Source organism: Salvelinus alpinus, chromosome 10, assembly GCF_045679555.1.
Source record: "Salvelinus alpinus chromosome 10, SLU_Salpinus.1, whole genome shotgun sequence".
In the NCBI taxonomy this organism is placed as follows: domain Eukaryota; kingdom Metazoa; phylum Chordata; class Actinopteri; order Salmoniformes; family Salmonidae; genus Salvelinus; species Salvelinus alpinus.
This window is the reverse complement of record NC_092095.1, coordinates 31,487,165-31,607,885: the sequence shown is the minus strand read 5'-3', so window position 1 is coordinate 31,607,885 and position 120,721 is coordinate 31,487,165. Positions and strand designations below refer to the sequence as shown.

Below are 120,721 nucleotides of genomic sequence, written 5' to 3'. Positions count from 1 at the left end.
TTTCAGAGTTCTGCCACTTATACAGTGCATTTGGAAAGGATTCAGACCCCTTCCATTTTTCCTCATCAATCTACACACAAAATCCCCAAATGACTAAGCAAAAAAAGGTTTTTAGAAAAGTTTGCTAATTTATTAAAAATACAAAACAGAAATACCTTATTTACATAAGTATTCAGACCCTTTGCTATGAGACTTGAAATTTAGTTCAGGTGCATCCTGTTTCCATTGATCATCCTTGAGATGTTTCTACAGCTTGATTGGAGTCCACCTGTGGTAAATTCAATTGATTGGACATGATTTGGAAGGGCACACACCTGTCTATAGAACATGGATGGGCAACTCCATTCCATGAGGGCCTGATTGGTATCACATATCCTCTCTCTGAATATTTACTCTTGATCACATATCTGGTTCAATGTGACCTGGCAGAACTGAATGGGAGGATCTTTGTGAGTGCAGGCACACTGATTGGCTTATGGAACCTTGCTTTCTGTTTTGTTGGAGTATTGATTGTTTGTGAATTTTGTCTTGTAACCACAGGGAACAAAGAGGTTAGAGCCTGAGTCCCAAATGGCACCCAATTCTCTATAGGGCTCTGGTCAAAAGTAGGGCAGCACTGTAGGAATAGGGTTCCATTTGGGACTCAGAGATTGCACCTGTGTAACATGACTGCCTATTACTGTCTACCTCAAAACCAGTTAACAAAATATATATGGAAAAGGTATCTTTCTTCTGACTGTCTAGTGTCTCCCTTCACTATTCCTACAGGAGGATAGCAGAATGTCTGCTGGATCCTGGCCTGTCTCAGCTCAGACAACCTCAATGGTTCCCTCCACTGTATACCCCCCTGTGATGCATCATAGCCAAGTCTAAGGTAGCATCCAAAATGGCACCCTATTTGCTAAGTAGTGCACTACCTTTGGCCAGAGTTCTATGGGCCTTGGTCAAAAGTAGTGCACTATATAGGGAATAGGGTGCCATTTGGGACACATACGATTCCTCCAGTGTTTTTCTTGGAAGAGAGGTTGCGGGTCGTAACTTACGGCAGGCGCGGGTTTACTCTGAGCTCCCAGTTGTCTCTGATTTATACAGTAAATGTGCGGACCTCCGGTCTCACCAGAGATTAAAGTGTCGGCCGTGCAGACATTAGATATTCCATTAGTGGAGGCCCCTTTCCCACCATGCCCACTAAATCACAGACCCGGGCCTACGTGGCGTAGGCTGTATGCTGTCTGCCCTCCCCTACGGCCCAGTGTGGACTCAGAGCAGACTGGAGTATCTGTTATTGGAGGTGGCTGTATATGACTTACAGTAAGGCTGTGAATGAGTCTATGTGGTCCTCATCCTCCATATTTGATTTTGACTTTGGAGTTGTTTCCATTGTCTCAATTAAAGAGAGTTTTCTTTATGCGTCCCCCGACCCTTTCCTATTAGGTTATGGGTGCGGTTAATTTTTATTGCGAAATGGACACGTGATAAGACATTTATGCCACTCATACTGTATGGGAAATGAGCATATGTATGATCTGTGGATATGGAGATGTACTCAACCTGATATAAAAATAATTGTCAGCTAGCTTATTCCACCGACCTTCTTACCTAACATCCTTAATGGAAATGTGGTGTAAGTAATAGCTCGTCTTTACAATGAAGAGGATCCTCCTCCGCCTGCGGGCCACACGTCCCACAAACAACCCACACTACAAACCCTCCTCTCGGCTATGTTGGTCGCCCTCACAAGATCTATCAGTACAGGCCCGGGTTTGAAACCAACAAGACCTGCCACAGCCATACAGTAACACTTTATTTTACTATGGTCCATGGTGGGTAGACAATCATATCAGTGGTATTCTTGTGTAAAAGAAAGTTGTGGGTCAGAGAGAGAAGTGAAGCAGTCGGCCACCACAATCAGCTCTGGGGCCTTTCAAAGTTGGTTTGTCATTGAGCTGAAATATCGCAAGCAGACTTCAGGGCTCCTCCTTTTACAGGAGTCAGGAGCCTTTACTCTCTCTGCTTCAGCGGAGACACAATACGACCATAAAACATGGACTCCAGCAGATGCTCCTTGATGGCGACCACAGTCCATTACCGGGTCAGTTAAAAACACTCAGGCCCTTTAGCTAGCGTACTGTCTCCCCTGCCCCTCTGCTTTTCACTGGGCTTTGTCTGGGAGTGTGGATGGGTCAAGAGTTATGGCTCCAGCTCCAGATGACTTCCTCCTGGTGAACGAGTTTGTGAGGAGGTAATGGCTCTGGCCCACTAGGGCCACATCGTCTCTCATTGAGTGACTCCAGCGACGCAGATGTTCTTTGTTCCCTGACAGATGCCTCTGTCTCTTTGTCTTTTCTCTTTTCGTTTGTTTTTTCACTCCTTTCCCCCCCCCCCCATTGTAGTTTTATGGCATTCCGCTGTTTGGTTTGTGCGAGGGGAGGGGTCGGTGGAGGATTTGCAGTGGTCTGGGGGACAGGGGGAGCAGTTTCGGAAGCACGCCCCGAGCATATGGCCTTGTCGGAGGCTGGGATTTATGTTTGAACCCGAGGGAAGATGTGGGAACGCAGACTCAGATTCATATGCCAGCCCGGTTTGCTGTGGAGGTTGGACACCCTTAATGACTTAGGGGGGCAATTCTCTAGGTTTATTGCTAGTGTTATCAGTGAAGAATTGCAATACTTTATCATGTTAAACTTCAGCCAGGCAGTTTCCTCCGGTGGGACGCATTTTGACGCAAACACACAAACTTGCATGGCATCGCATCCTTGCGCAGACACACTAACATCTGCGTCCTTGCGGAAGAGTTACAGCATGCTCAAAGTGACTATTGGGCCTGAGGCAAAGTGAAATATAGTTTGATTACAGGGGAGAAGAGCAGCCCATTCCGATGGCATTTTACCCTATGCACTGGCAGAGGTGCTCAAACTTCAATAAGATTCCTAACCATACGAGTCTGAGCAGAAGTTGATCAACCATCATTTATCTAAAATACCTAACGGTTGTTATTTTACTGTCAATTAGAAAAATGTAGAAAGACAATACACATCTAGACAGACTGATTAAAAGATACCGCACACATGAAGTTGTCCGCATGCAAAAGGGTAGTAGGTCAGTCTGTGTTTGACTAGAGGCCACTCTGTTCACACCCACTCAGAATTCTCACCCAGAATTCTCCAGGGTGTGGCTGCTGTTTAAAATCCTGGGCGGTAGTGTGTGAAGGATTAGAGAACAAGCATAGCTGCAGATGTCTACATTATGTATGGGTCTGCACTTTTGTAGGAGTCGTAAAAAAAGGCCTAAACTGTATTGAAGCCGAGTCCTGCTGGGTGCTGCAAACAAGAGGATAATGTCCACCACCACCTGAGCTGTGCTGAATACCGTTTTACTTTTGGTAGATCTAGGTCTGAAGAAACAGGACAGAAGGAGACTGAAGTTGGATTGGCTGTGCGATAAGGATGTTTTAATTGTGTTTTTTCTCTTATCACTGTGTCACAAAAAACATGGAGCTCCAAATAAATGCATTGTGGCTAAAACTTGATTTGAGATATGAAACTATTTGAAACTGTTGGTAGTGGCCGTGCTGTGTTCATTCTGCTAAGACCACACCGTGACACTTGACAAATCATCCATGTGACTAGCAGAACTTTGTGGTTTGTGGAAAATCTCAAATATTATTTCAAGGGGCTTTGGCAAAGGATCATAGAATCCTCCCCCTCTTTGGTGGTGGAGCAGGCATTCATCTCTTCCCCTGCCGCCAAAACCCCACACCAAACTTCAAGCACCCCCTTTCCAAACAAACGCACACACACACACAGGTTTGGCACTGGTTGTGTTGTAATAGGAGACAAATGTGCTTAGAACATAAACATTGTTCTGTCTTGATACTACCATCGCTGGATAAGTAGTGGGACTTCTTTTTCAATTTGATGTTTTCTTTTTCAAAGGAATTACACCTAAGTGAGAAGGGGATATTTGCTGACACTGTCAATGCAGTGCAACGACAGAGCAAGGCCTTGCTCCAAACAGAGCATTATTGTATGAGAAAATGTATTTATTGGGAAATGTGTGGGTGTGTGTGAGTGTGATATGCTGTTACTGGAAGCGTATGGCGTGAGCACAGAAAAACAGTAGACATCACAGCACTGCAAATAACAATTACTCAGCAAAGATCCCTACCACTGGATGATGATTCAACATATTGGTCAAAGCAGCTGTACTCACAACTGTTTCTCACAGCTATTTTTGAAAATGTGAAAATCCCTATAGTAATGATGCCGGTGTTTTAGAAGGGTTAGGACCATAGACTGACATACCAGTGGTTATGACTCATGAAAAGCTATATAGTAAACAGAATGTATCAGTGAGGCTGATGGTTGGAGACCAGTTGGCTAACCAATGTCTCTGTGCGGGAGTGAATAGCTGTTGGCAAATCAATGATCTCATCTGAGCTCCCATAAAACGTTACACTTGGCCTAAAAACAACAGGATAAATCAAGTATATCTCTCTGAAACACACCGTTGTCAGCTTATTTAAGGGACACGAAACCTTGCCTTATGGGCCCTGGTCAAAAATAGGGTGCATGCCATTTGGCACTCGACCATGGACTGTGTGTCCTGAGGTATCGTCGTCTACTCAAGGAATTTGCATCTCGGTGGTGGTATGAAAGCAGAGGCACACCAGAGTATCTGTACTGTAGTTGCTGCTTCTGTATTCTACCAGTGCATAATATCGATCAAATGTAAACTCAGCAACAACAAAAGAATGTCCTCTCACTGTCAACTGCGTTTATTTTCAGCAAACTTAACATGTGTAAATATTTGTATGAACATAACAAGATACAACAACTGAGACAAACTGAACAAGTTCCACAGACATGTGACTAACAGAAATGTAATAATGTGTCCCTGAACAAAGGGGGGGTCAAAATCAAAAGTAACAGTCAGTATCTGGTGTGGCCACCAGCTGCATTAAGTACTGCAGTGCATGGACTGCACCAGATTTGCCAGTTCTTGCTGTGAGATGTTACCCCACTCTTCCACCAAGGCACCTGCAAGTTCCCGGACATTTCTGGGGGGGAATGGCCCTAGCCCTCACCCTCCGATCCAACAGGTCCCAGACGTGCTCAATGGGATTGAGATCCGGGCTCTTCGCTGGCCATGGCAGAACACTGACATTCCTGTCTTGCAGGAAATCATGCACAGAACGAGCAGTATGGCTGGTGGCATTGTCATGCTGGAGGGTCATGTCAGGATGAGCCTGCAGGAAGGGTACCACATGAGGGAAGAGGATGTCTTCCCTGTAACGCACAGCGTTGAGATTGCCTGCAATGACAACAAGCTCAGTCCGATGATGCTGTGACACACCACCCCAGACCATGATGGACCCTCCAAATCGATCCCGCTCCAGAGTACAGGCCTCGGTGTAACGCTCATTCCTTCGACGATAAACGCAAATCTGACCATCACCCCTGGTGAGACAAAACCACGACTCGTCAGAGAAGAGCACTTTTTGCCAGTCCTGTCTGGTCCAGCGACGGTGGGTTTGTGCCCATAGGCGACGTTGTTGCCGGTGATGTCTGGTGAGGACATGCCTTACAACAGGCCTACAAGCCCTCAGTCCAGCTTCTCTCAGCCTTTTGCGGACAGTCTGAGCACTGATGGAGGGATTGTGCGTTCCTGGTGTAACTCGGGCAGTTTTTGTTGCCATCCTGTACCTGTCCCGCAGGTGTGATGTTCGGATGTACCGATCCTGTGCAGGTGTTGTTACATGTGGTTTGCCACTGCGAGGACGATCAGCTGTCCATCCTGTCTCCCTGTAGCACTGTCTTAGGCGTCTCACAGTACAGACATTGCAATTTATTGCCCTGGCCACATCTGCAGTCCTCATGCCTCATTGCAGCAGGCCTAAGGCACGTTCACGCAGATGAGCAGGGACCCTGGGCATCTTTCTTTTGGTGTTTTTCAGAGTCAGTAGAAAGGCCTCTTTAGTGTCCTAAGTCTTCATAACTGTGACCTTAATTGCCTACTGTCTGTAAGCTGTTAGTGTCTTAACGACCGTTCCACAGGTGCATGTTCATTAATTGTTTATGGTTCATGGAAACAGTGTTTAGACCCTTTACAATGAAGATCGGTGAAGTTACGTTGATTTTTACGAATTATCTTTGAAAGACAGGGTCCTGAAAAAGGAACGTGTCTTTTTTTGCTGTTTATTTCTAAAGCCCTTTTTCCATCAGCAGATGTCACACAGTGTTATCCGTAATATGAAGGATATCCCCATGATCATTTTGCCTTAGCACAGTGCTGTGCTATAACTCCGTTTTAACACATCAGCACAGCAGTAGAGGTCTCAGGAACCCACCTTCTCCTATTAGATATACATCACATCAACACAAGTACCTGTTAGTATTCCGTGAGCAGGCTACCATGGATATAATTTATCTCATGTAAGCGCAAGTTTAGGATTTAAAATTCACATCAGATCCCCCGTGAGAGAAAGGGTCTATTTTGAGATGCTGCAAGGACTGATTACAAATCTGTAATATTACACCAGTGGGTTTCATGGAGGATTACTCCTTGTTAATATAACATGGGAAAGAAAAGCTTAGATAGGCAATGGCTTTTCATTTTGGTGTGGGTTGCCATATTGTAACAGACACGTCTCCATTCGTTCACAGGCTACTGGAAAACATTGCCGTCCATTTGACCCAGTAGAGGACAGAGTGATGCCAATTTTTTTTAATTTACAGTAGGTATTTAGCGAGGCCTAGATCACCACTTCATTACCCCAAAGTTATCACAGGATGATAAAGCTGTATGCCAATCTGTGACTAAACAACACTCACAATGTGTTAGATGTGTATACAATACAAGAGAGCATATGACAACATTTTGTCCAGTCAAGTTATCAAATTATTAGTTAGTGGAGTTACCACTTCATAAAACACGAAAGCAGAAGCAACTCCCACAATCACTGAGTCTTTCTCTTCCAGAACCGTTCCTCCTGTTTTAAAGGACATATTAATATGACAGTGTTATCCTTTATGTGTCCCCCACCTATAAAAGAGAATGTAGAAAGTCCATTGAGGAACAGTTGGATATAAAGCTGCCTTATGTTAAAGAGGGCCTCCTTCTGTTAATTTGAATGATAAAGTCATTACGATAGAAGATTTTATGTGGTTCTTGGCGCACTGGAACATTACGCTACATTATTCTCACCTGACTGGACCCATTTCCTCTGTTCCAGTGCCAAATGGCACCCTATACCCTACAGTCTGTAGTGACTCATTTTGATCAGTGCCCATAGGGTAGTAGTGCATTATATAGGGAAAAGGGTGCCATTTGGTATGTACCTGACATCCATGGTGATGGTGAAATAACCACAGAGGTGCAATTGAGTGCCGCTCCGAGGGAAGTTGTGAGCATGCGAACGTGCACTTTTACACCCCACATCTGTTCTGTTTCATGAGATTCTACATGCACATTAGATGGGAGTTGCTTTTTTCAATGTTCTCTAGCTCTGTTTTAAATACGTATGGTCTTCTACATTTATAGTCATACATATACTTGTTCTCACTAAAGCATGCCATCTTGTATTGTGTGTGTGTGTGTCTGTTACTATGTGACCAATAGAGTAAGCATATATTTTACAACTTGTTTTCACTTGCAATTAACTCGTAATTTCCTGTATAATCAATTGTCATTAATAGCGTTTACCAGCAGTGATAGCCTGAAGACAGTCATTGAGAATATAGCTCAATCCTCATTATGGTGAATGGTTATGGGTTTTCCTCTGAACCAGTAGACTGGACCCAGCCAGCCACTCCTTAAAGCACTCAGTAATAAAACATCACCGGGCTGTATAGTAGTGGTTAATGGGCCATGGAAGAGGGGATAACTCTCTGGAAGAGGGGATAACTAGCTTACTGTAGAACAGTTCCTTTCTTCTCTTGGACTGTAGGTGGGCATTCATTTGTATTCTGGTTGTATTCTAGAGTTGCAAAATAAAGCACATGTTTCTAATACTGTATGAATATTGATGAAAAACAAACTGGGTGTCAAACTAGCCTGATCAAGCAGAGCAATTGTGAGATCAGGCTGGTTTCACAAGGCTAGGGTCAAAGTGGACACAGCCACAACTTGAGTCAACTCTTGCAGAGGTAACTTTGCGAAATCGCCCAGCTGAGAATCCCTAAAACGTGGTAATTTGGCAGCTCCATTCTTGACAACCGATTTTGAATGCATGGCCTCCTTGTAACCTTATGACAAAGCACTTCTACAGTCTCTGTTTTCTACTGCCAAGTGATATCCTTTGGTTAAAGAAAACAACATTTGCCAAAGTTCGAACATCATCACATACAACGAAAGGTCTGCGGGTAGCACTGTATCTGAGCACTTTATTAATTTGTCATGTACTGGGCCATTATCACCATCGCCAACTGATGTTGCAGAGACAGAGATACTGTTCTATTACAGAATATTCTATGTCTGATCACCTTATCATCTCAGACTTTGGGGGGTTAGTTGTCTCAGTTCTGTTGACACTTTTTTTTGTCTGTTGGGTTAAAAGCTGTGATGGGTTTAAAACTGAAAATACATCAACAGACTAGCAAGGAACAGCATTATGCAAAATTGGAGGGGGAAGTCGATATGAAAAATAAAAAGGGATGTTTGCATGTCATGAGAAAAGTCAGAGAAGGGAACATTTGACACACATACTCAGCCAGGACTCATTGTCTAGATGTAACATAGTAAACTGAAATCCGGGCACTCAAATTAGTATGATGTGTTACGTTTGGTATGGCATGGTTAGGCCTACATAAGACAAAAGGTTAGGGACTGTACATTATTTATAATGAGAGATACCTGAAAGAAACGGATCTCTGAAATTGAAATGGATGGCCCTCCCTTCAGTAATATATTTTTACCTAAACTCCCTGATTGCTTGAAGAAGAAAAAAAACAAGTGACCCTCCCCTGTACCTAAAATAATAATGAAAACATAAAGTGGATAGCAGAGAGCATGCCTACTGTTTACCCTCACTTCTAGGACAGACCAGAGCCTTAGATATGCTGTTTTAGAAACTGTTCTTCGTTTTGTAAGCATTACATGGCAGAAGGTGTTGGATTCACAGACCGCTGCGGACACAGGTAGGGGTGAAAAGATCTACGTTATAAGAAAATATTATTTGCGGTCCGATAAAGTTTATAAACGCATTACATGCATTTCTACATTTCTCTCATTTTTTAATACCACAACAGAGCATGACAACGAATGAGCGTATGCTGCAGCACTGGAGACCTTTTGATTTCTATACAGGATATTGTTAAAAAGGGGAAAGGACAGGGAAAGGGGGATACCTAGTCAGTTGTACAACTGAATGCCTTCAACTGAAATGTGTCTTCTGCATTTAACCCAACCCCTCTGAATCAGAGAAGAGGATCGTCTAAGTTCGGAACAGTGCTGAAGTTGTCTGTCAACTGTAAACATTGACAGCAATATGACCAGTTACAACCGAAGTACATGATCATCAATGAATTTTTAGAAAAAGCCATTCGGTTTTTAACACAGCAGCCACATATCATCCGGCAGGCCTATAAGCTCCTATTTATTCTATTTAATTCAATGATATTGTTTTTACAAAATAGATTTGTGTTGACTGTGATTAGGGCATGGAATATAAGAGCATCTGCTAGGCTAAATGAACAAACTAGGCATACCTAGCTCACCGCATGATCCTCAAACCAGACTGTCCAAACTCACGTTTCTAGAAAAAAAAATTCAAAGGCACTGTAGAATGCATCACGTTTCAGGTAAGACCCAGATGCAGACAACGTCCAAGTAACAGCAGTTTATTAATCCAACAGGGGCAGGCAAAAGACAGATCAAGGGCAGGCAGGGGTCAGTAATCCAGATAGGTGGGCCAAATGTACAGGAGGGCAGGCAGGCTCAGGGTAGGCAGAGGTCAATAGGAATAGGAAGAAATAGGCTCCATCACAACGCCCTCTTGCTGTTAGTATCCTAAATTAAAATGAAGACTGTTTAAATGAATTAGGCCTTCTCAAAATTTGCCTACTTTCAGCGCCCATGCGCTGTCCATCTCCGCAGCTGCCGCTTCATAGTAATGTATGTAAATTACATGAAAATGCTTATTCCGAGGTTAATAACTTTGATAAATAGCTTCATTATGGGCCACAAAACATATTGTTTTTTCTTATAATCAATTATAGCAATAGCCAGCTTACCTCTGGTCCTCCATCTCATCTTTGCGTTCTCCCTCTCAAACGAAACAGAACATATAGGCCCTTTCCACGCGCCTCCTGAAGTGCTACATACACAGCAGTCATTGGCTAGGCAGCACAAAGGGTTTACATCAGCCAGAGCAGGGCAGGCCAGGGCTCATGATTGGGAATGCCTATCCACTGCAGTGTGTAATGCAGTGTAGCGTAATTTTATATACAAGTACACCATCCCAGCAGGTCAAAAACTTGGGAAGGAAGTACATTCTCTTGGAAATATGTCTTTGCACTGTGTTTCTCCGAGCATGCTCTTCGTATAGCCTAGACCTACTGTGTAGGCTATGGATAATTTGATTGAGACCACACTAGGCGCACTTGATATTGCGAGCCCAGAAGAGAATCAGGAATGAGGGACATCATCGGGCACACATCAAGATATAATAAGCAACTAATTCTCAAACCTTGAGCAATATGACATTTAAATTGATAAATAAATGACATGACCCTCCTCTGGACTAAATTCAAAATACTAAACCCTCCTCCTGACTGAAATTGAAAAAGCATGACCCTCCCCCATTTTCCTCCCAGGGTAACAATTGAGTAAATTTCAACTGGTCCCTTACTTAAGGAAAAAACAAAAGGAGGATGGTTGGTCAGGGTGGATGGGTGAGCATATAACGCGAATATCTAGCAACCCAAAGGTTTGTGTTCGAATCTCTTTATGGACAACATGTCATGGACGACAATGTCATTGTATGCTGTAGCATTAAGATTTCCCTTCTCTTGAACTAAGGGGCCTAACCCGAAGCATGAAAAACAACCCCAGACCATTATTCCTCCTCCACCAAACTTCTCCTCCACCAAACTTTACAGTTGGCACTATGCATTCGGGTAGGTAGTGTTTCAAATGGCATCAGCCAAACCTAGATTCGTCCATCAGAAGCGTGATTCCTCACTCCAGAGAACGCATTTCCACTACTCCAGAGTCCAATGATGGCAAGCTTTACACCACTCCAGCCGACGCTTGGCATTGCGCATGGTGATCTTAGACTTGTGTGTGGCTGCTTGGCCATGGAAACCCATTTCATGAACACCCGATGAACAGTTGTTGTGCTGACGTTGCTTCCAGAGGCAGTTTGGAATTTTGTAGTGAGTGTTGCAGTAGAGGACAGACTAATTTTTTACACACGTCAGCACTAGGCGGTCCCGTTCTGTGAGCTTGTGTGGCCTACCACTTCATGGCTGAGCCGTTGTTGCTCCTAGACAGCACTTACAGTTGACCGGGGCAGCTCTAGCAGGGGAGAAATTTTACAAACTGACTTGTTGGAAAGGTGGCATCCTATGACAGTGCCATGTTGAAAGTCACTGAGCTCTTCAGTACGGGCCATTCTACTGTCAATGTTTGTCTATTGAGATTGCACGGCTGTGTGCTCGATTTTATACATCTGTCAGCAACGGGTGGTTGAAATAGCCAAATCCACTAATTTGAAGGGGTGTCCTCATACTCTTGTATATATAGTGTATCATACTAAATGGAGGGAGATAGATTTACGTTTCATATGTTCCCTCGTGACAAAGTACTACTGAATTACTACACAAAACCTATTTGTGCAGTAGTGACTATGAAGAAAGTTGTAGGGAGTGCGTGAATGTGCAGTTTATGCACTACTCAAGATACACAAGTAGAGTTGTGTAGTTTTCAGTAGGAAAACGGTAGGGTTTCCAGTATTAATCAGTTGGAGATTTTTACTTCCTGATGTTGGTAGTAAATACAGTAAGTACTCAAAACACTACAGCTTTACTACACAGGCTTTTGTAATCATCTTCCATCCTTCATCGTCCTGTCTTTCGTAGCCCTTGTGCTGGCACCGCACCATGTGTAAGTTTAACTTTCCTTTATATTTTGTGGATATTTTCATGTCGTTGTTTAGCCATTTATATACAGTACCAGTCAAAAGTTTGGACACACCTACTCATTCCAGGATTTTTCTTAACATTTTACTATAATAGTAAAGACTGTAAAATTGGTTGTTGATCATTACTAGACAATCATTTTTAGGTCTTGCCATAGCTTTTCAAAAGTCAAAACTGTAACTCGGCCAGTGAGAAACATTCACTGTCTTCTTGGTAAGCAACTCCAGTGTAGCTTTGGCTTTCTGTTTTAGGTTTTGTCCTGCTGAAATGTGAATTAATCTTCCAGTGTCTGGTGGAAAAGCAGACTGAACCAGGTTTTCCTCTAGGATTTTGTCTGTGCTTAGCTCCATTCTGTTTCTTTTTTAGCCTGTAAAACTCCCCAGTCCTTAACGATTACAAGCATACCCATAACATGATGTAGACACCACTATGCTTGAAAATATGGAGAGTGGTACTCAGCAATGTGTTGCATTGGATTTGCCCTAAACATAACACTTTGTATTCAGGACAAAAAGTTCATTACTTTGCCAAATTGTTTGCAGTATTACTTTAGTGCCTTGTTGCAAACAGGATGTATGTTTTAGAAGATTCATATTCTGTACATGCTTCCTTCTTTTCACTCTGTCAATTAGGTTAGTATTGTGGAGTAACTACAGTACAATGTTGTTGATCAATCCTCAGTTTTCTCATACCACAGCCATTAAACTCTGTAACTGTTTTAAAGTCATCATTGTCCTCATGGTTAAATACCTAAATGGTTTCCTTCCTCTCCGGCAACTGCGTTAGGAAGGATGCCTGTATCTTTGTAGTGACTGGGTGTATTGATACACCATCCAAAGTGTAATTAATAACTTCACCATGTTCAAAGGGATATTCAATGTGTTTTATTTTTCCCCCATCTACCAATAGGTGCCCTTCTTTGCGAGGCATTGGAAAACCTCCCTGGTCTTTGTGGTTGAATCTGTTTGAAATTCACTGCTCGACTGAGGGACCTTACAGATAATTGTATGTCTGGGGTACAGAGATGAGGTAGTCATTCAAAAATCATGTTAAACACTATTATTGCACACAGAGTGAGTCCATGCAACTTATTATGTGACGAAGTTAAACACATGTTCACTTCTGAACTTATTTAGGCTTGCCATAATACTTAATGACTCAAGACATTTCAGCTTTTCATTTTGAATTAATTTGCCAAAATGTCTAAACATAATTCCACTTTTACATTATGGGGTACTGTGTATAGGCCAGTGACGGAAAAAGGCTGTAACATAACAAAATTAGGAAAAAGTCAAGGGGTGTGAATACCTTCTGAAGGGACTGCATGTGTGCTTGTTTGCAAATGTACAGTAGTATGTTCATACTTACCTCTTTTGACCTGTTGCCAAGGAGGCCCTCGACATAAGACTGGAGGCCATTTTTGGTAAGATTAACATTGTGTATCAAATGTTTTTCTGTGTTGTCTTATGTGACCTCTGTTAGCAGATGATTGATAATGGGTTATAATTGGTTGTTTCTTGTGCTGGTCTTTATTTTCTAAAAGGTTACGTGGTGGAGAAATGTGGCTGCAACACAAAAAAATGATCTGAAGATAGTTAAGTAAAAGCTGAATGAAGACAAGGCCTCAAAGCGATAAACAAAAAAAGTGCAAATATGTAATTTAAAACTAATTCAATTGCATGTGTATATGTTTATTATTGATTGTTTGATTACTACAGTTAGAAACTTTAGGAAATAACATGTGCACTCGTCTAGTAGTGACACAGTAGGGAAACAATGTCAATTGTGATTTTGAATAGGCAAACGGTAGTAAATGTGTCCGCTTTCAATAGTAATTCAAAAGAGTTTATGTAGGAAATGAAAAAGGATAAGGAGCAATTCAGTAGTGATCAGTAGTGACACAACACTACACAGACAAATGGCAGTAGTAATTCAAGAGGGATTGAGTTGGCATACAGCAGTAATGTGTAGGCATTACGTGGTAATTCTACATTCAACATGTAGAAATTGTGTAGGTATGTGTAGGTTTTAAGTAGTAGATACCCAAAAGCTCAGTAGTTACACAGTAGTCATTAAGGGAGAATTATGTAGCGATTTGAATAAGAAATATGTAGTGTTCACCAGTAGTGAAACGTCCAAATTTATCACTCATTACTACACATCTCAACAGCAATCAAGTAGTAATACCAGTAGGTTTTGTGTAGATCTTGTGTAGTAGTGAGTAGTATTTCAGTCGTACTTTTTCATGAGGGTTATTACATCTACCCCTGAGTCCAGGTTGACATACTATAACTGCCTAACACAACTGTACATCAGAAAGAAAAGTAATGCAAGTTTTGAAGTAGCCTAGGCAGCTTACATGGACAATTCGGTCTCTCTTTGCGCAGTTGCATTCCTTGCATAGTATCCACACTGTTGACGAGGAGGGAGGAAGAAGAATGGAGGGAGAGAGGAGTCAACTTCTGCGAGGGGAGGAAACCGACGGATATTTTTCGCCTGAGCGACAAAAGCCGTCAACTCTGGAATCAGTGTGCAAGATGCATCCTCTAAAGGCAAACCTCGACAAACTTGTCAGGGGAGTAACGCACTGAAGAACAGCACATCGAATTTGCAACTCTTTTGCATTCACTTCTACGCATGAAGTTAATCAGAAGACTCGTAGAAGAACAGTAAGACGATAAAAGAACAATATACTAACATCATTTTGGGAAGGGCAACTAACTGTTCTAAGGCGTCATCATCTGTGACCCTGAACTTAAAGTGGACTAGTAAATAAATCATTGTAATTGAACAACAGCTAAGTAGCTTTTTTCGAGTCCTTTTGAATTCTGGGAGGATTATCAAGTAAAAACTCATTATTTTCTTACCCCGTGGTGACGAATGACTATGAAGGCGGTGACAGTGCCACGTTTAAGACTGCGTCTGTGATGGGCTGAGCAAGCAAAAACTGAAGTCATTTTGTTGGTTTTCTACATTGTAACGGTTTTAGAGTTATGACGGAGGTTTTTGACGTGGTCTTGGCCACTATTCCTTATATTAGCATGTCCCCCCATATGCCTACAAGTGAATGATTTATTTGAAATAGTTATTTTACCCGGTTCATGGTGGGCAATGTTATTCCAAAGTCCATGACTAAACTCCAACGTCCCACTCCTTCTCAGAATGCTGGACTGACTGCTGAGGAATGGCATCGGCGATATTCGAGGGGACGTCTCTGGTCAACATGTTTGTCAAGGATTGCTGGGTGAACGGGATCCGTAGACTGATCATAAGTCAGCGAGGAGAGGAAGAAGAATTCTACGAGATCAGAACCGAGTGGTCAGACAGAAACGTTTTGTATTTGCACAGGAGTTATTCAGATTTTGGGAGATTGTTCAAAAGACTGGTTGAATCATTCCCTGAGGACAGAAGAGCTCTATCCAAGTCCCCGCTTATAGAAGGTTGGTATAGTGTACCCCATGCCACTGGAAATTGGGTTTAATCAATTAATAAATTAAGTAATGAATTGATATGGTCCTTTGAAGACAATAGCCACAATACAATTCAGATGTTTTTTCTACTAATTGGCCTTTTGACCAATCACATAAGATCTTTTCACATCAGCTCTTTTTCATAGCTGATGTGATTGGTCAAAAGACCAATTAGTTAAAAAAAAAAGATCAGCCAATGTTTTGAAGTGTTGAGAACTTTGTCATCAATTATTGTATTCAAATGGGCATTTTTGACAGGTGGGAATTATATGGGCACATTTGATATAGATAGATCAGTTGATACATGGATAAATAAGGACTAATTGTTGTTTTCATGACCCAGGTAGACACTGTCCGTTTAATAATTGATTGGGTCCACTTTGGAGTGACACATAATACCAGACCTATCAAATAGCTGCTCTTTGGTCTACATGATTCCGGATACTGTTTTAGGTTCTCTGGGAACCCCCTAACATGATTGACTGGAACTTAAGTCAAGAGCAATAGGACTGATTTAACTGGCTATCACTAGGCTATCCTTTATCACTTATCAGCAGCACCTTTTTGGTTGTTTGGTTTTCAGAGCTGGAGGCTATGGGTTAGGTTTATAATAGCACAGGCTAACTGCCAAAATGAAAATCATATTGGAAAAGGTTAATGTGTGGATTTGTCAGTGAACATTTTGGATAAATCAGGAGGTGTCCTATCCATTGCATATTGGCTTTAATAATGTTGAGGCAACGCTGAAAGGCTCAGTTACTCCCCCTATCGAGTGTTTGTGGACCATTTCAATAATACATGAAATTTTATCAAATGTTTAGGTTTTGATTTGGCTAATCTACTGTATGTCCTGCGTGATTGAATTGTTGACCAGCTTGTTCTGCAATAGAAGCAGATCCTATCCCGTAGTAATGGGTAAAGATAAACAGAACCCTCAGACAGTTGGAAAGGATTGTGACACATGAAAGCCAAACACACGGCCCTGGGTTGTGTACCTCTTGCTGCCCTGTCTGTCACGATGGTGCCCTGACATTGCCCAGGCTGGGTGCTGTCTGGCAGGATGCCCAGCTCATGCCACGTCTATGCCCAGCTAGCACATAACATTCTGAGAACCATATGTTTCTTAGAGCTTGGTGAGAGCGTGGTTCTTCAGCACAACACTTTCTGCAGGTTTCCACGTGGTTCTGTTTCAAGTCAATGTTCAGAGAATGTTAAGAAACAACGTTCTTCTGTGTGAATTTCTGTACTTCCGCATAACATTTTCTGCAGCTCTGTTGGCCACGCCCACTAATTGGCCACACCTGATCTTAATGTGTGCTTATTTCCTTTGAAATGAAGCAGAGCCTTTTTGAATAGACTAAAATGAACAGCTTCGTATGAGTAAAAAAAACAACAACAAAAAACATGGCAGGCCAGCTCCATTCTGGTGGCGCAGTGGGCTAATTCCATGGATAGAGAACAGGATATCATATGTTTGAATCTCACTGATGCCATGCCACGATAAAAAAAAATATGTGTTTGCATGATTAAAGCATAAGCAAATAAATGTTTATCTGCTTGGAGTTGAAAACAGTTATCCCAAACTAAGCTAGCAGTGTTATTAAAAGTCTTATTGAAACATTCAGTGAAAGGAACCTCCCTGCTATACCTAAAAATTTACATTCCCAGAACAGGCCCCCCAAAAATATTTTGTTCTCAGAACGTTTAAAAAACGTTCAGTTTTGTCAGTCATGAACCTTATGGCTTCGTTCCCAGAACCAATGAGAAACCAAAAACGTATGTTCCCACAACTTCCAAGGAACCAAATGTGATAGCTGGGTGTTCACCCTGCACAGCCTCTCTGGTACTTCTATTTTGTCTGTGTCCGCTCAGCCTACAGCAAGTGTGTTTTGTAAACTGTCCCCCCACGCCAGCCTTTTTGTGGCGACTGGAATGCTCTGCTTCCTTCCCATACACAGAAATAGCTGTCACTGCTGAGGATTGTCTCTTCTCCTTTCTCGGCTGTGTGTGATGCAAAACGACTCATTTTGCACTTCTTCTTTTCCTGGTGTCTCATCGTCCATTCTCATGTCTTGTTGTTTGAGATACGAATGGAGGGAGATGGGTATTGAAATAGGGACTTCATCCAAGTAGAGTTGAATCATGTCAGTGATGGATAGCTGGCCACAGATTAATCCCATTCCGTTTCCCCATGCCCTTTAATTACCACCTCGGCTCGATATTTTATTTAGATCCGTCTTCTAATTGGCACTCAGATGAAAAGTGGACCTAGCTCGAGCTGTCCTTGCTTCCATACGCTGTGTTCTTTATTCACACTGTTTCTGGCCCTACTCTTGTGTCTGTGCTGTACCTAGGCAACAAGAGAGGCGTGCAGAACTTCTAGGGAACTTTCAGGCTGAGGTCATTGTGGTGAGAGGGTGATATACAGGCCTTGCTGAAGGAGTGGGCCTCCTATATTTAGGCTAACCCCTACTGTGGCCTGCTTAGGCCTTCATCATCAGTCACCTGACATGTGACCCTGGAGTGGGCATCACAGACAGGAAGTGATGTGCTGGTTCTGCTGGCATGAGAGCCAGTCACGAGGGCACCGCCCAAACATCTAGACATAACTGACTCAGACTGGTGACGGAGAGGACAGCCGAGAACTCTGTTTAAAGGCTTAACCTAAGACTTATGGAATTTGGTGCTCTGTATCTAATAATCAAACGGCAACACCTTATGGAACATACTCATCTAACCGGGGAGATGGTGGTTAGATAATGTTGCAGTACATGACACTACTAAAGGCTATAATGTTGTAGTATCATGCTGACATGGGCCGGTCTGCTGTGCTGTAGGATGTTATTGTGAAATAGCTGTTGATAATGTCTTATAAATGTTGAAATATCATGTGTAAGGATGATGTGGAGGCTCATGCTTCCTGTCATGTTGTCTGTCCTCCTGCCATGGTTGATATGCAAATGGCAGCACAAACAGGTATCACATGAAGTAGTTTTAATTGTGTAGCTACACTTTTTCATGGCATTGTAAGCCTGTTTAATTACGAAATCCATTACCATAAATGGTTGTAGCTACACTTAAAAAAACGAGAAAGTAATAATATGCTCGTGACAATGGGCAGGAAAACATAGATTTTTGTTGGTAAAGATACTAGCAGTATCTGTGCAGTGTTCCTCAGCCAACTAAATGTAGGCTATGAACTACTGTTGGCCTATTTCTTGGCTACAGGCAAATTCTTTGATGTGCACATGGGAACAGTTTGAATGGCCAGAATGCTGGTACAATTATTAGACCAATTTGGCCCCATACTTATAGTGTTACACAAGCAGAACAGAAAACACAAGTTTAGTGTTTCCCTCTTCAACGAGATTCCAGGAAGTGGAGACAGGAAATGGACTCTTCCACAGGAAGTGAGGACATGCACTCAGGGAGCCTGGTCGGAACAAACACAGCTGGTTTTAGTTTCAAAATATTTCATGGCTTATTTTCAGATGACCACCATTTCTATACATTTAGCTTCAAATTTGAAATATAATTAATTGAGAGAGGAATATGTTTAGTGGTTGTGTTCCATTTTAAATCTACAACTTTATTTTGGCTTTCCACGCCAGCGCTCATGTTGCTCACGTTTCCATATCAAAGGTGAAATCCTGTGGACAGATTTCCAAACATCTGTTTACATGGAAAACAGCGAGGCGGTTTCGAGTTGTCTGAGGACAGTTATCTTCATGTTTGTTGCATTTGGGCAACCGCCATGTGTGGCGTAGATTTGTTGCTTTTTCCTTGAGGCTATGCTCCCAGGGTTATTAGGCATGTCTTTCAAATGAAACATCCAATAAAGAAGAGAAGACCATATAATATTCAAAATGGCACACTAACTCTACCATGACATAACCAAGAATACTAATCATACGTCTAAGCCTATGATTTAAAAAAATCAATAAACCTCTTATTTGCAGACAAACAAGCACTTATTGGTCGTTATATCTTTTTTTTATAGGCTCTTGCTGGTTTGGACAAACCGAGCTGTTTATATCTCTTAAAAAGAAGAATATGATCCTGGAACCCTGTGAGGTACAGCCCTGGGTGGGGGATTCAATGGGTGCCTCTCAAATTGCATCATATTCCCTATACAGTGTGCACTACTTGTTTTTTTTACCAAAAACAACCATTTCATGACCTAATCACTCCTCAAACCCTGGGGCATAATGTCATGACTATGGGCCATTAGAAATGAATGAGATTGTTACATCAGCAGAGCGCTGCCTCACATCCTCGTACGCAGCCCTCTATCTATCCGAAGGGAGCAGCTCTGTGGCTGCATCGTGCGTACTAGTCGCATCACCTCAGCCAGACCTCATCAGTAGTTTTCTGGAGGATCGTCATCATCAACCTCACTATCGTAGTCATCATGACTATGAATGGCCGTACATGATATTTTGGGACTAGTTGGAACTGGAAAGCAGAACTAATGAGTCATAGTCACTCGTTTTCACTCTGCATCATTGGATTGTAAAGGCTTAAGTACATATTCACCTCACACATCCCCCTGTTTATTATAGGTCCAAACCAACTAAGCAGGCTACTTTCCACTCTTTTTTTGGACATGTTTTCAGATGTATCCCTTGTACATCTCATACTTTGCCAATATTAAAGTCCTCATTGCTAGTGCTTATTCCCGAAGTGAAACTTTCCACCCAGCTTCTAAATCCTCTCTTATACCTTGCATTGTTAATCCATGTGTCATGCTGCTGAGGTAGATAGGTGTGCTGTACGTCTATACTGCAGTTTCCCTATATTCTGCTGTTACCACTTTACAGATTCTGTGCTGCCTATTACCTAGCATTTACTGAGCCATGTTGGCATTCTTGCTGGTTACCCTATTTGTGACACGTGCAGTTGCGTGCTCTTAAAACTATGTCCACTTAACTTAGAGGTCTATTTGTGTTTCTCTGCACTTGCCATGCCCAGAACAAATATCACAGGAGCATTGTGAATATAAAAGGTTCTCATTTAACTGATTGCCACCTTTTCAATTATATATTTTTTGGCAACCTTTTTTACATGAGTAAAGTTGAATTGGGCCCTCCTCCCATTTAGCCTTTGTTGTGTGTCCTGTCCTGTGGATAGATAAGATGCTAGTTGACGCAAAGGTCAAAGTAGCTGCCCTATTGTTATGGTGGATGCACATATAGGATTTGCCTCATGTTCTCTCAGTAGGAGAGTTATTTTGGTCTGAAAGCTCAGGCTGTCTCGAAATGATGGCGTGTGGTTTGTCTTGGGAATCAAATCGACTTTAAATGTGTACCTTGTTTGTTACCTGAGAATTTACTTGAGACCTAAGCTTTTCAGTTGTGAGATTAATACAATAAAAGTGGTAATAACCATGTAATAACCATTGACTCTGCGTTATGTTTGTGTCATTTTGTGTTTAGGTCTGGTTAAGATTAAAGAGGCCAATGACATTGAGCTGAAACTAAATGAGGTGGAGAAGCTACTTAAGAATGCCATCAACATGCCATGGAAGGTGGGTCACTACTAGTCTAGTACCGCCCTCTGTACACATTTGGATTTGATTAACTTGTATGCAAACCTATTCATTTATACACCTTCCAACATACCACATTTGACTCAGATTAGTTATAATGCATTGTGTATGGTTCTCCTAAATAGAACCCATGCTCATACTATCTGTACTGTCTTTCTCCACAGTATTCTAGGTCAGAGGTGGTGTTGACATTCTTTGAGCGATCACCGCTGGACCAAGTGCTGAAGAATGACAACGTCCACAAGATCCAGCCATGCTTCCAGAGTCCATACAAGATATCAGGTATTGATTCGTGGTGAAACACAGGGAAAACACTCCGCTTTCTTCCCAGTATTAACTGGGGCTCCCGAGTGGCGCAGCGGTCTAAGGCACTGCATCTCAGTGCTAGAGGCATCACTACAGACCCTGGTTTGATTCCAGGCTGTATCACAACCGGCCATGACGGGTAGGCTGTCATTGTAAATAAGAATTGGTTCTTAACTGACTTGCCTAGTAAAATAAAAAACGGAGTAACTTTCCTTTTAACCACCCAAACAACCAATGCAATTCAACAACAACAGCATGCCCCACTTGACTTCCGAACCAGGAAACCTCTGAGTAATGGTTAATATAGGATAAGATAAGCTGGAATTGTATTGTCTGTTTTCACAGAAATGTGCCTTGCGTTATAAAGAATTCCTTACAGGACATATAAACAACAGACAAAACATGGGGTAGACTGTTCATGTCCTAAACTGTAGAATGTGTTCTGTGCCCTACAGAGATCATGCGTTCCAATGGCTTCTGTCTGGCCAACACTGAGACAATCGTGTTTGATGAGAGTCTGCCACAGGACGAAGAGAGACCCTCATCCACTGACTCTGCTGCTGGCTCTGCAGAACACCTGTAAGTAACACGTGACCTTACGACTTCTTTTACCTGTTAGATTCACCTTACCAGTCAGTATCAATGTCATTGTGTATTGAGACAAATGGGCATTTCTTCAACCTCATAACAGAGGTGAAATTGTGTGTGCGGTAGTTATTTTTATATTTCTAAACAAATGTTGTAACTCCCTGCACCACAAAACCAGAGATGCATGGCAGTATCACACGTTAAGCCCATTTTATTCTTCAACCTCAGTCATTCAGGTTTTCTCCTGAATTTAGGCCTATTTTATACAAACATGATATATCCTGTTACTTTTCGTATAGTTCACATTCTCTTTACTACACACACACCTACAGGGACCTTTTAGGATCACAAGTGTTTGTGTGTGCCCTTTTGAGTATGTGAGTACCATGCATTCCTTGAATTTCAAAGCGGTTCCAGGGTCCCCCTCAGGAAATGTCTCAGTGCACCTCTTCCTTCCCTGGGTGGGGTGTGAGGAGGGAAGCTAGGGAGGGGCCTTTACTCAGTCTCCACAACAAAATACTTTTCACCAAATATTACAATGCGGAAATGTCATATTGCTCAAGTGATACCAAGATGGCGTAGCAGTCAGACCTTTGTCTGTACATTATGCCTTGAATCTATTATATCGAGCCCAGAAACCTGCTCCTTTTACTCTGTTCCGAACGTACTAGACGACCAGTTCTTATAGCCTTTAGCCGTACCCTTATCCTACTCCTCCTTTGGTGATGTAGAGGTTAATCCAGGACCTGCAGTGCCTAGCTCCACTCCTATTCCCCAGGTGATCTCATTTGTTGACTTCTGTAACCTTAAAAGCCTTGGTTTCATGCATGTTAACATTAGAAGCCTCCTCCCTAAGTTTGTTTTATTCACTGCTTTAGCACACTCTGCCAACCCGGATGTCTTAGCCATGTCTGAATCCTGGCTTAGGAAGACCACCAAAACCCCTAAAATTTCCATCCCAAACTATAACATTTTCCGCCAAGATAGAACTGCCAAAGTGGGCGGAGTTGCAATCTACTGCAGAGATAGCCTGCAGAGTTCTGTCTTATTATCCAGGTCTGTACCCAAACAATTCGAGCTTCTACTTTTAAAAATCCACCTTTCCAAAAACAAGTCTCTCACCCTTGCCGCTTGCTATAAACCACCCTCTGCCCCCAGCTGTGACCTGGACACCATATGTGAATTGATTGCCCCAATCTATCTTCAGAGCTCGTGCTGCTAGGTGACCTAAACTGGGACATGCTTAACACCCAGGCCATCCTACAATCTAAGCTTGATGCCCTCAATCTCACACAAATTATCAATGAACCTACCAGGTACAACCCCAAATCCGTAAACATGGGCACCCTCATAGATCTCATCCTAACCAACCTGACCTCCAAATACACCTCTGCTGTTTTCAACCAAGATCTCAGCGATTACTGCCTCATTGCCTGCATCCGTAATGGGTCTGTGGTCAAGCGACCACCCCTCCTCACTGTCAAACGCTCCCTAAAACACTTCAGCGAGCAGGCCTTTCTAATCGACCTGGCCGGGGTATCCTGGAATGATACTGACCTCATCCCGTCAGTAAAGGATGCCTGGTTATTCTTTAAAAGTGCCTTCCTCGCCATCTTAAATTAGCATGCCCCATTATTATTTTTTTAACCAGGAACAGATATAGCCCTTGGTTCACTCCAGACCCGACTGCCCTTGACCAGCACAAAATCATCCTGTGGCGTACTGCATTAGCATCGAATAGCCCCCGTGATATGCAACTTTTCAGGGAAGTTAGGAACCAATATACACAGGCAGTTAGGAAAGCTAAGGCTAGCTTTTTCAAACAGAAATTTGCATCCTGTAGCACAAACTCAAAAAAGTTCTGGGACACAAGTCCATGGAGAATAAGAACACCTCCTCCCAGCTGCCCATTGCACTGAGGCTAGGAAACACTGTCACCACCGATAAATCCACTAGAATTGAGAATTTCAAGAGGCATTTTTCTACGGCTGGCTATGCTTTCCACCTGGCTACCCCTACCACGGTCAACTGCCCGGCACCCCCCACAGCAACTCTCCCAAGCCTCCCCCATTTCTCCTTCACCCAAATCCAGATAGCTGATGTTATGAAAGAGCTGCAAAATCTGGACCCCTACAAATCAGCCAGGCTAGACAATCTGGACCCTCTCTTTCTAAAATTATCTGCCGAAATTGTTGCTATTACTAGCCTGTTCAACCTCTTTCGTATCGTCTGAGATTCCCAAAGATTGGAAAGCTGTCGTGATCATCTCCCTCTTCAAAGGGAGAGACACTCTAGACCCAAACTGCTACAGACCTATATCTACCCTACCCTGCCTTTCTAAGGTCTTCGAAAGCAAAGTTAACAAACAGATTACCGACCATTTCGAATCCCACCGTACCTTCTCCGCTATGCAATCTGGTTTCAGAGCTGGTCATGGGTCCACCTCAGCCACGCTCAAGGTCCTAAACAATATCATAACCGCCATCGATAAGAGACATTACTGTGTAGCCGTATTCATCGACCTGGCCAAGGCTTTCGACTCTGTCAATCACCACATTCTTATCGGCAGACTAAACAACCTTGGTTTCTCAAATGACTGCCTCGCCTGGTTCACCAACTACTTCTCTGATATAGTTCAGTGTGTCAAATCAGAGGGCCTGTTGTCTGGACCTCTGGCAGTCTCTATGGGGGTGCCACAGGGTTCAATTCTCGGGCCGACTCTTTTCTCTGTATATATCAATGATGTCGCTCTTACTGCTGGTGATTCTCTGATCCACCTCTACGCAGACAAGACCATTCTGTATACTTCTGGCCCTTCTTTGGACACTGTGTTAACAAACCTCCAGACGAGCTTCAATGCCATACAGCTCTCCTTCCGTTGCCTCCAACTGCTCTTAAATGCAAGTAAAACTAAATGCATGCTCTTCAACCGATCGCTGCCCGCACCTGCCCGCTCGTTCAGCATCACTACTCTGGGTGGTTCTGACTTAGAATATGTGGACAATTACAAATACCTAGGTATCTGGTTAGACTGTAAACTCTCCTTCCAGACTCACATTAAGCATCTCCAATCCAAAATTAAATCTAGAATCGGCTTCCTATTTTGCAACAAAGCATCCTTCACTCATGCTGCCAAAGATGCCCTTGTAAAATTGACCATCCCACCGATCCTTGACTTCGACGATATAATTTACAAAATAGCCTCCAACACTCTACTCAACAAATTGGATGCAGTCTATCACAGTGCCATCCGTTTTGTCACCAAAGCCCCATACACTACCCACCATTGCGACCTGTACGCTCTCGTTGGCTGGCCCTCGCTTCATACTCCTCGCCAAACCCACTGGATTCAGGTCATCTACCAGTCACTGCTAGGTAAAGCCCCGCCTTATCTCAGCTCACTGGTCACCATAGCAACACCCACACGTAGCACGCGCTCCAGCAGGTATATTTCACTCGTCATCCCCAAAGCCAACGCTTTCTTTGGCCGCCTTTCCTTCCAATTCTCTGCTGCCAATGACTGGAACAAATTGCAAAAATCACTGAAGCTGGAGTCTTATATCTCCCTCTCTAAGTTTAAGCATCAGCTGTCAGAGCAGCTTACAGATCACTGTACCTGTATACAGCCAATCTGTAAATAGCACACCCAATTACCTCATCCCCATATTGTTACTTATCCTCTTGCACTTTTGTACCCCAGTATCTCTATTCTCTACTTGCACATCTGTCATTCCAGTGTTAATGCTAAATTGTAATTATTTCACCTCCATGGCCTATTTATTGCCTTACCTCCCTACATTTGCACACACTGTACATTGATTTTTCTATTGTGTTATTGACTGTACGTTTGTTTGTAACTGTGTTTTGTCGGACTGCTTTGCTTTATCTTGGCCAGGTGCAGTTGTAAATGAGAACTTGTTCTCAACTGGCCTACCTGGTTAAATAAAGGTGAAATTTAAAAGGAAAAAAAGTGAATGTTACACAAGTGCATGATCATATCATACAAGACAATCTTACCTATAGTTAGAATTCATCACAGCAGTGGGATGGTGATGCTATTGTAAATAAAGGAATGTAGGCAAGATTGGAAGATAATTTCATGATGTTGTATAGTGCTTTGCTGTTTGGATTCAGTATATTGAACACATGTTTTAGTAGATTTAGTGTCTTAGTATGGGTTGACCACTTGGTCCATTCCTACTGGGCACAGATGTCAATTCAACATCTATTCCACATTGATTTAACGTAATTGAAATCATAGGACGTGGAAACAACTATGATTCAACCAGTGTGTGCCCAGTGAGTTGAGTGATACCCATGTCTGGCGTTTTCCTCTCTTAGGTACGAGGATGGCAGGGAGTTCCTGACGGTGGAACCAGACATCAGTGACGATGACTCAGATGCCTACGTCACAAACCTGTCTTACTACCATCTGGTCCCCTTTGAGACGGACATCCTGGAATGAGGAGCCAACATGGCTGACGGTTAGCATCACTGCCTGCTCAGATGCTGTCAGAAACCAAACCATGTCATGTGACCTAGCTGTGGACAGCTCTGTCCAGCATGTTGGCCACAAATGTTTCAGTAGCTGCACCTATTAACTTTGCTACTGCTGCTTATAGGCCAACGTTTGTCATGGCAGCTTTGTCTCTGTCGAATCGGAGAGCAGATCCTGGGGTTCAGCGGCTGTATGGACAGACAGACACACAGACTGTAGTGTTACTCACAGAAAGATTGTATAGAGAGAGATTTAATATCACTGGCTTACAAAGTCCAATGTCTGTGATATCACCAGTGTGCCTCATCCTCTATCCTCAAGTTGATGTCTCAAGATGGGGTTATAAGGAGATTGCCCATTTCTTGCTCATCAAACTGCTTCCTGTGTCCTCTCTCCTCCACAATTGTGCATTATAGTTTTCTGTGGGATTGAACTTGGTGTACTTCATAGAACTGTGTTCAGTATCAGCCTTAAACTGCAGTGTTGTCATTACAACCAGTATTATGAAAGATTGCCGTTTTATGTGGAGTGATAGTTTGACTTTTCTAATTGGGATTGAATGGGAAATTAACTTTTTTTGGTTCAATGTAACTTTTCTTCACCAAACCTATTGTTAGGATGACAGGTTAGGGATGTTATTGTGTTCAAAACATAAAATCAGAACGCTACATCACTGTATGAATGACAGTACCAGTTTGGTTTGAGTAGCAAAAATGTAACAGTTGAGTAATCTTCATCTAGGGGATTGTTATCATGTGCATAGTGAGTGTTTTGCTGGTTCAAGCAAGGCCATGTCAGACCCTGTATTATGCTTTATAGGCTACTGTAATTCTACAACTCAGTCCAACAGCTGACTATAGTCTCTGTGTGGGAGTCGGCAGCGCAGCCAGCCACTGGAGGAACAAATCTTCTGTTTCTAAAGAAAACAAATGACAATGTTGTGTGGAAAACCACTAAGGGAATTTAGGCCAACACTGGATTTTTCTCTTCCTGTTCGGCAAATAAACATCAGTTTAACCACAGCCACAACACGATTTTCCCCAATATCACTAAATAAGACATCATTTGACACCAAACATGTGGGAATGGCACATTTGAAAATATGGCATGCCCCAACATTGTTTCTGTCCACATTTCAAGTCAAATTAAAGATTAAAAAAACAAAATAATTGACTCAGCATTTGTTTCCATTGAAGGTTTTCCAGCTGTCTGCACATTCAGCAGTCCTGTAGATGTAGTGGTAACTTGTTTAGTCGATCACACGTGTCCCTGTCTCCCTACAGAAGTGAGTCTAGTTTTTCTCTGTGTGAAGCTGCAGCAGCATTGAGCCCTCTGGCTACTGGGTATGTAGCTACGTAGCTAGCTAGCTGTCTGTCTTCCTCTGCTCTGTATTGTTCTGTAGCCACAGGGGTTTGCCCTCCCCTGAATCCACAAGCACTGAACATTCTGAAACTTGGCACATGGGGCCTTTACCCGACCCTAAACTCCCCTCCCCTAGTTAGCAACACAGTCATGCCCATTGCTCAGCCCGTGAGAAAACCCAGGTCTTTCTCAACATGTGATACTATCCCACTTTTTTTTTCTCTTCCTGCTTTCTTCTCTACTTTCTCAGAGGCAGAGAGCCTAAAGAGGAGGAAAAGCACATATTTTTGGGCACTGGAGGTGGTTCTGTTGACTGGCTGCGTTGGAGAAATGGCACCACATCCTTCTTAATGCTCCCTAGGAGAGAAGGAAAATCCCACCACTAGCAACTCTATGCTGAAATAAGGAACTGGATTATTTAAAAGGAAAATTATACATTATGTATGGAACAGTTGATTGTATTCATTTCTGTTCCGAGTCAGTCTAGACCGTAGACATTGATTCGTGAAGGACCTTGTGCAGTGTGCATGCATCCATCCATCCATCCACCAGTCATGGCTAAACGGTACTCAACCAATCCCGCGTGGCCTCAGGAGTACCCAACCAAACTCCAGTACTCTGGTCTCTCCGCCACACTCTTTGAACACACCAGTATGTGAAGTTCATCAATTTCAAACATCAGTGTGATCATTTGGAAGATGATGCTTTTTGTTTTGTTACAAGGATATTCTAATTTAATATAATGTTAGAGGTTATTTATTTTTATAGTCCAAATGTTTGACAGACTGGCTGTCATATCGCTAAGCTAACCGTGACCCGCCTTGTAACCTTATTGATATGCTTACGGCCAGTGTGAGACATACTGTATCTGCTCAGTATTATTAATTATATTAATCTAGAGTCTAAATCCTGTCTGCAGGGGGCTCTAAACTAACATATGGAATTGTTATAAGATGGTCATACCAAGGATTATTTAGCTATTTGATTTTTAATTTTAAGGCTCTTTAAGTTATCCCCCCCAAAATATTAGATGAAACATTGAATATGGCATTAGGCCTACTGTTATTAACCAATAGAAACGCATTGAATAACAGATGCACTACATGGAACAGATAATTAAAAAAAATATTCTAAAGAAGTTTATTCTGAAGCGTGTCGAATATCTGAGAGATATAAGAAAGATCAGGGAACTCTTTTTTTTTTTTTTTTACATGTATTTATCCCCTTATTTTAGGCACTAAGCTATCTCCATATACACTTCAATATATTATTTGAATTGGTACCGGGACCTTCAGGCTTGTGGGCGTCCTAGAGCAAAACGGAAAACATCGTCATGTTTGTGAGAGCCTCAGCTTTCCACAGAGGGGCGACCGTTCCAGACGCTACAGACAGAAGTTGGCATAAGAGGATATACTGACTTCAGACAAGTCTTGTGAGGCTGGTGGGAATGGTAGAGCAAAACGGAGAACATTGTCGTGTTCGTAAGAGTAATTTTTCAATAGTTTGTAGGCCAAACTGTTCGGACGCTACAGATGTTTTTGTGAGGAGACCGATTTTCGGGATGTATCATGGTTTGACAAACACTGCACTAACTCTGCCACCTTTTACCGCGGATGGGTGATATCGGCAGATGGTGGATTGAGATGCAGCCCATTCAAAAAAAATATCTCTAGCTTAAACAGACAGATTTTGATGTTTTTTTGTATAATGTTAATTAGATTTCCGCAGGGGTGCGGACATTGTAAGCCAAGGGTTAATACTTAGAATCATTCATTCTGCATATGATTGGCAGGCTATGTAACAATTATATTAAAGATGTTTTGTAATAAAAAAATGTACCTTGACTGTTACATTCATAATTGATAATTGCGGCAATATCTGAGAGTTATACCTTAATGGAAGAATGGAAAATCAACAGGTACTGCAACTCAAGGCGTACAGCTTCAGGATGTGTGAAACAGGGCTATCTTGTGGTAGGTATCAGAATTACACACAATCAGAATCTATTTAAGTCCATGGATGTACATTGTTTGTCTACAAAGACTCCTATGACAACAAAACATAAATAATGGAGTAATAAAACTTTATATTTTAGGTTATATGGTAAAACCATAGAGAATGATAGAGGTATCTAGTGGCCAAAAGGCTGTATTAGCATGGGCAGTGCCATTGAGGGCTTCCACCATTTTAATGTAAACTGTCTGGGGCTTCCAACTTCATTGGCTGATCTCTCCTGGTGAACCTGTTAGAGTCATGTCCAACTGAGTCATCAGGAGGGATCAGCCAATCGTGAAGAAGAAAATTGATTACTTCAAAATGGAGATAGCCTCAATGGCGCTGCCCGTGCTGTCACAGATACAAAGATGAGTCCTCTATCTCTGGGTAAAACAGTTATAAACTCTCAGGGGCTGATTTCAATTTTGTAAATGCACGCCTTTCTTACACACTTCTCAGTAGTTGGTATGCAGACTTACCTCATGCACCTGCATGGTTTCATTGCATGCACTGAATACATTTAATTCAATGCTGGAAACCCTCCCATTTGCTGGCCAACATATTTTCTTATAGATTTTTCATTCAATAGGGTTTTCAGTACATTTATCTTAATTAAGCAAACTATTTACAGACGTGTACCTTTAAACCTTTAATTACAATTTTGTCAACCGACTTGGGTTCAGAATATAGGTCCAATGAAAGAAAGCCATTAAGTAAATGCATGCGTCTTAGTTTCAACAGCAACTGGTAGATAAAAATATTCTGATCTTGTAGATTATACTGTATAGGCACATTTTAAGGTTTGGAAAGTATGTATGAATCATTCAGAATGCCTTTATGCACGAAATATATTGCTGAATCAGAAATAAAGTGTTTTGATTCATCCTGAAGTTGTCATATTCAAGTTCATTCCATAAAATATTGGAAGGTGGAATAAAGTGTACTATAGGGGTTGAACAATAGTCCTATAAATCTCCTCTAATCTTCACTAATCATGGAACTCTATGACAACGGTCCAGTCGTCGTGAACTGTGCGGCAGGCTCCAGGTTTAACCTGCTACATGTGGTCTGAGTTCCATAGTGATTCAAATAGGCTACGTGTCCCAAATTATTGCACAACGTTAGCCTAATATGATCCACTAATGCTAGCGAACTTCACAGATGTGACAGAGGGAAGACAGACAAATTAAATGGAATGGAATGATTCAAAATGTATGCTACAAATTTAAGAAAACAAACACTAAAGTAACAGATATAATTGTATGTGGGTATTACTGGCGATGGCTCCTGACAGTGGTTAATATTTAACATGATACAAATGGTCAAATAAAAAGGAGAAAAGCCTGGGCATATAATTAAAACGTTCTAAAGCTCGGCATGTTCAGCCCTACAGAAGCCTATAGCTTGTGTCTCAATATTTCATCTAAGCAAATTATGAGGGCACACAATTAAAATTCAGAATAGTGGCACAGCTATTTATAGCCTAGGCTACTTCACTGTGGAAAAGTTGCAATACGTGTCATGTTGATATGATTTTCAGGTTGCTTTCATATGACTGGTTTCACATTGGTCTATAGGACTCATAAGAAAAAATGATCCAATGCCATTACTATGTGTATTTATAATCCCCTTCTCCAAATTGATTACTAATTTATTTAGCTCTTATCAATAATCAGTGGCGATTTTAACATGTAAATCTTGGTTGGGCAAAAGAAAAAAAAGTGGATGCATGCCAGCAAACCCACTACACAGCACAGCACAACACAACACTAAACAATACATGAATTGCACTATAACGGTGACAAACGGTGCCCACAAACTGTTAGGGCCTACATAAAGCTGTCCCAACAGCAGTCCCAACATCTTACCACTGCTACACCTGGCTATCAGCGAAACAGTTCATTCAGCCTCATTTACTGCCTTTAAAAAAACATAGCTGATAGGGCTGACTTGCTGAAACAAATGTGGTTTCTAATGAGAATTGACATGTACAAACTATGGTATAAGGGGACGACAAGCGGATAAGAGGCAATCCGTAATTTCGATTAAGATATTAATGAGCGAGCTAGGACAGAATTAGTCAATATAACTATTTGTTTAACACTTTTGAAATGTACAGCGACATAATTCGGAACATGGGTCGTTCTTACAGTGTTCTCCCTGTACACCAAGTCAGAACCGTAGGATAAATAAAGGGGGCATATAAGCAGACAATGAAAGCTCTTACAATTTTTGATGATTACATTTCTCTAAAACAGGTTATAGGCTACATGTGCACCACCAAGTCAGGACAGTAGGCAAAATGAATAAGGGTAAATAGACCAAATTATTTGGGTGAGGCACATGGGCTACTAACATCTTACTACACAACATAATGTACACTTAGTATTACTTTCTTAGTAACAGTATACATATCTCCCTGGCATATTACATAATTTATGCAGCAGCACCTTGTCGTGCTCACTTGAGTCCTTCGTGGGCAAATTTTGTCATCAAAGTCTGGCATAAAAATCCGGTGGATGACCATTCAAAACATATTTTCCCAGTTGGAGCTCGTTTATTCCCAACTTCCCAGTTGTCTTGAACTCACTGAAGTCAAGTTTTCGCAGTTCCAAGTTAGCAGTTGTTTTGAGCGCAGCACAAATCATGCTTCGTTGACAGCGAAATTCATGAACTTCTTTGACAAAAAGATCATGATCATTAGAAAGCAAATTACGGACTCCTCTTTAAATCTGCGTATTTCTCCTAAGCTCAGTTGTCCTGAGTCTGCACAACACTTCCAGGACCTAGGATCAACGGAGACACTCAAGTTTTTTAATACTATATCTCTTGACACATTGATGAAAATCAATCATGGCCTCTAAACCTTCAAGCTTCATACTGGACCCTATTCCAACTAAACTACTGAAAGAACTGCTTCCTGTGCATGGCCCTCCTATGTTGAACATAATAAACGGCTCCCTATCCACCGGATGTGTACCAAACTCACTAAACGTGGCAGTAATAAAGCCTTCCTGAAGACAAACAATGTATACGAAACGCTTCAGTCTGGTTTTAGACCCCATTATAGCACGGAGACTGCACTTGTGAAGGTGGTAAATTACCTTTAAATGGCATCAGACCGAGGCTCTGTATCTGTCCTCGTGGTCCTAGAGCTTAGTGCTGCTTTTGATACTATTGATCACCACATTCTTTTGGAGAGATTGGAAACCCAAATTGGTCTACACGGACCATTTAAGCCATTTTGCCACAACTTTGTAAGTGTGCTTGGGGTCATTGTCCATTTGGAAGAACCATTTGCGACCAAGTTTTAACTTCCTGACTGATGTCTTGAGATGTTGCTTCAATATAGCCACCACATTTTCCTTCCTCTTGATGCCATGTATTTTGTGAAGTGCACCAGTCCCTCCTGCAGCAAAGCACCCACACAACATGATGCTGCCACCCCCGTGCTTCACGGTTGGGATGGTGTTCTTCGGCTTGCAAGCGTCCCCCTTTTTCCTCCAAACATAACGATGGTCATTATGACCAAACAGTTCTATTTTTGTTTCATCAGACCAGAGGACATTTCTCCAAAAAGTACGATCTTTGTCCCCATGTGCAGTTGCAAACTGTAGTCTGGCTTTTTTCTGGCAGTTTTGGAGCAGTGGCTTCTTACTTGCTGAGCGGCCTTTCAGGTTCTGTCGATATAGGACTCGTTTTACTGTGGATATAGATACTTTTGTACCTGTTTCCTCCAGCATCTTCACAAGGTCCTTTGCTGTTGTTCTGGGATTGATTTGCAGTTGTCGCACCAAAGTACGTTCATCTCTAGGAGAAGTACTATTGTTTATACAGATGAACGTGGTACCTTCAGGCATTTGGAAATTTCTCCCAAGGATGAACCAGACTTGTGAAGGTTTGCATTTTTATTTCTGAGGTCTTGGCTGATTTCTTTTGATTTTCCCATGATGTCAAGCAAAGAGACACTGAGTTTGAAGGTAGGCCTTGAAATACATCCACAGGTACACCTCCAATTGACTAAAATTATGTAAATTAGCCTATCAGAAGCTTCTGAATCCATGACATCATTTTCTGGAATTTTCCAAGCTGTTTAAAGGCACAGTCAACTTAGTGTATGTAAACTTCTGACCCACTGGAATTGTGATGCAATGAGTTATAAGTTAAATAATCTGTATGTAAACAATTGTTGGAAAAATTATTTGTGTCATGCACAAAGTAGATGTCCTAACCGACTTGCCAAAACTATAGTTTGTAAACAATCAATTTGTGGAGTGGTTGAAAAACGAGTTTTAATGACTCCAACTTAAGTGTATGTAAACTTCCGACTTCAACTGTATATGTTTTACATTGTTTGCAAACTGATATGTGACACGTATTAATGCCAAAATAACATGCAAAACAGGCAAGCCCCCAAAAAACAATATATATATATATTTTAAATAACTTTATTTTCATTTTTATGTTCGGCTCAAAACAGGCCCTGAATGACGGGTTTCCACTGTCAATAGCTCTTACCAGTTTATAAATTACAGTGTATGGAGAATGCTGTATTTCTACTAAAAAGAATGAAGTAGATGCCTCTTCCATTTGGAACCGGCAGGTTCACTCGACTTTATTCATGGTGATGGAATTATGAGTGAATTCAAGGTCAGATTAAGGTGTGTCTGTAGACACAACCTCTGCCACAACTTCATTTCTTAGATCTCCACCCCCAACGAATAGCGGGAGAACAGAATTCCATTGTCATGCTTAAACTGAAGGTCAGAATAGGCGTAGAGAGAAAAGTGCATAAGAAGGGAATTACATTCAATTTACAGGGCTTAACTCAGTTCGGAATCGGCCCCCTTAAGGCATTGGCCTGCCCCAGCCTCTGGAATGCCCTCCCAGACCACCCGAAGGAAACTTTGGGCTCCTTTAAATGGGTCTAAAGACCTTTCTCTTTAGGAAGGCTTTGTGTTGATAGCTGTGCTTCTTGGTGTCCTTGCCCCATAGCGTCAGCTGTATTCTTTGTGTCAGTTGCAGTGTCTAGTTGTGTCCATTTTTTTCTATTTGGTTTTTATTTTTATTTCATACACTTATTATTCTTTATGAGGAAAAGCACTTTACAAATGTAATAAATTATTATTAATTATTGGTTAAACGGAATCAGTTAATTTAACAGCAGGAAAATAAATATGCCAAAGAAAGAGATTGTCTGTAAATTTAATTATAATGAACACTGAAAGACTACATGGGCCTTAAGTTATTATTATAAAAGTATTAGTATTTATGCATTTCTGATGCCCGCAACCTTGTGATGCTTCCGATTTAATGCAGCGTAATCACAGCGCATGCTCAGACAGACTGCTCGAAAATACTGCTTGTATTTATTTCCTGCTTGATGTTTCCTTTCGGAGCAATGGCAAAAGTGAAAGCCACCTTGGTTTGTGCAGGTACTTACACTTTCTAACCGTTTCTGTTTTGTTAATAAATGCGTTATTCGTTGCATTACCTTGATAACTTCTCAGATTTTTTTTCGTTTGGGTGGAATTGTGGTGCAATATGCACGGACAGTAACAGTAACGTAGCTAGCTAAGGGCGCGAGCTATTCTAGCTGATGCATCATGAGGTTGAAAGCCTTAGGTAACGTTAAATTGCAGAAGCATTTGTGTAACTTGCTTATTTGTTAACGTGATGATTTTCACATTAACTGTTCATTTTGTTTTTATATTGTAGGGCTTTTTCTATGTTCAACGGTGCTTGCAATTGTCGAAGAACTCGATGACACGTAAGTGATGCTCTAATGTATTTCGCTTGTGGAATCTTCCTGTCTTTTGTTTAACGTCAATCCCTAGTATGTATGCGAATGTTGTCACCTGACGACCATTTTGGTTAATGTAATAGACCCAATGAATAACTATTTTATGGTAAAATAACTTAAGCTATTCCAATCTCAAACCAGTCACTCTCCCTGTACACAGAAACGTATGTTAATATTGTTTGTAAACAAAATTGTAGACTTCTGAGTTTGACTCAGTGTACCCATCACCAAGGGTGTAACTTTTGTGTTGTTATATTGGGGTGGTTGGGGGGGAAATACATCCCAAACTTCTGATAGTTTGGTCAATATATCCCAACCACAACTGAAATACCAATCATTTTGATATTACTTTAAACTGTTGGTCTAACTTTATTATGCAATCTGGTTTCCGAGCTGGTCATGGGTGCACCTCCGCCACGCTCAAGGTCCTAAACGATATCATAACCGCCATCGATAAGAGAAAATACTTTGCAGCTGTATTCATCGACATGGCCAAGGCTTTCGACTCTGTCAATCACCACATTCTTATCGGCAGACTCAACAGCCTTGGTTTCTCAAATGACTGCCTCGCCTGGTTCAACAACTACTTCTCAGATAGAGTTCAGTGTGTCAAATCGGAGAGCCTGTTGTTCGGACCTCTGGCAGTCTTTATGGGGGTGCCACAGGGTTCAATCCTCGGGCCGACTCTTTTCTCTGTATACATCAATGATATCATATCTCTTGCTGCTGGTGATTCTCTGATCCACCTCTACGCAGACGACACCATTCTGTATACTTCTGGCCCTTCTTTGGACACTGTGTTAACTAACCTCCAGATGAGCTTCAATGCCATACAACTCTCCTTCCGTTGTCTCCAACTGCTCTTAAATGCAAGTAAAACTAAATGCATGCTCTTCAACCGATCTCTGCCCACACCTGCTCGCGCGTCCAGCATCACTACTCTGGATGGTTCTGACTTAGAATATGTGGACAACTACAAATACCTAGGTATCTGGTTAGACTGTAAACTCTCCTTCCAGACTCACATTAAGCATCTCCAATCCAAAATTAAATCTAGAATTGGCTTCCTATTTCGCAACAAAGCATCCTTCACTCATGCTGCCAAACATACCCTTGTAAAACTGACTATCCTACCGATCCTTGACTTCGGCGATATCATTTACAAAATAGCCTCCAACACTCTACTCAACAAATTGGATGCAGTCTATCACAGTGCAATCTGTTTTGTCACCAAAGCCCCATATACTACCCACCACTGCGACCAGTATTCTCTCGTTGGCTGGCCCTCGCTTCATATTCGTCACCAAACCCACTGGCTCCAGGTCATCTATAAGTATTTTCTAGGTAATGCCCCGCCTTATCTCAGCTCACTGGTCACCATAGCAGCACCCACCCGTAGCACGCGCTCCAGCAGGTATATTTCACTGGTCACCCCCAAAGCCAATTCCTCTTTTTGCCGCCTTTCCTTCCAGTTCTCTGCTGCCAATGACTGGAACGAACTGCAAAAATCACTGAAGCTGGAGACTCATATCTCCCTCACTAGCTTTAAGCATCAGCTGTCAGAGCAGCTCACAGATCACTGCACTTGTACATAGCCCATCTGTAAATAGCCCGTCCAACTACCTCATCCCCATACTGTTATTTATTGTGCTCCTTTGCTCACAGGAACTCTCTATTTTCACACTCATCTTCTGCATATCTATCACTCCAGTGTTTAATTGCTATATTGTAATTATTTTGCCACTATGGCCTATTTATTGCCTTACCTCCCTTATCCTACCTCATTTGCACACTGTATATAGACTTTTTCTATTGTATTATTGACTGTATGTTTGTTTATTCCATGTGTAACTCTGTGTTGTTGTTTTGTGTCGCACTGCTTTGCTTTATCTTGGCCAGGTCGCAGTTGTAAATGAGAACTTGTTCTCAACTAGCCTACCTGGTTAAATAAAGGTGAAAAAAACAAACAAATTTGTTCAGAAAGTAACCACGCTTGGCAATTTTTTTGGTAGAAGGACTGTGAGAGAGTCAGTTCTGGGGTGCGTTCAGTTCGATTGAACATTTGCTACATTGTTTAACGGATGGTGTTGTTTGGTGGGTGTGGCAGGGTGTGGCTTGAAACAGTGAGTGACATATTTGAAGGCCAGCGGTGAATTTTGAACCCACAACCCCTGCCTGTTTTTTAAACTGGTTGTTCAGAACAACGTTGCCTTTTATTTTTGTACCGAATGCAGCCCTGGTGACGTTTCTACTCCAAAATAAATTAAAGTAATATGATGGTGACACCATTGAAATATAATTTTACAATCCAAAATTGAGCCTAACAACATTTTGGTCCATATTATCAGGCTGGTGTGTTATTTAGCAATAAGCATTATCACCTGTAGCCCAACTGATGCATCATAGTGGCTATAAATAAATAGACTGGAGCATGGGGTTGCCCATCTGTTTTTGTGCTAATCATTGACTAGATCAGTGCTTCCTAAACGTTTTCTGTCATGGCCCTGTTTCCTCATGGGGGAACATCATATGCCCCTTAACCTCCCCACAAAATTATGTTATAAGAATACTTTTTAGTCATCAAGAAACCGTACATACAAACACCAGTAACTGGTTTCCCTTCCATATTGAAATCAAGAAGAGAAAATGACAAATAAAGCAGCTTACTGCTGTGCATGTCACATGTATCCTTATTAAAAATATAAAGTTGTTTCTGGAACTACTCATAGGGTGACTATTAGGCTGCATAAACATGATGAATGCTTTCCTCCCTGAATTTTGGCCTTCAAAATAGTTTTCTAGGTTGCTGCTGCTGGTCATAGTATGCGAGACAGGCATGCTGCCTCTGACTGGGGAGAGAAACAGGATTGCCTACTGCCAGAGGTTCAGAGGAACAGCCCTTCTCTAATTCTGTAGCCTACTAGAAACAAGTTGTTTCAAGTTTATAATACGACCAACGTTGTTTGAACTCACAAAATTTAGCCCAGTACGACCGTTACCAATTATCACTCATTTTGAGAAAATCTTGTCACTGCAATAGAAACTTAAACGTAAAATGTTTTCTTTTTCTATATAATTCTTATTCGTGCTTATGAATTTACCATGTTAAATGTGACTGTCTTTATTTGTTACAAGTCAGCTCACAAAATTAATTGTTTGTTAAGAGGAGAGAGCGAAAGAGCGGAGCCCAAAGCATATTTTGCGGCGGGGGGATCCAATCATAAAATTAGGAATTGAGTAGTAGTGTAAAGCCACAGAAAGCTAGTAACTACGGTGGGGAAATAATTTCCAATTCAACCCCTGCAAGTTAAGGGCCTGCTCATTACGTCCTTGTTGCAGTATGTCTTGTTCATTTTACTTGTGTCTATAATGCCTCGTTCACATCATATTGGAAACTCAAATGTCTGACTTGCTTACTCGTTGTAGAAAGATAGGTTTCCCACTTGGGAAATATCAGAATCAACCAATAGGAAACTAAACGCAAATCATTTTTGCTTATTTTAACTCCGAGGTCCCGATTTTCAATGTTTCATACCGGTTATTGCGAAGTTTCATGGTTTGAATAAGTCTCTTTTAATGGCTTTGGTACTGGTTAAAATATAAAGCCAAAGTTTTATGAATTCTGATTATTATTATTTTTTTTTCTTCCTCAGATTTAAAGACACCAGAGTAGATGATGTCTGGCTGGTGGACGTGAGTCTTGTTTGCTTTGCATCGCACACACTGCAATCATACTGACGTGACGAGGCTGAATGAGCCCATTCAGCACTGCTTTAGACCCTCGTCCTGACACCAGTGTCCAGCTCATCCCTTACGGAAGTGGCAGTGGGGGTGGGAAGGGGGAGGTGTGTCTACTGTGTGTGTTTTAGTCAATGAGAAGTCATGCATGGCGGGCGGCGCGCCTGGCCTGGGGGCTTTGGGGGGGTTTATGCCAGAGCCCAGGGTTCATGTCTGGGGCCTGAGCAAATCCAGCTGGCACCCAAAGCTGGCACTCCCTGTCCAGACCAGTCTGACCGCTTGAGGAGAAATGATTGGAGTGACAGCAGTTGTACTATATACACTGACGTGGATCACTATAGGCAGGCACAGACACAGCCGGAAACACAGTCTTGTAGACTGGTACACAGAACAGGGCTGTGCATTGACTATCAGGCAAAAAAATGCTTAGGTGGAAATGCCAATCCCAATACCAAGTACAGCATTGCCACAAAGATGGGAGATTATTATTGAAATGTTGTAATTCAACTTTTTTGGCTGGTGGTGTGTTCAGGGTTGTCATTTCAAGTAAACCCAGGGTATAGCTAAGTGACAGGGTGGGGTTGAAGCTCTTTAAGGCCTACTGCATTTCTACACAGTTAAAAAACCCTCTAAAATGCTATTTGGAGAACAGGTCCCATGAGCGCCAACATGTTAAGTTTACAGGAGCATATATAATGTGGTGTCAAATGAAAGCTGAGTATATATTTTGGGGGAATTAAGGCATAGATATGTTTTTCAACCATTTTTCCATCCTAAAAATGTGGAATAAGCAGAGGCTTTGATTTCTGGTCACACAGATGAAAAAGGAGTCTTTAAAAAAACATCTAGAAAAAGTCTTAAAAGGTATTAGAAATACATCAAAACACAATGTTGAAGTAAAGGCCCCTGCCAACTCATATCAAAATGTATATTTACTTTTGCAGAAATAATTTGCCTTCTGTAAGTTTAAGAAATATTACCTCATGTTTCTGTTACCACAAACCCACATATCTTTAAAATATCTTCTAATTTCTCTCCCTCGTGAGGAGGGAGGATTATGAAAGAAGTAACAAGTAAAGGTAGACCTACAAATTAGTTAGGGTTTTTACTGATAACTATTTTGTTTTATGAATTATTAAATGATTAAAACGCGTCACTCTGTTACCAAATTCGTACCAGTGACCAAAAACTCTAACAAAATGACTGCAATTGAATTGGGAAATAATAGTCACAAACCACAGGTACAGTAGAGTTCAGTACAGTAGAGAACACATGGGAAGAGTGCAGTATAATGCAATATACTTTACTGAACTATACTCTACTTTTTTTTTACATGTACTCTACTGTACAGAACTGTATTGTACTGAACTTTACTGTGGTGTCAACTTGTGGAACATAGAAGTTTATGATTGGTATAGATTTGGTCTGGACCAAACAAATTTGATCTAGTTTGGGAGCTGAGCTCATTAAAATAATAGCCATAGTGTAGAATAATATGCAAATGAGTGATATAATTTTTTTCTAGCTTTGTGTACCTTTTCAGGATACATCACCTTAAAGACAATGACTGTATAGTACAGATCCCATGATGCCATTATGTTACCATCGTTCTGTTATGTTACCGAGTGTTACTCTAGTTCAATAACAAAAATATAAATATATACAAGGTGTTATCCTAGCTGATACCGCATTCTTTCTGCAGACGTGTTTGAATTTTAATTCGGAGTAGATATTTACGTGGTCACATAAAAATCTGAGGGAGATTTTCTTCTGTTAAACTTTGCATCTGCACTGTTCCTCAGGTACATGTGATTTAGTAAACATGTCAGTGGGAATTGTTAAAAGTAGACTTCTGCATACACTGTAGGTGTATGGTTTGTTAAACTTAGCAATCAATGTATTTTTTTTTGGCATACATTTTTTAAGTGAGTCTCTGCGTCACATTGTTACCGTGGAATTGCCAACAGCAAAATTGACTCCAGCCTTTATCAGTCCCTCCAGGATTTTCCAATCTATTTTTTTTTTTGCCAAATCAAAAGTTCCCTGCATATTATGTAAATTTGTCCAATCACTGCAATATTTCTGGATAAAACAGTCAAATCATTGCAATATTATTGCATAGAACTGACCCATCACAGCAGTGCCAAAAGAGGGCTCACAATTTCAACCAATCTCCGCACATTTACCACATATGGTTCAATCAAGCCACACATCAGCAAACTTTTTCCTTTGTCACCACATTTTTGCGACAAATTGGACAAAATCATTGCCTATTGCCATGCAAAATGTCAGAATTGGCAAAGTAAAATTAAGCATTTTTGCCCGCAAATATCACAAAAAATCCCTGCGAAATCTTGGAGGGACTTTATTTATCACCTTGGCTGCAGTAGCTTCATTCACCTCAAACACATGTCAATACAGCAGTTATCTTGCTACTCACTAGCTCAGCATCTGGATTAAAAACTAGTTTTGTTTTATGTCTTGTCAAACTGCAGTTAAGCCTACCTAGCGTCCTAGCTGTCTACAGCTATCTTCCACCTCTGCACTCTTTTGAGAGAAAAGTCTCGCTGTTCATCTGCCCGCTCCGACGGTGTCCTCGTGGTCCTAAAGTCAGCCCGCTAATACCGCTAAACTGCATTTGTCTTTTAATTGGATTAGGAATGATTTTATTAGCCTATTTTAAATTGTTGTGGTTGAGCTAGGATATGGCGACTGCCGTACCCAGTTGATGTCCCTGGGGGTGTTGCCGCCATGCGTGTTATTTCTGAACAGTGTGTGTATTTGTGTTCGTAGTTTTAGAGCTAGGCCTATTTCATCATTTTTACAGTGACTGACAGTGTTGTGTTGGGCCTTTGCAGTTTTATGCACCGTGGTGTGGCTACTGTAAAAAACTGGAGCCCATTTGGTATGACGTCGGCGCCGAGTTGAAAAGCTCTGGATCGCCTGTGCGAGTGGGCAAGATGGACGGCACTGCATACTCTGGTGAGTCTCTGTTGCAGTGACCTTGTCAATGGCTTCTCTACATGTTCCTGATTGCCTGTAGTCTTGACTACCTACATTATTTTGTCAATGTAAGCACATTTGAACAGCTTTAAGTCTTAGACAAAAATAACAGTATGCATATATGGGTTAACATGTAGTCTATCGGGTTGACACCATAGCTATCTATAGTTCAGACAGGAAACGCCACGTATTCGTTTAAACATTTATTAGAAAAAGATTACAGTACATGCATGCGTTAGTCTTGGCGTTAGGCTCTGCTCCTTCGGGGTAGCTCACTGCCAGAGTGCATTATGTTAAGATAATAATAATAATAATAATAATAATAATTATTATTATTACAGGCAGTGAGCAAGGTACGCTGTACAAATCCCCCTGACCAAAACAAAAGCGGCGCTCAAACAGGTGGAGGCTGGCGTGGGGTGGGAAAGCAGAAAACTGACATGCATGACGAGTAACACGTTACAGCAATAGCATGTCACCAGAACCCCAGCGCATAGCTTGCGTGTGGCAGCCATCAGAGAATGTGTGTGCAGAACCTGTTTGACTGAATAGGCCGCCATATTAAGGTAGTGATCAATCTAATTTGTGCATTATCAGCTGATGCCAATACTTGGGTTTTTTGTCTGAGCGATTATGATGATTATTTTTTTTGTCTGCATACCAAATACACATGGCCAAAAGTATGTGGACACCCATTCAAATTAGTGGATTCTGCTATTTCAGCCAAACCCGTTGCTGACGGGTGTATAAGATCGAGCACACAGCCATGCAATCTCCATACGCTAACATTGGCAGTAGAATGGGCCGTACCGAAGAGCTCAGTGACTTTCAACGTGGGACCGTCATAGGATGCCACCTTTCCAACAAGTCCGCTAGAGCTGCCTCGGTCAACTGTAAGTGCTGTTATTGTGAAGTGGAAACATCTAGGAGCAACAACGGTTCAGCCGCAAAGTGGTAGGCCACGCAAGCTCACAGAACAGGACCATCGAGTGCTATAGTGCGTAAAAACATCTGTCCTTGGTTGCAACACTCACTACTGAGTTCAAAACTGTCTCTGGAAGCAACGTCAGCACATGATCTGTTCGTCCGGAGCTTCATGAAATGGGCTTTCATGGCTGAGCAGCCGTACACAAGCCTAAGATCACCATGCACAGTGCCAAGCGTCGGCTGGAGTGGTGTAATGCTCGCCCCCATTGGACTGGACCCCCTCTTTTATGCTGCTGCTACTCTCTGTTTATCATCTATGCATAGTCACTTTAAATATACCTACATGTACATATTAGCCCAACTAACCGGTGTCCCCGCGCATTGACTCTGTACTGGTACCACCTTTTTATATAGCCCCGCTACTGTTATTTTCACTGTCATTTTAACTTTACTTTTTTTTTTGTTACTACTTATGTGTTGTATACCTAATACCAATTTTTTTACTTAAAAATTGCACTGTTGGTTAGGGCTTGTAAGTAAGCACGTGACAAACTTTGATTTGAGTAGTGGAAACGCGTTCTCTGGAGTGATGAATCACGCTTCACCATCTGGCTGTCAAACGGACTAATCTGGGTTTGGCGGATGCCAGGAGAACGCTACCTGCCCGAATGCATAATGCCAACTGTACAGCCTGGTGGAGGAGGAATAATGGTTTGGGCTAGGCCCCTTAGTTCCAGTGAAGGGAAGTCTTAATGCTACAACACAATGACATTCTAGATGATTCTGTGCTTCCAACTTTGTGGCAACAGTTTGGGGAAGGCCCTTTCCTGTTTCAGCCTGACAATGCCCCTGTGCACAAAGCGAGGTCCATATAGAAATGGTTTGTCGAGATTGTTTTGGAAGAATTTGACTGGCTTGCACAGAGCCCTGACCTCAACGCCATTGAACATCTTTGGGATGAATTGGAACGCTGACTGCGAGCCAGGCCTAATCGCCCAACATCAGTGCCCGACCTCATTAATGCTCTTGTGGCTGAATGGAAGAAAGTTCCCTCCCGCAGCAATGTTCCAATATCTAGTGGAAAGTCTTCCCAGAAGAGTGGAGGCTGTTATAGCAGCAAAGGAGGGACCAACTCCATATTAATGCCCATGATTTTGGAATGAGATGTTCGAGCAGTTGTCCACATACTTTTGGCCTGGTAGTGTAAATATCTTCCATCTAATTGAGCATACAGAGTCCCAAATGGCACCCTATTCCGTGAATAATGCACTGCTAGGGCCTTTAGGGCTCTGGTCAAAAGTAGTCCTCTCTTTAGGGTTCTCCTATGTCTTACTGTGCCTCCCTTGAAACTGCCATTCTGCTATCGGTTTCACCTGGCTGTTAAAGATGCACTATTCCTATTGCCAAGACCTAAGTCTGACTTCATTACTTAGGATCTCTTAATCTTTTTTTCTCATGTTATTAACCCCTAGCCTCTCACTCTGGCTAATCACGCATAAACCAGATTAAAATTCCACGGACAGATTACATGACTGTCTGTCACTGACTTTACTCGCAGTCCAAGATTAGGCTAACTAAGAGGCTACTAAAACCTCATCAACAGGTGACGACAGCTTTCAGGTATTAGGGAAAGTGCATTCTGTGGACAGAGCTGGTCCTTAAAATGTAGTCCCAAAACAATTAACTGCGGATTATGGTTACTGTAGTTCTAATGGAATTTCTATTCCTTATTGTCCCATTCTGTAGTTCCATATGGGATATGCAGCTTAGGTTAATTTTTTTAATAAGAAGTAGTTGAGAAAATGGATTGACACATGCTTCAGTTTTGTTTAAATATTGTCACTTTCCATTCAGGCATGTCCTCAGAATTTGGAGTACGAGGATACCCCACAATCAAATTGTAAGTATGAGCACATATGAAGACAATATACACTGACCATTGCCGTTTGTTAGAAGTTTACATAACGAGCAATGCTTTACCCAATATTTTCTTTCACAATGATCATGTCTTTGCTGAACTGAGTTGTCCATTGTGACTTGACTTGTCAGCATTAGGCCTGATGATGAGACCTATGGAATAAAGCTCCCCATACGCCCCTGGGGCTAGCCAATGGGGGATTTAAGGTGTTGTTGAGGGCAACACCTGAGGGAAATACATGGCCTAATGAGGTATTGTATCATTAAGATATGATGATTTGATCATCTATTTAGGTCATCCAAGGTGCCGGTCAAATATACTGAGTGCAGTGGAGCAGAATGTGTGTGTACAGTGCATTTGGAAGGTATTCAGACCTTTTGACTTTTTCCACATTTTGTTACGTTACAGCCTTATTCTAAAATGGATTCAATTGTTTTGTTTTTTTCATCAATCTACACACCCCATAATGACAGCAAAAACAGGTTTTTAGATTTTTTTTGCAGCGATTACAGCCTCGAGTCTTCTTGGGTATGACACTACAAGCTTGGCACAGCTGTATTTGGAGAGTTTCTCCTATTCTTCCTTGCAGATCCTCTCTAGCTCTGTTAGGTTGGATGGGGAGCGTCACTGCACAGCTATTTTCAGGTCTCTCCAGAGATGTTCGATCGGGTTCAAGTCCGGGCTCTGGCTGGGCCACTCAAGGACATTCCTGTGTTGTCTTGGCTGTGTGCTTAGGGTGGTTGTCCTGTTGGAAGGTGAACCTTCGCCCCAGTCTGAGGTCCTGAGTGCTCTGGAGCAGGGATCTCAAGGATCTCTCTGTACTTTGCTCAGTTCGTCTTTCCCTCAATCCTGACTAGTCTCCCAGTCCCTGCCGCTGAAAAATATCCCCATAGTATGATGCTGCCACCACCATGCTTCACCGTAGGGATGGTGCCAGGTTTTTTCCAGACGTGACGCTTGGCATTCAGGCCAAAGAGTTCAATCTTGGTTTCATGAGACCAGAGAATCTTGTTTCTCATGGTCAGAGTACTTTGGTGCCTTTTTGCAAACTCCAGGTGGGCTGTCATGTGCCTTTTACTGAGGAGTGGCTTCCGCCTGGCCACTCTACCATAAAGGCCTGATTGATGGAGAGATGGTTGTCCTTCTGGAAGGTTCTCCCATTTTCACCCTGACCAAGGCCCTTGTCCCCCGATTGCTCAGTTTGGCCGGGCGGCCAGCTCTAGGAAGAGTCTTGGTGGTTAAAAACTTCTTCCATTTAAGAATGATGGAGTTCACTGTGTTTTTGGGGACCTTCAATGCTGAAGACATTTTTTGGTACCCTTCCCCAGATCTGTGCCTTGACACAATCCTGTCTATGGATAATTCCTTTCGATTTCCATGGCTTGGTTTTTGCTCTGTCATGCACTGTCAACTGTGGGCCCTTCCATAGCAGGGGTGGGCAATTCCAAATCATGTCCAATCAATTGAATTTATCACAGTTGGACTCCAATCAAGTTGTAGAAACATCTCAAGGATGATCAATGGAAACAGGATGCACCTGAGCTTAATTTTGAGTCTCATAACAAAGGGTATGAATATTTATGTAAATAAGGTGTTTCTGTTTTTTATTTGTAATAAATGAGCAAAAATGTATATAAACCTGTTTTCGCTTTGTTATTATGGGGTATTGTGTTTAGATTGATGAGGAAAATATTTAATTTAATCAATTTTAGAATAAGGCTTTTAATGTAACAAAATGTGGAAAAAGGAAGGGGTCTGAATACATTCCGAATGCACTGTATATAGAACAAAAATATAAACACAACAGGTAAAGTTGTAATATTTTTGATTGTGAAGATATTTCACAGCGATTTAGATTACAATGTTTCTCTACGCTATACTTGCTTGTTTTGTCACAAACTGAAATCCTTCAGTTTGAGCCAACTTTTGTCCCTCAGTCAAGTATTGAATTTCAAGCACAGATTGAACTACAAAGACCAGGGAGCTCTTTGAAAGCCTCATAAAGAAGGGCAGTGATTGGTAGATGGATAACAATAACAAATCAGACATTGAATGTCTTTTTTTAAGCATGGTCAAGTTAATTAGGCTGTGGATTATGTAGTAAACCACCAAGACACATGACAGGTACAGTAATCCTTCTGAACTGAGCTGCAGGACAGGAATGAAGCTACTCAGGAATGTTACCATCAGGCCATTGGTGATTTTAAAACAGCTACAGTGTTCAATGGCTGTGATTGATTGGAGAAAACAACTGAGGATGGATCAATAACATTGGTAACTCTTTACTTCACACCCAGTGTCATAACACAGTCATAAGCATTTTATAATATTATAACAGTCATGACCCATATATTTACACCGGTTGTGACATATATTGTGTTATTTTATGGCTGGTTATGACACCTACATGTGTCAAAACCCACATTTATTCAAATTTATTTTTTGTTGTTGTAATGTATTATTTATAGGTTATATATAGGTTTTGTTCATCATATTTTTAATAACTTGTAGAAAATACACTTTGACACTGTCAAGAAGCATTATGACCATCATAATAATATAAACCAGATAGGCCTATCACGTGCATGCCCTTATATCAGTCATTAGTCAAAAAGAGTGTATTTTTTTCTTTCATTTTTTTTCTTCTGCTCCTGTAAATTCTGTGCCTTCATTCATCCCAGTCATCAGCAACAGAGAATTGGAATAGGTGCATGTGTGACAATTGTGTGTGAAATTACAATAATTTAATATGGTCAATTTCAAATATGGGCACTTTTGTGTAACAAACATACTGTTGACACATAGGCTATGGTGTAATCTGGAATGTTATGTCTTGTGGGGTAGGTTTTGTGGGTTTTAACACTCTTATGTAGGTGTCATAACCAGCCATAAAATAACACAATATAAGTCACGACAGGTCTAAGTATGTGTCATGACAGTATGATGACAAGTTATGTCAGCTGTTATGAAATGTCTTGCCGTGTCATAATGTGTTATGATGCTGGGTGTCAAGTGTTATCATAACATTGTAGTGACTCCACAATGACCTAAATTGAGTTTTTTTAAGATGAAACGAAACTGGATGGAGCTAAGCACAGGCAAAATCCTAGAGGAAAACCTGCTTCAGTCTGCTTACACCAGAGACTGGTAGAGGAATTCACCTTTTAGCAGGACAATGACCTAAATCTCAAAGCCAAATCTACACTGGAATTGCTTACCTGGAAGGATGAATGTTCCTGAGTGGCCAAGTTACAGTTTTGACTTAAACCTGCTTGAAAATATAACGGTAAGACTTGAACTGCTGTCTAGGCATGATCCCCAACATCTTGCCAGAGCTTGAAGAAAAAAATGATGGCCAAATATTGCACAATTTATAGACCTTCCCAAGAAGACTAGCAGCTGTAATCAATGCCAAAGGTGTTTCTAACATATTCACCCAGGGAGTTGAATATTTGCGCAACGACCATATTTTAGTGATTCCATTTTATTCACACAGCGTATTTTTTTTGAGATTGTTGACAATTAAATAGATTTTAATCCCACTTTAACACAAAATGTGAAGACATCCAAGGGGTTTGAACACTTTGGCAAGACACTGTAAATCCCTGAGGAAGTAGAAGCTTTAGCCTCTTCAGACAACAACACCGTATAATCTTTTATTCATTTATTTGAGGCTTCTGTAGGACACTTAGGTTCTGTTTGAGCAAACATGATAACTCTGTTAGATGATCACAGTGGGGCAATCATCACATTAAACCAAGCGCGTGATGAAATATTCTCAGGGGACTACACTAGGTAGCATCCCCCGGAGAGAAATATAGAGACAGACCTGAGACTCCATCTCTCCCGGAGTTCATTAGAATAGATCCAAATAGCCTTGTGTACTGGTGTATCCCTAGCAAACACTCCTGGATGTATTTGTCAGGTCTTTTGGGGTCTGATCCTGGTAGTGTTGTGGTTGATGTAACTATAATGAAAGAGAAGAGGGCCTTGTTTTCTCTCCTGTACTGCTATTGGAAATTGGATGACGCTTATCCAAAACCCTGATCAAATAGAGAGATTCTGGGGCTGAAAGTGTCAAGTATCTCTGAGTGGGAGTGCTGATCTTGGATCAGGTTAACCCCTGTCCATGTAATGTTATTAGTTGTGATCTAAAGGCAAACCTGATCCGTAATCAGCACTCCTACTCTGAGACGCTTGATACATACAGCCCTGACCTCTGGGTAAAGGGATCGCTTTGACCCATGGACCTGCCTCTGGATTGGAATCAAATTTTGGTTTGAGTAGTTTTGGATTTGACTCACACTTGCTGGGGAAGTGTAATCTCTTTTAGCTTTGGCATTGTTATCATGCCTTTTCACAGCATTACAAAGAGCAACCCCAGAGTGGGTTGTCAGAATGCACACATACAAGCACTAGATACCGAGAATAACAATTAAAGGGCCAAATGAAAGGCTTTTATCTTGTTTTTCTCATGCAAATGTACCATTCTGTCCATTTATCCTCACAAAAGGACTGGCATAAAGAAGGAAATTCACAGTCTTTTTCTTGGTGTTATTCAATCTCTTTCTCTCCGCCACACTCACTCTCCTCCTTTCTCAGGCTAAAGGGTGATCTTGCCTATAATTACAAGGGGCCAAGGACAAAGGATGACATCGTAGAATTCGCAAACAGGGTAGCAGGGTAAGTCGTAGGACTCTTACCATATGCGCTGTTGCTTCAACATCTCTTATGGGTGATATAAATGAGTACATAATCACTTATGTAAGTCTATATGAATAAATATGATCGGACAAAAATGGCTATACATGCCCTGAATACTGTGGTCTTCTAAACAGGACATTATGCTGTATGGGCTACACATGGAACTCTATACAACAAATGTCTTGTCTCCCCCTTAGAATGCAGTGAATTTCCACCCTAGTCCTTTAAAGTCTCTTCAAATGCCAGTTAATAGCTTAGCTTAAGGGGATTCCTCTCTCTCGGGAAAATCCAAACTAGACCCATGATGACTGATCAGTCGGAATGGTGGGTCAAAGACCTGGTTGGGTTTTCACCTCTGACTGCATGCTTCTGCGATGTTCACTAGATGGCACCAGAACCATACACGTTAAACTAGAGTTCAACTAGGAAAGAAACATGGCCGTGTTCAGTATGCAGTCCGTAGCAATAAATAAATCAGTGTTCTAATATGAGATGTTCAGGTTAGTTCCTCTCTGTTTCACTTTGTTTGAAAAATGTTTTCTCAACTTCAGGCAATTTAACTAATGGCAAACACATGATTTTATAATCCTAATATAGTGTTTCTGTTTGTGTGCATGTCTTCTGTCCTCTTCAGGCCAGCAGTCCGAGCACTTCCAAGCAAACAGATGTTTGACCATATGATGAAGAGACATGACGTGCTCTTTGTATACTTCGGCGGGGAGTCTCCACTCAAGGTAGGGGCTCTGGAAGTTTCTCTGGTCCAGACCGCATAACCTCCAAGTGTGGAGTGAGAGTGTTCACAATGTGTAGCAATATAATATGTGCGAAGTTGTTTTGACCCAATACCTTCAGACATTTTGAGTGAAAAATATCAAAATCGACAAACATTTATGTTAAGTAATTCGCTGCATGAAATCATAGTAGGATTCATATTCTCTCAGTGTGATCATGGGAATTTGTTAACGATACATTTATTCCAGTCAGTTCAAGTAGGTGATTTGCCATTCAGAGGTGTAAAAAGAAATTGGAATTCTTGGTTGGAGCTCTCACATAGTACACATTATATAGTAAGACGATCCATACTACATTGACGTATTGGTTAGCTACCATCCTGATTTAACTATATGCTTTCTGAGTAATTCGATATGCATTCCCCCCCATATGTTTATCGCTTCTCTGTGGGTCTGAAATGTTATCTTATCATCCAATCAAAGCCACTGAAAGCTGTCACGGCATTTAGCTAGAATTTATTGATTGGATCATAAAGCTGCTGCTCACACTGCTGCTGCCAAGCGCTCTCAGAGTGAGGAAAGGCCCATTTTATACAACGTGCTAGACAACCTTGATAAATGTCCCAAACCAAGTTAACACCGAGGGCAATTCTCGGAGAAGAAGAAGCTTGTAACTTGTGTTGATTTCTCGTTTGCAGGAGAAGTATATCGACATGGCTGCGGAGCTGATTGTGTATACATACTTCTTCTCTGCGTCTGAAGACGTCTTACCAGAGGTAACGGCCTTGAGAATGTGGCATGTCCCCTGGCTCTTCAGCCAGGTTGTTTTCCCACATATCATTTCAGAGAGGAGAACTTATCAGCGGCGCATTTGAAAGTTTCATTCTCATCACTTTTCTAATTAGGGATTTATTGTGATTTTTGATAATTGTTTTAGTCGCATAGCCTGCTAGTCGAACACAAGGCAGCACTTACAAGTGAAAGTCCAGCAGTGCTGCAGTGACATTCTCCATGCAGTATGATATGGTAAATGCCATAGGGACAGTGAAGCCTGCGAGCATGCTGCTTTTGCAGGTTTATCTGGCATGAGGTTCATAGTTTGCTAGGATGGCTTGCCGCCAATAGGACTGCTGTCTCGTATGGTTCAGGTGCCCATAAATTAAGAAAGTAAGGGATGATTTATGGAATTCGCTTTGAATTATGTATTTTATGTGTTTTCACCATCCAGTCAGTGACTTTGCCAGAGCTTCCATCGGTCGTAGTCTTCAAGGACGGGGCCTACTTTACCTATGATGGTAAGTATCTGGCCGGGGCTACAGGGCTGGGGTGGTGGGTGATACGCTTGAGTAGTATTTTGTTTGCGCTTTCCAAATAGAATGTTTTATTTTCTGTTTTAACTGCCTATGGCTTGTCATAAAATGTTCTCTTGGAGTAACTATGTGTGATATCGGCCTTTGAGGACCAGCTTTTCCCTAGAAAGGAGGTCAGTCTAATTTGGGCAAGGCAAGGGTGCCATTTTCTCCTTTGTTCCCCCCTTTCCTCCTCCTCTCCTCTCCCTCTACTAGCCTTGTTTGCTCAGGCTTTGTTTCTCCAGTCTTATACCAGAGTGTCTGTTCTTTCATCTTTCATCCGGCTTCACCACACTGCCTTTTGAAGTGGTGACTCCTCCGTTATAAAGCGGTTCGGCTCTTCCCACTATCGCCTTTGTGGTCAGGCCAGTGATGTCGTGGTGGTGGCTGTCTCTGGGCAGACACAGAGCAGGCAAAGGAACAGGGAAGGAGGGAGGGATGGATGGGTGGATGGTGGATATAACTGAGTGGGCGTGGGATGGTGGGAGACCACAGTGCAGTCCAGAGGAACCAGGGTAGGCTGGGCTTCCATCTGGGACTGACTGACTGACTCGGCCATGTCTGAGTCAGCTGCCCAGTAAAGTCAGGTCGGAAAGAATGATATGCTATAGCCACCAATACAGTTCCGAGCCCCCTCAGCGTATGAGCACCAGCTCGCCACATTCTTGCATCACTTCCTGTATACCACCGCCGAGCGCTTCGGGTAGGAGGTGAAAACGGAAGGGCAGCGCGTCCAGGCACAGGCCGACAACAAAGGGGCCCCAGTAGTGTATGTTGGGGAGGTTAGGCGCTCTGTGAAGGGCCCGCAGAACAAAATCCACCCCCTGGTTTGGCTCTGGTCCAGCCTGGCACTGGATGTCTGTCTGTTCCACCTGGCTGTTCCAAAATGGGGGCTTCCGCCACCAGAAGTCCAGCAGGAGGCGGTCTCCACAGCGGACGGTCACCACGAAAATACCACACTCCAGCGAGTCCTCTAGGACCCTGATAACGAGGATGTTCTGTATGGCTTGCATCGCCATGGTTACTGCCGGAGATAAGCTAGGGAAATCAGAGCCGGAGCAACAAGATATGACAGAGGATTGGCTTTTTTCTGAACATGCAGCTTGGTTATCTCACTCCACTGGAAAACATAAGTGGTTCTGGGATAGATAACATATTTTTATTACTTAAGTTTAAAAAATATATATATTTTACATTCTACACTTCATCTTTAGACATTTGGAAACAGAGGGGGTAGACAGGCAAGTGGGAGAACAGTAGAATTGTATACTGGTCTCCGGTGGGGAACCGTTACTCTGATACTGAGAGCGTTACTGCAAGAACACAGGCTCTGCACAATGAAAAGGATTTTGAAGGCTGTTACTTCAAGAACAACAGTAGTACATAATCCAAAAGTAAAATTGGAATGGTAAAATCTAATTTTGATTGGTAAACACATCTCATAGTGCCTCTAAGTGAAATGCTCTAGTCGGTATAATGACCTTAAAGCCTTTCCAATAATACCTTGTATTTAGTCAGTGTGATGCATATTTTACCTGAATCCTCCTCAGCATGGTCCCTAGTTTGGGAGTCCTGCCATTGGTGCTCTGCCCTGGGCTGTGCTCTGTGCCTAATAGGCAAGTTCCTCTAATGTAGCAGAGCAGCCACTGAAATTATGTTCACATTCTCTCTAGTGCTCTATGACACATTTTTACTGCATGTGTTGGGCTACTTTCCAAATGGCACGCTATTATCTATGTAGTTCATAGGGTTCTGGTCAAAACTAGTGCACTATAAAGGGAATAAGGTACGTACACACGATATCTCCCCTCCACCACATATGCAAGTTACTATCATCGCCAGACGGTCAGAATTTGCATTGAACATAGTGACATTTACAACTACGTGCAATCAGCTCATTCAAATATGAGACTAGTACGTCACCATTTACTGTAGCTTCTAGTTGTGTTATGAATAGCTGTGGGGTTTAGCTTGGACACGTATATTGGCTTGCTTTTGTGATAATTCCAGTGTCTATTTGTACATGTATAGTGTTTTGTGTTAATTCCTGTTTGTACACTCATTGCCAGAATTTGAAAATGTCTACACAGAACACCCCTTCAGTATTCCTACACCGCAGTTTTAGTGTTGTCCAAATACGGCAGCCCCACTTTGTGTAAACACTATTTGACATAATGCCATCAAGCTCTGATCGGCTTGCTGCACAGAACAAACAACCTAGCAGTCCATTTTGGAGCATGAACGCTCCCACGGAATATAAGTAATAATAATAATTTTCATTTTACAGAATAATCTGATTAAAAAAATTAAAAAATTAATTGACACTAGACATGGCAACTGACACAAAGAACACAGCTGACGCTACAAGGACACCAAGGAGCATAGCTATCGACAAAGCCTTCCTAAATAGAAAGGTCCCCCAAGGAGCAGAGCTTGGTCCTGGGGGCTTGGAGGAGCAGGCTATCACTTGACCCGAGGGTGGGGTTATTGGGGGGAGAGCAGTTTTTTGAGATAAGGAGGGGCATTGCCACAAATAGACTGGACAGTCAGCAGGAGGGTTTTGAGAGTGTGGGTGGGATGGAGTTTGGAAATGTTCTTGAGGTGATAGAATTACGCTTTACACAGTTGTTTGATGTGGTTGTCAAAGGTCAGTGAGGAATCAAGCTTTACACACAGATTGGAGGTGTGTTATTGGTGAGTTACCTGGTAGGGGTTGCCAACGATTAAGGCCTCGGTTTTGCTGCTGTTCAGTTGCTTCATCCATGCCTTTATCTCCTCAAGGCAGGTGTTCAGGCGGCACATGCATCATAGGGACTTGGGGCAGTTTTTACTGACAGCTGGGCAGTGGTATAAATAACTTTAAGTAAAAATAATTTAAAGTACTACTTAAATCGTTTTTTTTGTTATCTGTACTTTACTTTTTTTAACCATTTTTACTTTTACTCCACTACATTCCTAAAGAAAATTATGTACTTTTTACTTCATACATTTTCCCTGACACCCAAAATTACTTGTTACATTTTGAATGCTTAGCAGGACAAGAAAATGGTCCCATTCACGTACTTATCAAGAGAACATCCCAGTTCATCCCTACGTCCTCTGATCTGGCGAACTCACTAAACACAAATTCTTTGTTGTAAATTATGTCTTGAGTGTTGGAAAATCTTGCCATCTGGTTTGCTTAATATAAGGAATTTGAAATGATTTATACTTTTACTTTTGTTACTTAAGTATATTTTAGCAATTACATTTACTTTTGATACTTAAGTATATTTCAAACTAAATACTTTTACTCAAGTAGTATTTTACTGGGTGACTTATCTTTACTTTTACGCAAGTATGAGTGGTAGGAGTGGAACTAGCTCAGAGCTGGTGGTCCAGATTAGAGGTCGACCGATTATGATTTTTCAACGCCGATACCGATTATTGGAGGGGGGAAAAACGATACCGATTAATCGGCCGATTTTTGAAATGTATTTGTAATAATGACAATTACAACAATACTGAATGAACACTTATTTTAACTTAATATAATACATCAATAAAATCAATTTAGCCTCAAATAAATAATGAAACATGTTCAATTTGGTTTAAATAATGCAAAAACAAAGTGTTGGAGAAGAAAGTAAAAGTGCAATATGTGCCATGTAAGAAAGCTAACGTTTAAGTTCCTTGCTCAGAACATGAGAACATATGAAAGCTGGTGGTTCCTTTAACATGAGTCATCAATATTCCCAGGTAAGAACTTTTAGGTTGTAGTTATTATAGGAATTATAGGACTATTTCTCTCTATACCATTTGTATTTCATATACCTTTGACTATTGGATGTTCTTATAGGCACTTTAGTATTGCCAGTGTAACAGTATAGCTTCCATCCCTCTCCTCGCTCCTACCTGGGCTCGAACCAGGAACACATCGACAACAGCCACTCTCGAAGCAGCGTTACCCATGCAGACAGAGCAAAGGGAACAACTACTCCAAGTCTCAGAGCGAGTGACGTTTGAAACGCTATTAGCGCGCACCCCGCTAACTAGCTAGCCATTTCACATCGGTTACACCAGCCTAATCTCGGGAGTTGATAGGCTTGAATTCATAAACAGCAGAGCTGCTGGCAAAACGCACGAAAGTGCTGTTTGAATGAATGCTTACGAGCCTGCTGATGCCCACCATCGCTCAGTCAGACTGCTCTATCAAATCATAGACTTAATTATAACATAATAACACACAGAAATACGAGCCTTAGGTCAATATGGTCGAATCCGGAAACCCCATCCTCCTGGAATGCCTCCGGGAAACCATCGGAATATCTGGACTAGAGGTCGACCGATTAATCGGAATGGCCGATGGTAATTTTGGACGCCGATTTTGCAGATCTTTTTTTTTTTTTTTTTTTTTACACCTTTATTTAACTAGGCAAGTCAGTTAAGAACACATTCTTATTTTCAATGATGGCCTAGGAATGGTGGGTTAACAGGGGCAGAACGACAGATTTTTACCTTGTCAGCTCAGGGATTCAATCTTGCAACCTTACGGTTAAACTAGTCCAACGCTCTAACCACCTGCCTCACGAGGAGCCTGCCTGTTACGCGAATGCAGTAAGAAGCCAAGGTAAGTTGCTAGCTAGCATTAACCATAAACATCAATCGCTTTTTAAAAATCAATACACAGAAGAATATATTTTTTAAACCTGCATATTTAGCTAAAAAAAATCCAGGTTAGCAGTTAATATTAACCAGGTGAAATTGTGTCACTTCTCTTGCGTTCATTGCACGCAGAGTCAGGGTATATGCAACAGTTTGGGCCGCCTGGTTCATTGAACTAATTTGCCAGAATTTTACGTAATTATGACATAACATTGAAGGTTGTGCAATGTAACAGGAATATTTAGACTGATGGATGCCACCCGTTAGATAAAATACGGAACGGTTCCGTATTTCACTGAAAGAATAAATGTTTTGTTTTCGAGATGAAAGCGATTGATGTTTATGGTTAATGCTAGTTTAACCGTAAGGTTGCAAGATTTAATCCCTGAGCTGACAAGGTAAAAATCTGTCGTTCTGCCCCTGTTAACCCACCGTTCCTAGGCCATCATTGAAAATAAGAATGTGTTCTTAACTGACTTGCCTAGTTAAATAAAGGTGTAAAAGAAGAAGAAGAAAAAAAAGATCTGCAAAATCGGCGTCCAAAATTACCATCGGCCATTCCGATTAATCGGTCGACCTCTAGTCCAGATATTCCGATGGTTTCCCGGAGGCATTCCAGGAGGATGGGGTGGTCGACAGCGTCAACCACTGCTCTCAAGTCCAGGAGGATCAGGAGACGCGGAGTGCCTGCATCAGCTGCCATCAGCAGGTTGTTGGTGACCCTGAGTAGGGCTGTTTCAGTACTGTGGTGTTGGCTGGAAACCTGACTGGAACTTCTCAAACAGGTTATTCTGATTGACATGGTCCTGGAGCTGTACAGACACCACTTTTCCCAACACCTTGGAGAGAAAGGGGAGGTTGGGTATTGGCCTGTAATTAGTTAGCACTTCTGGGTCTAGGGTGGGCTTCTTCAGAAGACCTCTTATAACAGTGGTCTTAAATGCAGGTGGGACACTGCCAGATTGGAGGGAGTGGTTAACAATCTGGGTTATCAGTGCAGGGATGCATGGTTTGAGCAGGGCTTTTGGAATAGGATCCAAGGTACAGGAGTAGGTTTTCATTAATACCTCCCTGGGTCAAGGAAACAGGAGAGGGGCTGAGGTGGCGTTCGTGGAGGGTCGAGGGCGGGAGGAGACGTAGAGCAGGAGATGAAAGATTTGATGTTGCTAACCTTTGTTTAAAGAAAAAAGTACACTGCTCTTCTGTTTTCTCCATCTGCGACTGGGTTTTCAAAAGATTGTTTATGGTGGAGAACCGGTGCTGTGAGTTTCCAGGATTTTTACTGATGAGGTTGGAGTAGAACATTGACCGCGCCTCTTTCATGGCCTTGGAATAGGCCCTATGTTGCTCTTGAAAGGCCCATTTGTGGACGATGAAGTCTGAGTTTCTGAGATGCCGTTCCATGATGCGACCAGTGGATTTCGTTTTTCTCAGTTCTGGAGTAAACCAGGGAGCTAAGCGAGCGAATGCGATGTCCAATATGTTTATGGTCAAGCACACTGCTCAGGCATTGGTTGTAAAACTCCACAATTTCATTCACTGATGAAAAAGCTGGAGGAGACCGGTTCAATATGTCCTCTGACAAGCTGGCTGGGTTGATGTTTTTCCAGTTCTGGAAACACGTGCTTGGACTTGGTTAAAGGGGGAAGGAATGTCAAGTCCAGTGCGACAACCTTGTGGTCAGACACACTAAGGTCATAGACCGGCATGTCGTTGATTGGGGCAGAGTCAGTGATGACCAGGTCAAGTGTCCCCACAGGTGTGCGTGGTGGCATCAACAAGTAGCTTCAGGTCAACTCAGAAACTCAGCAGTAGTGACATGAGGGAGAGTCAACGTGGATATTGAAGTCTCCTAGAATCACAATGTTGGTTGAGGTGGAGTAGAGCGTTTTGGATTTTACAACGAGACATACAAAAGAGCACAGTTCAGGCAGGTGGGACCTTTCGAGTTCAACTTGGCTATGATGGCTAAGCCAGTGCTGAGGAAGGTGGGCATGCCTTATTTAGGGCTGAGTAGACCCCAGGCTGATGCCAGGTTTCAGTTAGGCACATGTCAAGCTCCTTGTCTACTATGTGGTTGTGCAGCAGGAGGGATTTATTAGTGAGAGACTAGACAATAAATAGTTCCATTCTGATAGGCAAGGGAGCTGTAGATGGAACAGGAGTTGCATGAAGTGTCTGAAGAGGTTCTGAAATCCACTCCGCGTTTTCAGATTTGCCTTGTGGGTCTCGCGGTGTTTCCAACTGCCTGAGGAGCAGCCTGCAGAGACGTGGCCAGTGTCCTTTATCATCCAACTCCGGTGGGCATGTTGTACTGCACTCACTGGGAGTGCACACACAATACTTTAGTTTGAGTAATCGTTTCCTAACCCCTTCTGTGTAGTGAATAATGGTTGCTGCTGTTTCTGAGTCTTTGTTCCAGCCTGAAAGAAAATGAGATGAGGCTCTTTGAAGATTTGGGCTGGTTTTCGAATCCGAACAATTAGCTAGTTGATTAAAGGAGTTGATAAAAATAACTAACTTAACCTTGTTGGTAAAAATAAATATGTGTTCAATACTTGATTAGCTATAAAAAAATATATATATATACTGTATATTAAAAACAATGCACATAATATGAAAAAAATAAAACAAATAATTACGGATACATTAGCAGGAGTAAACTACACAGGCTGCCATTAGGCGCCATGGCAACCAAAAAGTACAGGGGTTCATCCATTTTTAACCTCCTAAGTGCTCCGATTTGGAAGTTAGACAAAGTTCTACCCGACTTTGATAATGTTACAGCCTGTATATACTGTACAGGAGAAGTGCTTTGACTTCTAGATATGGAGTTTTTAATCTTACATAAAGTCTGTGTTCAGTGAAAGATAATGGGCTGCATGCTAGACTTGAACATAGTTATAATGAAGACGGAAATAGACGCTAGACAGTAGGGTTACTAGTTTGTTCTTCTCTCTGTCTCTCTGTCTCCAGCCTTTTGACATCTTTTTTTCCTTTCCCCTTGTTAAAGCTGAGCTCATATATAGCATACTGTTAATGAGATCATATCAACAATGTCTCGCTTGGCTGTTCATGGAACATTTCAGCAGTTTTATGCTTATATAGCCAGTTATGTGGTGCGGTTTATGGTATTACAGCCTGGAAGCCCTGCGTCAAGGCAAGATTAGTTTGCAAATGTTTCAGTGGGAGTACGTCAGTGAGGTGCGATGAATGAATGGGTTTAGATGAATGTGTTGGATAGATAACCTGCTCTTAAGGACGACAGAACTTCGGTAATGATTCCTATTTCCCTCTATGGCAAGGAAGCATCTACTGCACACTGATACCAACATTTTACAAACAATACGATACCAGGCCAAGTATCACGACACCAAGTAGTAACGTGATACCACGGTGGGGAAAAAATCAGTGGCCTAGCATCCTGTTCTGCCCCCCACCCCGGACGCTTATTCAAGTTACAACACATTGAATTTGACTTCATACTGTTCAGTGTATAATGGAATACTGCATAGAATGGCTGATTTGCTCATATTTGCAAAGGTCTTCCCAGAATATTCATTAGTGGAGGCTGGTGAAGGGAGGATGGCTCATAGTAATGACTGGAACGGCGCAAATGGAAAGGCATCAAACGCATAGAAACCATGTGTTTGATGGAGCACGTCCTCCCCTATTAAGGTTCAACCAACCTCCTGTGATATACATTCATAAGGACCTGCGTGTCAGTAAGGGGAAAACACCTCATGAAACCTTCTTTACTCTTCAGTTAACACACACACACACACACACACTCTCCCTCTCTTCGTCTCTCTGTCTTCCTCACTCTCATAAACACACACCACTCTCTTTCTCCCACAAACACACTGCTCCCAACTTTTGAAACGTTAGGCACCAAACTGAATTTAAGGAGCATCAGAAAGAAATAGATTTTTCTAGATAGTTTAGGCTTACATTAGCCCTAAATGAATCCTACCTTTTGAAGCAGACCCTTTTCCTTTCTTCCTGTGCCAATCAAATTTGCCTGAACCTACTGTCAAGTTACCTGTAACGACGTTCCTCCTCCTCTTCATACGAAGAGGAGGAGTAGTGATTCGACCAAGGTGCAGCGCGTTGAAATGCCATAATGAATTTTATTAAACAAGAACAAAAACGAACTATACTTGAAATGATTACAAAATAACAAAACGAATGTAGACAGACTAGAACGATGAACTGACATAAAACACGCAGAACGAACGAACAAGTACTTACTACAAACAAAATGACAAACGAACGAAACAGTCCTGTATGGTGCAAACAAACACAGACACAGGAGACAACCACCCACAAACCAACAGTGTGAACAGCTAACCTATATATGGTTCTCAATCAGAAGACAACGTCAAACACCTGTCTCTGATTGAGAACCATATAAGGCTGATTACAATAGACCTACACATAGAAACACAAAACATAGAAATGCCCACCCACACTCACGTCCTGACCAACAAAACATACAAAACTAACAGAAAACAGGTCAGGAACGTGACATAACCCCCCCCTCAAGGTGCGAACTCCGGGCGCACCAGCACAAAGTCTAGGGGAGGGTCTGGGTGGGCATCTGACCACGGTGGTGGCTCAGGCTCTGGACGAGGTCCCCACCCCACCATAATCAATCCCAGCTTACTTCTCCCCTTTACAATGACCACCCCATTATTCCACCCACCTAATATAAGGGGCAACACCAAGATAAGGGACAGCTCCGGGACAAGGTAGCTCAGGACAGCGAGGTAGCTCGGAATAGAGAGATAGCTCAGAATAGAGAGGTAGCTCAGGATAGAGAGGTAGCTCAGGATAGAGGGGCAACTCCGGACTGAAGGGCAGCTCCGGACAGAGAGACAGCTCTGGACTGAGGGGCAGTTCTGGATTACTAACCGCTTCGGGCTGAGGGGCAGCTCATGGCTGACTGACGGCTCTGGACGTTCATGGCAGGCTGACGGCTCTGGACGCTCATGGCAGGCTGACGGCTCTGGACGCTCATGGCAGGCTGACGGCTCTGGACGCTCATGGCAGGCTGACGGCTCTGGACGCTCATGGCAGGCTGACGGCTCTGGACGCTCATGGCAGGCTGACGGCTCTGGACGCTCATGGCAGGCTGACGGCTCTGGACGCTCATGGCAGGCTGACGGCTCTGGACGCTCATGGCAGGCTGACGGCTCTGGACGCTCATGGCAGGCTGACGGCTCTGGACGCTCATGGCAGGCTGACGGCACTGGACGCTCATGGCAGGCTGACGGCTCTGGCTGCTCATGGCTCACTAACAGCTCTGGACGCTCATGGCTCACTGGCGGCTCTGGCAGATCCCGTCTGGTTGGCGGCTCTGGCAGATCCCGTCTGGTTGGCGGCTCTGGCAGATCCCGTCTGGTTGGCGGCTCTGGCAGATCCCGTCTGGTTGGCGGCTCTGGCAGATCCCGTCTGGTTGGCGGCTCTGGCAGATCCCGTCTGGTTGGCGGCTCTGGCAGATCCCGTCTGGTTGGCGGCTCTGGCAGATCCCGTCTGGTTGGCGGCTCTGGCAGATCCCGTCTGGTTGGCGGCTCTGGCAGATCCCGTCTGGTTGGCGGCTCTGGCAGATCCTGTCTGACGAATGGCTCTAGCGGCTCCTGACTGACTATCGGCTCTGACGGCTCGGGACAGACGGGCGGCTCTAATGGCTCGGGACAGACGGATGGCTCAGATGGCGCTGGGGAGACGGATGGCTCAGATGGCGCTGGGGAGACGGATGGCTCAGATGGCGCTGGGGAGACGGATGGCTCAGATGGCGCTGGGGAGACGGATGGCTCAGATGGCGCTGGGGAGACGGATGGCTCAGATGGCGCTGGGGAGACGGATGGCTCAGATGGCGCTGCGGAGACGGATGGCTCAGATGGCGCTGGGGAGACGGATGGCTCAGATGGCGCTGGGGAGACGGATGGCTCAGATGGCGCTGCGGAGACGGATGGCTCAGATGGCGCTGCGGAGACGGATGGCTCTGGCTGATCCTGTCTGGCGGAAGGCTTTGGCTGCTCCTGTCTGGCGGAAGGCTCTGGCGGCTCCTGTCTGGCGGAAGGCTCTGGCGGCTCCTGTCTGGCGGAAGGCTATGTAGGCTCATGGCAGACGGGCGGCTTTGCAGGCTCATGGCAGACGGGCGGCTTTGAAGGCTCAATACAGACGGGCAGTTCATGCGGCGCTTGGCAGACGGACAGTTCAGGCGCCGTTGGGCAGACGGCAGACTCTGGCCGGCTGAGACGCACTGTAGGCCTGGTACGTGGTGCCGGAATTGGAGGCACCGGACTGGAGACACGCACTTCAAGCCTAGTGCGGGGAGCAGGGACAGGGCACACTGACCTCTCGAAGCGCACTATAGGCCTGGTGTGTGGTACCGGCACTGGTGGCACCGGGCTGAGTGCACGCACATCAGGACGAGTACGGGGAGAAGGAACAGTGCGTACAGGGCTCTGGAGACGCACAGGAGGCTTAGTGCGTGGTGCCGGAACTGGAGGCACCGAACTGGATACACGCACTACAGGGAGAGTGCGTGGAGGAGGAACAGGGCTCTGGAAACGCACTGGAAGCCTGGTGCGTGGTGTAGGCACTGTTGGTACTGGACTGGGGCGGGGAGGTGGCGCCGGAAATACCGGACCGTGCAGGCGTACTGGCTCTCTTGAGCATTGAGCCTGCCCAACCTTACCTGGTTGAATGCTCCCGGTCGCCCGACCAGTGCGGGGAGGTGGAATAACCCGCACCGGGCTATGTAGGCAAACCGGGGAAACCATGCGTAAGGCAGGTGCCATGTATGCCGGCCCGAGGAGACGCACTGGAGACCAGACGCGTTGAGCCGGCCTCATGACACCTGGCTCAATGCCCAATCTAGCCCTACCAGTGCGGGGAGGTGGAATAACCCGCACCGGGCTATGCACACGTACAGGAGACACCATGCGCTCTACTGCGTAACACGGTGTCTGCCCGTACTCCCGCTCTCCACCGTTAGCCTGAGAAGTGGGCGCAGGTCTCCTACCTGCCCTTGGCCCACTACCTCTTAGCCCCCCCCAAGAAATTTTTGGGTAGTACTCACGGGCTTTTCGGGCTTCCGTGCTAGACGCGTCCCCTCATAACGCCGGTTCCCTTCTCCGGTTGCCTCTGCTCTCCTCAGTGCCTCCAGCTGTTCCCATGGGAGGCGATCCCTTCCAGCCAGGATCTCCTCCCATGTGTAGCAACCCTTTCCATTTAAAACGTCCACGAGTCCTGGTTCCTCTGCTCGACATTACGCTGCTTGGTTCTGGATTGGTGGGTGGTTCTGTAACGACGTTCCTCCTCCTCTTCATACGAAGAGGAGGAGTAGTGATTCGACCAAGGTGCAGCGCGTTGAAATGCCATAATGAATTTTATTAAACAAGAACAAAAACTAACTATACTTGAAATGATTACAAAATAACAAAACGAATGTAGACAGACTAGAACGATGAACTGACATAAAACACGCAGAACGAACGAACAAGTACTTACTACAAACAAAATGACAAACGAACGAAACAGTCCTGTATGGTGCAAACAAACACAGACACAGGAGACAACCACCCACAAACCAACAGTGTGAACAGCTAACCTATACAGTAATCCCTCGTTTATCGCGGGGGTTACGTTCCGAAAATGACCCGCGATAAGTGAAATCCGCGAAATAGAAAACTTTTTTTTTTTTTTACAATTAGCAACTATTACATGTATACAAATACAGTGACTCACGTGTAGGCCGTTTCGTCGACATTATGGGTTTAGGAGATGTTCGAAATTACAAGATAATTTGGCCAACTTAATGTAAATTTGCCAAGCTGTTTTATGTACGTACACATAACTGCACGAGACGACAAAATGATAGCACAATTCGTAGCATGTTTTGATACAAGAAGCGGGAGTGAGTTTTTAGCGAATCAGAATGCAGAGCACAATGCACCAAAAAAAAAAAAAAAATGCATTATGAAAATCCGCGAAATAGCGAATCCGCGATAAGTGAACCGCGAAGTGGCGAGGGATCACTGTATATGGTTCTCAATCAGAAGACAACGTCAAACACCTGTCTCTGATTGAGAACCATATAAGGCTGATTACAATAGACCTACACATAGAAACACAAAACATAGAAATGCCCACCCACACTCACGTCCTGACCAACAAAACATACAAAACTAACAGAAAACAGGTCAGGAACGTGACATTACCAGGTTGTTAGCTAGCTAGTTAACATTACTGAACAACATTGTTATCACACCAATATTTAGCGACTCGGGATTACTTTAAAAACGGCCCGCGTTATGGTTTGTGAAATTATATAAAAAGGCATCTGGGGTAATATGGGTATTATTATGTTTTTTACAATTTAGGCTAGAGACAGCCGTTTTATTTGCTCTAAAGCTGCAAGTATGCCTTTCGCCAAGTGGTGCTCCATTTTCCCACTGACACTCTGAGGCTGCATGACAGTGAACTTGCAAAGTCTACTCAGACTGGTTTGTGCTCTTGGTTATAACAGGCGATTAAATTATACAATGTATCAACATTGTTCGCTTGGCGCACTGCTCCAATGTAACAAATGTACAAATCTAACAACAGAAGACTGATCTGGGTCTGCATCCCCGCTCGCCATCACGGCTAAATTATTTACCCAAAAAACTGACGGAGGAATAGACCCGCGTGAAGAGAGGATGGAGAGAAGCAGGTGAGTTCAGGCGCTCCATGCATTGGCCGTGCAGCATTTACGGTGATATGGCCTCTGCAGAAGTCAGAACATTTATGCTTCGCAGCGCAGAGCTGTTTAAAAAAAAAAAAAAAAAACATTTTTAATTGAACCTTTATTTCACTAGGCAAGTCGGTTAAGAACAAATTCTTATTTTACAATGACGGCCTACCCCGGCCAAACCCTCCCTTAACCCGGACGACACTGAGTCATTTGTGCGCCACCATATGGCCTGTTGAGTATAGCTGTTGTCAAGGAAATGAGTTTGTGTTATACAAGAGACTAGTGACTTGCTTAAATTCAACTGAATTCATTTTTTTTTTTAAATGACTTTATAAACATTTTATAACGGGCGCCAACCGGTTCTTTAGATCGGTAGGGCTGAAAAACTTGGTAGTATTATATGAAAATCAAATTTTATTGGTCACATACACATATTTAGCAGATTTTATTGCGGGTGTAGCGAAATGCTTATATTCTGAAATGTTGGTATCATAAGTATCATGATGTTTTGGTACCGTGGTAATACCGTGGTACTGGTATACCGTACAACACTGCACACCATTTGCTGTCGTGTGCCCTGCCTGTCATATCATTTGCTAGCACACGGTAACCATGCTCTCCTTTGCTGATGTTCATGCCATGCCAGATATCATTATCATCTGGTCTGTGGATGTTGCCAAGCTATCCCAACCCATCTTTTGGCTTGTTGTGCTCTCTCTTATCGTGTGAGTGACATAGCCCTGGTAGTCAGGCCCTTAACACGAGCCTCCTCTCCTTTTCAGTCTGCTTTGTCTCAGAGGGCCAATCCACCATTAACCTTCCTTTACCAGGCATATGTCACACCTGCATCTCACATTCAAACTAAATACGCTGGCTTATCACCTTCCCTCGACCCCTCCTGATTTGTGAAACTCAGGCTGACAGGCTTGTGTTGGTGTATGTGGAGATTGCAGGGCTCGACCCAGGCAGAGACGAGCGCTAGGCGCGAGCTAATTTGTTTCAAGGTGAACGAGGCCCAGTCAGGCTGCTGGACTCAGCGTGATGCCTACCCTCTCTCCTCTCTCCCTCTCTGTCTCCCCCACTGCTTCAGTAGGGAGGAAGAATACACTTTCAAGCTGCCGCCTGCCCACCTGCTGTCTATAAAGGCCAAGCAGATGTGGAGAGAACTTTCTGGAATGCCAGTCTGCCCACGTCTGACTCGGTGCTGTGAAGAACATCTTGCTAAGACTACATATAACCTACTGTACAGTATGTAACGGCAAAGAGATGACTCACCGTTGCATACCGTATATGCAGCCAAAGCTTAGCTTTTGACTACGTGAGGAAAACTTGTATTAGCATTGTATGACCATGATGGTCCATAAGTTTATTACAGGTATTATGGTTGGGTGGTCAACGCATATCTCCTATAGGAGGGAGTCCTACTATTAGCTTATTATAAATGTGTTCACACCTACAGCATTATTTTTATTCTTTAGCTAGCTGGTGTTACCCAACGAGGTCTTGTTAACTTAACATTTCATAATGGAATCTTGTACTTGACATCAATCATTTCATCCGGTGCCCATGTGCTGCTTCTTTTTCTGGAAGAACAGTGTAGTCAAGCTTGGTTCTGCTTCCCCGCTGCTCACTGTCGCTAGTGGCAGATGGCGAAACGAGATAAGGTATTTTCCGTTCAAACGCCTGTTCCACATGTCAAGGTAAAAAAACGACTTGCAACGTTGTTAGACATATCATATTTCACAATAATGCCTTGTGATCTGGAGGATGGCCTTTTGCATCCTCCCAAAGGTCCAAATGTGTAATCTGTACCCTTACCAATTATCATGGACAGTAAATATTTGAAAGACCCATTACCAGGCAACTCCTTTTTTCTATATTTACAACTTAGGTCAGCTATGTTGGCCTAGGGACTCTTGGGAAACCCAACTACCGAACCATCCAATGATGGGATGTATAAATAAATTATCTGGGTTCCCGAAAGGACTGATCTCTATAATGTATAATCTACTTTTGGAAAGCTCATATTCTGAGCTAGCCATTAAAATATGATCCACAGATCTAAGTGAATCTGAACAGCACTTTAACTGGAACAGAATATGGAAAAATATGACCTTGGCATCCCGTAATCCGAACCATCAAACATTTAACCTTTGTTCACAGACTGTATTTAACACCAAGGAAACATTTTACGATGAAATTGGCTCCAACTCTTACCTGTTCACTGTGTCCCTTCATAATAACTAAGCACATTTCTTCATCTGATGTTGGAGTGCCCTTCAATTAAATGCTTCTGGGACAAAGTTACAACATACATTTGGAAGTGCATGAATGTAAATATTACTGTGTTACTCAATGATGATGGCTCCTTGAATCTCTCAATCAGAGAAGATTACTGCTGGCAGGTAGCACTGCCACAAAAATAATGTTGGCTCTTAGATCACCTTTCTCCCAATTCGCCAGTGGATACAGTTACTATTAGAAGTTACAACATTAGAATTAACAACCGTGAGAATGATTGGTGCTAGTCAAGGAACAATTGCAGCCTGCACAAATGCACTACTGGTCAAAAGTTTTAGAACACCCCCATTTTTGCAGTTTTTCCAGAAATTTAAGCAGTTCAAGTCCAGTGAATAACCTGAAATGGTACAAAGGTAAGCGCAAAACACCAGTCTCAACGTCAACAGTGAAGAGGCGACTCCGGGATGTTGGCCTTCTAGGCAGAGTTCTTCTGTCCAGTGTCTGTTCTTTTGCCCATCTTAATCTTTTCTTTTTATTGGCCAGTCTGAGATATGGATTTTTCTTTGCCTAGGACAGCATCCCGGAGTCGCCTCTTCACAGTTGACATTGAGACTGGTGTTTTGCAGGTACTATTTAGTGAAGCTACCATTTGAGAAATTGTGAGGCGTCTGTTTCTCAAACTAGATACTCTAATGTACTTGTCCTCTTGCTCAGTTGTGCACCAGGGCCTCCCACTCTTTCTATTCTGGTTAGAGACAGTTTGCGCTGTTCTGTGAAGGGAGTAGTACACAGCATTGTACGAGATCTTCAGCTTCTTGGCAATTTCTTGCATGGAATAGCCTTCATTTCTCAGAACAAGAATAGACTGATGAGTTTCAGAAGAAAGGTAGCGGTCCTGCTGCTGGGTTGTTGCCCTCCTACGGCCTCCTCCACGTCTCCTGATGTACTGGCCTGTCTCCTGGTAGCGCCTCCATGCTCTGGACACTACGCTGACAGACACAGCAAACCTTCTTGCCACAGCTCGCATTGATGTGCCATCCTGGATGAGCTGCACTACCTGAGCCACTTGTGTGGGTTGTAGACTCCGTCTCATGCTACCACTAGAGTGAAAGCACCGCCAGCATTCAAAAGTGACCAAAACATCAGCCAGGAAGCATAGGAACTGAGAAGTGGTCTGTGGTCACCACCTGCAGAACCACTCCTTTATTGGGGGTGTCTTGCTAATTGCCTATAATTTCCACCTTTTGTCTATTCCATTTGCACAACAGCATGTGAAATTTATTGTCAATCAGTGTTGCTTCTTAAGTGGACAGTTTGATTTCACAGAAGTGTGATTGACTTGGAGTTACATTGTGTTGTTTAAGTGTTCCCTTTATTTTTTTGAGCAGTGTATATGAGTATGTACAGTGGGGCAAAAAAGTATTTAGTCAGCCACCGATTGTGCAAGTTCTCCCACTTAAAAAGATGAGAGGCCTGTAATTTTCATCATAGGTACACTTCAACTATGACAGACAAAATGAGAAGAAAAAATCCAGAAAATCACATTGTAGGATTTTTTATGAATTTATTTGCAAATTATGGTGGAAAATAAGTATTTGGTCAATAACAAAAGTTTAATCTCAATACTTTGTTATATACCCTTCGTTGGCAATGACAGAGGTCAAACGTTTTCTGTAAGTCTTCACAAGGTTTTCACACACTGTTGCTGGTATTTTGGCCCATTCCTCCATGCAGATCTCCTCTAGAGCAGTGATGTTTAGGGAGAAAAACTTCCCACAATAAGTTGGGTGAATTTTGGCCCATTCCTCCTGACAGAGCTGGTGTAACTTGAGTCAGGTTTGTAGGCCTCCTTGCTCGCACACGCTTTTTCAGTTCTGCCCACAAATTTTCTATAGGATTGAGATCAGGGCTTTCTGATGGCCACTCCAATACCTTAACTTGGTTGTCCTTAAGCCATTTTGCCACAACTTTGGAAATATGCTTGGGGTCATCGTCCATTTGGAAGACCCATTTGCGACCAAGTTTTAACTTCCTGACTGATGTCTTGAGATGTTGCTTCAATAAATCCACATCATTTTCCCACCTCATGATTCCATCTATTTTGTGAAGTGCACCAGTCCCTCCTGCAGCAAAGCACCCCCACAACATGATGCTGCCACCCCCGTGCTTCAAGGTTGGGATTGTGTTCTTCGGCTTGCAAGCCTCCCCCTTTTTCCTCCAAACATAACGATGGTCATTATGGCCAAACAGTTCTATTTTTGTTTTATCAGACCAGAGGACATTTCCCCAAAAGTACGATATTTGTCCCCATGTGCAGTTGCAAACCGTAGTCTGGCTTTTTATGGCGGTTTTGGAGCAGTGGCTTCTTCCTTTCTGAGATGCCTTTCAGGTTATGTCGATATAGGACTTGTTTACTGTGGATATAGATACTTTTGTACCGCTTTCCTCCAGCATCTTCACAAGGTCCTTTGCTGTTGTTCTGGGATTGATCTGTAGCACGCGCTGCAGCAGGTATATCTCTCTGGTCACCCCAAAACCAATTCTTCCTTTGGCCGCCTCTCCTTCCAGTTCTCTGCTGCCAATGACTGGAATGAACTACAAAAATCTCTGAAACGGCAAACACGTATCTCCCTCACTAGCTTTAAGCACCAGCTGTCAGAGCAGCTCACAGATTACTGCACCTGTACATAGCCCATCTATAATTTAGCCCAAAAATCTCAAATTTGGACTCATCAGACCAAAGGACAGATTTCCACCAGTCTAATGTCCATTACTCATGTTTCTTTTCCCAAGCAAGTTTCTTCTTATTGGTGTTCTTTAGTCGTGGTTTCTTTGCAGCAATTTGACCATGAAGGCCTGATTCACGCAGTCTCCTCTAAACAGTTGTTGTTGAGATGTCTGTTACTTGAACTCTGGAGCATTTATTTGGGCTGCAATCTGAGGTGCAGTGAACTCAAATGAACTTATCCTCTGCAGCAGAGGTAACTCTGGGTCTTCCTTTCCTGTGTCGGTCCTCATGAGAGACAGTTTCATCATAGCGCTTGATGGTTTTTGTGACTGCACTTGAAGAAACTTTCAAGAAACTTTCAAAACGTTCTTGTGATGTTCCACATTGACTGAAAGGACTGTTGTTTTTCTTTGCATATTTGAGCTGTTCTTGCCATAATTTGGACTTGGTCTTTTACCAAATAGGGCTATATTCTGTATACCACCCCTACCTTGTCACAACACAACTGATTGTCTCAAACACATTAAGAAGGAAAGAAATTCCACAAATGTAACTTTTAACAAGGCACACCTGAAAAAGAAAAACCCTGTTATGAGTAGGTGTGTCCAAACTTTTTACTGGTACTGTATATGTTTGTGTATATGCATTTAATTTTTGTTTTATTTGACTGTCATTGCTGTCAGGCCCACGGGGAAGGGGTGGTATGTGGAGTGTTTTCTGTGCTCGCAGGGAGGCTGGGTTGGGTGAATGGGATGGGAGGTTAGGGGTGGAGGATCACTTATTTTTGTTTCTTTTCCTTGTATATTGTACCTGTAACCTCCAATTAAGAAAAATGAAAAGGGGTTACCAAAAAAGAAAAACAACATGGGGTTGGTTTGCACTCAGGAAATGGTAGTGTTGAATATGACAATTTATCATTGAGGTTTTATTGAAGCGGGGGAGTTATGCATGCACTGTACAATTGAAAAGAGCTCAGACTAGCTGCTTCCTGAGTCTGAATGGCATTTTTTTGCTCTGAGTCATTCACCAGTGTGGTTGTATACAGAAACAAAATTGTTAGGCTAATAAGGTCGAGGGAGGGTATTATTCATCCAGATGTCACAGTGTGAAAAGAATCCAGGCCTACACAGTTGCACAGTAGAATTTGAGACCTGTGTTCGTTATCTTGTGAATCAGACTCTTCTAAAATGCTTAAATAACATCTTCGGTCTGATGTTGTTCATTCATAGAATTTGTGCGTCAACAAAACTGTTTTCATGTTTGGAAAACTATTCTGATAGCCACCCTGATTCACAACATGCCAGCTGTGACACAGCACACCCACATGAACAAATAATATAGTATACTAGTCTAAATATTGTAGTATTAACTGTACTGCTTTTGCGGACATGACTGTAGTATACTGTTTAGTTACTGTAGTGTTTTCGCCTACGTGACTAGTATTTACTGTTGCGTTTTTGCGGACATGACCATAGTATATTGTAGTAACACCTTTGCTAAAATGGCACAACTACCAGACTACGCCAGTTACTGTTTGTTGAGGGGAACACCTCAACCAGAACATAAGACACACTGGTTCGTGACAGGCCACCTATTGAGTTGGTTCAACAGTTCTGAGCAATGTAACAGACCAGACAACACTTCAGCAAAAATGTACAATTTGTATTACAATTGTAACATCTCAACTTTAGGTTCTAGGCCCATTTATAGGTAAACATTTCAGAGTCAGATATAAAGAACAAGCTAAGTTTATTAGCTTGACCAGGTTATAGACTACAGGGCTGATTAAGTTGAAGTGCTGGCTTAGCGCAGTGGCCCCCCTCAAATATCATATGAATACACATTAGACATGGCTAAATGTATACAATTGCAAGAAAATTGACTTTAAAGCTTAGAGAATTAGGTTTGCTTATTTGACACACAACATGCATTAAGAGGACACTAAAGTGACTTCTTAGATCTGTTACTTTCACTAGATGGCTTTCTGAGATACAACAGTGCTTTCAGATTCAGATGACCAAAAACAGTGACAAACAGTACTGTACTTCTGATGGTAGAAAATAAGCAGTTAACCACTGCATTTACATAAACAATTGATATTTTAGAAATACATATTACTTTATTTAGACAGTCAACTGATTGGAGGGCGCTGCCAATAAACTGCCTGGACCTCAAACCAGCAAAGTCTCTCCCAACAAACCCACTGAAAACAAAAGGACATTATTGCACTGGCTTTAGTATTTTTTCATGTGGGTTATGTGAAAATGTGAACTAAGAAAACAATGGAAATACATTTTAATAGGGATGCACTAATATGACTGTAACGATGTGCGCTGAGAGTTAGGAAGCAAGTTCAGGGAGTGAGTGTTTTAATAAATAAACGCAACATAATACAAAACAAGAAACACGAACAACGCACAGACATGAAACAGGGGAAGGAATCAAAGGGAGTGACATATATAGGGAAGGTAATCAGGGAAGTGATGGAGTCTGATGATGCGCAGGTGTGCGTAACGATGGTGACAGGTGTGCGCCATAATGAGCAGCCTGGTGACTTAGAGGCCGGAGAGGGAGCACACTTGACAATTACATTTTTGGCCGATAGCGGCCTTTTAAGCATTCCAGTACAGTTAAATAGTTGAAACAAAGTTTCATTTGTTAGTAACAGATTGTTTAATAACTTGTAAATGACAAATCCATGAATTAATTTGATCACACAACAGATATTCATGACACAAATATTACAAAGATGGTGAAGTTGTTGGTGGCTCTTCTTACTATCCAATCTTGACCGTATGGAGAAACTTAAAAATGCTTTGAAATAAATATTGGTTTAAACTAAAATGCAGTTAATCATTTTAGCTTTAGCTGCTTGAAAAATGACTGTCTCTAGGTTATGTCATAAACTGCTATAAATGGCACAACTTAAACTTTTCAAATGTGCTCAACTGACTTGACTAGTAAAATGTGAACAAATTTACAACACATCATCTCATCTTTCATTTAGGAAATGTAAAAAATAAACAAAATAACAAAAATGCTTTGTTTTAAATGAAATGAAAATGTTGACCTATACCAGCCACGAATAAACAAAAGAAAAGTCATTGGGCTTTTTCCAATTTTAACATTTGGGGATGTTTTTTCTTCACAAAGAGGACCTGCTTGGCTTTTTCACAAGAGAGTCTGTTTATTTTTTTGGCTACAATGTTTGAAGCTGCACTGAAAAGGCACTCACTGTCCACGCTAGTACAGGGAGCACCAAGATACTTGCACACAGCTTTAGCTAGGATAGGGAAACGGCTCTCCATCATGTAAAAAGTACTGTTCCATTTGGTGGAAACGTCTTGCTTAAGCCTTTTTGTTTTCACTCCAAGCTGCTCCTGTATTGCTTGCAGGCGGCTGTATGCTAGCTGTGAGTGTTTAACATGACCCACTATCTTCCTACCTGTTGCCACTGTGTCAGATATGCTGCGTTGGGCCAAAACATGTTCACATCCAGTTGCAGCGTCTGTGCCATGCATGGCAAACTGCCGACTCCACGTTCTTCCAAAGCCTTTGTCATGTTACGCGCATTATCACGTAGCACAGCATGTACTTTGTTCTTGGGGATTTTCCAAGTTTCAAACATGTTCTCAAATGCCATTGAAATGGCAGCAGCGATATGAGAACCAGCACATTCTTGAGTTTGCAATACGGCTTTCCTCAGTACGAAATCCTCGTTGAGCCACTGTGCTGTCAGACTCAGCATGCTCATGGGGCTGACATCGCTGGTCCAAATGTCAGTCATGAAGCTAAAAGTAGTGACGCCCATAGCAAGTAGCTCATGGATGTGCGTTTCAACAATACTGTGTAACTTCGGTAGGGCACATCTGAGAAAAAGCGCCTACTTGGTAGTGTGAACCGGGGCTCGATGTGCTCGACCAGTCGGCGAAAGCCAACATCATCCACGACAGAGAACGGTTGATTGTCAAGGGCAATGAATTCCATTATCTTGGCGTTAATGGATTTCGACCTTTGAGTTGTCTAGCTGAAATGTTCTTACTCTTTCAAATGACTGGTCGACTTGAACTCGTTGGAAGTGTGCTCTTAGTTTCTTTCTAAGTAGTCGCTGAACGTCTGGAGGTGTTGCACTTTCAAATGAGTAATTAGGTTTGTGGTATTGAAATATTTCACTAATAGCAGCACAAACATTTTTATTTTAACCTTTTATTTAACTAGGCAATTCAGTAAAGACAAATTCTTATTTACAAAGACGGCCTAGGAACAGTGGGTTAACTGCCTTGTTCAGGGGCAGAACAACAGATTTGTACGTTATCAGCTCGGGGATTTGATCTAGCAACCTTTCGGTTACTGGCCCAACGCTTTAACCACTACGCTACCGGTCACCCTCATATGGGCCTTTTTGTTATCCTCCTTTTAAACTTCAAAATAGATCCACACAGCAGACATTGTGGGCTAGGTTAGGAATGCTGTATTTTTTTTGTGGCGTCATTACGTCATCTACCTACGTTATACAGGTATGCACGTCAGCTTTGACATCGGTTTTGCACATTGGCGTTAAACTATACATAGAGCCGATGCCATTGTTGGCATTTTTAGCTAATATCGTCCGATTCCGATATGCTTACCGATTTATACCGTGCATCCCTACATTTTAAACTTAATTAGTATTTTTCTCAACAAATGTCTTAATGCATTGTATCCACTTTTGTGCTTGTATTTGTGTTTTTAAATAGTCAAATCAATCAATCAAGAGACTACAGTGTGGAGTATAGTATTCTACAGTATATTTCAAAATTCTATAGTAAGCACTACACGATCGAGTGGGAACCTCACAGGAAATCCACGGCATGAGCTCCCCAGGGACAGCACGTTTAAATCAAAACAGCATCGACAACGCTAGCAGCTAGCAGAAAAGCTATCTAGCAGTCCAACCGATCTAAAAATACGAAAGTAAACATTACGTAATCAAGTGTTATTACGGTGTGCAGTGTAGTATTCTGCAGTATACTACAAAAGTCTATAGTAAGCAGCAGTTCTGAAATATATCCTACCAGACCACTTCACCCATAGACAAATATCTTGCAGAACACTGGTCCAATAGCACATCCTTACATAATTATAAATAATATATATTTATTTTATATTGCGATTTTCATGCAAAATCTGTAAAAAAAAAAATATATATATATATATATACAGTGGGGAGAACAAGTATTTGATACACTGACGATTTTGCAGGTTTTCCTACTTACAAAGCATGTAGAGGTCTGTAATTTTTATCATAGGTACACTTCAACTGTGAGAGAAGGAATCTAAAACAAAAATCCAGAAAATCACATTGTATGATTTTTAAGTAATTAATTGGCATTTTATTGCATGACATAAGTATTTGATACATCAGAAAAGCAGAACTTAATATTTGGTACAGAAACCTTAGTTTGCAATTACAGAGATCATACGTTTCCTGTAGTTCTTGACCAGGTTTGCACACACTGCAGCAGGGATTTTGGCCCACTCCTCCATACAGACCTTCTCCAGATCCTTCAGGTTTCGGGGCTGTCGCTGGGCAATACGGACTTTCGGCTCCCTCCAAAGATTTTCTATTGGGTTCAGGTCTGGAGACTGGCTAGGCCACTCCAGGACCTTGAGATGCTTCTTACGGAGCCACTCCTTAGTTGCCCTGGCTGTGTGTTTCGGGTCGTTGTCATGCTGGAAGACCCAGCCACGACCCATCTTCAATGCTCTTACTGAGGGAAGGAGGTTGTTGGTCAAGATCTCGCGATACATGGCCCCATCCATCCTCTCCTCAATACGGTGCAGTCGTCCTGTCCCCTTTGCAGAAAAGCATCCCCAAAGAATGATGTTTCCACCTCCATGCTTCACGGTTGGGATGGTGTTCTTGGGGTTGTACTCATCCTTCTTCTTCCTCCAAACACGGCGAGTGGAGTTTAGACCAAAAAGCTCTATTTTTGTCTCATCAGACCACATGACCTTCTCCCATTCCTCCTCTGGATCATCCAGATGGTCATTGGCAAACTTCAGACGGGCCTGGACATGCGCTGGCTTGAGCAGGGGGACCTTGCGTGCGCTGCAGGATTTTAATCCATGACGGCGTAGTGTGTTACTAATGGTTTTCTTTGAGACTGTGGTCCCAGCTCTCTTCAGGTCATTGACCAGGTCCTGCCGTGTAGTTCTGGGCTGATCCCTCACATTCCTCATGATCATTGATGCCCCACGAGGTGAGATCTTGCATGGAGCCCCAGACTGAGGGTGATTGACCGTCATCTTGAACTTCTTCCATTTTCTAATAATTGTGCCAACAGTTGTTGCCTTCTCACCAAGCTGCTTGCCTATTGTCCTGTAGCCCATCCCAGCCTTGTACAGGTCTACAATTTATCCCTGATGTCCTTACACAGCTCTCTGGTTTTGGCCATTGTGGAGAGGTTGGAGTCTGTTTGATTGAGTGTGTGGACAGGTGTCTTTTATACAGGTAACGAGTTCAAACAGGTGCAGTTAATACAGGTAATGAGTGGAGAACAGGAGGGCTTCTTAAAGAAAAACTAACAGGTCTGTGAGAGCCGGAATTCTTACTGGTTGGTAGGTGATCAAATACTTATGTCATGCAATAAAATGCAAATTAATTACTTAAAAATCATACAATGTGATTTTCTGGATTTTTGTTTTAGATTCCGTCTCTCACAGTTGAAGTGTACCTATGATAAAAAATGACAGACCTCTACATGCTTTGTAAGTAGGAAAACCTGCAAAATCGGCAGTGTATCAAATACTTGTTCTCCCCACTGTATATATATAGAATAATAATTCAGGGAGCTGGCAGTTCATGAGAGATGGTCCTCCACAGCTGGATGATGATGCAGTTCAGTATAGGACTAGCTTGAGTAGAGGTGGCGTCGATGGTCCAGCCACATCTCCACTGTGTGTGGCCCTCTTTGTAGTGTCTGGATGTGTGGGAAACTGTTTGCGTGCGTGCGAGCTTGTCTTCCTCACATAGCGAATATCAACAGGTAGTAAGTAAGTAATTAGTCTGACCTTCTACTTCCCAACCACGCGTCGATACTCAATTGAACCATTCTCTGTAAACTGTTGTTTTCTCAATTGATCATCAATGCTTGACATTTCTCTGTTGTCTTGTTATTCTCTGTAATTGCAGAGTACGTGGACGGTGGCTTGTCTTCCTGGGTTAACAAAGAGCGATTTCAGAGCTACCTGCAGATCGATGGCTTCACCCTGTATGAACTGGGAGAGACAGGTACAGTATACATTCTGTACTCTACCAACCTACTGACAAGCACAGTATAGTTCTTTTCCATAATCCTGTGCACTTGTGGCTATCTGGGTGGATTTGACAGGTGTAAGCAATTTGTAATAGCTCCAACTCCAACGTTTTACCCTAGTGCTTACACCAATCAAAGTCTCTCAGATCTCCACAAGTGCACAGAGTCAAGGGGTCGATTTGGGATTGGGCCACCCCCCGTATTGCATCCTATCATTACATTCAACATAATAACCTCAACCAAGGCTTTGTCATGTAATGCTACATGACACACCAGCAGAGGGCGGAGTAGTTCTTACCATTTCCAACTAAGTGCTTCCTTCCTGCATCAGTCCACAAGCCTGAACGCTGAACAATACATGAACACCCATCTTAAGTTGTATGGCAGTTGTTTTATGAGTCCATTTGTCTTGTTCTTATGGGCTTCTTCCCCTTCTACTGCACCTGAGTAGCCTCCGCTCACTGGTTCTAGAACCACCAAGAAGTCACCAAATGCAGAATGACAAATTAATAGAAACCTTGGTTGGTGCTTTCTTTGTTTTAGCTGCTTCTGTAGTGATGTGCTATATCTCCACCAAAGCCTTTTATCTTCAGGCTATTGTCCTCCCGCCTTCTCTTCTTCTGTCTGTTTGTGAGTGTGATTTGTAATCCCTCTCTCCCTCTACAGGCAAATTGGTGGCGATTGCAGTCATCGACGAGAAGGACCCGACAGAGGAAAGCGGCAGGTACAAAAGAACATTGTGAAATTAAAGCCTAGTGCTGCTAGACAAATTACAATCGCACGCTTCCATGGAAACCGCTGCGGCGGCATTTAAAAACGCCCAGCTTTTTCAACTAAAGATAAGCACTGCATTTATTGTTTTGGATTGCCTACAAATTGATGCATGTGGGAAGAGCGTCACGATATGGACTGATGTGAACTAATGTGGTACCTTTCCCTCTTGATTTGTCTGTTAGATTAAAGACTCTGATTCAGAGAGTGGCAAAGGAATACAGGGAGCATTTTAACAGGTAAGAGTGTTTGGATGAAGATGGACCATTCATATATTCATAAGCACACACACACAAACTTTAGTTTTTCTGTCCTTGTGGCCGACCTAAAATGTATTTCCATTCAAAATCCTATTTTCTCTAATCCCTAACCTTAACCCCTAACTCTAAACCTAAATCTAACCCCTAATTCTAACCCTAATTTTAACCCTAAACTTAACCCCTAAACTTAAAATAGTCTTTTGTCTTCATGGTCCTTGTTTTACTATCCTTGTGGGAACATTTGGAGATTTCAGGTCCCCATGAGGATAGAAGAACAAGTGTACGCGCACGCACGCACACACACACACACACACACACACACACACACACACATTACAAGGGATCGCTGTGGGGAGACAGCCTAACCAGCTGTACTTCTTTGAGGACATGTCTGGTTTCATTCAGTATCAGTGGGGAGGTAATTATGCAAAATGTCAGGCTTACCAAAAATAGGCGCTCCTCTGGAGCTGTCAGTCGCTGCACAGTTGGAGGAACTTATTACCTCACGAGACTTTGTTCTCCTGTAAGAATACCTTATTAAACTATCACCAGTGTGAATGGAACACTACATTACAGAATGGTGCGTGCAATGGATTAATTTTGCTTTAATTAAGAAGTGATCTACCTCGCGACAAACTCGAAATGGGATTTCATAAGGCTGATGCGTAAGAACACACACATCAAATGCATTCACTGCAGTACAGACCCTCGTCCCATACATAGTCATACATATTAGTGTCAATGTACAGAATCTCACCATACTTGGCACACACTCCATATTGCTCTTTCTCTATACTAGTTAATTCACCGGTGCTGGCCCTCTAGCTAAATGAAGAGCTATTATCTAAAATCTCTATGATCAAAGTGTTTCTTCTCCTCTCCAGGCAGCCACATTAGAGCTGATTGAATTTCACAGATCCCTATCATCAGTTAGACTATCTGCCACGCTATCGCGCCTTGTTTTTGAAGTCATCACACTCTCCTGATTCACAGTTAGATTATAGCCCAGTGTTTTGACACAACCTAAATGCTAGATGGCTCGTTGTAATTACGTCACACCCCCCTTGTTAGTGCCCCTTCTGGTGGGCAGACACGGAGACTGAGGCAGACACGGAGACTGAGGCAGACACGGAGGGCAGGCGACTGATGCAGATAGATGTCATTTGGATGAGTGAGGCGATGTGTGAGGGCGGTAATGAATACTGTGGCATTCAGCTCGCCCTCCATCCGCAACAGTGTGACAGAGCGATAAATGCAATCTCTGAGAGGAGACTACCCAAGGAGACGTGTCTGTGTGTGTGGTGTGATTCTCTCTGTTTGGGTGCTGGCTAGGTGTGTGTGTCTGTGTGCTATGGTTTGGGGATATGTGTATTTGAGTGATTGTGAGTTAGCGTTGTGGGTCTGTTGCACAGCAGGGAGTTGAAAAGAGAGTAGGAGGGAGGTAGAGGGAGGTGAAGACAGGGGGAACGGGAGGGAGACAGCAATATTTATGCGGTTGAGCGGGGAGAGCTATGGTGATTGCTATGATGAACTGACATTTATAGACACGCTCACCACATAAAATGTGTATAATATATTCTTCCAAAAGTCTCTCACATGTACACACACACAGGCATATATATGCACACACACACACACACACACACACACACACACACACACACACACACACACACACACACACACACACTGAATTCATTCATTGAAGTCCATAAACTAGCTTCCTCTTGGGTAAGAGTAATGTCTCACAATTGCTTGCTATCTTAGAATAAGAATTCAACAAGCCTCACTTCAAGTACTCAGTCTTTAGCCCAATATTATCTGACTGAGCTTCAGCCTAACCAGATTAGATCGAGTTTAATAATAGTTGAGTGTCTTCATAAACATGTCATTGATATTGGCACCGGCAGTATTGTTTGGCACCCAGGGGACAGGTGTTCCAGATGGAACCATGATTCAATATGAATGTAATATATATGTTGAGGCGGCCTAATCCGTCTCTCAGTGCAAATGACTGGGTTCTTCCCAGTTCCCCCGGCTTCTGCGGCAGTCCCCTTCCATCCCTATCGCCTGCTTTCTTCCCACAATGTATCACACAGGCGCCAACACAGAACAACACAATGAGATAGAAATGGCATGCGCCAACACAGAACAACACAACGAGATACAAATGGAATTCTTCCTTCCTCTGCCTTACCGATACGATCATCCGATACTTTTTTGAAAAGAAGATGGGAATTTTGTGTTATTTTGCTATTATGTGCCATTGGCGAGAGAAGGGAGTCCTTGGTTCAGTCTTCATAGGAAACTAGGTCTTGTGTTATGACTCTTGTTAGGATAGCAATGCTTATATGAGTTGGTCTCCTTTCATTTTGTTGGTCTTATGATGAGTTGTTTGTCATAAATGAGCTTGTTTGTATGCATGTTGTGTCTCACTTTGTTGCTTGTCTTGTTCTATCTCCCCAGAGACTTCCAGTTTGGCCACATGGATGGAAACGACTACATCAACAGCCTCATTATGGGGTGAGCGTCTCCTCCTTTTTCTCCTCCATCTCTCTGCTTCTTTACCTCCTCTTCTGTACTTCCTCTCCTCTACCACCCCTTTCTTCTACCACCACCTGCCTGTCTCTTCCTCCCTTCTACTGCCTCCTCCTCTCTTCCCCCTACTCCCTTCTCAGGTTTCCTAGGCTACCGCAGTAACCTCACACTGTCAGACTCCATAAAACCGCAATTTAAAGTCGGCCTCCGCTATTAAAATGCACTCTGTTGGATCCGTCAATTACCCAGGACTGACCGTTATTTGCTTTTAGTGGGCTGGGAATTGTCAGAATTACCATGATACCTAGGTGCTGATACGATATGTATTACGATTCTATATGTATTGCGATTCGATACTGTGATTTTAGTGCGATTCGATGTTCCAAACATATTGCTTACCATATGTCTGCTGCAGAGGGACAAGAGAGAGCCATGAGAATGAGTTTTGATCAGTCAGGGAAATAAAAGTGCTAAAAACAAAATGTCTACCTATTTAAAAAGAAGATCGAGAACAAACTTTGAAGGAAAAATACTGCCGTTTTGGTGCAGGTACAGCCAAGTAGCGCAAAAATATTGCGACATTGTCAAAACGATACAATATATTGAAAAAATAATATCCCGATATGTAACTGTATCTTTTTATTTTTTCCCCCATCACTAATGCTAGCTCCCTGCCAGGTTTACCTTGTATAGATACCGCCGTGGAGAAGGGGAGAATACACGAGTCCTATGAAGCTGGTGGATTAGAGTCTTATTGGGCCTGTGCTTTAATGGCTGTCGGAGGGAGAGCTGTGCTAATGATGCAGTAAGCCCTGGTATGGAGCTGCGTGACAGGGCTCGCTGCTGCGTGGTGTGGTGTCATGCTCTGAGAGGCCTGTGCTGCTGCTGTTCTGACACCACCACACTGTTAATTAGCCCGGACCGCCAAGCCTGGCAGGGCCAGCAGGATCACAGAGGGGGAGCGGGGGCACAGGACATAGTGTGTGTGTGTGTGTGTGTGTGTGTGTGTGTGTGTGTGTGTGTGTGTGTGTGTGTGTGTGTGTGTGTGTGTGTGTGTGTGTGTGTGTGTGTGTGTGATGTATGCATGCAACCATGCATACATACATAATACAAGGAGTATACCAAACATTAGGAACACCTTCCTAATATTGAGTTGCATCCCCCTTTGCCCTCAGAACAGCCTCAATTCATAGGGGCGTAGACTATACAAGGTATTAAAAGCATTCCACAGGGATGCTGGCCCATGTTGACTCCAATGCTTCCCACAGTTGGGTCAAGTTGGCTGGATGTCCTTTAGGTGCTGAACCATTCTTGATACACACAGGAAACTATGTCAAAAACACATCAGTGTTGCAGTTCTTGACACAAAACAGTGCCTGGCAACTACTACCATACCCTGTTCAAAGTTACTTACATATTTTTGTCTTGGCCATTCACCCTCTGAATGGCAGACATACACAATCCATGCCTCAATTGTCTCAAGGCTTAAAAATCCTTCCTTAACCTGTCTCCTCCCCTTCATCTACACTGATTGAAGTGGTGACATCAATAAGGGATCATAGCTTTCGTTTGGATTCACCTGGTTAGTCTTTTTTAATATGAGCGTGCCCAAAACGTGTGTTTGGTTAGTGTTGTCATGATACCAGATTTTCCATGGCAAAAAAGAAAACACGGAGCAGACTAAACTCGATGGTCCTTGAAAAAATGACTTTCTGTAAAATATATATTTTTTCAACATTATGACTGTTTTCCCCCAAAAACAAGTCTGCTTCATGTTTTGTTTCCTTTACACGGTATTTCGGATGAATTGCTATATTAGCATCATGACAACCCTAGTGTATGTGGAGGGGGGGGGGTTAAATACCTCGGAATGTTATTGTTTGTGTGAGGGAGATTACAGTAAACATGCTCTTTTAATCACACCAGGGGTTTACAGAGTGTGTTTGTGATGACAGCAAATGTGTTACTGTGAATATGTCTGTGATCAAAGTACACTGTGTGTCTGTGTGTAATGCTGACACTGTGATGGGGGATTATAATAGACATACATATTAAAATGTGTATAGGGTGGGTAGTGATTACACAACTGTTTGCATGCTTGTGTATATATGTGCTTGCTTGTGTGTGTCTGTGATTCTTTTGGACAGCCCCGGACCGAGTTTGCCCAGGATTAATTGGCCTCCTTTGAGGAATAAAATCCCGGCCTGTCAATGGCCACTAATCCCGCTCCCTTAGGAAGGCCAGGGAAATAAATCTGATGGCCTTTTATCCTCCCCTCCTTCATCACACAGATTACTGGGCTCCTTCTCTGGCAGCGAGAAGCGCCCAGTCATATCTGGCAGACACACACACGTGCGCGCATGCAAGCACACACACTCCCTAGTCCCATGTAGTTTAACGTCTGAGGCTGGTTTTAGTGTTTCTGCCCGTCTGTTTGAGTATAGGATTAGCGCCGTAGCAATGCCGCTGCAACATCACAGCCGGGCATATGGTATGCATTCATTGCATTGTGTTTGGGTGGAAACTGGAGGAGCCAGAGCCGTGGCGACTCTCGCACTCTCCGTAATGGCCGTTGCTATGACTGAGAGCCATTCTGCAATATGCATGGGCAAAGCAGGCAGAGTGAGAGTGGAAGTGCTGCTGAAAAGCCCCAGCAGTCTGCTCTCTGAAAGGTGAATGGGCTAATCCATGTTGATTCAAAATGTCTGCCATCTGTTGGTTCTCGGCTGAATGTCAGATGGAGTACTCACGTAGGGTTTGTGGATGGGGGGGGGAGGTTGTGTGTGTGTGTGCACAGCTCCAGATCTCAGCCTAATGGTGGTGTAGTGGAGGGCTGTCTACAAAGCTAGTGTGTGTGCGCAGCTTGTGTGTCTAAGCTCAGCTGCGGTGTGCACAGTGATGCACAACATGCTTTATCTCAGCTGGTCTGTGTAGTTGTGTGTGTGTGCACGCACGTGTACATTGTATCTATCTATACGTGTGCCTTCTCTCAGTTGAGCTGTGCAGTTGTGTCTGATCTTCTGGGTTACACTGTGTGTCTGTGTGACACTGTATATGTCACCTCAGCTGTGTGGCCACCCAGTGCTAGACTCCCTCTGATTCAGTTGTCAGCTCTAATTTGTAAAGGTTCCTTTAACTGTGGCCCCATGATGCCGCCAGAGTCGCACACTGTTTGCATAAAGATCAAGATGACACTCCAAAAACTCTGCATCGCATTGCCTTTCATCCATACCAAATACCAATGCCCTCAGGAAAAGTAGAGCCGCATCGAAAAGAGCTGTGTATCCCATCTTGTCTGTAAAGCTTCTTTGTTATTTTTGTTTCTTGTGCTTCTTACACTATAATCTACTATTTAATTGGCATCATGGTTGATATGCGTTCAACACCATCGTGCCCACAAAGCTCATCACTAAGCTAAGGACCGTGGGACTAAATACCTCCCTCTGCAACTGGATCCTGCATTTCCTGGCGGGCCGACCCTAGGTGGTAAGGATAGGCAACAACACATCTGCCACACTGATCCTCAACATGGGGGCCCATCAGGGATGTGTGCTCAGTCCCCTCCTGTACTCCCTGTTCACCCACTACTGCGTGGCCAAGCACGATTCCAACACCATCATTAAGTTTGTTGACGACATAACGGTGGTAGGCCTGACCACCGACAACAATGAGACAGCCTATAGGGAGGAGGTCAGAGACCTGGCAGTGTGGTGCCAGGACAACAACCTCTCCCTCAACACGAGCGAGACAAAGGAGATGATTGTGGACTACAGGAAAAGGAGGGCCGAACACGCCCCCCATTCAGATCGACGGGGCTGTAGTGGAGCGGATCGAGAGTTTCAAATTCCTTGGTGTCCACATCACCAACACACTATCATGGTCCAAACACACCAAGAAAGTCGTGAAGAGGGCACGACAATGCCTTTTCCCCCTCAGGAGACTGAAAATATTTGGCATGGGTCCCCAGATTCTCAAAAAGTTCTACAGCTGCACCATCGAGAGCATCCTGACTGGTTGCATCACCGCCTGGTATGGCAACTGCTCAGCCTCAGACCGCAAGGCACTACAGAGGGTAGTGCATACGGCCCAGTACATCACTGGGGCCAAGCTTCCTGCCATCCAGGACCTATATACTAGGCGGTGTCAAAAGGAAGGCCCAAAAAATTGTCAAAGACTCCAGTCACTGAAGTCATAGACTGTTTTCTCTGCTACTGCACGGCAAGCGGTACCGGAGCGCCAAGTCTAGGTCCAAAAGGCTCCTTAACAGCTTCTACCCCCAAGCCATAAGACTGCAGAACAATTTGTTTTTACACTGCTGCTACTCGCTGTTTGTCTATCCATAGTCACTTTACCCATACCTACATGTACAAATTACCTTGACTAATCTGTACCCCCGCACATTGACTCGGTACCCGTACCCCCTGTACATAGTCGCATTATAGTTATTTTTTGTTCCTTCTCGTATTTAATGTTTTACTTTAGTTTAGTTAGTAAATATTTTCTTAACTGCATTGTTGGTTATTGTTGTAAGTAAGCATTTCACGTTAAGGTCTACAGTCGTGGCCAAAAGTTTTAAGAATGGCACAAATATTAATTTTCACAAAGTCTGCTTCCTCAATTTGTATGATGGCAATTTGCATATACTCCAGAATGTTATGAAAGGCGATCAGGTGAATTGCAATTAATTGCAAAGTCCCTCTTTGCCATGCAAATGAACTGAATCCCCCAAAAACATTTCCACTGCATTTCAGCCCTGCCACAAAAGGACCAGCTGACATCATGTCAGTGATTCTCTCGTTAACACAGGTGTGAGTGTTGACGAGGACGAGGCTGGAGATCACTCTGTCATGCTGATTGAGTTCGAATAATAGACTGAAAGCTTCAAAAGGAGGGTGGTGCTTGGAATCATTGTTCTTCCTCTGTCAACCATGGTTGCCTGCAAGGAAACACGTGCCGCCATCATTGCTTTGCACAAAAAGGGCTTCACAGGCAAGGATATTGCTGCCAGTAGATTGCACCTAAATCAACCATTTATCGGATCATCAAGAACTTCAAGGAGAGCTGTTCAATTGTTGTGAAGAAGGCTTCAGGGCGCCCAAGAAAGTCCAGCAAGCGCCAGGACCGTCTCCTAAAGTTGATTCAGCTGCAGGATCGTGGCACCACCAGTACAGAGCTTGCTCAGGAATGGCAGCAGGCAGGTGTGAGTGCATCTGCACGCACAGTGAGGCAAAGACTTTTGGAGGATGGTGTCAAGAAGGGCAGCAAAGAAGCCACTTCTCTCCAGGAAAAATATCAGGGACAGACTGATATTCTGCAAAAGGTACAGGGATTGGACGGCTGAGGACTGGGGTAAAGTCATTTTCTCTGAGTCCCCTTTCCGATTGTTTGGGGCATCCGGAAAAAAGCTTGTCCGGAGAAGACAAGGTGAGCGCTACCATCAGTCCTTTGTCATGCCAACAGTAAAGCATCCTGAGACCATTCATTTGTGGGGTTGTTTCTCAGCCAAGGGAGTGGGCTCACTCACAATTTTGCCTAAGAACACAGCCATGAATAAAGAATGGTACCAACACATCCTCCGAGAGCAACTTCTCCCAACCATCCAGGAACAGTTTGGTGACGAACAATGCCTTTTCCAGCATGATGGAACACCTTGCCATAAGGCAAAAGTGATAACTAAGTGGCTCGGGGAACAAAACATCGATATTTTGGGTCCATGGCCAGGAAATTCCCCAGACCTTAATCCCATTGAGAACTTGTGGTCAATCCTCAAGAGGCGGGTGGACAAACAAAAACCCACAAATTCTGACAAACTATAAGCATTCATTATACAAGAATGGGCTGCCATCAGTCAGAATGTGGCCCAGAAGTTAATTGACAGCATGCCAGGGCGGATTGCAGGTCTTGAAAAAGAAGAGTCAACACTGCAAATATTGACTCTTTGCATCAACTTCATGTAATTGTCAATAAAAGCCTTTGCCACTTATGAAATGCTTGTAATTATACTTCAGTATTCCATAGTAACATCTGACAAAAATATCTAAAGACACTGAAGCAGCAAACTTTGTGAAAATTTATATTTGTGTCATTCTCAAAACTTTTTGCCACGACTGTACATCTGTTGTATTTAGCGCATGTGACAAACAAAATGGGATTTGATTTGATAGAGGTAGTGAGTATGCTTGAAATAGAGAGCGCTCACCCCTGACCTCCCATTGGCCAAAGGCCTCCTGCCTACTGTAGCCCTGTAATCACAGTCACCTGTTGTATTCGGCGCATGTGATCCGTGGTCTAGTGCTAATGCTCCAGGCTTAAAGGCATATACTGCTCTCCTCACCATAGACAGGGGTTCAATCCCTGCTCCAACCCTCCAATCTATTTCTCCCACCTGCCTGTACCTCAATCCTTCCACTGCTAAAATGATTGCAGTCGAACGATTGCAATCATCCTTTATTGAGATTGACATTTTGCTGCATAGTTTATCTTCTGAATTGGTTATCTGCCATATCTCTGTGACCTTTTTTTAGAGTGATAATCTCCTCTTCCTCTCTCCCCCACAGAGAGGTGTCGGTGCCGTCCATCATCATCCTCAACACGTCTAATGAGCAGTACTTCCTGCCCAGCGAGCCCGTGGAGACCCTGGAGCAGCTGGTTCACTTCATCAACAGTGTTCTAGACGGTTCCGCTCAGGTCCACAACTCCACTCTTCTGACTCCCCTCCGCCATTTTGGCTCCAGCTGGTTTTCTTTTCCCTTCCCCTATTTATTTGACCATTCTAACTGCAACAAAAAGCTCAAATTGTTTGTGCAGCGGTCCAGGCTTTGTTTAGTCTTTATTTATCCAGGGAATTCCAATGAGACTGGATGGACTCTTTGGCAATATCCTTTATTGCGATTGACATTTATGTTACATCGTTTTTCTTCTACATAGCCTTTCTGCCATTACTCTGGCTCCTAAATACTTATTTACAGTGTCAGTATTTGGCATATAATATATTCCAGTATCAGTATACTTTTAAATTATATTATGTGAGCTAAACATACATATAAAAAATGAAAATATATATTTTTAATTCCTTAAAGTATAATATTTAGAGATGACTTATGTAACTATCCCCACTACAACAACCAAATACTTAAAGACATGTAATTTTGTTGTTGAAACATGTAATTTTAAATGCTGTAGGATTCCATTAATTCCTATGGAGTACTGCTCCTACTGGGGAGTGCCAATATGGCCGACCGGTGGCTTTAAAGCCGCTCTATGGCCAATACATAGCATCAGCAATCAGGGGTTTCTATATATCATTGAATCCACTAAATGGCAGCTGGAAAAAGTGACATCCTTTCCCCCTCTTGTTTATTATAAAGTCACAGATGAATTAAACCGTAATCCAAACACAACGGAAGTCCTTCTCTTTCCCAGAGCGTTCAGCAGTGTTATTTTTCCCTGGCAAAACAAACCAAAACCCCACCAAGTAAACAGCAGTGGAGAGTGAGAACCCTGTTCTGTTCCCCAGGCTCGTGCCAGCCCAGCCAGCTCACCTCATGGCTGCTATGCTGTCAAAGACTCTAATGAGGAAGCCCTGGCAGGCTGATGTCTCTCTCTCTCTCTCTCTCTCTCTCTCACATTCCAGTCTCCCCAGTGCTCCACTATAACACCACATCCTCTGTCTGTGTGTTTCCCCTCAGGCCCAGGGAGGAGACGGCATGTTCCAGAGGGTCAAACGAGTGGCCTTCGACGCCAAGTCCACCATTATGGTGAGTGGCTGGGCACAATCAGCATTAGGCAAATAGCAAGGGGAAATGGGAAAACAAGATGATTGAGGGAGGATAAATTGGCCATGTATGCAGCACAGGTTAAATGTATGCTGTCGTGATGTCTCTATCAAAACAATTAAGAAAAAACAACATTTGGTTGCCGTTTTTCATTTGAATAATATTTCTCATTATATTTTCTGAATAACAAGTAGAATATGGAAGGAAACAGCTCTCTGTACAATATCCTGTGTAGCTAGCTACAGTATGTGTTAGTGATATGACATTTTTGGCCGATACCGATATCTAGTATTTTCCTTGCCAAGAAACCTGATGCCGATAACCGATATTTACAATTGTATCGGCATTTTAAGCATTCTAGTACAGTTAAATACTTAACACACACACACATGGACACACAAAACCTATTTCTTTCACTTACTTGCTGTGCTGTTTCGTTGTTCATTTGTTCAGTCGTTTCATTCTCAACCAGGATTTCTATGGAACGCCGTTTGGGTCTTTGCGTGTCAAAAAAGATACACGTCAAATAACACTATTTGACGTGTCAAATAACACAACATCTGTGTCAGTAGCTATAGTTAGCTAGCTAACTATATACTTGGTGTCATCATCTAAAATAACCCTAATTCATAAGACAGCTCTTATTTGATTAATGGTGGGCGAACGCATCTATGTGAAGCTAGCCACAATAAGGAATAGCCACAATAGTGGACTTTGTAGTTAGCCTTCAAAATTAAAGTATGGCATAATTCTACTATTTGTATTCATTTGCATTACTGTCAATGACATTCTTTTATTTTGAAGGCATACCGCAAATTCCACTATTGTGCCTAATCCTTATTGTGGCTAGCTTCACAATACATAACCCGGTGTGGTCGAGCCTCACTAGCCAGATTATAACGTTAGCTTTGGGCAACAGGGTTCAAGTTGCTGACTAGCTAGTTATTTTCAGGAAATTAAGTTCAATTTCAATAGGCGAACAACAAGTGGCAACCTAGCTAATACTTACTCACAAGGATTCCTAAATCATTGCTAAGAATAATGAAAATGACTGTAGGTTCTTCTGGTCATTGTTTTCAGGCTGGTTGTATTGATGCTAGCTAGGTACCAAGCTAAAGCTAGCTACCCCAGAAGATGCGGTCGAACAAATTATGCTTTATTACCAATGCGGTATTGTAAACACATTGTTCGTGGCCGAGGTTTGCTTTTTTGTACAGCGTTGACAGTGCTACTGTATCTTTTTTCACACGCAAAGACCCAAACGGCGTTCCATAGTATGTATGTGGTGACGTTAATAGCAGTGACGCTATTACTGTGTAACTCCGGTAGGGCAACATCTGAAAAATAGCGCACTTGGTAGTGTGTACCGGTGCTCGACCAGTTGGCGAAAGCCAACATCACCCATGACAAAGAACGGTTGATTGTCAAGGGCAATGAATTCCATTATCTCGGCTTTAATGGATTTCGCCTTTGATTTGTCTCGCTGAAATTTTGTTACTCTTTCAAATGACTGCTGACTTGTTGACTGCTCGATCCACACATCATACATTGTGGGCTAGTTTAGGAATGCTGTGTTGCACGTGTAGCGCAACATTTTACGTGGCGTCATTATCAAATTTAATTTGTCACATACACATGGTTAGCAGATGTTAATGCGAGTGTAGCGAAATGCTTGCATTACGTCATGTACCTATGTTATATAGGTATGCACGTCAGCTTTGACATCGGTTTAACTAGACTTGGGCCGATACCAATGTTGGCATTTTTAGCTAATATCGGCCGATTCCGATATGTTCACCGATATATCGTGCATCCCTAGTATGTGTCTTAAGGCCCACTATTATTCCCCTGATAGTTACCAGTATCACAAGGAGATGACTCGTCAATAGAAGAGGAGTGGTGTATTGAAAAAGGAAGTTGCAACCATGACAGAAAGAGAGGGAAGGGATAAATAAATCTTTCTTTGAACTGTTGGAGCTGTTCTTATAGTACAATTAGACACTACACTACCACTTTCACACTCCATCCCCAGGTGACAGCACCAACTGAGTCAGGTGTTGTGCTCTGCCAGGAAGTTTTGTTAAGTGTTGATTGTGCACAGGTGTGGGTAATCAGTCAGTGTGGCAGCTTGCATAGCCGTGAGGCTGCTGCAGTTTGAGGGCCATTTGGGCCTTTGGTTTGAATCGTTATTTTTTGGGCATGCCTTTTTGTAGTTTCTTTTTTTGTTTTTATATTTTTTTGTCACCACTTTGAACATCCATAACTTGTTTGAGCTGGCCGACAAAGGAGTCAAGACTGAGCTAGCCCTGGACCCAAGTAAGGTTGCTGTCTCCTGGGCAGATGCATACATCACACATCACGGTCTGCACACATCAAATCAGGTTATAGCTAGGCCTAGGACCCCTAGACTTAGCAAGTGTAGTGAAGTTAGTAGGCTACCTAGTTGGTTTCGCAACAGGGAGGACTAGTGTTTATTTGGCTGACTGTGTGATATGAATGAAAATGGGATGTAGTAGCGTAATGCTATTCAGAAAGTAGACGATACCCGATCCAAGAATAAACCTTAAAGGTGCCCTCAAATGGAAAAGAAAATGATAGATTAGATTTAGAAAAATGCTAATCTGTCAGGAAAAATAAATTGATGGAAAATGGTCACCGAGGGGGGAAAAGGGAAATCATTGTTGTTTTTTTTGCCTAAAATTACCTTTTTGAAACGTTGTATAGAAGTTTCACAGTTGTTTTTTTGTGTGAAGTTCAAGCATGCCCCACTAAAATCTGTAATGGGAAAGAAGGATTTCGTTATTTTTTTCAGTCTGAATGTCATAATTTTTTATTGTGAAGCACTCAGTTGTTTCTTTTGAGTAGTGCCCCTGCTAGCCTTGGTCACTCAGTGAACGAGATGAGCAAGCAGCCATCACCTTGCCCTCGGAGTGCACACAAACACACATCACTGCAAGGAAGCAATGGTCCGCATTAGACCCAATGACTCATGATGCTGCATGAGTTAGCAAAGCACACCCATCTTTAGCATTACACACGCCTGGCAATTACCATCCCTCTTCTTCCCCTGGCGTTGTCGGCAGGATTTCTCTTCCTTTCCTTCCTGGATGACAGCAGCCTTTGACTGAATGTCTTGCCTCTCGGCACATTGTCTCCCCTGCAACCCGCTCTATTAAGGCCCAATGATTCACTGCCACTCATCTATATTTTAGAGGAAGACATTGTGCGTCACTGGAGTAGTGCCCTGAGCTCATCTGTGCCCGTAGGTGAGGCTAATTTAGGTTGGTTTATAAGGGAACGCTGAGCAAAGAGGGCAAATTATACAGAGTTCTATTTGAGGTTCCTGGGGTTGCGTGTGACTGTGAGGGTCGTTTAGCTTGGTTTAGAAGGGAAAACTGAGCCAGGCAAGCATAAATAGTGCATGTTAGGTAATGATATGTTTGGCATTGAATATGTGTTTATGTTTTGGGCTTATAGAGGGCATCGTTAGGATCTAATTATCAGAGTAAAAAACTCAACGGACGCTATGAACGCTTAACCAAGTTTAATTCTTCCCAGAGGATCAATACAGCTGAATTAGACAAAACATGTTTCCGCCACCACACCATACAATTTAGGCACTCCTCCTTCTCTCCAATCCTTACATATTTTATGGTTCGACAGGAAGACAAAGTGATGGGGTAATAAACCATTCCTTCTCCCGTAAGGTGATCTGACCTGACCTCAAACCCCTTGATGCCTAACCCAAAGATCTCCACCCATAGCAATCATGTGACTGCCTCCCAGCTACCTAGCACATTCCAAAGCCATCTGGCTCCTACAGATAACCATTAACTTCTGATGTAAAAACCAGTCTATCACCCCTCAGATACCATAGTCTTACTTCTGATGTATCATGTCTCTAGGATAGCAATGTTCCAAGTTTAACTCAGAATCTAACAGCATAAATATATATATTTACTCTTTCCACTGTTCCACCCTACCTTCTGTCCACCACTGCCAAACCTCCTCTCTCTTTCTCTCCATCTCTGCCAATCTCTCCCTCTTCAACTTTTCCCCCGATCACCCCTCCCTCCTCTCAGTCTGTGTTTCGCAGCTCCCCAGTGCTGGGCTGTTTCCTGTTTGGTCTGCCGCTGGGTGTGATCAGCTTGATGTGCTATGGCATCTGCACAGCCGAGTCAGACGATGGCCAGGAGGACATGGAGCTCATGAAGAGGGAGGACGACGAGGAGGAGGACGAAGAGGAGGACGAGCCTCGGCAGGCCTCCGGAGAGCTGGAGGGCCCCGAGGAGGACGGAGAGAATGAGGAAGAGGAGGAGCAGGAGAAGAACCCGGACGACAAGAAAGCAGATTAATGCCAAGGGTAGTGGAGGCGGAGGAACCGGCCTAGTGACATACAGCAACATGGAACTCAGACACATATCAACAATGTGTTGTTTTACATTTTTTTTTCATCTTTATCATCCTTTTCCCCCCCTGCCCTACTGTTTTCTTTTCGCAGACTGTTTTTTATTGCTATTGAATCTTATTAGTCAGTTAGGTCAGCCGCTAGGCAACCCACTAAAAAAATCATGTCCTTTATTAAATTAGCCTTTTTGAAATGGAATTACAAAGATTAGTCATTGATAAGTGTTGCAGAGAAGAAAGGAAGGAAATAAGCCACATTTTAGCTAAATGTATTATCGTTTCTTAAACAACCACTACACAGGGTCCTTCCATCATTTGAATCAGGTAGCATTTGTGCTTTAAAAAATGTGACCCATTGGTAATGTGGTAAAAAGGTAACCCATTTTCCCCGTGTTCATTGGCACTGAAATATTTGATATTGATTTATACACTTTGTTCTGATGGAATTTAGTATTCCCATTTCAAAGCTTTTGATTAAAATACACCCCCCCCCCCCCGCTGAATGTTGCAATTCACCCATAGTCGACTGCAGAGGAAGTGCCCATGAAGGAAAATTTGCCATAAAATGAATACTCATGCATTTCAAATGGAATCTCACATTTGTAACTCCAGACGCTTATTCATAGAACAGTGTACAACAGTGGAAATGATGCAAACAATTACATAGGTAGAGCCCACAATCTGGATAATGTAAGGTTGAAGGGATGTCTGGCTTATTTACCCTGCTGTAGTTTTAAATAGACACACTGTACAGTAAGTTGTTTTTTCTCTATTTTAGATGGCCAATGGTTAATGTAATGGGAGACAGGCTTAATGACATCAATATGGGTTGTGCATCCGAAATGGCACCCTATTCCCTATATAGTGCACTACTTTTGACCAGCCTGGCCAAAAGTAGTGCACTATATAGGGAATTGGGTGCCATTTCGGATGCAAACATGGAATGGTAATATACTTGAAGACAATGGCTGATCAGATCCAAAATGGTGGCTCTTTGCTCTCCTCTGAAAGATCTTCACCACCTGTTGTCCATCACAAGTTCTGGTAGGAAATGGTATCAGATTGCATCCAAATGCACTGAGATTACAATACAATTCAGTGTGAGTTTACTCAATGCACTGACAAAAACCTGTTGGGAGTTTTTACAGTACTTAATGACAGTACATTGCAATAAAAGGGTCATGTGGCGTTTAAAGGGGTACACTGTCGTTTATATTCTTAGTCCTACATAAGCATTGCATGACATAAACAATGTATTTGATATGACCTACGGTTGATGAACAATGCCAGATCAACTACTACAACGGTTTTTTCTTACGGATACATGGCATACTGATGTTTGTGAAATGTTAGATCAAGGTCAAATAAGTATTACGAAAAACGTGATCTCCAGCTCTCTCGTTAAGTTACCCAGTAAAACTGTTATATTACATAACAATTGTTACTTTTCTTTAGCGGTTTTCATAGAAGTGTTGATAGTTTAGAAACAAAACCGAAATGTGCGCAACTATAGGGCAAAACAGATTGTGTTAGATTGATGACAAAATGTTATATATTTAGTCTCCAATGTTTATCGAAAACAATACATTTGCACAATGAGCACTTATCTCAAATAGATCGTTACAGTTGTTAGTTGGCTAGCAAATTTGAGCCATATTAGCATAGACATGACTACAGTCAAAGCACCTCAAAAACAAGACATGGTATCAAGAACAAGATCAAAAACTTGCTACCTATGATTCCCCACATGGCAGCTTCTTGTCATTGTTGCTAGCTATCTGGCCATCCAGAATCACAACACACGGCCCTCTGCCCCATTGAAGCGCGCGCATCGTTTTCGTGACGTCAGCTAACCCGTCTATTGTGCTTGCGTTTAACTAGCGTTTAGTTGACAAAATTAGGCACCCGAACCCAAGTACTAATCTTGGTTTTCAGAAGACAACTGTGAAATTGCACTATGGAAACCAACATGCCCTTGCCTTGCATTCTGGTCATTGTAGTTGCCTACTATTCTCTGCCAAACTCCACTCATTGGGTTTGAATTGAGATTGTCACACTTTATTACTGGTTTGAAATAAAGATTGTCCTCTTTTTCTTGTTGACTTGACGCCTGTTTGTTCTTCACTGAAACACTGTTACGTATGTATACTTCCGAGGAGGCTGGTGGGGGGAGCTATAGGAGGACGGGCTCATTGTAATGGCTGCAATGGAATAAATGGAACAATCAAATGTGGTTTCCAAATGTTTGATAACTGTCCATTTATTCCATTCCAGCTATTACAATGAGCCCGCCCTCCTACACATGTAATACTCTCCCTCTATCTCCCTCTCATTCAATCTTCCTAGATATTTTTTATATCCTCCTTCCACACTTATTCTCCCTGCTCTTTGCTATTATAATGTAATTCTAGGTAGAGACATCTACTCAATTATTGCTGATATAATCAACTTTGGGAGATCTACGTCTGGCAGAGGCTAATTGCATTACTTTCAATGTAAAACTAATTTATTTCCTTTCCCGGGGGAACAACAATGTACAAAAGTCAAACACCCAAGACTTGACTCCATACAATGAAAAGGCACCTCATAGGCCTTCAAACTCATACTTTCATCAGGAAAACATGTAAAGCCCCCATGCAAAAGGGGTTGGAAATATGAAACTCAAAATACATTGCATTTTCCCCTTAGATAAGAGTGGTTTGTTTTTCCAGGTCTGATTAAAGGAGAAGACTGTACATTTTCCTTTGGGTTGTCATTAGAGGGATGAATTACGACCAGAATGGGAGATAATAACCACCAGAATCAGTGCCATTGTGTGTTGCCCATGAAACAAGTAATTCATCGCTCAATTACCTCGCCATATAGCGAGAACGAGTTTCATTGTGTGTTAAATTAAGGAGGCGAGCTCGCTGTCTCTAACTACCCCTGCAAAAACTTTCACAAAACCAACAATCTAAATCACTGGACAAGGGTGATTACGTTTCTGCTTCAGTTTCTTATTTATGCCGCATGTTTAAATAGCAAACAAATAAGGCCGGGACAAAGTTGAATTACTGTTTAACGGATGCCCCGCCTCACTTTTCTCCACACCCCGAAAAAAAAAAAATCAGATGTGTTCTTTTTTGGCCAATACATGCGGCTCTTGGTTTATAATCCACTGTCCGCTCTCCCTTGAGGCTTTCCCAAGTTGACGCCCAAGAGACCAAACGCCTCAGATCACGCGCTCAAATCATGTTCGAGCCTCAGTTTGGACAGTGAAACACACAAGCTGGCACCTGCAGGCGACGTGCAGATGTTTCAATTCTATCATGCAGTCATGGCTGAAGCCGGCGCAAATTCCTATGTGTCCAGGTTAAACGTGGGACGTCCCTCATTATAAACAAACATTCGGTAAAATGTATGGTTATTGCATCATTTTCAGATATATTTGAAGCGATTCATAAACGAAACAAACATCTGGATTTGTCAGAGATTAGGGCATTCATCAGCAAAAACGCAGTGTAAGCTGATAGTATTTTGTACAACCAAATTGAAGTCAAAATGATTGATGAAATCGAAGTGTGTCAGCTGTATGGTGATTTGCGATTCATAACTTACATTTTACCGGTACTACCAGTAGTAATAGGCCAACCGATAACACCACGACGGAATGCGTTTGAAGTGATCATGCACCGCCGAGAACAGCTAGCTTGTCCAGCAAAGTACATCGCCAGTGGCACGCACACACTTCGTGCATATCAGCAGGTGGGGGCTTTTCGTGGCAGCCAGACGAGACAATCGAAGGATGCGGTGAGCAAAGTTACTGGGCTCGAATTGAGTCGGCTTGCTCTATATAGATTGATGCTTCTAATTGTGCATGTTATTTAAAAAAAAAAATGTTATGAAAGGTTATACTCTATGGCTGGATTTATGTATTCTTTTCCACTGCTACATTAATTTGGCAGACCTAACTTGATTGACCCTCTTTCTACAAGGCCTACTAGTCTATGAGAGGCCTAATCGTATTTGTATGAATATTTTGTTAATGCCTAGTCTATAGAGATGCATGCAGGTAATAAGCTCATGCATCATTTTAATTTGATTACAATTTATTTCTTGTTAATCATTCTTGAATTTGTTAGACTATACAATTTAGTAGATTAATGAACTGATAATACATTTATACATGACTTTTTTTTTCTATGATAGAATATTGCATTCTATTATACATCCTGTTTGAATCATGCTCATTAATGTTCATTTGTGTATTAATAATAATCTGAAAATCAGTCTGAAATGGAATATTTTGCCTATTGTTCATGTCCATATAGCCAAGAACAAGGTGGTAAAGTTGTTATTCCTTATCCACCTTATTATTTTTATTTGTATTTTTTTGCTCGCTCACCTCACTTTTCTGGGGGGAAAATCCGTTAAACAGTGAATCAATTTTGTCTGGCCTAATAGTAGAATACATTCTGTAGCAATCACTTTTAGTCTCATTCACAGACCCATTTAACAGTTTGAGGTCAGCATGATGTTTAAAGTGACAAATATATTGACATAATATTTGCCAGTTAATAACAATGGTTGATATACACTGAGTATACAAAACATTAAGAAAATCCACTTCAATCAGTATTAAAGCCACTTCAATCAGTGTAGATGAAGGCGAGGAGACAGGTTAAAGAAGGATTTTTAAGCCTGAGACATGGATTGTGTATGTGTGCCATTCAGAGGGTAATTGGGCAAGACAAAATATTTAAGTGCCTTTGAACGGGGTATGGTAGTAGGTTCCAGGCTCCCCGGTTTGTGTCAAGAACTGCAACTTTGCTGGGTCTGTGAACATAATGGCACCGGAGGAGATGTCTTATTGTGTGTGTTTTTTCTTGTTATTTGTAACTTATTTTGTACACCATGTTACTGCCACCGTCGGTTATGACCGAAAAGAGCTTCTAGATATCAGGACAGCGATTACTCACCCCGTACTGGAATAATGTATTTTTTTATGGGTTCGAGACGGACGCGAAGGATTTACTCCAGACACCCGACAAGGTCCTCATCCCCGGCATTTGCAGAAGAAAGAGACAGAGATATCGGGGACGTAGGTCTGGCTGCCTTGTAAGGATCCGACGGCGAGTGGGTAATCTGCCTTTACCATCGATCCTTTCCCACCCTGCACTGTGAATGTTTACACGGTGTGTTCAATAAAGACATGAAAACGTACACTTGTTTGTGTGTTATTAGTTTAAGCAAACTGTGTTTGTTAATTGTTGTGACCTAGATGAAGTACAGATCAAATTTATGAGGAAATCCAGGTATTTCCAAAGGGTTCAAATACTTTTTCTTTTCACTGTACACTCTGTCGGCAGGATAGAACAGCAGCCTCTGGTAAGACAAGGGGTGGCGGTCTATGTGTAATAGTAAACAACAGCTTGTGCATGAAATCTAAGTAAGTCTCGAGGTTTTGCTCGCCTGAGTTAGAGAATCTCATGATAAGCTGTAGACCACACTATTTACCAAGAGAGTTTTCATCTATATTCTTCATGGCTATCTATTTACCACCACAAACCAATGCTGGCACTAAGACCGCACTCAATAAGCTGAATACCTCCATAAGCAAATAGGAAGACGCTCATCCAGAGGCGGCGCTCCTAGTACCCGGGGACTTTAATGTAGGAAAACTTAAATCCATTTTACGTTATTTCTATTAGCATGTTAAATGTGCAACCAGAGGGGAAAAACTCTAGACCACCTTTACTCCACACACAGAGACACCTACAAAGCTCTCCCTCACCCTCCATTTGGCAAATCTGACCATAATTCCTCCTGATTCCTTACAACCAAAAACTAAAGCAGGAAGCACCAGTGACTCTGTCAATAAAAACGTGGTCAGATGAAGCAGCTGCTAAGCTACAGGACTGTTTTGCTAGCACAAATTGGAATATGTTCCGGGATTCTTCCGATGGTATTGAGGAGTACACCATATCAGTCACTAGTTTCATCAATAAGTGCATCAATGACATCATCCCCACAGTGACTGTACGTACGTACATACCCCAACCAGAATCCATGGATTTCAGGCAACATCCGCACTGAGCTAAAGGGTAGAGCTGCTGCTTTCAAGGAGCGGGAAGCTTATAAGAAATCCCTGCTATGCCGTCCGACGAACCATCAAACAGGCAAAGCGTCAATTCAGGACTAAGATTGAATCGTACGACACCGGCTCCGATGCTCGTCGGATGTGGCAGGGCTCGCAAACCATTACAGACTACAAAGGGAAGCACAGCCGCGAGCTGCCCGGTGACACGAGCCTACCAGACTAACTAAATTACTTCTATGCTCGCTTCGAGACAAGTAACACTGAAACATGCATGAGAGCATCCGCTGTTCCGGATGACTGTGATCACGCTCTCAGTAGCCGATGTGAGTAAGACCTTTAAACAGGTCAACATTCATAAGACTGCAGGGCCAGACGGATTACCAGGACATGTACTCCAAGCATGCGCTGACCAACTGGCAAGTGTCTTCACTGACATTTTCAACCTGTCTGTAAGAATGGTGAGTGTAGCTGGTGTATGCAGTCAGGCGCAGGAGATAAGAGAATGGGAGCAACGTAACTTTACTCAGAATAATGAATGGTGCAAGGAAAAACAATACACTTGCCCAAACACAAACACATTAACTTTTACGCACTGGCAAGAAACAGCACCCGTCGAAATAACCAGTCACCAACATTACCGAACATGACAATAAAACAATCCCGCACAACACCATGGGGGAAACAGACGGTTAAATATATGAACAATAATTAGGGGAATGAAAAACAGGTGTGTAGAAACAAGGACAAATCAACTGGAAAATGAAAAGTAGATCGGCGATGGCTAGTAGACCGGCGACGCCGAGTGCCGCCCGAACAAGGAAAGGAATCGACTTTGGCTGAAGTCGTGACACTGTCCCTGACTGAGTCTGTAATGCCAGCATGTTTCAAGCAGACCACCATAGTCCCTGTGCCCAAGAACACTAAGATAACCTGCCTAAATGATTTCCGACCCGTAGCACTCACGCCTGTAGCCATGAAGTGCTTTTAAAGTCTGGCCATCGCTCACATCATCACCATAGTCCCAGAAACCCAAGACCCACTCCAATTTGCATACCGCCCCAACAGATCCACAGATGATGCAATCTCTATTGCACTCCACCCCGCCCTTTCCCACCTGGACAAAAGGAACACCTATGTGAGAATGATATTCATTGACTACAGTTCAGCGTTCAACACCATAGTGCCCTCAAAGCTCATCACTAAGCTAAGGACCCTGGGACTAAACACCTCCCACTGCAACTGGATCCTGGACTTCCTGACGAGCCGCCCCCAGGTGGTAAGGGTAGGTAACAACATATCTGCCACACTGATCCTCAACACGGGGGCCCTTCAGGGGTGCGTGCTCAGTCCCTCCTGTACTCCCTGTTCACTCATGACTGCATGGCCAGGCACAACTCCAACTCCATCATTAAGTTTGCCGATGACACAACAGTGGTAGGCCTGATCACTGACAACAACGAGACAGCCTACTGGGAGGAGGTCAGAGACCTGGCAGTGTGGTGTCAGAACAACAACATCTCCCTCAACGTGATCAAGACAGAGGAGATGATTGTGTATTACAGGAAAAGGATGACCGAGCACGCCCCCATTCTCATCGACGGGGCTGTAGTGGAGCAGGTTGAGAGCTTCAAATTCCTTGGTGTCCACATCACCAACAAACTATCATGGTCCAAACACACCAAGACAGTTGTGAAGAGGGCACGACAAAGCCTATTCCCCCTCAGGAGACTGAAAATATTTGGCATGGGTCCTCAGATCCTCAAAAAGTTATACAGCTGCACCATCGAGAGCATCCTGACTGGTTGCATCACCGCCTGGTTTGGCAACTGCTCGGCCTCAGACCGCAAAGCACTACAGAGGGTAGTGCGTACGGCCCAGTACATCACTGGGGCCAAGCTTCCTGCCATCCAGGACCTCTATACCAAGTGGTGTCAGAGGAAGGCCCTACAAGTTGTCAAATGCTCCAGTCATAGACTGTTCTCTCTACTGCCGCATGGCAAGCGGTACCGGAGCGCCAAGTCTAGGTCCAAAAGACTTCTTAACAGCTTCTACCCCCAAACCATAAGACTCCTGAACTGCTAATCAAATGGCTACCCAGACTATTTGCATTCCCCCCCCCCTTTACGCTGCTGCTACTTTCTGTTTATTATCTATGCATAGTCACTTTAACTCTGCCTACATGTACATATTACCTCGACTAACCGGTGCCCCCGCACATTGACTCTGTACCGGTACCTTCTGTATATAGCATCGCTATTGTTATTTTACTTCTGGTCTTTAAATATTTGTTGCCGTTATTTTTTATTGATCTATTTTTTACTTAACACTTATTCTTTCTTAAAATGGTATTGTTGGTTAAGGGCTTGTAAGTAAGCATTCCACTGTAAGGTCTACTACACCTGTTGTTTTCGGCGCATGTAACAAATAACGATTTGATTTGTTTATGCTCAACAGTTTCCTGTGTGTATCAAGAATGGTCCATCACCCAAAGGATATCCAGCAAACTTGAAACAACTGTGCGAAGCATTGGTGTCAACATGGGCCAGCATTCCTGTGGAACCCTTTCGACACCTTGTAGAGTCCACGCCCTGACGAATTGAGGCTGTTCTGAGTCTGGTAGACTCAGTATATAAAGACATATAGGTACTGGTTTATTTTTCAAGGCACTTGAAGCTTAGCATTCATCACTCAAAGAAAGAAAGGGACAAGAAAGAGATAAGGTGGGTTGGTTAATCAATGTTCACCATGGAAACCAACCCACACGTGTACACTGAGTACTGACAGATGTCATTACATGTACAAGTAACTGCCAAAATAATGGAAACTGCTGTTTTCAACTCTCTAGAGACCGTAGGAGCGGTAGAGATACTCTTAATGATCGGCTATGAAAAGCCAACTGACATTTACTCCTGATTATTATTTGACCATGCTGGTCATTTATGAACATTTGAACATCTTGGCCATGTTCTGTTATATTCTCCACCCGGCACAGCCAGAAGAGGACTGGCCACCCCTCATAGCCTGGTTCCTCTCTAGGTTTCTTCCTAGGTTTTGGCCTTTCTAGGGAGTTTTTCCTGGCCACCGTGCTTCTACACCTGCATTGCTTGCTGTTTGGGGTTTTAGGCTGGGTTTCTGTACAGCACTTCGAGATATTAGCTGATGTACGAAGGGCTATATAAAATAAACTTGATTTGATTTGAAACACATGAGTAAATGAGGGATACTGAACTGAAGAAAAATATAAATGTAACATGTAAAGTGTCTCTCCCATGTTTCATGAGCTGAAATAAAAGATCCCAGAAATGTTCCATAAACACAAAAAGCCTATTTCGCTCAAATGTTGTGTACAAATGTGTTTACATCCCTGTTGGTGAGCATTTCTCCTTTGCCAAGATAATCCAGCCACCTGACAGGTGTGGCATATCAAGAAGCTGATTAAACAGCATGATCATTACACAGGTGCACCTTGTGCTGGGGACAATAAAAGGCCACTCTATAATGTGCATTTTTGTCACACAACACAATGCCACAGATGTCTCAAGTTTTGAGGGAGCGTGCAAATGGCATGCTGACTGCAGAAATGTCCACCAGAACTGTTGCTAGAGAATTGAATGTTAATTTCTCTACCATAAGCCACCTCCAATATCATTTTAGAGGCCTAATCACCAGACATGTCACCCATTGAGCATGTTTGGGAAGTTCTGGATTGATGTGTATGACAGCGTGTTCCAGTTCCCTCCAATATTCAACAACTACGCACAGCAATTGAAGAGTAGGATAACATTCTACAGGCCACAATCAATAGCCTGATCAACTCTGTGAAGGAGATGTGTTGCGCTGCATGATGCAAATGGTGGTCACACCAGATACTGAGTGATTTTCTGATTCACGCCTCTATCTTTTTTTTTAAGGTATCTATGACCAACAGATTCCCACTCATGTGAAATCCATAGATTAGGGCCTAATGAATATATTTCAATTGAATGATTTTCTGAACTGTAACTCAGAACTGTAACTCAGTCAAATCTTTGAAATTGTTGCATGTTGCGTTTTATATTTTTGTTCAGTGAATATTGAAAGGTGCTTCCACACAGGTGTGGTTCCTGAGTTAATTAAGCAATTAACATTCCATCATGCTTAGGGTCATTTAAAAAAATGCTGAACAGGCCATAAGCTCACAATGTCCCATTCCACAGGACACAAGTGGTCACTGAATGGTTTGATATGGCATGAAAACAATGTAAACCGTATGCCATTGCCGTCTTAGTCACCAGATCTCAACCAACTTGAACGCTTATGGGAGCTTCTGGAGCGGTGCCCGAGACAGCGTTTTTCACCATCATCAACAATACACCAAATGATGGAATTTCTTGTGGAAGAGTGGTTTCGCATCTCACCAATAGACTTCCAGACTCTTGTAGAATCTATGCCAAGGTGCATTGAAGCCGTTCGTGTTTCCTTTAGTTTGGCAGTTACCCGTACCTGTACTTCCTTCTTTTCCCTCCATTATGGTTGATGGATGACTACTACCACTACAGACTGTCTATCTGTTTCCTATTACATTCACTCATTACACAAACACTTGACAACTTCAGCCTTTCCAAATACTAGTCCCTCAATACAGTACAAACGGCTGCCTGTCTCTGTTATTGTGTTGCGTCCTCTATCACTCATTCAAAAGAGATGATAATTTCACACAGCCCTTTTCGAGTAGGTTTCCGGCTGCTAATTTCTGTCCAATTGTCAAAAGTTCAAACGGCTTTAATAGTGTCTTGTCAGTTTGTAGATGACATTTTAGGAAACTTTCCTAGGGCAGAGTGAATGTGTGAGAATATGGGGCGGTCGGCTGTCTTATCAAAGATGTCACAGATGCTCATGCAGTAACAATAATCACACACACACACACACACACACTCCCATTGGGATGTACCTGTCATGGGACTTGAAAACAGACTTTAAGGCAGATGAATGTTTCACCTCTCCTCTTTCAAAGCACTCAAACATAAATCATCAAATCAAATCACTTAAAAAATCACTTAGCACTCTACTAGGGGACACATTTGGCTGGGACTGAATCCATTCCAAATGTGAATGACGCCTATCATCCGTGTTTGTTTACATTCATTGTAATTGATTTATTAAATGCAGTGACATTTTCACTGAGATAATGCATTGAACCCTCATGGCAGGTTTTGTGAAATGGATTTGAATGAATAGTAATGTTTTTAGAGATATTGTTATGCATCTGATGTACTGTCAACTCCTTCCATTAGTGTTAGCCTATGATTATACACTGAACAAAAACGTCAATCCAGAGCATCCCAAACATGCTCAGCGGGTGACTAGTCTGGTGAGTATGCAAGCCTTGGAAGAACTGGGACATTTTTAGCTTCCAGGAATTGTATACAGATCCTTGCGACATGGGGCTGTGTATTATCCAGCTGAAACATGAGGTGATGGTGATGGATGAATGGCACGACAATGGGCCTCAGGACCTCGGACACGGTATCTCTGTGCATTCAAATTGCCATTGATAAAATGCAATTGTGTTTGTTGTCCATAGCTTATGCCTGCCCATACAATAACCCTATCGCCACCATGGGGAACTCTGTTCACATCGTTGATATCAGCAAACTGCTCGCAACACATGACACCATACACGCTGTCTGCCATTTGCCCGGTACAGTCGAAACCAGACTCATCCGTGAAGAGCACACTTCTCCAGCGTGCCAGTGGCCATCGAAGCTGAGTATTTGCCCACTAAAATCGGTTACTACACCAAACTGCAGTCAGGTCAAGACCCTGGTGAGGACGACGAGCATTTAGATGAGCTTCCCTGAGACGGTTTCTGACAGTTTGAGCAGAAATACTTTGGTTGTCCAAACCCACAGTTTCAGCTGTCCGGGGTGGCTGGTCTCAGATGATCCCATTGGTGTTGTGTTGTGTGACAGAACTGCATGTGTTAAAATGGCCTTTTATTGTCCCCAGCACAAGGTACACCTGTGTAATGATCATGCTGTTTAATCAGCTTCTCGATATGCCACACGTGTCAGGTGGATGGATAATCTTGGCAAAGGAGAAATGCTCATTAACAGGGATGTTAACAACATTTGAGAGAAATAAGCTTTTTGTGCATATGGGATATTTCTGGTATCTTTTATTTCAGCTCATGAAACATGGATCAACACTTTACATGATGCTTTTATATTTTTGTTCAGTATACATTAAATGCTCCTATGAACATGACACTTTGCTTGAACATATCAGCTTTTTGTCATTAACATATTTACAGTCATTTCTGATGTTAAGCCAAATTTAGAATGGTATTATTTTAGCTTCGTATGACTTATCCCTATTTCATACATAGTATAGTGTATGATTATGTATTTATTACTTTGACATCACCTTGTTAAAAGCTATTTTGAATAAACAGAAGGTCTCATATAGAGTTCTGCTGAAGATAACGGCATGGCTCATTTTATCTATGTCACCTCAGGCGCACTGTAAACAGTGGACTGACTGTTTGTGCTCATAACCTGCACTACAGCTAACGCAGCCACCCAGCAGTCCCCTAATGATTTTTCCCTGTTCGTGATCATTCGCTGAGGGCACCTGTCCCCTTTGGGTGGTCAGGTTGACTTACCTGCTGCCTCACCGCGCGGGAGGGAGGGGGGGTAGTGACACGCGGCACACTGGCACAGCTGCCCCAGTTGGCTATTCCCAGATCCCAACCTGATTATTTAAAGAGCTCAAAAATCAGCTTTCACAGCTCAGGAGCAGCAGGGATGGCTGATTCATCAACACGTGGCTGAGTGTGTTTTTTCCTTCCCGTCAACAGTGTATTACAGCCAGCATGGCCTGTGTGGGTTTAATCTGAGCCCCAGTCCCCCTTCTCACGCCACACAGATTTTCAGGGACTGAATCGCCTGCTGGGTTGGCAGCTTAATTCCAGACCCCCCTCACCAGGGGCAGCAGCCAACTGGGGTTTAATGATGGTGTGGGTGCACCTACACACACACGCACGCATACACACGTTGAATCAGACTGGAGTGTAATAGCATGGGCTTTAGAAAGTAGTCTCTGAATCCCTGTATTCCACCACCCCGGGGAACTGGGAGAGATAACTGGGAATAAATGGTGTCTGGGGCTCTGAGAACTGAGACTACCATGAGAGGAAAGCTGGCTTTCTGAACAAGTATAAGAGTATTTCACCTCTTTAATCTTCCACAGGCAAGGAGAGAATTACTCTTTAGTAGTTGCTTTGAAATATCTTTCCGGTTTGCTGGAGCTTTGAACACTGTGAATGAGTCTCAATTAACCCTGTGTGACTGTTGATGATATGTTGCCCTGTGGAAGTACAATAGTAAAGCACCAGGTGCTGTGGAGTCGTCATCGTGACCTCTCTCTGCCCCTGCTAGTGACTGCTGCTGTGAGGAATAACAGTACAACCCTCTGCAGAGAATAATAAAAGCACCATACAGCTCACCCGTACAGTCATTCCTTGCACTAGCCTGTGGTACAAACTCCACCATCTAATTGGAAATATTTTCTTTTCAACACTCATTTTAATTGCTTTTGTGACTCTGTCACCTTTCTCCCCAGATAGACTAGAGACCATGTTGAGGTAGCTCTAATGGTATCATAAAATAATCAGAATTGTAGACATTTATCCTGTTTAGAATGACCGGGAGCTATTTATGAAGTTATTTCTAGTTTCGTTCCCTGAGTCCTTGAGCAGAGAATGATTAGAAATATATTTAGGCTTTTAAAATCAAACTAAAGTGTGTCTCAGGGCCTATTTAAAAAAGAATGATAGCTTGATAATTGTACCCACAATGGCTCAAACCAAATCTCACAGTGACAGACTCCATGAACTCAGCTATAATGGAACCCCCCTGGGAGTTGTTCAGTTGGTCTCTCCCACATAAAAGTTTTAGGTGTTGTAGTGCTGCCACCATGTCCAATTAACATACTTGGATGCACATTCACTTTGAGTGGCTTTGGGACAGGTTATATCTGTACTGTGGCAGACAGTCAGACATTTACAACCACACACTCAATACTTCACAGAACTGCCACAAAACTGCCACACTGTAACATATGGTCTCTCAAGAGCTACAGTATGCTGCACCAATAACTCTAATCTAACAGTACAATGCTTCAGTCAGTGTAAATAAACACTGAATTTCAAAGCAGTTACATAGGCTCAGCTAGGGGGACGGACATGGGTAAAGTTGTAGACTACTCTGGAATCTCATAAAGTGGGGCACCAACCCCTCCCTTATTTCCCTTGTGAACACCCAATGGGAACCTAGCCTTGAGTTCCCCCAAGGACATCCACAAGAAGGTACTCAAAACTGGGCCTCCTCTCTGTCTTCTCTTGGGGCGGGATGTTTCTGTGGCCTTCGTGTATGAGTGTGCTATATGTGTGGGTTTGGTGTTGTGTGAGCGCCTCGTGAGACTCCCTGGGTGGACCCTGTTTTGACGGAGTGGAAAGGGAAAACTGGTGCTGTGTGTGCATGCTTGTGTGTGTGTGTGTGTGTGGGGGGGTCTGGGGGGGGGGTCTGTGGAGGTGGTGGGGGACTCAGACGGGCCTATGACGGCAGAGAGGATGAGACGGGCCGTACACCTGGAGTCAATAAAAAAATCTCGCTCCCATATCTAACACGAAGGGTCCTGTAGGATCAGGGCCTGTCACAGACACTTAGAGGTTACATTTGTCACCGGGTTAAGAATGGAAAGTCCGCGCCATGCCCGTCTCCCAGAGTCCTTCCTGATTGATAGTCGCTCTATCAATCATACACAACAGACAGCCAACATGGGCCAGAGAGAGGCGAGACAGGCATACTGCACTATGGTGCAAGATTGGAAGTGTGGGGTATATTTCATCGGGAAATTAAATGACCAGGGGCTTCCTACTGTATAGTAGAAACAGAAAATAAACTCCCCAACAAATTTTCTGGCTGCAACAAGGATGCAGCACGACTGCACACCTGTTTACTACAAACAAGACAGTAGTCAATTGATTCTAGTGGCATTTACATTAAGACATTCATCATACACCCTAAGCCAACACCACTCAATGTACTTCTGTTCAGCATGTACATACTACACTCCCTGCAGATGTTTTGTTTCTTCTACCAAATGTGCTTTGTGGGAGGTTGTTAGACTGCATGAGCTTTACATGTGATTTAATAAGTAATACATATTGTGTATGTCATAAAATTTGTTGAATTAAACATTTATTTAAGACAGAAAATCAACAAAATTAGTTATTGATAGATCTCTCCAGCCATGCACCACTGCTTCAGCCATTTGTCTTTCTTTGTGGAATTGGACTTATTTTCTCTGGTAACCGCTCCATCACTGGGGAACATGACAGCTCTATCAGGTCATTTGTCCACCGTTGTCTTTACTGATCCAGGTTCGTTAATTGAATTACTCACTGTAACAGGGGAACAATGTAAATCAACAGAACTGACTCAGTTGACCAATTTAATTAATATCTGTTATAAATCAACATGAACAAAATCAAATATTCGTCAGCATGGCATTTTGTTATGGTCAGTGATTTTATTGAATTCTAATTTCATTGAAGACAACAATGTGTAGCCTACTCACCAGGCACGAAGATCATTTTTGTAACATTTCGACCACTAATTGCCTGCTAACATGCTAGCTAGCTAGCTAATCAGTTCAACGTCCAATTGCAAGTAGGCCTACACCAACTGTTTGATCACTTGATTGTTTTACTTAATTTAGGTTGAACATTATTTGCTAATTGACGTTATTTGGAGAAAAAAGTAAGCTCACAGCAATGTTTAGGGATCTTTAGCTACGTTTTTAGCTAGCTAGTGTCAGGACCCGGTGCGAGAAACAGTCACTAAATAATTGGCAGAACCCAGAAGATGAGGCAGACACAGCAGTACTAGAGATGGTGGTTTAATAAAAAATAGAAATCCTCCAAAATACAACGAAAAATCCACAAAGTGGTAAAAAACAGCAGGGAAAAACAAACCTCAAAAGACTACTCAAATAATAAACAAGAACAAAACCAGAGAACCTCTGGAAAATCCAACAAGAGAAAAGTCTATATAAAACAAGGCTTGGGCTGGGGCTGGGTGCTAACTTACAAACACTGAGCAAGGAACTAAGGAACACACAGGGTTTAAATACTAACAAGGGAATGACTTACAGGTGCAAACAATAATTGGAGCAAGAAAAACAAAAGGTACAAAAAAGGTGCAAGGGGGACATCTAGTGAACAAAACCTGAACAGTCCTGGCCAAAACCTGACAGAATCCCCCCCCTAGGAACGGCTCCTGACGTTCCTACCAGCCTTCTCAGGGTGGAGGACCCTGAACTGACGAATGAGGTCAGGGTCCAGTATGTCCTTGGCAGGAACCCAGGAGCGCTCCTCGGGACCGTAGCCTTCCCAGTCCACCAGATACTGCCAGGACCGCTGCACCCGGCGGGAATCCAGTATCCGATGGACGGTATAAGCCGACTGGCCTCCGATGATACGGGGCGGAGGGGGAGGTCTGCCTGCCGGGATAAGGGGAGAAAAAACAACAGGTTTTAATAAAGAAATGTGAAACGTGGGATTACTTTTAAGGGATCTGGGTAAGTGCAGGCGAAAAGTAACGGGGTTCACTTTTCTGGCAACCTTAAAGGGACCGATGAATTTCTGGGACAGTTTGCGAGACTCCACCCGTAGCGGTAAATTCTTGGTTGAGAGCCATACTCTCTGGCCGAGGCGCAGGGTAGGCCCGGGACGGCGACGTCTGTTGGCTTGTTGTTGGTACCTCTGTGAGGAACGCAGAAGATTAAGACGGGCCTTCTTCCACGTAAGCCGACAGCGTCTGATGAACCTCGAGGCTGAAGGCACACTGACTTCTGCCTCCTGGTCCGGGAACAATGGAGGAGCATAGCCAAACTGACACTCGTGCGGGGACATACCAGTGGAGGAGGAGCACAAGGTGTTGTGCGCGTACTCGGCCCAAACCATGAAGGACGACCATGTGGACGGGTTGTTGGAGACCATACATCTGAGGGTGGTTTCCAGCTCTTGATTCATCCTCTCGGTTTGGCCATTGGACTCCGGATGGTACCCTGAAGATAGACTGGCAGTGGCCCCTATGAGTTGGCAGAAGGCCTTCCAAAACCTTGAGGCGAACTGGGGACCTCTGTCAGAAACCATATCTTGCGGAATGCCGAAGACTCGGAACACATGGTTAATCACCAACTCAGCTGTTTCCTTGGCAGAAGGTAACTTAGTCAAGGGAACGAACCTGGCCGCATTAGAAAACCTGTCGATGATGACTAGGATAGTTGTATTACCATGGGACGGAGGAAGGCCAGTAATAAAGTCCAATGAGATATGGGACCAGGGTCGGTGGGGAATAGATAGAGGGTGAAGGAGTCCTTGAGGGCGGAGGTGAGAAGATTTGCCCTGGCAGCACACGGAACAGGCCTTGACGAAAGTGGCAACGTCTTCTTTTATGGTGGGCCACCAGAACTTACGCTGATGAACTCCAAGGTGCGACCTACGCCCGGGTGACAGGTGAGGCGAGAGGAGTGCCCCCACAGAAGGACTTGGGACCTTGCTGCCTTGGGAACAAACAACCGATTGGCAGGACCTCCTCCAGGGCCCGGTTCGATGGCTTGGGCTTGTTTCACGGTATCCTCCACTTGCCACGAGATCGGAGCCACGATCTTAGCGGCCGGAAGGACAGTCATGTCAGTATCTTCTCGAATGGCAGGAGAGTAGATTCGTGACAAGGCGTCCGGTTTGAGATTCTTCGACCCGGGTCTATAGGTGAGGATAAACTGAAATCGGCTGAAGAAAAGAGACCATCGAGCTTGTCTGGAGTTCAACCGCTTCGCCTGCTGGATATACTCCAGATTTTTGTGGTCCGTAAGCACTTGAAACGGTTGAGAAGCCCCCTCGAGCCAGTGTCTCCATTCCTTCAATGCCATCTTAACCGCTAGGAGTTCACGATCCCCCACATCGTAATTCCTCTCGGCCGGGGTAAGCCGGTGAGAGAAGAAGGCGCAAGGATGAAGCTTCTTGTCTTCACCCCTCTGAGACAGGACAGCTCCAACCCCAACCTCTGATGCGTCTACCTCCACCACAAAAGGTTCATCCGCCGTTGGTAGTGTCAGAATGGGAGCAGAGAGGATGCGCTGCTTGAGTCCTTGGAAGGCCGTCTCAGCTTCTCTTCCCCACAGAAACCTTGTGTTGCCACCCTTGGTTACAGCTGAGAGAGGGGCTGCCACCGAGCTGAAGTTCTTGATGAACTTGCGGTAAAAGTTGGTGAAGCCCAGGAAACGCTGAACTTCCTTAACGGACTTGGGGATGGGCCAATCCGCTACCGCCCCTACCTTCTTGGGGTCCATCTGGACTCGACCGGGTTCCACTACAAATCCCAGGAATTGTACTCGGGAGGAATGGAATTCACATTTTTCCGGCTTCACGTACAAATGGCTGTCAAGGAGGCGTTTGAGTACTTGTCTGACATGCTTAGTGTGTTCTTGAAGGGAGCTCGAAAAGATGAGGATGTCATCCAAGTAAACAAACACGAAGATGTTAAGCATATCCCTAAGCACATCGTTTATGAGCGCTTGGAACACAGCCGGAGCGTTGGTCAGGCCGAAGGGCATCACCAAGTATTCGTAGTGACCAGTAGGCGTGTTGAAAGCGGTCTTCCACTCGTCCCCGGGTTTGATCCGCACAAGATGGTATGCGTTCCGCAGGTCAAGCTTAGTGAAGACAACTGCTTCCTGGAGCAGCTCAAAGGCTGTGGCCATAAGGGGTAGCGGGTAGCGGTTACGGACGGTTATGGCATTAAGTCCCCGGTAGTCGATGCAAGGACGTAATCCCCCGTCTTTTTTGGCCACAAAGAAAAACCCTGCTCCCGCCGGCGAGGTGGATGGACGCATGAGGCCTGCTGCCAGAGCGTCCTTGATGTAGGTATCCATAGCAGCTCGTTCGGGAGGAGATAGGGAAAAGATCCGACCCCTGGGGGGGCAGGTGCCCGGAAACAGGTCGATGGGGCAATCGTAAGGTCTATGGGGTGGTAGTTTGGTGGCCCTCTGTTTGCTAAATACCGGTTTGAGGTCATGGTAACACTCGGGAACTCGGGACAGGTCGATGGATTCTAGAGACTCGGGAGGGGAACTCGGGGAACTTGGGAAGATACAAGTGGCTTGGCACGTAGGACCCCACTGCTTGATAGTGCCCACAGACCAGTCGATGTGAGGGTTATGGCTGTGAAGCCAGGGGTATCCAAGGACGAGAGGGAACTCGGAACACGAGGTCAGATGAAAGTTCATCACTTCCTGGTGTTGGGAAACTGAAAGTCGCAAGGGAGTAGTGACACGAGTGACAAGTCCAGATCCCAAAGGGCTTCCATCCAACGTAGTAACCCTTATGGGGTCACTTAGAGGTTCAGAGGGAACGCCATTCTCCTTCGCCCAGACACCATCCATGAAGTTACCTGCGGCTCCAGAGTCTACCAAGGCTTGAAGGGGAAGCTCGTGGTTGTCCCAGGAAAGGGTAACTGGAATGAGCAGGCGGGAGTTGGATGGATGGGAGGAGGTTATGTTACCCGTTACAGTCCTCCCAGGCCTGCACGGGAGAGTGCGTTTTCCCTGGAGCCCGGGACACGTGGAGAGGAAATGGCCCGGTTTGCCGCAATATAGACAGCATCGCTCCCTCATCCGGCGGTCTCTCTCAGCCTGGGAGATGCGTCCAACCTGCATGGGTTCCGGTGGAGTCAGTGAGGATAAAGGTGGAGACTCGGAGCTGGGACCGATAGGAGCTAGGGTGAGAGATCTACGGTTGAGCTCTCTCTCTCTCAGACGCTGGTCTATGCGTGAAGCCAACTTGATCAGGGACTCGAGGTTGTCTGGTGGTTCCCGAGTGGCCAGTTCATCTTGGATGGTGTCGGAAAGACCCTTCAAAAAGCACACTGTGAGCGCCTCGTCATTCCAGCCACTCACTGCTGCCACCGTGTGGAACTGGATGGCATAGTCCATCACGCTGCGCCGACCTTGGCGGAGAGTCAGGAGCTGTTTGGCTGAGTCAGGACCGCTGGTAGGACCTTGAAACACTCGCTTGAATTCTTCAGCAAAGGTAGAGTAGCTGGCACAGCAGGGACTTTGGGCATCCCACACAGCAGTAGCCCAGGCTAGGGCTTTTTCCGACAGCAGGGTGATAATATATGCTATCTTGGAGCGGTCGGTGGGAAACGACGAGGGTTGCAGCTCGAAGGAGAGAGAACATTGGGTGAAAAACCCCTTACAAACACTCGGATCACCTGAGAACCGTTGGGGAGGCGGCAGACGAGGTTCAGCCAGGGGGTTAACTGCCACGGGCACTTGAATCTGATGAACTGGAGCAGAAGCGGTTGCAGGAGAAAGTTGATCAGAAATCTGCTTTATGGAAGTCATCATCTCCGACAGAAGTTGAGAATGTCCAGCCAGTAAGGCCTCTTGCTGAACCAGAGCAGCTTCGTGACGTTGGACAGTCCCCTCGTGGTGGGACAGCATGGGAAAAAAGTCCTGGGTACTGGCTGCCTCTGGGTTCATATTAATGGCTCAGTGTTTCTGTCAGGACCCGGTGCGAGAAACAGTCACTAAATAATTGGCAGAACCCAGAAGATGAGGCAGACACAGCAGTACTAGAGATGATGGTTTAATAAAAAATAGAAATCCTCCAAAATACAACGAAAAATCCACAAAGTGGTAAAAAACAGCAGGGAAAAACAAACCTCAAAAGACTACTCAAATAATAAACAAGAACAAAACCAGAGAACCTCTGGAAAATCCAACAAGAGAAAAGTCTATATAAAACAAGGCTTGGGCTGGGGCTGGGTGCTAACTTACAAACACTGAGCAAGGAACTAAGGAACACACAGGGTTTAAATACTAACAAGGGAATGACTTACAGGTGCAAACAATAATTGGAGCAAGAAAAACAAAAGGTACAAAAAAGGTGCAAGGGGGACATCTAGTGAACAAAACCTGAACAGTCCTGGCCAAAACCTGACAGCTAGCTTAACATTATTTCTAGCTAGGTATAGTAGATACATTGCTACATTGGCAAATGCATACTTCTGCTGCTTGCATAGCCCATATTGGATAGAAAATGTACTTAAACCACACATACTTGTAAGGTATAGAATGCTTTTATTGTATATCAATCAAATATCCACTTAATGTTGGCCAATATTGAGACATAGGGGTGTAATGCTAGCTAATCCAGCTGTGTTTCTGCATTATATTGCAGTAGTCCAAAATGTTTTGCAATGGAAACCGTAAACTCCAAATGGAAAACTTTTGCAATTAAAATTTGTTTCTATTGGACAAATTCAGGCAGGTCCTCCCTGTTTCGTCTCGTTTGGTTCATATTGAATACACCCCTGGTAATGAATGTTTGAAATGGAATGAGATATAACGTTATTGATAACAACTTAACGTAATTGACACGCAATAATTATTTGCACCTGAAGGATTGTGCATTTATTTAAGTTATAGAAATGAAGTTATGATCGTTAATTGCTGATGCTGCTTGCTTGCTTATGAGCCTTACATTGTTTGCTGCTTGCCACTTAGTAGCTAGCCTGCTTTGGCCTGCCAAGGCCACAATAGCCCAAGAATGCACTATTAAGGAGTGTAGGTGAGCCTACTCCATTAATGTCTAAGGACCTTATATACTACGTTCAGAAGTAAACTGGCTCTTGCAGCCGAAGGTCCAATGCAGTCAAAATCTCGATTTCCCTGTATTTTATATGCATTTCCACACTATGAGGTTGGAATAATAATGTGAAATTGAGAAAATTATGATAGTGCCTTTTTAGTGTAAGAACTGTTTGAAAAGACTGCCTGAAATTTCAGCCTGTTTTGGTGGGATGGAGATTTGGCCTGCCTGACCAATAACAAAGACAGTTTCAAACTTCTGCCAAAAACAGCTAGTTCAGGTTAAATCTCCTTTCCATTAGCCTCGTCCAATTAGTCCCCTCATTCAGGCCACTCCCAGATAGTCCTGGCAAAATTTTTGCTTGAGAAATTGCTCTTCTCTAAAAAGCGTTTGTTTCTTTTGACCATTTTAATATTGTCTAATATTATAGCATTCAACAGCCAATTAATTCAACATTAAAAGTAGGGTTGGAGTCAATTTGAATTGAAGGCAGTCAATTCAGGAAGTGATTGAATTTAAAATTCAAAAATGTAAAAACTTTTGAAATAAGCTTCTGCTTTTCAGTTAATTGAGAAGTAATTGAAAACAGATGACATTTGTTCAATTATTGAATTAGAATTTCAGTTTATTATATGTGTTATTGTTTTTACCATCGGACCACTTTGGAAACATGCATTTTAATTAATACTGTCAAGTGATATCCTCTGGGTCCACATTGTGCATTTTGTTGTACATGTCTGTTGCCCAAAATAAGTTCAATATTTCCCAAATTGACTGCATTTATTCTATTAGAATTGAGCCCAACCCTGATTAAAAGACAAAGACTCAAAGATTAGGCTACTGGTTGGTCAACTGCTGTCAATACTGTTCAAACAACCCATACACTAACTGTACTGTGCTATGCAACGGACCATCTTATGTACAATTCCCATTATTGAAAGCAATATAAAGTCTCATATCTGAATCGCTGCCTTTTCCCTTATCAGAGTCCCACTGAAGACTCATCATCATCATCATCTCAACCAGTCTTGAAAACACAAACACATTCTTTACTCTTATGGTAAGTTTTGGCTTTATTTTGACATTCTTCAGTACTACTGTATGCTTAGTAGTCTTGTCCAAGTCAGCTTGTGGTGCATATATAGCTGGTAAAGGGTGTGTGGGGAAGTAAGATAGCAACACTGTCCTTTGTGAGTCCACAGTGTATGAAGGGTATCTTTGTGAACGTTCCACCAATAAATATGATTTATGACTTGGGAAAATGAATGTGACACAAACAAAAAATTCCATTTCATGGTCTCTGTAGGTATGAAAACATTGTATTATGCCCCATTTTGGGCCTTTACCAAGGGACAAACCATCCTAGGCAACTGGAATGACTATGTGGTTTATGCTGAATGACACAACCACTCAACATCAGTGAGAAATCCGTAAACTTTTTGTCTTTCTGTTAATTTCGCCCCCTGAAGATTCACAAGCCTACGCTACATAATAAGGTATGCCCCCCACATACACACATAGTCTCAAACGCACAAAAGTTGACAGGTTTTCAAATGCCAGCAGCACAATGTGCCCAGACAACCGTATCTCCCATGAGTCATCTTTAACTTGAAAAACTGCTTATCAAAAAATGTATTTAAATTAAACTGCTTGCGTTAACATATTGTCTGGTGGGTTCGATTAGATGTGCGTAATAACTTCTCACCAGCGTTATTGTCTGACTATTACATACTGTAGCAAATCATAGTTTGAGCTCTGCAGTCGAGTAAACAGTCATTGACGTTTATTACATAGAGAATCCCATGGGACTCTCAAGCTTTATTAGCAATAGCTAACGCATACCAACAACTGTGTCATGTTGTATAAATGATTGGAGACAGGCGTAGGAATACGTAATAGGGGGTTTTAATACTCCACCCAAAAATACAACATGCCATGAAAAGGCACAGGAACAAAGCCCAAAACAAACACGTATACAAAACACAGGGATGTAACCCAAACAAAAGAGCGAGGTTAAACCTCTAATAAATACACGAGACGAGACCCGCAAAATACTACATGGGACGAGATCCGTAATAACAAGTGCACAATACACGCAGCACGAAAGCCGAAATAACAAAGCACAGGTTTGGTCACAGACCAACGGACATGGGAACAATAACCGACAAGACAATGGTGAACAGAGGGCACATATATACAATTACCAATCAGGGGAATTGGGAACCAGGTGTGCGTAATGAAAAAGTTCAGTGACGCCTAGAGGCCTGTGACGTAGACCTCTGGAGCTGGTGCACGGAATGAGCAGCAGTACCGGGGGAATCTGTGACAAACTGTCCCATTCAAATGAAAAACATCAGAGTATACCATATTTTCTGTTAATATCATCTCAATTGAGAAATTCTCTAGTGCATCAGAAAGGGTAAAACCATGACAAACAATTTGATGTACAATTATGATGAATGAATTGTATGGTAAATTAAAGAAAAACATTACGAGGTGATTTATCAACCGGTATTTCAGTTCTAATCAGAATTCGCACCTGTAAAAGCTCTGTAAAAGCAACAAGGTGCTAATGAGCCCTCTTCCCCAGTGCCACATGAGCCAAGATTTTCTAGCCAGCCCCGAGTTAATGAGCTGTTGATTTCTTGGGTAAATGTTCTCTCAAGCCATGACTAAGCTGCCTCTCACAATGAACCCAGTATTATCTCATGAACGGGAGGTCTTTACCTACACATCACACACACACACACACACACACACACACACACACACACACACACACACACACACACACACACACACACACACACACACACACACACACACACACACACACACACACACACACACACACACACACACACACACAAACAAACACACAATGTGCGCAAGCACACAGACACACAATCTATCAATCCATAAGCCTGAACACTGAAAACAGTCTTAGTTCACCCAAATTGCAAAATTACATATTAGTTTCCTTACCCTGCAAGGAGTCAATGGACAAGTTTTGGCAGCAATCCATGCTTTGGCTTTATGTCCCTGGCACTGTTTCCAAATGCTAACGTTTTAGCATTTGTGGCACAAATCCAATGCAAGTCATGGTAGCAGGTTGGCATTTATTGGGTTGACTCAAGTACCGGAGCCAGCTCTGCATGATAGGCACAGCCACAAGGTCATACAAAATGTTAAACCTGAGCCTTAACTCTAACCTTAACCACACTGTTCACCTTATCCCTAACCCTAACCTTAAATTAAGACCAAAAAGCAAATTGACTGAACCAGGTTTTCCTCTAGGATTTTGCCTGTGCTTATTTCCATTCTGTTAATTTTTTTTATCCTGAAAAAATCCCCAGTCCTTACCGATTACAAGCAGACTGTCACGCCCTGGCCTTAGTATTCTTTGTTTTCTTTATTATTTTAGTTAGGTCAGGGTGTGACATGGGGTATGTTTGTGTTTTTGTCTTGTCTTGGGTGGTTGTAGTGTCTAGGGGGATTTGTTAGAGTGTATGGGTTTGTGTTGAGTGAATGTTTCTAGAGAAGTCTATGGTTGAGTGATGTGTCTAGGTATGTCTATGGTTGCCTGAGTGGTTCTCAATCAGAGACAGATGTTTTTCATTTGTCTCTGATTGGGAGCCATATTTTAGGCAGCCATAGGCATCATGTATTTGTGGGTAATTGTCTATGTTGAACGTTTGTTGCTTGTCCATGCACTTACGTCATTTAGCTTCACGGTCGTTTGTTGTTTTGGTTTGTTTTGTGTATAGTGTTCGTTTTCGTCTATGGTTGAGTGATGTGTCTAGGTATGTCTATGGTTGCCTGAGTGGTTCTCAATCAGAGACAGATGTTTTTCATTTGTCTCTGATTGGGAGCCATATTTTAGGCAGCCATAGGCATCATGTATTTGTGGGTAATTGTCTATGTTGAACGTTTGTTGCTTGTCCATGCACTTACGTCATTTAGCTTCACGGTCGTTTGTTGTTTTGGTTTGTTTTGTGTATAGTGTTCGTTTTCGTGTTTTTCCTTTCTTCTAATAAAAGAAGATGTATTTTGCACACGCTGCGCCTTGGTCATCTCTTTCTCCACAAGACGATCGTGACACAGACCAATAACATGATGCAGCCACCACTATGCTATTAAAAATGTAGAGTGGTAAACAGTAATGTATTGGATTTTCCCCAAACATAACACTTTGTATTCAGGACATAAAGTTAATTGCTTTGCCATATTTTGGGGGTTATTACTTTAGTGCCTTGTTGCAAACAGGATGCATGTTTTTGAATATTTGTATTTTCTACAGGCTTCCTTCTTTTCACTCTGTCAATTTGGTTAGTATTATGGAGTAACTACAATGTTGTTGATCCATCCTCACTTTTCTCCTATTACAGCCACTAAACTCTGTAATTGTTTTAAAGTCACCATTGGAGAAATCCCTGAGCGGTTTCCTTCCTCTGCGTCAACTGAATTAGGAAGGACACTTTGTAGTCACTGGGTGTATTGATACACCATCCAAAGTGTAATTAATAACTTCACCATGCGCAAAGGGATATTCAGTGTTTGCTTTTTTTTTTTATCCATCTACCAATAAGTGCAAGGCATTGGAAAACCTCCCTGGTATTTATGGTTGAATCTGTGTTTGAAATTCACTGCTCGACTGAGGGACCATACAGATACAGTACATGACCAAAAGTACGTGGTTGAACATCTAATTCCAAAATCGTTAAGATTTCCATTCACTGGAACTAAGGGGCCTAGCCCGAACCATGAAAACATCACCAGACCATTATTGCTCCTCCACCAAACCTTACAGTTGGCACTATGCATTGGGGCAAGTAGCGTTCTCCTGGCATCCGCCAAACCCAGATTCGTTCGTCGGACTGCCAGAAGGTGAAGTCTGATTCATCACTCCAGAAAACGCATTTCCACTTCTCCAGTGTCCAATGGCGGTGAGGTTTACACCACTCCAGCCGACGCTTGGCATTGCGTAAGGTGATTTAAGGCTTGTGTGGCAGCTTGGCCATGGAAATCCATATCATGAATCTCCAGACGAACAATTCTTGTGCTGACGTTACTTCCTGTCACGTTCTGACCTTCGTTCCTTTTTTATGTCTTTATTTTAGTTTGGTCAGAGTTGGGGTGGGCATTCTATGTTGTTTTTCTATGTTTTGTTCTGTATGTTATATTTCTATGTGTTTGTCCTAGTATGGTTCTCAATCAGAGGCAGGTGTCAGCCGTTGTCTCTGATTGGGAGCCATATTTAGGTAGCCTGTTTTTCATTGTGTTTTGTGGGTGATTGTTTCCTGTTTCAGGGTTTGCACCATACGGGACTGTTTCGGTTGTTTGTTTTTGTTAGATTTGTTCTGTGTTCATTTTGATTCATTTAAAATATATTATGGACACTTACCACGCTGCACATTGGTCCGATCCTTGCCGTTACACTTCCAGAGACAG

General features: G+C 43.0%; 2 protein-coding genes across 4 annotated transcripts; both read left to right on the top strand.

Annotated features, from left to right (window-relative positions):
• Positions 1-14,574: 14,574 nt before the first annotated feature.
• pxdc1b (PX domain containing 1b) lies at positions 14,575-29,756 on the top strand. Of its 2 annotated transcripts, none has more exons than XM_071328841.1 (6): positions 14,575-15,580; positions 21,046-21,137; positions 21,323-21,440; positions 21,920-22,043; positions 26,394-26,536; positions 28,163-29,756. In XM_071328841.1, exons 1-5 carry the CDS (start codon positions 15,325-15,327, stop codon positions 26,515-26,517), a joined length of 714 nt encoding a protein of 237 aa, XP_071184942.1. In that variant the 5' UTR covers positions 14,575-15,324; the 3' UTR covers positions 26,518-26,536; positions 28,163-29,756. The 2 variants fall into 2 exon arrangements, with proteins under 2 accessions (XP_071184942.1, XP_071184941.1); XM_071328840.1 differs by lacking the exon at positions 28,163-29,756 and having other exon boundaries at positions 14,588-14,809; positions 15,302-15,580; positions 26,394-27,716.
• Positions 29,757-35,203: 5,447 nt separating this feature from the next.
• On the top strand, positions 35,204-94,683 carry LOC139531897 (protein disulfide-isomerase TMX3-like). 2 transcript variants are annotated; one of them, XM_071328838.1, is made up of 16 exons: positions 35,204-35,342; positions 35,626-35,677; positions 39,364-39,403; positions 42,307-42,430; positions 45,233-45,278; positions 49,899-49,979; positions 50,635-50,734; positions 51,430-51,507; positions 51,960-52,026; positions 77,614-77,712; positions 78,404-78,461; positions 78,694-78,747; positions 81,235-81,291; positions 87,864-87,993; positions 88,995-89,063; positions 93,164-94,683. In XM_071328838.1, exons 1-16 carry the CDS (start codon positions 35,291-35,293, stop codon positions 93,434-93,436), a joined length of 1,380 nt encoding a protein of 459 aa, XP_071184939.1. In that variant the 5' UTR covers positions 35,204-35,290; the 3' UTR covers positions 93,437-94,683. The 2 variants fall into 2 exon arrangements, with proteins under 2 accessions (XP_071184939.1, XP_071184940.1); XM_071328839.1 differs by lacking the exon at positions 35,204-35,342 and adding an exon at positions 35,418-35,532.
• The last annotated feature ends 26,038 nt before the right edge of the window (positions 94,684-120,721 follow it).

Bases quoted from the DNA above. Each gene is read 5' to 3' on its own strand.
- LOC139531897 (XM_071328838.1), top strand. From the start codon at position 35,291: ATGTTTCCTTTCGGAGCAATGGCAAAAGTGAAAGCCACCTTGGTTTGT. The intron at 51,508-51,959 runs GTAACGGCCTTG...TTCACCATCCAG, and splicing joins CTGAAGACGTCTTACCAGAG to TCAGTGACTTTGCCAGAGCT. The intron at 89,064-93,163 runs GTGAGTGGCTGG...CCCTCCTCTCAG, and splicing joins ACGCCAAGTCCACCATTATG to TCTGTGTTTCGCAGCTCCCC.
- pxdc1b (XM_071328841.1), top strand. From the start codon at position 15,325: ATGGCATCGGCGATATTCGAGGGGACGTCTCTGGTCAACATGTTTGTC. The intron at 21,138-21,322 runs GTGGGTCACTAC...CTTTCTCCACAG, and splicing joins CCATCAACATGCCATGGAAG to TATTCTAGGTCAGAGGTGGT. The intron at 22,044-26,393 runs GTAAGTAACACG...TTCCTCTCTTAG, and splicing joins GCTGGCTCTGCAGAACACCT to GTACGAGGATGGCAGGGAGT.